The sequence below is a fragment of the Aegilops tauschii genome, chromosome 4 (genome assembly GCF_002575655.3).
Source record: "Aegilops tauschii subsp. strangulata cultivar AL8/78 chromosome 4, Aet v6.0, whole genome shotgun sequence".
In the NCBI taxonomy this organism is placed as follows: Eukaryota; Viridiplantae; Streptophyta; class Magnoliopsida; order Poales; family Poaceae; genus Aegilops; species Aegilops tauschii.
In genome coordinates this window covers 38749737-38893915 of record NC_053038.3, presented here as the reverse complement: position 1 = coordinate 38893915, position 144179 = coordinate 38749737, and the positions used below count along the sequence as shown (strand labels likewise).

General features: G+C 45.8%; 1 long non-coding RNA gene and 1 pseudogene across 1 annotated transcript; both read left to right on the top strand.

Moving 5' to 3' along the window:
- Positions 1-25117: 25117 nt before the first annotated feature.
- Positions 25118-143032, top strand: LOC141021638 (uncharacterized; annotated as a pseudogene).
- Positions 79544-81939, top strand: LOC120962717 (uncharacterized). Its single transcript, XR_005753509.3, has 2 exons — positions 79544-81103; positions 81223-81939. It is a non-coding gene; the product is annotated as an uncharacterized lncRNA (long non-coding RNA).
- Positions 143033-144179: the final 1147 nt, after the last annotated feature.

The following is a 144179-nucleotide window of genomic DNA, read 5'->3' as shown; positions in this document are numbered from 1 at the left end:
ATCCTATTCTGGAGGTCATGTTACTTGACCATGACGAACCTACGAACTATGAGGAAGCGATGATGAGCCCAGATTCCGCGAAATGGTTTGAGGCCATGAAATCTGAGATAGGATCCATGTATGAGAACAAAGTATGGACTTTGGTTGTCTTGGCCGATGATTGGCAAGCCATAGAAAACAAATGGATCTTCAAGAGGAAGACGAATGCTGATAGTAGTGTTACTATCTACAAAGCTAGACTTGTCGAAAAAGGTTTTGACAAAGTTCAAGGTGTTGACTACGATGAGATTTTCTCACTCGTATCGATGCTTAAAGTCTGTCCGAATCATGTTAGCAATTGCCGCATTTTATGAAATCTGGCAAATGGATAACAAAACTGCAATCCTTAATGGATTTCTTAAAGAAGAGTTGTATATGATGCAACCAGAAGGTTTTGTCAATCCTAAAGGTGCTAACAAAATGTGCAAGCTCCAGCGATCCATCTATGGACTGGTGCAAGCATCTTGGAGTTGGAATATATGCTTTGATGAGTTGATCAAAGCATATAGTTTTATACACACTTGCGGTGAAGCCTGTATTTACAAGAAAGTGAGTGGGAGCACTACAACATTTCTGGTAAGTATATGTGAATAACATATTGTTGATCAGAAATAATGTAGAATTATTCTGCAAAGCATAAAGGAGTGTTTGAAAGGAGTTTTTCAAAGAAAGACCTCGGTGAAGCTGCTTACATATTGAGCATCAAGATCTATAGAGATAGATCAAAACGCTTGATAAGTTTTTTCAATGAGTACATACCTTGACAAGATTTTGAAGTAGTTCAAAATGGAACAGTCAAAGAAAGAGTTCTTGCCTGTGTACAAGGTGTGAAATTGAGTAAGACTCAAAGCCCGATCACGGCAGAAGATAGAAAGAGAATGAAAGTCATTCCCTATGCCTCAGCCATAGGTTCTATAAAGTATGCCAGGCTATGTACCAGATCTATTGTATACCCTACACTGATTTTGGCAAGGGAGTACAATAGTGATCTAGGAGTAGATCACTGGACAGCGGTCAAAATTATCCTTTGTGGAATAAGGATATGTTTCTCGATTATGGAGGTGACAAAAAGGTTCATCGTAAAGGGTTACGTCGATGCAAGTTTTGACACTGATCGAGATGACTCTAAGTCTTCATCTGGATACATATTGAAAGTGGGAGCAATTAGCTAAAGTAGCTCCGTGCAGAGCATTGTAGACATGGAAATTTGCAAAATACATACGCATCTGAATATGGCAGACCCGTTGACTAAACTTCTCTCACAAGCAATACATGATCACACCTTGGTACTCTTTGGGTGTTAATCACATAGCGATGTGAACTAGATTATTAACTCTAGTAAACCCTTTGGGTGTTGGTCACATGATGATGTGAACTATGGGTGCTAATCACATGGTGATGTGAACTATTGATGTTAAATCACATGGCGATGTGATCTAGATTATTGACTCTAGTGCAAGTGGGAGACTGAAGGAAATATGCCCTAGGGGCAATAATAAAGTTATTATTTATTTCCTTATTTCATGATAAATGTTTATCATTCATGCTAGAATTGTATTAAGCGGAAACATAATACTTGTGTGAATACATAGACAAACAGAGTGTCACTAGTATGCCTCTACTTGACTAGCTCGTTAATCAAAGATGGTTATGTTTCCTAGCCATAGACATGAGTTGTCATTTGATTAACGGGATCACATCATTAGGAGAATGATGTGATTGACTTGACCCATTCCGTTAGCTTAGCACTTGATCGTTTAGTATTCTGCTATTGCTTTCTTCATGACTTATGCAACTCCCGTTTACCGGAGGAACACTTTGTGTGCTACCAAACGTCACAACGTAACTGGGTGATTATAAAGGTGCTCTACAGGTGTCTCCAAAGGTACTTGTTGGGTTGGCGTATTTCGAGATTAGGATTTGTCACTCCGATTGTCGGAGAGGTATCTCTGGGCCCACTCGGTAATGCACATCACTATAAGCCTTGCAAGCATTGCAACTAATGAGTTAGTTGCGGGATGATGTATTACAGAATGAGTAAAGAGACTTGCCGGTAACGAGATTGAACTAGGTATTGAGATACCGACGATCGAATCTTGGGCAAGTAACATACCGATGACAAAGGGAACAATGTATGTTGTTATGCGGTCTGACCGATAAAGATCTTCGTAGAATATGTAGGAGCCAATATGGGCATCCAGGTCCCGCTATTGGTTATTGACCAGAGAGGTGTCTCGATCATGTCTACATAGTTCTCGAACCCGTAGGGTCCGCACGCTTAACGTTCGTTGACGATATAGTACTATGAGTTATGTATGTTGGTGACCGAATGTTGTTTTGAGTTTTGGATGAGATCACGGATATGACGAGGAACTCTGGAATGGTCCGGAAGTAAAGATTGATATGTGGATAGTAGTGTTTGATCTCCGGAAAGGTTCCGGAATCCATCGGAAGGGGTTCCGGATGGTTCCCGAAATGTTTGGGCACAAGAACACTTTATCTGGGCCAAAGGGGAAAGCCCACGAGGTTTTTGGAAAGCACAAAAGGAAGTTTTGCGGAGTCCAGGGGCCAGACGCCAGGGTCCCTGGCGTCTGGGTCCAGACGCCGGGAACCCTGGCGTCTGGCCCTGGAGTCCGAGAAGGACTCTTGCCTTTCGGGTGAAACCGACTTTGTGGAGGCTTTTACTCCAAGTTTCGACCCCAAGGCTCAACATATAAATAGAGGGTTAGGGCTAGCACCCAAGACAGATCAAGAAACACCAAGCCGTGTGCCGGCAACCCCGTCTCCTCTAGTTTATCCTCCGTCATAGTTTTCGTAGTGCTTAGGCGAAGCCCTGCGAAGATTGTTCTTCACCAACACCGTCACCACACTGTCGTGCTGCCGGAACTCACCTACTACTTCGCCCCTCTTGCTGGATCGAGAAGGCGAGGACGTCACCGAGCCGAACGTGTGCAGAACTCGGAGGTGCCGTGCTTTCGGTACTTGGATCGGTCGGATCGTGAAGACGTACGACTACATCAACCGCGTTGATATAACGCTTCCGCTTATGGTCTACGAGGGTACGTAGACAACACTCTCCCCTCTCGTTGCTATGCATCTCCATGATCTTGCGTGTGCGTAGGTAATTTTTGAAATTACTATGTTCCCCAACAAAGATACCCCGAACAAGCCCCCAGAGGATTACTTTCCATAGTAACAAGTGACAGTAAATTTCAGCACACTATATAAAATTTTCCTTACCAAAGGCGCTTCACTCCCCGGCAACGGCGCCAGAAAAGAGTCTCAATGACCCACAAGTATAGGGGATCTATCGTAGTCCTTTCGATAAGTAAGAGTGTCGAACCCAACGAGGAGCAGAAGGAAATGATAAGCGGTTTTCAGCAAGGTATTCTCTGCAAGCACTGAAATTGTAGGTAACAGATAGTTTGGTGATAAGATAATTTGTAACGAGCAACAAGTAACAAAAGTAAATAAAGTGCAGCAAGGTGTCCCAATCCTTTTTGTAGCAAAGTACAAGCCTGGACAAACTCTTATATAAGGAAAAGCTCTCCCGAGGACACATGGGAATTATCGTCAAGCTAGTTTTCATCACGTTCATATGATTCGCGTTCGGTACTTTGATAATTTGATATGTGGGTGGACCAGTGCTTGGGTGCTGCCCTTACTTGGACAAGCATCCCACTTATGATTAACCTCTATTGCAAGCATCCGCAACTACAACAAAGTATTAAGGTAAACCTAACCATAGCATGAAACATATGGATCCAAATCAGCCCCTTACGAAGCAACGCATAAACTAGGGTTTAAGCTTCTGTCACTCTAGCAGCCCATCATCTACTTATTACTTCCCAATGCCTTCCTCTAGGCCCAAATAATGGTGAAGTGTCATGTAGTCGACGTTCACATAACACCACTAGAGGATAGACAACATACATCTCATCAAAATATCGAACGAATACCAAATTCACATGACTACTAATAGCAAGACTTCTCCCATGTCCTTAGGAACAAACGTAACTACTCATAAAGCATATTCATGTTCATAATCAGAGGAGTATTAATATGCATAAAGGATCTGAACATATGATCTTCCACCAAATAAACCAACTAGCATCAACTACAAGGAGTAATCAACACTACTAGCAACCTACAGGTACCAATCCCAGACTTAGAGACAAGTATTGGATACAAGAGATGAACTAGGGTTTGAGAGGAGATGGTGCTGGTGAAGATGTTGATGAAGATTGCCCTCTCCCGATGAGAGGAGCGTTGGTGATGACGATGGCGATGATTTCCCCCTCCCGGAGGGAAGTGTCCCCGGCAGAACAGCTCTGCCGGAGCCCTAGATTGATTCCGCCTCGTGGCGGCGGAGTCTCGTCCCGAAAGGTTGCTTATGATTTTTCTTCGGACGAAAGACTTCATATAGCAGAAGATGGGCACCGGAGGGCCAACAGGGGGCCCACGAGGAAGGGGGGCGCACCCAGGGGGGTAGGGCGCGCCCCCACCCTCGTGGCCAGGGTGTGGGCCCCCTCTGGTATTTCTTCCGCTCAGTATTTTTTATTATTTCCAAAAATAACTTTCGTGGAGTTTCAGGACTTTTGGAGTTGTGCAGAATAGGTCTCTAATATTTGCTCCTTTTCCAGCCCAGCATTCCAGCTGCCGGCATTCTCCCTCCTTATGTAAACCTTGTAAAATAAAAGAAAATAGGCATAAGTATTGTGACATAATGTGTAATAACAGCCCATAATGCAATAAATATCAATATAAAAGCATGATGCAAAATGGACGTATTAGAGTACCACTGAGTCTTCTGAACCAAATGCTGATGCTGACTTGGCTAATCCGGATTCAGAGGTAGAACCTGACTCTCTTGGTTCATTTTTCATACACCTCATTGGCAATGACTATTATCAGGACGACGCTGAAGGCATCCAAGCTGACGACGTAGAGGTAATTATCCTTTCCTCTGGTTCAAATCCTCTGCCAACCCAGAAAATCCATCAAGCAAACCGGAAAATAATTTTTTCTCACCCCTAGCTCACTTGGACCCAAACTTTCTTTTGAAGAAGCAGCAACACGAAGCCCGCCGCACAACCCGGCACAGCGGCCAGGTAGTTACCTCTACTGGTTTACCGAACACTCCAGTCTGGAAACGTCGATCAAAGGTCTCTTATACTCCTGATATTTCTTGCCCCAAGGCGGGTTGTCTTCGACAGCCTCTTAATCCGCCTGATTCGAATTATTAGGGAACACCTCATTCCTCCTCCGGTGAGTCAACAGCCACGCAACTTCCAACCCTCAAGACGGTTCCTGGGTGAGTTATTCTCTTAATTTCATCCTTAATATATTATGTTCATCCAATGCATTGACCTTTACGTTTGTTCTTCTCAGTGCCAAACCTAGACCCAGTAAGAAGGCTCGGTTGAATAAACTGGCCGACGACAATGTTGTTGTTGAACCGGAAAGAACTCCAGAGCCGGAAGGAACCAACACTGATGCCATGCTTAATGATGTGCCGCCTCAAGATCATGATTTTTTATTGAACAAGTAGAAGTTGACACCACAAGCCATGGTGACAAACCGACCAGCCCGGTCCGAACTGATGATAAGCTGACAAGTCCAGCTAAGGCTGCTGATAAACCATCAACTCTAGTGAAGGCTGCTGATGATAAAGAGGATGATATTATGATTACTGGCTTTGGCCATACCGCTCCTGGCAATCCTGTCGCTTTATCCAAGCATAGTGCCAAGGACGAACTTTCTACCATGGGCAAAGGCAAATGGAGCACATATTTGTTAAGCTATGCCCACCTCAACGCCCAAGACATTCATTCTGGTTTTTTAAACCGTCTGTACACAAGCCGCGACTTTGAAGCCGGTTTAGTGAATCTGATGAAAGAGCGATGTGAGGTAACTGCATAACTGCTTCTCCCTTATGTTCAATTTCCAAATATCAACTCCAGTAGCCCCCAAGTGCCGGTTTATAATATCCATCTAAACCGGGACTTTGTAATATCTCAACTTTGCATGCCTAGCCTCCAGGGGCCGGTTTATCTTTTTAAGATGAACCGGTACTTTAGAATTGTGATATTATGATTTTCACTGGTGTAGTCCCCATGGGCTGGTTTAACTTATAAAGATGAACCGGGACTTCAGAATAATCGCCTTGTCACTTTTACTTGTATAATCCCCCATAGCCGGTTTATGTTTTAAAAATAAACCGAGACTTTTGAAGAGCACCCATATTATCACTTTGAGCAAACTCACATTAGCCCCCAAGTGCCAAGAGTAATACTTGTATTGCGCTGGGACTTGTAGAAAATGCTAGTAACGAGCAAATATGCATTAGTCCCCAAGTATTAGGTGCATAACTTGTTATGTGCTTGGTACTTCAAATATGTACTGCCAACTCATGATATGTTTTTCTCTTATAGGCTGAGCTGAGCAAAAAGGAAACTCAAACCACTGATCTGCAAGAAAACATCAAGTCCCAGCAAGCAGAAACTTCCAAAGCCAAAGAGGAGCTGACCAGTGCCTTAGCTGCTATGGAAAAACTGAACGAGAGTTTCAACAAGGAGCGAGCTGATTGGGAGACAGAAAAATCCGCTTTGCAAAAAAGAGCCGAGGACGCAGAAGCAGCTCTTAAACCGGTAGTAGACGAGCTGACTGGTGTAAAGCAGCAAATACATGCTATGACTGCTGCCGTGTTTGGTAAATACCCTTGCCTTAAGTTTTCAACATATCATCTCATACATCGCCGGTTTACTGATGTTTGTAATGATGCAGGAACTCGCATTAGTCATTTGGGCTCTGACGTACAGAAGAAGCTGAAGGCTGCCTATACTCTTATAGAGCAGTTATATACCGGCGCGCAACGAATCATCTGCACCGCTTCTCAGAACAAGCCGCCTCCAACTTTAATCAAGGATACCTTAGAAAGGTTGTCAATGCTGCCTGCCCGGGTAGAAGAGCTAAAGAGATCTGCTGCAAGGGCTGGTGCTCTGACCGCACTAACCCGGGCAAAAGCATGGGTGCCTGATCTTGATCCGGTGGATGTGGGTAAAGGTTATCCAAGCTTAAAAGAAGACGGATCAGAATTTGGCAATGATGACCTCCGAGCCATAAACCGGGAAGTACGTCCACTGGCCTGCCAATTGGCTGAAGAAGCTGATCTTTCATATTACCAGGTGAGTTATGACGTCAACAACAAACGGGTCGCTGCACCAACTCCTGAGGCTCAAAATCTTATCCCGCCAATCCGTAAGCACACCTATGCCCCTGACATTGAACCGTCCACCCTTATAAGCGATGAAGCTGTATTCCAAGCCCTAACTGGGATCGACTGGGCAACCATTAACTTCCAGCCACTGGGTAGAGAGGAGGATGATGAACCGGCGCAAGGCGACCCACAGCCGTCAGGGTAGCCTGGTGATGAATCATGATCCGGAAGCCGGTTTAGCCTTCCGCATGCTGCAATACTTGCCGAAAAACAATTATTCTTTTGGGCACTGAAACGCCTTGTAATAGGCTAGTTTAAACACTTGGTCTGCTATGCCATCGTGCATATTTATTTTTGCTTGACACTTTTTAATCCGCTATGCTTAAGATATATGACGTTCATAATCCATAGCTGCTCCTGCATACAAGAAATTGAAACTGTCCTTGCGGTTTACCGCCGGACGGGTCATGATGCCCAAATATATAGCCAGGGTTTATAACCAAGGCTGTAAAAAGATGATCAAATATGAAAATAAATGATACCTGTGAGGGTGATAACCCCCATCTTGAGTAATGATAACTCCTTTCATATTGTGCCGATTTATGATAAAACCGTACCGGGTTGTGATAAACACCGGATTAACCATACATAATACTGGCGACTTGTAGTCAAAACCAGACCAGGTTAAGAAACACCAGATTATAAGTGATTATGTACTGACAACTTGTAGTTGAAAGTCGAGCCGGGTTAATGAACACCGGTTTACCAAAAACATCATAAATCTCATCAAAGGAGAAAAAACTTGGCAAATAAAAGCATATGAAAACTTGTAGTCGAGGCTTTTCATGGGCTGCCAGACCCCAAATTCGAGGCTTTTCATGGGCTGCCAGGCCGCTGAGTTAAACCATTTTACAAAGCCTTTTAAGATAGACCTCAATCTTTAACCAATCGTCGTTTTAACTTTGATAAGTTTAGGGTCTTATGAGATTGACTTGTCAAAGTTCGGCGGGTCATACCAGGTTTACCTGGACGGAGTGACTTACTTAAAAAAGGCAGGCTAACCCGGGGTTTTAGGTGTATACACCAGGCTTCCAAGCCGTGGCTTGATAGCCTATTACAAGTGTAGATTCTTTGTTCATTGCGATAGCAAAGAATCCCCAAGCAATATTTTGAGCTGTGCTCAGTGGGTGCCTATGTTTGAGTTGTGCTTTTGCCACACTCTCTTTGGCCCCTAAGTAATATTCTTTTAGCCTTGAGCCGATCAAGAGGTGTAGCTATGGTTCAAATACGACCAAGCCCCCAAGTGATTTTCCTTGTGGCCTTGCACCGATCAAAAGGTGTAGCTATGGTTCGAATACGACCAAGCCCCCATGTGATTTTTATATATGGTTGTACAAGCTGAATCAAGGGGTAAACCAGACGCCACTTTATAAACAGAAGCCCCCATGTAACCACACATGATGTAAGAAAAAACAACAGATACCCCGCTTTAGCTGAGGCTCTGGTTTATTATATTGATCATAATATATACATTGTCATAACTATGTACATAAGCAGAGCCTATGGCTCATGTATAGTAAGGCCGAAGATGAGCGATATTCCACGGCCGGTGTGTCTCCTCCTCCGATTTACGTGAGTCTTTGTGCTCTCAAACATCGATAAGGTAGTATGACCCGTTATGCAGATTCTTGCTGACCACAAAAGGTCCTTCCCAAGGCGGGGATAATTTGTGCATATCAGTCTGATCCTGGATGAGTCAGAGCACCAGATCGCCTTCTTGAAAAGTTCTGGTTCTAACCCGGCGGCTATGATAACGACGCAGATCCCGCTGGTAAATCGCCGAATGAGCCGCTGCAATGTCACGCTCCTCATCTAACAGGTCAAGTGCTTCCTGTCGTGCCTTCTCATTGTCAGCTTCGACATACGCCACCACACGAGGCGAGTCATGACGGATGTCACTAGGGAGAACCGCCTCCGCTCCATAAACCATGAAAAAAGGCGTGTAACCCGTGGATCTGTTGGGCGTGGTATTGATGCTCCATAACACAGAAGGTAACTCCTCCACCCAACAACCCGACGTCCGTTGCAAAGGAACCATAAGCCGGGGCTTGATGCCTCTCAAGATCTCTTGATTGGCTCTCTCCAATTGACCATTAGACTGGGGGTGAGCCACTGATGATACGTCAAGCCGGATGTGCTCACGTTGACAAAACTCCTTCATAGCACCTTTGGACATATTGGTACCGTTATCAGTTATAATGTTGTGTGGAAAGCCAAACTGGAAAATCACCTTCTTGATGAATTGAACCGCCGTGGCTGCATCACACTTACTGACTGGCTCTGCCTCCACCCACTTAGTGAACTTATCAACCGCCACCAAAAGGTGGGTCTTCTTGTCCATGGATCGCTTAAAGGGCCTAACCATATCCAGCCCCCAAGTTGCAAACGGCCAAGTGATTGGAATCATCCTCAATTCCTGGGCCGGAACATGAGCTCGACGTGAAAACTTCTGACAACCGTCGCACTTTTTCACCAAGTCTTCTGCATCAGCATGAGCCGTCAGCCAATGGAAGCCACGACGAAAAGCTTTAGCCACCAGGGATTTTGAACCGACATGATGACCACAATCCCCTTCGTGAATCTCACATCCTTCTTCACGAGACACGCAACGCTGAAACGCCCCTGTCACACTGGAATGATGTAACTCTCCATTGATAATAGTCATGGACTTGGACCGCCGGATTATCTGCCGGGCCAAGGTTTCATTCTCTGGTAACTTGCCCCGATTCATATACGGCAAATATGGGACCGTCCAGTCTGGGATGACATGAATAGCCGCCACCAACTGAGCCTCCGGATCAGGAACAGCCAAACCTTCCTCTGTTGGGAGCTTGACCGACGGATTATGTAGCACATCCAGAAAGACATTGGGTGGAGCCGGTTTACGTTGGGAACCCAAACGACTTAAAGCATCCGCCACTTCGTTCTTCCGCTGGTCCACGTGATCAACCTGATAGCCTTTAAAGTGACCTGCAACAATATCCACCTCTCGACGATATGCTGCCATGAGCGGATCCTTGGAATCCCAAGTACCAGATACTTGTTGAGTCACCAGGTCCGAGTTACCGAAGCACTTAATCCGGCTTAAATTCATCTCCTTAGCCATTCGAAGACCATGGAGTAGAGCTTCATACTCAGCTGCATTGTTAGTACAAGGGAACATTAAACGGAGAACATAACAAAACTTATCACCTCGTGGGGAAGTTAATACGACTCCAGCCCCCGAGCCCTCCAATTGCCTGGATCCATCAAAATGAATAATCCAATAAGTATGATCCGGCTTCTCTTCTGGCGCTTGTAATTCTGTCCAGTCATTGATGAAATCCACAAGTGCCTGAGATTTGATCGCCGTCCGGGGCATATACTTTAACCCGTGAGGCCCAAGCTCAATAGCCCACTTGGCAATCCGGCCAGTCACTTCCCTGTTCTGGGTTATATCCCCCAAAGGAGCAGAGCTGACCATAGTTATGGGATGACCCTGGAAATATTGCTTAAGCTTCCGGCTCGCCATAAAAACTCCATACACCAGCTTCTGCCAATGCGGGTACCTTTGCTTGGACTCAATAAGTACCTCACTGATATAATAAACCGGCCATTGAACCGGATACTCCTTGCCGGCCTCCTTGCGCTCCACTACAATAGCCATGCTAACAGCCCATGCGTTAGCAGCCACATATAACAACAACGACTCTTGATCAACAGGAGCAGCAAGGACCGGTGGATTAGCCAGCTGCCGCTTTAAGTCCTCAAATGCTTCATTGGCGGCATCACTCCAGACGAAGTCATCCGTCTTCTTCAGCATCTGATATAAAGGGATAGCCTTCTCACCAAGGCGACTGATAAACCGGCTCAAGGCGGCAATCCGGCCTGCCAGGCGTTGAACATCATTGATACACTTCGGTTTAGCCAAAGAAGTTATAGCCTTGATTTTCTCCGGATTAGCTGCAATGCCCCTGTTAGACACCAGAAAGCCCAAGAGCTTGCCTGCCGGTACACCAAAGACACACTTGGCCGGATTAAGCATCATTTTATAAACCCGGAGGTTATCAAAGGTCTCCTTTAAGTCATCTATCAATGTCTCCTCCTTTCTGGATTTCACCACAATGTCATCCACATAAACATGGACATTGCAGCCGATCTGATCATGAAGGCAATTCTGGACACAACGCTGATAAGTCGCCTGGGAACTCTTGAGCCCAAAAGGCATAGACACATAACAGAAGGCTCCAAAGGGAGTTATGAAAGCTGTCTTTTCCTGGTCGTTAACTGCCATTTTGATCTGATGGTAGCCAGAACAAGCATCCAGAAAACTCAAACGCTCACAACGGCCGTAGCATCAATGATTTGATCAATACGAGGGAGGGCAAAAGGATCCACTGGACAAGCCTTGTTTAAATCTGTGTAGTCCACACACATACGCCAAGTGCCATTCTTCTTAAGCACCATCACCGGATTAGCCAACCACTCAGGATGAAATACTTCAATGATAAACCCAGCCGCCAAGAGCCTAGCTACCTCCTCCCCAATAGCCTTGCGTCTTTCTTCATTGAACCGGTGGAGAAACTGCTTGACCGGTTTAAACTTCGGATCAACATTAAGTGTGTGCTCAGCGAGTTCCCTCGGTACACCTGGCATGTTAGAAGGCTTCCACGCAAAGATGTCCTGGTTCTCACGGATGAACTCGATGAGCGCGCATTCCTATTTCGGAGCCAGATTAGCGCTGATGCTAAACTGCTTGGATGAATCGCCAGGAACAAAATCAACCAGCTTAGTCTCATCAGCCGATTTAAACTTCAAGGCCGGATCATGCTCTGTAGTGGGCTTTTTCAAAGAAGTCATATCCGCTGGATCAACATTGTCCTTATAGAACTTCAACTCCTCTGTTACACAAACCGACTCAGCATATGCCGCATAACCTTCTTCACATTCCAAAGCGATCTTACGACTCCCATGAACCGTGATGGTCCCCTTATGACCCAGCATCTTGAGCTGCAGATAAACATAACAGGGCCTTGCCATGAACTTAGCATAAGCCGGCCGTCCAAACAAGGCATGATATGGGCTCTTGATTTTCACCACTTCAAAGGTCAATGTCTCTGATCTTGAATCATGCTCATCACCAAAAGCAACCTCCAGAGCTATCTTACCCACTGGATACACCGATTTACCAGGCACCACACCATGGAAAACAGTGTTGGACGGTCTAAGATTTTTATCTGTAAACCCCATGCGACGGAAGATTTCATAATAAAGTATATTGATACTACTCCCTCCATCCATGAGTACCTTGGTGAACTTATAACCTCCAACCTGAGGTGCCACCACCAATGCCAGATGACCCGGATTATCAACCCGAGGTGGATGATCCTCTCGACTCCACACGATGGGCTGTTCAGACCAACGTAGGTAACGGGGCACCGCCGGTTCAACGGAGTTCACTGCCCTTTTATGAAGCTTTTGATCGCGCTTACACATGCTAGTGGTGAAGACATGGTACTGCCCACTGTTCAACTGCTTCGGGTTGCTCTGGTAACCCGACTGCTGCTGCTGCTGCTGTTGATTCCCCTGATGATTATAACCACCTTGGTTGCCTTGATTGCCATGTCCGCTTTGATTACCGTGAAATCCTGAGCCGGAACTGCTTCCACCATAACCCGGCCCATGAGACCCAGGGCCTGAACCACCGGCCGGTCCATGATCATTCCGGAAAAAATCTGAATTTTTGAACTCCCGCATAATATAACAATCCTTCCAGAGGTGCGCGGCTGGCTTGTCCCGCGATCCGTGCTTTGTGCAGGGCTGGTTCAACAGGTAATTCAGGCGCTCCAGATTGGGACTTGGTTCTCCTCCACGCGGGGGCGGTTTACCCTTACGACGCTGACCATTACCCTGCGCATTGGTATTAGCCACAAAATCTGAACTGTTATCCGCCTTACGCTTACCGCTGTTTCCATGACCCGCCAGGTTATGCTGCTGCCCTTTGGTGCTGCCGCCCTTCTTTCCCTTTCCTGTCTTGTCATCATCAGATTTAGGGTCCTTGGTACTATCAGAGTCGGCATATTTCACCAAGGCCGCCATAAGAGTCCCCATGTCATTGCAGTGACGTTTGAGCCATCCCAACTTCAACTTCAGAGGTGTAAACCGACAATTGCCTTCCAACGTTAAAACTGATGTATCAGCGTTGATGCGGTCTGATGAATGCAAAATTTCCGAAACCCGGCGCACCCAATGGGTTGTTGATTCTCCTTCCTCCTGGACACAGGCCGCTAAGTCCACAATTGACATGGGCTGCTTGCAAGTGTCTTTGAAATTCTGAATAAACCGGGCTCTTAACTCTGCCCATGATCCGATGGAGTTAGCTGGCAAGTTCTTCAGCCAAGTGCGAGCCGTCCCTTCCAACATCATGGTGAAGTATTTAGCACATGCCGCATCACCTACGTCCAGCATCTCCATCGCCATCTCATAACTCTCAACCCATGCCCCGGGGGATAAATCAGCAGTGTAATTCGGCACTTTACGTGGGCCCTTGAAATCCTTGGGCAGCTGTACATTGCATAACGCTGGGACGAGACACGACACCCCCAAAGAACCGGAGGTAACCCCTGGTTCCACCGAAGTTGTTGGACGAACCGGAGTAAGCTGACGGGCCACGTTCTGTGTTGCTAACTCAGCCTCCCGACGTGCCCTAGCACGGTCCACCACATCCCGTGCATCAACACCGCCACCCGCCGGGTTATGGCCTCGAGGCGGATTACGGTTCCGCGCACTGCTAGACACAGCCGGTTCATCAATATGCTTGCTGTAACTCCGGCTTGGGCGGGGGGTGGAATGAATCCTCTCGCGACTGTACGAATAGGCCTGCTGCTGAGTCAGAGCTGTCTGAAGGAGCTCCCTAGCCTGTCGTGTCTCCACCGCTACAGGGGACTCACCATCGACTGGGAGCGCTGCCAATCGTGAAGCGGCCGCGACTATGTTATCCAAGGGGTTGGAGTAATGACCCGGGGGCGTGGGCACATGCTGGGATGGGATATTCTGAGGAGGTGGATCCATCGCGCGTGGCTGAACCGGCGTGCCCATTCCAGGTGCCTCGACCCGGTTTACCACTGGCTGGTTGTTGGTTCCTGCTCCTGGCGTGTTGAAGAGATTCCTGGCTTCGTAAACCGGAGGCAGGTGAGATCGGTACCTCCTCCTCATGACATCATTCGATGCGTTTTGATCCAACATAAGCCGATAAGCCTGTGCTTCTAACTCGGCCCGCTTCACCGTCATCCTGGTGTTTTTGGCGGCCAGGTCCGCTTTGGCTTGGGCTATTTGATCCTTTACCTTTGCCACTTCTGCGTTGTGTCGCTCCTGATCTGCCGGGTTGACTTCAGCCGCTAACAGTGCTGCCAAGGTGTCGAATAAATCGGACAAAGCTTGAGCCGGCGGTGGCACCGGGCCTCCTGCCCCAGCTGCCGTCGCCGCTGCTGAACCGGAGATCATCGCCGTGGTGGTCGAAGATTGTGGTGCTGATTGTGTACCGGCCATGAAGATCGCAACCTGGCTTGGCGGATCAAGGGAGTCCGGAATACTGTCGCCATCGGAACAACCACCAAACCGGCCATCCTGCAGCTGGTAGAATGACTCGGTCTCTCTAGTAGATGACTCGTCATCGGAGTAAACGACGATTTCGCCATCATATTCCGATCTATCCTCAGATTCCACTCCGTGGATGACTCCCACGAAGGCACGCTTCATGGCAGGCTTAACCCGGGCAGATCTCGCACGCTGAGCCGTTTCGATGATGTCGGTGCAGATGTCCGGCTCAGGGCCCGGTTCGCCAATCTTGCCAATAAATACGTGAATGCCGTCGAAGGGGACCCGGTACCCGTACTCAATTGAGCCGGCCTCGGGGCCCCAGCCTGCGTCGTTGATGTAGAGCTTGCCGCGACGACTCTTGGTCATCCGGCCCACAGCGTATCCCTTGAGTCCCTCGAAGCTGCCCTCTAAGAACTCGAAACCATCGTGCGATAGCCCCACGGTGGGCGCCAACTGTCGTGGTTTTGTCACGGCAGATGTCCTAGTGACAGGACTTAGTCGTGGAGCCATCGCGACGGGTTAGCTTAAAGGGGTTTAAAGCGGACAAAGGACGCAGAGAGTATATACTGGTTCGGCCCCTTGCAGTGAAGGTAAAGGCCTAATCCAGTTGTTGTGGAATTGCTAGGGTTTCGATGAACTGGGAGCGAATTCGCTATCTCTGGTTCTCGAGTTGTTGTTTCTTATCCCTAAACCGCCGCCAGGTCGTCCCCTTATATACATGGGTTGACGCCCATCGGTTCACAAGATCCCGAGGCCGGCTCATAAGCGTGTCCAGCTCGGTCTCTACTCTTTCTATCTTACAACACAAGTTTACATATTGATGTCGGTTTATGTCTACAGGCCTTAATCCGCCTTTGGGCCTTGGACCTACATGAAGCGCCATCGTCTTTGTCTTCATGGGCTTCAAACATAATAACTCATTATGGGGATAACCCGGCCTCTCCTGGCCGGTTTATGCCCAGTAGTAATATCCCCAACACCCAAGCTTAGGGTTTTGCATATTATTAGCACAATTGACATCAAGAGAATTTATAGTAAAATCATTGCAATCATGCTTTTTATTCAAGGAGCTATCGTGAATCTCTTCATAAAAAATTTCATCAGAATTTTCATATTCACGAATTTCAAGCAAAACCTCATAAAGATAATCTAGTGCACTCAAATCACTAGAAATTGGTTCATCATAATTGGATCTCTTAAAAAGATTAGCAAGGGGATGAGGATCCATAAACTTTTAGCAAGCGAAGATGCAAGCAAAAAGAAGGCACATGGTAACACAAGATCGAACGGAAGGAGGGCGAAGAAAAGGCAAAGGTTTTCGAAAATCGTTTTAGAAGTGGGGGACATGAAAACGAGAGGCGAATTGGAAATAATGTAATGCGAGGGAGAAGAGTTTATGATAGGTACTTGGTATGTCTTGACTTGGCGTAGATCTCCCAGGCATCGGCGCCAGAAATCCTTCTTGCTACCTCTTGAGCATCCGTTGGTTTTCCCTTGAAGAGGAAAGGGTGATGCAGCAAAGTAGCATAAGTATTTCCCTCCGTTTTTTGAGAACCAAGGTATCAATCCAGTAGGAGACAACGCACAAGTCACCTAGTACCTGCACAAACAATCAAGAACCTTGCAGCCAACGTGATAAAGGGGTTGTCAATCCCTTCACGGTCACTCGCAAAAGTGAGATCTAATAAAGATAGTAAGATAAATATTTTTGGTATTTTTGTTGTATAGATTGGAAAGTAAAGATTGCAAAATAAAATAAATAGGAAACTAGAATTGTAGATCGAAAACTTATATGATGTAAAATAGACCCAGGGGCCATAGGTTTCACTAGTGGTTTCTCTCAAGATAGCATGTATTACGGTGGGTGAACAAATTACTGCCGAGCAATTGATAGAAAAGCGCATAGTTATGAGAATATCTAGGCAATGATCATGAATATAGGCGTCACGTCCGTGTCAAGTAGACCGAAATGATTCTGCATCTACTACTATTACTCCACACATCGGCCGCTATCCAGCATGCATCTAGAGTATTAAGTTCATAAGAACAGAGTAACACATTAGGCAAGATGACATGATGTAGAGGGATAAACTCAAGCAATACGATATAAATCCCATCTTTTTATCCTCGATGGCAACAATACAATACGTGCCTTGCTGCCCCTACTGTCACTGGTAAAGGACACCGTAAGATTGAACCCAAAGCTAAGCACTTCTACCATTGCAAGAAAGATCAATCTAGTAGGCCAAACTAAACCGATAATTCGAAGAGACTTGCAAAGATATCAAATCATGCATATAAGAATTCAGAGAAGAACCAAATAATATTCATAGATAATCTTGATCATAAATCCGCAATTCATCGGATCTTGGCAAACACAATGCAAAAGAGTATTACATAGAATAGATCTCCAAGAACATCGAGGAGAACTTTGTATTGAGAACCAAAGAGAGAGAAGAAGCCATCTAGCTAATAACTATGGACCCGAAGGTCTATGGTAAACTACTCACACTTCATCGGAGAGGCTATGATGTTGATGTAGAAGCCCTCCGTGATTGAATCCCCTTCCGGCAGAGCGCCGGAAAAGGCCCCCAGATGGGATCTCATGGGTACAGAAAGTTGCGGCGGTGGAAAAGTGTTTTCGTGGCTCCCGCTGATGTTTTTAGGGTATAAGAGTATATATAGGCGAAAGAAGTACGTCGGTGGAGCTCTGTGGGGCCCACGAGGGTGGGGGGCGCGCCTACCCCCTGGGCGCACCCTCCTGCCTCGTGGCCGCCTTGCGGAGTTCCAGACTTCAACTCCAAGTCTTCTGGATTGCTTTCGTTCCAAGAAAAATCATCGCGAAGGTTTCATTCCGTTTGGATTCCGTTTGGTATTCCTTTTCTGCAAAACACTAAAATAGGCAAAAAAACAGAAACTGGCATTGGGCCTTCGGTTAATAGGTTAGTCCCAAAAATAATATAAAAGAGCATATTAAAGCCCATCAAACATCCAAAACAGATAATATAATAGCATGGAACAATCAAAAATTATAGATACGTTGGAGACGTATCATACAGCAGCGGCAACGGGCCCCTTGAACGCCCGCGGACACTTCTGGGTGCGTCCGTGGGCACTAACCGAGCATGCTTCATATTTGCCACGCTGTATTCGTGTATCTCATATCCGGCACCTTATATTCATACTACACATGCAACGTTGAGCTATTCTACGTGATCAAACAAGGGACAACATAATCGGCTGCAGATGAACACAAGATCAGCTACAAACCAACATTAACAAACTTCGCAACATCCAAAAGATCATCTTAGTTTTTTTTTCGAGAGTATGCCAATGGTGTATCATATTTTTATAGAAGATAGAAGGTTGATATGTACAAGATACCCACAACAGAAGCGAACATCTATGTCGGCAAACACCCACACCAAAAAGGAATCCTAGGTCACTCTCTCACGAACGGATCCAAACCACCAACACCTAGGCCTGCCGCCACCCATTCTTTGATCTCGTCAAGCACTTGCACCACTAGCTGCGTGGACGTCCTTTGCTGATGAGGTTTGTTGAACACCCTTACATTTCGTTGCTTCCAAAGAGCCCAAGCCGTTCCAATAATGAAGGAGTCAAAGCCTCTCTTGATCCTTCCCGAGAAGTTCTTTCTACACCTCATCCACCAATCCTGAAATGTGATGTCTGTACTCGTAGGCTCGATGTTCAGCTGAAATGCCTCGAAACAATGATGCCACACTTCTCTTGCATATATGCAATGCGTGAAGATGTGGTCCACATTATCTTCATCTTGCAGACATGACTAACACGCCGATGGCTCCTGCTGTAGTCCGTGGCGTGCTCTGCGGTCGCTAGTCCATAGCCGGTATTGGACCTTAAGCCAAGCGAAGATCTTGCATCGCAATGGGGCCCAACTCCTCCAAATACATGTGGCCATTGGTGAATCTATCAACCCCATGCACAAGCGGTTGTACATAGATTTTGCGGAGTAGCAACCTGACCCATCAGCAGGCCAAACGAACTGATCCGTTTCTCCATCGCTCAATGGAACTATAGCCATGGCTTGGTAAAGGTGCGCCACCTGCATGTGTGCCATGAAGGAGAGGTCCCCATGCACATCGTGAGTCCATGCATTCCCATCCAAAGCCTGTTGCACTGTTCTCCTGTTCCGCGCGCGCGATTGCACAAGCTCGCCAACTAGTGGCGCAATTTCTCCCACGGTAAAGCCATGGATCCACCTGTCCTTCCAAAATAGTATGTTGGCGCCATTTCCCAGAACTATCTTGACCATGCTATTGAAAACCATGCTAGCATCCTTGTCTTCGATCATTCGCTACCCATGCCACGGGCTTGCCTGATCCACCCTCTGCAGCCAGTCCCATCTTACTATAAGTGCGATCGCTTGCAATCGGATGTCCTTGATCCCTAGCCCACCGAATCAAGTAGGGCGACAAACGGCGTCCCAAGCGACGAGGCATTGCCCGCCGTTTACTTTGTCCTTACCTGCCCAGAAAAAAGACCGCATCCACTTATCAATATCTTCATAAACCCACTTCGGAGCATTGAGGACCACCAGTTGATGAATTGGTCTTGCCGCGATCACAGACTTGGTCAGAATTAGGCGACCTGATCGTTGAATGAGCCCACGTTGCCATGCCGGGATAAATTTCCTGACCCGATCTAGAAGAGGTTGCCAGTCTGCGCATGTCAGGGCTTTGATCGCAAGTTGGATACCCAAGTATCTGCATGGGAAGTTTCCTATCTCGCATTGCAAGATATCCGCGACTCTTTGTCTATCCTCCTCGGTGCCACGAATGAGAACCACCGCCGTTTTCTGGTAGTTTATCTTTAATCCAGATGCTTCACCAAATATCTCCATCACTTCTCTGACAAATGTTAGGTCCTGCACCGTTGGCTTGATGAACATCGCTACATCATCGGCATAGAGAGATAGTCTCTGTGTGGGGGACATGCCGCGGATTTCACTGATCATTCCTTGTTCGTACGCTTTAGAGAACAACGCCATGAGTGCGTCCATAGCAATCATAAATAGTAGGGGGAAGATTGGATTTGCCTGCCTAAGACCTTTAGTGTGGTAGATGGTTCGGCCTGGCACTCCATTGACAATCACTTTGGTGCTAGCTGCGGAAAGGATGGCCGCCACCCAGTAAGCCATCTGCTGCAGAATCCTTTGGCTCTCATCACCTCGAACAAGAATGGCCATGATAGTGAATCAAATGCCCTTGAGATATCCAACTTGAGGAAAAGGCCCTTCCCCTTCCTTTCATTAATTTTCCGTGCCACCTGTCTGACTAGTAGGTAATTGTCGTGGATATTCCGTCCCTTGATGAACGCTGATTGATTGATACTTACAATATCTTGCATCCTCCTGCGCGCTCGCATCGCCAGGACTGATACGTCCATTTTGCATCATATTTTCTTACTGTTATTTATAATGTATTCATCCGTAATAATGCTTTTTGGAGTAATTCTAATGCCTTTTCTCTCATAATTTGCAAGGTACACACCAAGAGGGAGAATTCCGGCTGCTGGAAATCTGGACCTGAAAAAGCTACGTCAGGCCACCTATTCTGCACAACTCCAAATGAGCTGAAACTTTACAGAGATTTTTATGGATTATTTAAGAAATATTGGAGCCAATAACTACCAGAGGGGGCCCACCAGGTGGACACAACCCCCTGGGCGCGCCAGGCCCCCCTGGCGCGCCCTGGTGGGTTGTGGCCTCCTCGGCACACCTCCGGTGCCCATCTTCTGGTATATAAGTGATTTTAACCTAGAAAAAAAATAAGAAGAGGGCTTTCGGGACGGAGCGCCGCTGTCTCAAGGCGGAACTTGGGCAGGAGCACTTTTGCCCTCCGGCGCAGCGATTCTGCCGGGGGAACTTCCCACCCAGAGGGGGAAATTATTGTCATCATCATCACCAACAACTCTCCCATCTTGGGGAGGGCAATCTCCATCAACATCTTCACCAGCACCATCTCATCTCAAACTCTAGTTCATCTCTTGTATTCAATCTTGTTACGGGAACTATAGATTGGTGCTAGGGGGTGACTAGTAGTGTTGATTACATCTTGTAGTTGATTACGATATGGTTTATTTGGTGGAAGATTATATGTTCAGATCCATTATGCATATTAATACCCCTCTGATCATGAGCATGTTGATTCTTTTTGAGTAGTTACTTTCATTCTTGAGGTCACGGGAGAAATCATGTTGCAAGTAATCATGTGAATTTGATATGTGTTCGATATTTTGATGGTATGTATGTTGTGATTCCCTTAGTGGTGTCATGTGAACGTCGACTACATGACACTTCACCATACTTGGGACTAAGGTAATGCATTGTGGAGTACTAAATAGATGGTGGGTTGTGAGAGTGACAGAAACTTACAGCCCAGTTTATGCACTATTCCGTAAGGGACCGATTGGATCCTAGAGTTTAATGCTATGGTTAGGATTTATCCTTAATACTTTTCTCGTAGTTGCGGATGCTTGCGGGAGGGTTAATCATAAGTAGGAGGTTTGTTCAAGTAAGAACATCACCTAAGCACCGGTCCACCCACATATCAAATTATAAAAGTAGCAAACACAAATCGAACCGAAATGATGAAAGTGACTAGATGAAATTCCCGTGTACCCTCAAGAACGCTTTGCTTATTATAAGAAACCGTTTTGGCCTGTCCTTTGCCTCAAAAGTATTGGGCTACCTTGCTGCATACTTGTTACAATTATCGTTACTTGCTCGTTACAAATTATCTTGCTATCAAACTACTCGCTACTTACAGTTTCAGCACTTGCAGACACTACCTTAGTGAAAACTACTTGTCATTTCCTTCTGCTCCTCGTTGGGTTCGACACTCTTACTTATCGAAAAGAGCTACAATTGATCCCCTATACTTGTGGGTCATCAAGGCTATTTTATGGCGCCGTTGCCGGGGAGTGAAGCGCCTTTGGTAAGTGGAATTTGGTAAGGAAACATTTATATAGTGTGTTGAAATTTATTGTCAGTTGCTACTATGGAAAACAATCCTTTGAGAGGTTTGTTCGGGATATCTTCACCTCGTCGGGAACCACAATTAACTTCCCCTCAACCTACTGCACCTACTGAAAATATTGAATATGAAATTCCTTCGGGTATGATAGAACAACTGCTAGCTAATCCTTATGCAGGAGATGGAACCGAACATCCTGATATGCACTAGATATATGTGGAACAAATTTGTGGATTGTTCAAGATTGCAGGTTTACCCGGAGATGAGGTAATGAAAAAGGTTTTCCCTTTATCTTTGAAGGGAAAAGCATTGTCATGGTATAGGCTATGCAATGATATTGGATCATGGAATTGGAATCGTTTAAAATTGGAGTTTCACCAAAAAAATTATCCTATGCATCTAGTTCATCGTGATCGGAATTATATATATAATTTTTGGCCTCGTGAAGGAGAAAGTATCGCTCTAGCTTGGGGGAGGCTTAAGTCAATGTTATATTCATGCCCCAGTCATGAGCTCTCAAGAGAAATTATCATTCAGAACATTTATGCTCGGCTTTCTTGTAATGATCAAACCATGCTGGATACTTCTTGTGCTGGTTCCTTTATGAAAAAACTATTGAATTCCGGTGGGATCTTTTAGAAAGAATTAAATGCAACTCTGAATATTGGTAACTCGACGAAGGTAAAGAGTCAGGTATAAAGCTTAAGTATGATTGTGTTAAATCTTTTATGAATACTGATGCTTTTCAAAAGTTTAGCACTAAATATGGACTTGGAGATAGTAGCCTCCTTTTGTGAATCATTTGCTACTCATGTTGAACTCCCTAAAGATAAGTGGCTTAAATATCACACACCTATTAAAGATGAAATTAAAGAACCGATACATGTTAAAGAAGAAACTTTACTTTATAATGTTGATCCAGTTGTTCCTACAGCTTATATTGAGAAACCACCTTTTCCTGTTAGGATAAAGGAGCATGCTAAAGTTTCAACTGTGGTTAACAAAAGCTATGTTAGAACACCTAAACCTGATGAACAAATTAGAGTTGAACCTAATATTTCTATGATTAAAGATCTCTTAGAAGAAGATGTGGATGGGCATATTATCTACTTCTGTGCAGAAGCTGCTAGAATTGCCAAACCCAAAAAAAGAGATGAAAACAGACCAGCTGTTGGCCTACCTGTGATTTTAGTTAAAATAGGAGATCACTGTTATCATGGTTTATGTGACATGGGTGTTAGTGTGAGTTCTATTCCTCACTCCTTATATCAAGAAATTATGAAAAGACATAGCACATGTTGAGATAGAAAACATAGATGTTACTATTAAACTTGCCAATAGAGATACCATATCACCAGTTGGGATTGTTAGAGATGTTGAAGTCTTGTGTGGGAAAGTAAAATACCCTACTGATTTTCTTGTTCTTGGTTCCCCACAAGATGACTTCTGTCCCATTATCTTTGGTAGACCTTTCTTGAACACAGTTAATGCTAAGAGAGATTGTAAAAAAAAACTGTGGGTGTTAGCTTTGGTGATGAGTCTCATGAGTTTAATTTTTCCAAGTTTAGTAGAAATCATCATGAAAAAGAATTGCCTAGTAAGGATGAATTAATTGGTCTTGCTTCTATTGCTGTGCCACCTACTGATCCTTTAGAACAATACTTTCTAGAGCATGAAAATGATTTACATATGCATGGAAGAAATGAAATAGATAAGATTTTCTTTGAACAACGTCCTCTACTTAAACACAATTTGCCTATTGAAACTCTAGGGGGTCCTCCTCCACCTAAAGGTGATCCTGTGTTTGAATTAAAACAATTGCCAGACACTTTGAAATATGCTTATCTTGATGAAAAGAAAATATATCCTGTTATTATTAATGCTAACCTTTCAGAACAGGAAGAAGAAAGATTATTGAAAGTTCTAAGGAAGCACTAAGCTGCAATTGGATATACTCTTGATGATTTAAAGGGCATTAGTCCCACTCTATGTCAGCACAAAATTAATATGGAACCTGATGCTAAACCAGTTGTTGATCATCAACGTCGGTTAAACCCAAAGATGAAAGAGGTGGTAAGAACATAAATATTAAAACTTCTGGAAGCAGGTATAATCTACCCTATAGCTGATAGTAGATGTGTAAGTCCTGTTCATTGTGTCCCTAAGAAAGGAGGTATAACTGTTGTTCCTAATGATAAGAATGAACTTATTCCACAAAGAATTGTTACATGCTATAGAATGGTAATTAATTTCAGAAAATTAAATAAAGCAACTAGAAAAGATCATTACCCTTTCCCTTTTATTGATCAAATGCTTGAAAGATTATCTAAGTACACACACTTTTGCTTCCTTAATGGATATTCCGGCTTTTCACAATACCTGTTTCTCAACCTGATCAAGAAAAGACTACTTTTACTTGTCCTTTTGGAACTTATGCTTATAGACGTATGCCTTTTGGTTTATATAATGCACCTGCTACCTTTCAAAGATGCATGATGGCTATATTATCTGACTTTTGTGAAAATATTGTTGCAGTTTTCATGGATGACTTCTCTGTTTATGGGAAGTCTTTTGATGATTGTTTAAGCAATCTTGATCGAGTTTTGCGGAGATGTGAACAAACAAATCTTGTCTTGAATTGGGAGAAGTGCCACTTTATGGTTAATGAAGGCATTGTCTTGGGTCATAAAATTTAAGAAAGAGGTATTGAAGTGGACCAAGGTAAGGTTGACGCAATTGAGAAAATGCCATGTCCTAAGGACATTAAAGGTATTCGTAGTTTCCTAGGTCATGTTGTTTCTATAGGAGGTTTATTAAAGACTTCTCTAAAATTTCTAGGCCTCTCACTAATCTTTTGCAAAAGGATATCCCTTTTGTTTTTTATGATGATTGTTTAGAAGCCTTTGAAACACTCAAGAAAGCTTTAATCTCTGCACCTATTGTTCAACCACCTGATTGGAACTTGCCTTTTGAAATTATGTGTGATGCTAGTGATTATGCTATTGGTGTTGTTCTAGGACAAAGAGTTGATAAGAAATTGAATGTTATTCATGCTAGTAAAACTCTAGACAGTGCTCAAAGAAATTATGCTACTACTGAAAAAGAATTCTTAGCAGTGGTGTTTGCTTGTGATAAGTTTACACCTTATATTGTTGATTCTAAAGTAACTGTTCACACAGACCATGCTGCTATTAAATATCTTATGGAAAATAGAGATGCTAAACCTAGACTTATTCGTTGGGTTCTCTTGTTACAAGAATTTGATTTGCATTTTATTGATCGAAAAGGAGCTGAGAACCGAGTAGCTGATAGCTTGTCTAGGCTTGAAAATGTGCTTGATGACCCACTACCTATTGATGATAGTTTTCATGATGAGCAGTTAGCTAAAATAAATGTTGCTAATAGTACTCATTGGTATGCTGACTATGCTAGTTACATTGTTGCTAAATATTTGCCACCTAGCTTTACTTACCAACAAAAAAAATCTTCTATGATTTAGGACATTACTTTTGGGATGACCCACATCTTTATAAAGAAGGAGTAGATGGTATTATTAGATGTTGTGTACCTGAGCATGAACAGGGACAAATCCTACGAAAATGTCACTCCAAACCTTATGGAGGGCATCATGCTAGAGACAGAACTGCTCACAAGGTATTGAAGTCTGGATTCTATTGGCCTACTCTTTTCAAGGATGATCGTAAGTATGTCTCATCTTGTGATGAATGCCAAAGAATAGGTAATATTGGTAAGCATCAAGAAATGCCTATGAACTATTCTCTTGCTGTTGAACCATTTGATGTTTGGGGATTTGATTACATGGGAACTTTTCCTTCTTCTAATGGGTATACACACATTTTGGTTGCTGTTGATTATGTTACTAAATGGGGAAGCTATTCCAACTAGTAGTGCTGATCACAACACCTCTATTAAAACACTCAAGGAAGTTATTTTTCCAAGGTTTGGAGTCCCTAGATATTTAATGACTGATGGTGGTTCACACTTTATTCATGGTGCTTTTCGTAAAATGCTTGCTAAGTATGATGTTAACTGTCGTGGTTTTGTCACGGCAGATGTCCTAGTGTGAGAACTTAGTCGTGGAGCCATCGCAACGTAGTTAGCTTAAAGGGGTTAAAGCGGGATAAAGGACGCAAGGAGTTTATAGTGGTTCGGCTCCTTGCGGTGAAGCCTAATCCAGTTGATGTGGAATTGCTAGGGTTTCGATGACCAGGGAGCGAATACACTTTGCCTGGCTCTTGATCTGTTGTGTCTTGTCCCTAAACCGCCGCCGGGTCGTCCCTTTATATACACAGGTTGATGCCCGGCGATTTACAGAATCCTGGCCGGCTCATAAACGTGTCCGGCTTGATTTCTCCTTTTGCTATCTTACAACACAAGTTATACATAATACGGCGGCTTATCTTTACGGGCCCTAATCCGCCTTTGGGTCTTAGGCCTTCTTGTTAGATCTCCCCGAAAAGCGCCATATTCCTCATCTTCGTGGGCTCCAATATGAATAACTTATAATGAGTATAACCCGGCCCCTCATGGCCGGTTTATGCTTAGTAGTTACATCCCCAACATTAGGCCCCAGATTGATTTGAACTTGTTCATGTCAATCTTCAGTACTTAGGAGAATTCCTTTTCAACACCTTCGTAAATCTTGTAACTTGCCGTGACGTCATCTTCCAAGATCATGATAATCCGCCATGATGTCAACTGCCATTAACTTTATATAGAACCGAAATCTTTTAATACTTCTCCTTTTAATGACTCTCCGAAAATCGAGGCGTCTGTATATCTACAGATCCGTTTTTCGACCTCCTCGATTCCCGCGCCTGCCACTTATCCATTCACCTTATAAATAGGACCGGGGGTCATTTTCACTTTTCCCCTTCGTGCCTCTTTGCTTCATCTTCTTCCTCGCGTCGACCTAGCGCTCAAGCTCAGCCGCCGCTGCCAAGTCTTCATCCTCGACCTCAACTCTGGCCGCTGCATCACCCTGAACATACCAGAGAATCGCGGCGCCTCTCCGCTGTTCCACCAACATCAGTAAGCCTTCTTTCCTTCCCCCATAGATCTGTCTTTAGGGTTTGAGCCTTCATCGGTGTTCTTCGGTGTTCGTCATTGCACAGTGGTTCTTTGATTCAAACCTCAATATTCAACCTGTATAGCGATGGCCATAGTCCTTCTTTCCATTAGTGCATCTCATTTAAGTAGAAAATCCCATCTGGATCCTTCAACTGCTCAAGTACCAGAATATTTAACCCTGAATATTTTTCCATTTTCTGACACGCAGTATATCCAGATTTGTAATACCAATTTGTGAAACCTGTTTTTCCATCACTTAGCCATTTCAGATATGTACCTTCAACACTAACGTAGGCGGTTTAACTTTAGAAAATGATAGCCTGCCAGGTACCATTAGTCCCCTCATAAACCGCCAGTCACTTGTCTTTATAGTTCTGATAACACCAACCTCCGCTTTAACAATCTTGCATGCTTTAACAATTTCTGTCTCTTAACCTGTAACACTTTATGCTTGCCAATCATAAATCTTAAACCGGCACAAACCTTCCTTCAGGTTGTTGCATAAATGGCCAAGTCTTTTATGCTTGCAACTGGGTTCCTTCCTGGGTTACTGAAGAACAACTGAGCGGGTGCGTCGCAACTGGCGCTTTAGCAAAAAAGGAAGTTATCCACTGGAGAGCCCCTGGTCCAGAAAATCCTCCTGAGCCCAAGGATGGAGAAGTAATTGTGTTTGTGGATCATCTGGGTCGAGGGTTTAGCCCTCCCGGATCAAATTTTTTCTGTGATGTGCTTGCTAGCTTCCAACTCTGCCCTCAAGATATTGGACCTAACTCTGTGTCCAATATTTGTAATTTTCAAGTGTTTTGCGAGGCTTATGTGCAAGAAGAACCCACCGTTGATCTGTTCAGAGACTTCTTCTATTTAAACCGCCGCACTGAATTTACGGATGGGCCCAATACTGAACTTGACGGGGTTTCAATCCAGAAAAGGAAAGACGTCAGCTCCCGTCACACCAAGCATCATAGCCACCCTAAAGACTGGAATTAGACTTGGTTCTACTGCTGAGATACGTCTCCAGCTGATGAGAATCCACTGTCGGGTTATCGTGCTCACCGGCTTACCAATACACATCCATTCCCCCAATGACTCAGCACCAAGGAACAAGCCAAGTATGCACCACAGCTTTTGAAGCTCCGAGCCTTTATGGCGAATGGTTTAACATGCATCGACTTTGTCCGTTGCTGGATCACCTGGAGCATTCTACCGTTAAGCCGTCACCCTGATTTAATGTGCGAGTACACAGGGGACCTAAAAGATCCTCATCGACACATCAACATTCAGTTAACTGACGCTGAAATTACTGAACTGTGAAGAAGATCTTGGATGAACCGGTGGCTGCTTGCAGCAAAACAGGGCTTAGTCCTTTCTGTGTTTCCAATAAACCGCCAGCTGTAAGCAGTGCATAACTTTTATTTTAATCCTACCTCTTTTAACATTCCCTTATAACTTTTGCCGATTTGACAGGGTGATGATCCGTTCTGGAAGAAGAAACCGCAGGATAAACCGGCCAAGACGCCTCGCCCCAAGACTAAGGTTACCAAAAAACCTGCCAAGAAGAAAACCGCTGAGTCCACTGATTTGAACATTGACGATGATCTTGATAACCCGGAATCAGAGGTAGAACTTGATTCTCTTGGCTCATTTTTCATACACCTCATTGACAATGACTATTATCAGGATGACACTGAAGCTAGCCATGCTGATGATGTAGAGGTAATTATTCTTTCCTCCGGTTTAGATCCTCTGCCAACACAGAAAAGCCGTCAAGCAAACCGGAAAGTAAGATTTTCTCACCCCCTAGCTTACTTGGATCCAAACTTTCTTTTGAAGAAGCAGCAACACAAAGCTCGCCGCACAACCCGACATAGTGGTCAGGTGGTTACCTCATCCGGTTTACCGAACACGCCGGTTCGTAAACGCCGCCCAGAGGTTTCACCTATTCCTGACACATCTTATCCCAGAGCAGGTTATTTCCGACAACCTCTTAATCCGTCTGACTCAAACTATCAGGGTACATCTCATTCATCTTCTGGCGAGTCAACAGGGATACAACTTCCACCTCTAAAAACTGTTCCTGGGTAAGTATATTACACTAACCCTTTATACCTTGTCCTTGCTTATTATACTAACCTTTATATTCATTCCTTTCAGAGCCAAGGCCAGACCCAGCAAAAAGGCCAAACAGAATAAACCAGCTGATGATAATGCGGCCACTGAACCAGAGAAAACTCCAAAACCGGAGGACACAAATGCTGATGCTATTCTTGATAATCCGCCACCGCAAGATCATGACTTAACAGCTGAACAAATGGAAGTTGATCCCGAAGAAGGCCATGTTAATAAACCGGCAAGCCCAGTCGGAGCTGCTAATAAACCGCCAAGCCCACTCAAAGCCGTTGATGACAACACGGATGATATTATGATTACCGGCGTTGGCCACACCACCCCTGGCAATCCTATCGCTTTATCAAAGCATGGTGCCAAAGAAGAATTTTCTGCTATGGACAAGGGCAAGTGGAAAACAGATTTGTCAAGCTATGCCCACCTCAACGCCCAAGACATTCATTTTGGGTTTTTAAACCGCCTGTACACAAGCCGCGACTATGAAGCCGGTTTAGTGAACATGATGAAGGAGCGATATGAGGTAGATACTGTCTAATTCTGCATCATTATTCTTTCAGTTTATAATATCAACTCCAGTAGCCCCCATGGGCCGGTTTATAGTATCCATATAAGCCGGGACTTTGTAATACTTCAACTTTGCCTGCATAGCCCCCAAGGGCCGGTTTATCTTTTCAAGATGAATCAGGACTTTTATCCTGCCAAACTTCTTGTTGAATATCTTTGTACACCAATTGTCCACTAAACTGATTGATGGAAAAACACCCATAGTGTTAACTTTGAGCAAAAGATACATTAGCCCCCAAGTGCCAAGAATAATACTTGTATTGAGCTTGGGACTTGTATTTTTTTTTGATAACCAGCAAATTGGCATTAGCCCCCAAGTGCCAAGTGTATAACTTGTTATGTGTTTGGTACTTCAAATATATACTGCCAACTCATAAATTGTACGTTGCTTGCAGGCTGATCTTAGCAAGAAAGAAACCGAAATTGCTGACCTTCAAGAAAATATTAAGTCCTAGCAGGCAGAAACTTCCAAGGCTAAGGAGGAGCTAACCAGCGCTTTAACAGCCATGGAGACACTGAAGGAAAGCTTCAAAACTGAGTGGGCAGACTGGAACATAGAGAAAACAATGCTGCAAAAGAGGGCTGAGGATGCAGAAGCAGCCCTTAATCCGGTGGTAGAAGAGCTGACTGGCTTGAAGCGGCAAATAAATGCCATGACCACTGCTATGTTTGGTAAGTATTCTTATTATAAGCTTTTAACATGTATTATCCCATAAACCGCCGGTTTACGACGTTCATAATGATGCAGGGCCTCGCATTACCCATCTGGGCTCTGATATGCAGAAGAAATTGAAGGCTGCCTATACTCTTATAGAGCAACTATATACCGGCGCGCAGCGGATCATCTATACTGCCTCTCATAACAAGCCGCCCCAACGTTAATCAAGGGGACATTGGAAAGGCTGTCAATGTTGCCTGCCCGGTTTGAAGAATTGAAGAAATTGGCTGCTAGGGCAGGTGCTCTTACTGCATTAACCCGGGCCAAAGCATGGATACCTGATCTTGATCCGGCCGATATTGGAAACGGCTATCCAAGCATAAAGGAGGACGATTCAGACTTCGATAATGATGACCTCCGAGCCATAACAAGGGAAATGCGTCCACTGGCTAGCAAATTGGCTGAGGAAGCTGATCTTTCACACTATCAGTCGATTTATGATGTCAACAACAAACGGGTTAATGCGCCAACGTATGATGCACAAAATCTTATCCCACCAATCCATAAGCACACCTATGTCCCTGATGTTGAACCGTCCACACTTATAAGTGATGAAGCTGTCTTCCAAGCCCTAACTGGGATTGATTGGGCAACCATTGACTTCCAGCCACTGGGTGAGAGGAGGAGGATGAACCGGCGCAGGATGATCCACAACCTTCAAGTCAGCCTGGTGAAGATTCATGATCCGGAGGCCGATTTAATTTCTGCATACTGCAAAACTTGTGATAAACAATTATCCTTTTGGGAATCCAAACTCCTTGTAATAGGCTAGTTTAAACACTTGGTCTGCTATGCCATCGTGCATATTCACTTTGCATGACATTGTTAATCCGCCATGATTAAGATATGCTATGTCTGCTTATGATCCTGAACAGCTTATTCAACCTATTCCTGCATACAACAGGTTTAAAGTGTCCTCGCGGATTACCGCCTGACGGGTCATAATGCCCAACATATAACCAGGGTTTATAACCAAGGCTATGCTAAAAAAATAACCAAATATGAAATATATCATACCTGTAATATTGAACCACGTTGTTGGTTTACCAACTTATGGTGGTAAGGTTGATAACCCAAATCCTGAATATTGATAAGTACTCCTATGTTTTGCCGGTTTATAGCAAAGCTGGACCGGTTTAAATAAACACCAGATTATCCTTATATCATATTGGCGACTTGTAGTCGAAAACTAGACCGGGTCAATAAACACCGGATTGTAGCTGATCGTATGCTGACGACTTATACTCGAAAGCCAAGTCGGGTCAATAAACACCGGATTAGTATAATCTTCATCAAAATAATCCTCAAAAAGAAATATTCAAAAGAAAACATGCAAGAAGCGAGGCTTTTCGAGGGCTTCCAGGCCCAAAAACGAGGCTTTTCATGGGCTGCCAGGCCACTGAGTTAAACCATGTTACAAAGCCTTATAAGATGGACCTCACATTAACCGATCGTCATTTTAACTAAGACAAGTTCAGGGTCTGTATAAGATTGACTTGTCAAACGTTCGACGGGTCATACCAGGATTACCTGGGCGGAGTGACTTACTTAAAAAGGCAGGATAACCCGGGGTTTTAGGTGAATACACCTAGCTTCCAAGCCTGGGTTTTATAGCCTATTACAAGGTTATAGACTCTGTGTTCTTTTAGAACAAAAGAGCCCCCAAGCAATATTTTGAGCTGTGCTCAATGGGCGCCTATGTTTGAGTTGTGCTTTGCAACAGACTCTCTTAGGCCCCTGTTGACTTTGGGTAGCAAGCCCCCAAGTTTTTTTTATGTGTGGCCTATAAGCCGGATCAATGGGTAATCAGAACTCCGCTTTATAAACAGAAGCCCCCATGTAACCAAAAACTTTTAAGGAAGAACGGAAGAGGCCCCGCTTTAACAGGGATGCCGGTTTATTATATTGATCATCATAATATATACATTGTCAAGAATATGTACATAAGAGGAGCCTATGGCTCAAGTGTAGTAAGGCTGAAGATGAGCGATATTCCACGGCCGGTGGGTCTCCTCCTCCGATTTACGTGAGTCTTTGTGCTCTCGAACATCGATAAGGTAGTATGACCCGTTGTTTAGATTCTTGCTGACCACAAAGGGTCCTTCCCAAGGCGGGGATAACTTGTGCATATCAGTCTGATCCTGGATGAGCCGGAGCACCAGATCGCCTTCTTGAAAAGTTCTGGTTTTAACCCGGCAGCTATGATAACATCACAGATCTTGCTGGTAAATCACCGAACGAGCCGCTGTAATATCACGCTCCTCATCTAACAGGTCAAGTGCTTCCTGACGTGCTTTCTCATTGTCAGCTTCAACATAAGCCGCCACACGAGGCGAGTCATGATGGATGTCACTACGGAGCACCGCCTCTGCTCCGTAAACCATGAAAAAAGGTGTGTAACCCGTAGACCTGTTAGGTGTGTATTGGTACTCCATAACACGGAAGGTAACTCCTCCACCCAACAACCCGGCGTCCTCTGTAAAGGAACCATAAGCCGGGGCTTGATGCCTCTTAGGATCTCTTGATTGGCTCTCTCCGCTTGACCGTTAGATTGGGGGTGAGCCACTGATGATACGTCAAGCCGGATGTGCTCACGTTGACAAAATTCTTTCATAGCACCCTTGGACAGATTAGTACCATTATCAGTTATGATGCTGTGTGGAAAACCAAACCGGAAAATCTCCTTCTTGATGAATTGAGCCGCCGTGGCCACATCACACTTACTGACTGGCTCTGCCTCCACCCACTTAGTGAACTTATCAACCGCCACCAAAAGGTGGGTATTCTTATCCTTGGACCTCTTAAAGGGTCCAACCATATCTAGCCCCCAAGTTGCAAACGACCAAGTGATTGGAATCATCCTCAACTCCTGAGCTGAAACGTGAGCTCAACGTGAAAACTTCTGACAACCATCACACTTTTTGACCAAGTCTTCAGCATCAGCATGAGCCGTCAGCCAATAGAAGCCGTGACGAAAAGCCTTGGCCACCAGGGACTTTGAACCGGCGTGGTGACCACAATCTCCTTCGTGGATCTCACGCAAAATCTCACAGCCTTCTTCAGGAGATACGCAACGCTGAAACGCCCCTGTTACACTGCAATGATGCAATTCTCCGTTGACAATGGTCATTGACTTGGATCGCCGGATTATCTGTCTGGCCAAAGTTTTATCCTAAGGTAACTCGCCCCGGGTCATATATGCCAAATATGGAACCGTCCAATCTGGGATAACGTGAAGAGCTGCCACCAACTGAGCCTCCGGGTCAGGAATAGCCAAATCCTCCTCTGTAGGTAGCTTGACCGACGGGTTATGCAAGACATCCAGAAAAACATTGGGCGGCACGGGTTTACGTTGGGAACCCAAACGGCTTAAAGCGTCCGCCGCTTCGTTCGTTCGCCGGTCCACATGGTCAACCTAATAACCCTTGAAGTGACCAGCGACAATGTCCACCTCTCGTTGATACGCTTCCATGAGCGGATCCTTGGAATCCCAAGTACCAGACACTTGTTGAGCTACCAGGTCCGAGTCACCAAGGCACTTAACCCGGCTTAAATTCATCTCCTTAGCCATTCGAAGACCATGGACTAAGGCCTCATATTCAGCTGCATTGTTAGTGCAAGGGAACATTAAACGGAGCACATAACAAAACTTATCACCTCGTGGGGAAGTTAACACGACTCCAGCCCCCGAGCCCTCCAATTGCCTGGATCCATCAAAATGAATAGTCCAATAAGTGTTATCCGGCTTTTCTTCCGGCGCCTGCAACTCTGTCCAGTCATTGATGAAATCCACAAGCGCTTGGGACTTGATTGCCGTACGAGGCATATACTTTAACCTGTGAGGTCCAAGCTCAATGGCCCACTTGGCAACACGGCCAGTCACTTCCCTGTTTTGGATTATATCTCCCAAAGGACCAGAACTGACCACAGTGATGGGATGACCCTGAAAATACTGCTTAAGCTTCCGGCTTGCCATGAAAACTCCATACACCAGTTTCTGCCAATGTGGGTACCTCTGCTTGGACTCAATAAGCACCTCACTGATATAATAAACCGTCCGTTGAACCGGATATTCCTTGCCAGCCTCCTTACGTTCCACCACAATAGCCACACTGACAGCCCGGGCATTGGCAGCCACATATAACAACAGCGGCTCTTTATCGACCGGAGCAGCAAGGACAGGTGGCTCAGCTAACTGCTTCTTCAAGTCCTCAAACGCCGCATTAGCAGCATCACTCCAGACAAAATTATCTGTCTTTTTCATCATCTGATATAGAGGGATAGCTTTCTCTCCCAACCGGCTGATAAACTGGCTCAGCGCTGCAATACGACCCGCCAGACGTTGAACATCGTTGATACACGCCGGTTTAGCCAGAGATGTAATAGCTTTGATCTTTTCCGGATTAGCTTCAATGCCCCTGTTAGATACCAGAAAACCCAAGAGCTTGCCTGCCGGTACACCAAAGACACACTTGGCCGGATTAAGCATCATCTTATAAACCCGGAGATTATCAAAAGTTTCCTTCAAATCATCTATTAACGTCTCCCCCTTCCTGGACTTCACCACAATATCATCCACATAAGCATGAACATTGCGCCCAATCTGATAATGAAGACAATTCTGCACACAATGCTGATAAGTCGCCTGGGCACTCTTGAGCCCAAAAGGCATAGACACATAGCAGAAGGCTCCAAAGGGAGTTATAAAAGTTGTCTTCTCCTGGTCCTTAACTGCCATCTTGATCTGATGATAACCAGAATAAGCATCCAAAAAACTTAGATGCTCACAACCCGCCGTAGCATCAATATTCTGATCAATACGAGGAAGAGCAAAAGGATCAGCCGGACAAGCCTTGTTTAAATCCGTGTAATCCACACACATGCGCCAGGTGCCATTCTTCTTAAGTACCAGCGCCGGGTTAGCCAACCACTCAGGATGAAATACTTCAATGATGAACCCAGCCGCCAAGAGCCGGGCTACCTCCTCACCAATAGCTTTACGCCTTTCTTCATTGAAGCGGCGGAGAAACTGCTTGACCGGTTTAAACTTAGGATCAATGTTAAGAGTGTGCTCAGCGAGTTCCCTCGGTACACCTAGCATGTCAGAAGGCTTCCATGCAAAGATGTCCTGGTTCTCACGGATGAACTCGATGAGCATGCTTTCCTATTTCGGATCCAGATTAGCGCTGATGCTAAACTGCTTGGATGAATCATCGGGAACAAAATCCACCAACTTAGTCTCATCAGCCGATTTAAACTTCAATGCCGGATCATGCTCTGTAGTTGGCTTTTTCAAAGAATTCATATCCGCCGGATCAACATTGTCCTTATAAAACTTTAACTCCTCTGTTGCACAAACCGACTCTGCGTAAGCCGCATCACGTTCTTCACACTCCAAAGCTATCTTACGGCTCTCATGTACCATGATGGTCCCCATATGAATCGGCATCTTGAGCTGCAGATAAACATAACAGGGCCTTGCCATGAACTTAGCATAAGCTGACCATCCGAACAGGGCATGATAAGGGCTCTTGATTTTCACCACTTCAAAGGTCAATGTATCTGATCTAGAGTCACGATCATCTGCAAAAGCAACCTCTAGGGCTATCTTACCGATCAGATACGCCGACTTACCAGGCACCACACCATGGAAAATAGTGTTCGATGGTTTAAGATTCTTATCTGTCAACCCCATGCGACGGAAGGTTTCATAATAGAGAATGTTGATGCTACTCCCCCTGTCCATGAGTACCTTGGTGAACTTATACCCTCCAACCTGAGGCGCCACCACCAGTGCCAGGTGACCCGGATTTTCAACCCGGGGCAGGTGATCTTCCCGACTCCATACGATGGGCTGCTCAGACCAGCGCAAATAACGGGGAATTGCCGGTTCAACGGAGTTCACCGCTCTCTTATGAAGCTTCTGGTCGCGCTTGCATAGGCTAGTGGTGAGGACATGATACTGCCCACTATTCAACTGCTTCGGGTTGCTCTGATAACCCGTCTGTTGCTGTTGTTGACTCCCCTGATGATGCTGCTGATTATAACCACCTTGGTTGCCATGATTGCCTTGATTGCCTCGAAGTCCTGAGCCAGAACCGCCTCCACCGTAACCCGGCCCATGAGAACCGGGTCCTGAACCGCCACCTGGTCCATGACCATCTTGGAAAAGATTTGAGTTTTTGAACTCCCTCATGATAAAGCAATCCTTCCAAAGGTGCGTAGCTGGCCTTTCTCACGTCCCGTGTCTTGGGCAAGGCTGGTTTAATACGTGCTCAAGATTGATACCTGATCCTCCACTCCGGGGGGCGTTTCACCCTTATGACACTGACCATTGTTCTGAGTGTTGGTGTTAGCCACAAAATCCAAACTGTTATCCGCCTTGCGCTTACCGTTGTTTCCATGGCCTGCCGGGTTATGCTGTTGCCCTCTGGTGCTGCTGCTCTTCTTTCCCTTTCCCGGCTTTTCATCGTCAGACTCGGGGTCCTTGGTACTATCAGAGTCAGCGTACTTAGCCAAAGCCGCCATAAGTGTCCCCATGTCATTGCAGTGATGCTTGAGCTGCCCTAACTTCAGCTTCAGAGGTGTGAACCGGCAATTGCCTTCCAACGTTAAGATTGCGGAATCGGCGTTGATGCGGTCCGACGAATGCAGGATTGCGGATACCCGGCGCACCCAATGGGTTGTTGATTCACCTTCTTCTTGGACACATGCAGCTAAGTCCACAATTGACATGGGCTGCTTGCACGTGTCTTTGAAATTCTGGATAAACCGGGCCTTTAACTTGGCCCATGATCCAATAGAATTAGCTGGCAAACTTTTCAGTCAAGTACGAGCTGTTCCTTCCAACATCATGGTGAAGAATTTAGCACATGCAGCATCATCAACGTCCAGCATCTCCATCGCCATCTCATAGCTCTCAATCCATGATTCGGAAGGTAAGTCGGCCGTGTAATTGGGCACTTTACGAGGACCTTTGAAATCCTTGGGCAGCCGCGCATTACGTAGAGCCGAGGTGAGACACGGTACCCCCAAAGAACTGAAAGTAACACCTGGTTCCACCGAAGTTGTTGGACGAACCAGAGCAAGCTGACGGGCCGCATACTGCGCCACTAGCTCGGCTTCTCGACGCGCTCTACCTTGATCCACCACGTTCTGAGCATCAGCACCACCGCCCGCCGGGTTATGCCCTCGAGGCGGGTTACGTTCCGCGCACTGCTTGACACAGTCGGTTCATCAATGTGCCCACTGTAACTCCGGCTTGGGCGCGGGGGGGGGGGGGGGGGGTGGAATGAATCCTCTGACGGCTGTATGAATAAGCCTGCTGCTGAGTCAAGGCTGTCTGAAGGAGTTCTCTAGCCCATCGCGTCTCAATCGCTATTGGGGACTCGCCTTCGACTGGGAGAGCCGCCAATCGTGAAGCGGCGGCGACTATGTTATCCAAAGGGTTAGAGTAATGACCCGGAGGCGTTGATATGTGCTGTGACAGGACATTTTGACGAGGCGGATCCATCGTGCGCGGCTGAACCGGCGCCCCCGTTCCAGGTGCCTCCACCCGGTTTATCACTGGCTGGTTACTGGTCCCTGCTCCTGGCGTGTTAAAGAGATTCCTTGCCTCATAAACCGGAGGCAGGTGAGCCCGATACCTTCTCCTCATGACATCATTTGACGCGTTTTGATCCAACATAAGCCGGTAAGACTGTGCATCCAACTCGGCCCGCTCTGCAACCATCCTGGTGTCCTCAGCTGCCAGGTCTGCCTTGGCTTGAGCTATCCGATCCTTCACTTTCGCAACTTCCACATTATGCTCATCCTGGTTCGCCGGGTTAACTTCTGCCGCCAGCAGCGTTGCCAAAGCGTCAAATAAGTCGGACAAAACCTGAGCTGGCGGTCGCGCAGGGCCTCCTGCCCCGGCTGCTATTGCCACTGCTGACCCGGAGATCATCGCCGCTGCAGTCGAAGAGTGCTGCACTGGCTGTGTACCGGCCATGAAGATCGCAACCTGGCTCGGCGGATCGAAGGGGTCCGGAATACTGTCGCCATCGGAACAACCCCCAAGCCGGCCGTCTTGCAGTTGGTACAATGACTCGGTCTCTCCGGTAGATGACTTGTCATCAGAGTAAACGACGGTTTCACCACCAGATGCCGATCTAACCTCAAATTCCGCTCCGTGGATGACTCCCACGAAGGCACGCTTCATGGCAGGCTGAACCCGGGCGGATCTCGCATGCTGAGCCGTTTCGACGATGTCGGTGCAGATGTCCGGCTCAGGGCCCGGTTTGCCAATCTTGCCAATGAAGACATGAATACCGCCAAAGGGGACCCGGTACCTGTAATCAATTGAGCCGGCCTCGGAGCCCCAGCCTGCATCGTCGATGTAGAGCTTGCCACGACGACTCTTGGTCATCCGGCCCATAGCGTATCCCTTGAGCCCTTCGAAGCTGCCCTATAAGAACTTGAAACCATCATGCGATAGCCCCACAGTGGGCGCCAACTATCGTGGTTTTGTCACGGCAGATGTCCTAGTGTGAGGACTTAGTCGTGGAGCCATCACGGCGGGTTAGCTTAAAGGGGTTTAAAGCGGACAAAGGACACAAAGAGTTTATACTGGTTCGGCCCCTTGCAGTGAAGGTAAAGGCCTAATCCAGTTGATGTGGAATTGCTAGGGTTTCGATGACCAGGGAGCGAATACGCTTTGCCTGGCTCTCGATCTGTTGTTTCTTATCCCTAAACCGCCGCCGGGTCATCCCTTTATATACACAAGTTGACGCCCGGCGGTTTACGTAATCCCGGCCGGCTCATAAACGTGTCCGGCTCGGTTTCTTCCTTTTGCTATCTTACAACACAAGTTATACATAATACGACGGTTTATCTTTACGGGCCCTAATCCGTCTTTGGGCCTTAGGCCTTCTTGTTAGATCTCCCTGAAAAGCGCCATATTCCTCATCTTCATGGGCTTGAATATGAATAACTTATAATGACTATAACCCGGCCCCTCATGGCCGGCTTATGCTTAGTAGTTACATCCCCAACATTAACCATATAATTGCATCACCTTATCATCCTCAGTCTAGTGGTCAAGTTGAGCTTAGCAATAGAGAAATAAAACTAATTCTGCAAAAGGCTGTTAATAGGTCCAGGAATAATTGGTCTAAGAAATTAGATGACACACTTTGGGCTTATAGAACAGCTTATAAAATCCTATGGGTATGTCTCCTTATAAAATGGTTTATGGAAAGGCTTGTCATTTGCCTCTTGTGTTAGAACATAAAGCATACCGGGAAGTTAAGGAACTCAACTATGATTTCAAACTTGCTGGTGAAAAGAGGTTATTTGATATAAGCTCATTAGATGAATGGAGAACCCAAGCTTATGAAAATGCAAAGTTATTCAAAGAAAAAGTCGAAATATGGCATGACAAAAGGATCCAAAAGCGTGAGTTTAAAGTAGGAGAATATGTTTTTTTGTACAACTCTCGTTTTAGATTCTTTGCAGGAAAGCTCCTCTCAAAATGGGAAGGTTCCTATGTCATCGAGGAGGTTTACCGGTCTGGAGCCATCAAAATAAATAATTTCGAAGGCACTAACCCGAACGTTGTCAACGGGCAATGAATAAAGCATTATATTTCAGGTACGCCTATTAATGTTGAAAGCAATATTGTCCAAACTTTGACATCGGAATAACGCATAAAAGAGTTCTTCCGGAACACTCCAGAATCGTCAAAATAAGGAGGTACATGACACAGTAAGTAAACGGACTCCAAAAAATCCGCAAAAATATTTTCTGTTAGTTTTTGAATATTCTAGAATTTTAGAAATAAAGAGACTTCCAGGAAGTGTCCCCTGGTGGGCACAAGACACCAGGGCGCGCCAGGCATGCCTGGCGCGCCCAGGTGGGTTGTGCCCACCTGCGGCACCTTCTGGACTCTGTTTTTCTTCTGTATACTTGTCTTGCAAGATAAAAATTCTATATATATTTCCCGAACCTGTTAACCAACGTATCGCGAAGAAATCCTCTTTTCTCTTTTCTTGCTATTTCTGGTCAGATTTATCAAGCTAGGCATCATGTCTTCCTGCTCCTCCAACAACATGGAGGAAGATGCTTGGCTGATGAAGATCGAGACGAAGAGGGAGGAGCAAGATCGCTTCATCACCACCATCACCTTCTTCACCACCAAAGGAGAACTGAGTATCGGGTATGGGCACTCCCCTTGGCTTCCGCCAAGCTTGGGGGAGGTGCCCGGTATCGTATCATCCCACTATCTTTTTGCTTTTACTTATCTTAGTTCAATCTTTTGCTTAGATGAATAAAGTTTAGTTTGATCTTTTCTTCTTTGAGAGTCTTCTTAGTAATCTATCATTGTTATCGTGTGCAAGTTATATAATAAAGTAAGTTTGGGATTTTACTTTCTTTACTTTCACATTGCAAATAAGGAAAAGAAAAAGAGAAAGAAAGCAAACAAAAGAAAGGAAATAAATCAATAAGATCATATACTGATCCTATGGTAGGTGATAGCACCACATAAGGAAAAGTACAAGAAAGAAAATTTTATTAGAGATTAACAAACATAGCATTGGTCGATGATGCAACTCATGAAAGAATTAATAAGGGAAGGGAAGATTCACATATAAATATACTATCCTAGAAATCTTTTGTGATTGTGAGCCCTCATCAAAATATTATATGCCAAAATTGTTGACGTTGGACGAGGAAGACAACGTAATGGTTTATGTATGTTTATATTCACATAGAAGTAATATTGTCATAGATCCTTCAACATGTGATGCTTGCCCCTATCTTTGCTAGCCAAAAATTCCGCACTAAGTAGAGATACTACTTGTGCATCCAAAAACCCTTAAACCCAAATCTTTTTCAAGTGTCCACCATACCTACCTAGGGATTGAACAAGATCCCTCAAGTAAGTTGTGATCGGTGCAAAAAGGCAATAAAAATTGCTTCTAAATATGTGAGATCTTTTAGTGTAAGAGAAAATTGAGCGTTGCACGAACTTGGATTACAAAGAATAAAAGCGACAGACTGAATAATAAAGGTTTTCATCTCAAGGGGCAATGTAACGTGACGTTCTTTTGCACTAAGGGGTTGAGCATGCAAACAAATAAGCGCATGGCAACCTCTGCTTCCCTCTGCGAAGGGCCTATCTTTTACTTTTATGTATTTACTTTTATGCAAAGAGTCAAAGTTTTCCTTCCACTCCTTTTATTTTTCTCTTTTGGCAAGCATCATGTGGTGAGGAAAGATCTAGGCACATATGTCCAGTTGAATATAGATAGCATGAGTTATTATTGTTGACATCACCCTTGAGGTGAGTATGTTTGGAGGCGAAATTATAAGCCCCTATCTTTCTATGTGTCCGGTTGAAACATTTTGCTCATGTGTACGAGGTGAGTGTTAGCAATCATAAAAGACTATATGATGGTTAAGTATGTGGACTTGCCTAAAGGCTCCGACACGTGACCCTTCCTGAAAAGATGATGAATTGTAGTTGCAAAGTTGACCGAGAACATATTTTGTTGGTTCCTAATAGAGTTTTGCTTTATACTTCGATTGTGTGATGAACTATTACTTATTCATGGGAAGTGTATGATAGAAGTTCTATGATAAAATTATTATGTTTAATTTAACATGATGCTTCTATGTCCGTATTTTGTTTTTATCGACACCTCTCTCTCAAAGCTTGTGGACATATTTTTCGATTTTGGTTTTCGCTTGAGGACAAGCGAGGTCTAAGCTTGGGGGAGTTGATACGTCCATTTTGCATCATGTTTTCTTACTGTTATTTATAATGTATTCATCCATAATAATGCTTTTTGGAGTAATTCTAATGCCTTTTCTCTCATAATTTGGAAGGTACACACCAAGAGGGAGAATTCCGGCAGCTGGAAATCTGGACCTGAAAAAGCTATGTTAGGCCACCTATTCTGCACAACTCCAAATGAGTGAAACTTTACGGAGATTTTTAAGGATTATTTAAGAAATATTGGAGCAAATAACTACCGGAGGGGGGCCACCAGGTGGGCACAACCCACCTGGGCGCGCCAGGCCCCCCTGGCGCGCCCTGGTGGGTTGTGGCCTCCTCGGCCCACCTCCGGTGCCCATCTTCTGGTATATAAGTGATTTTAACCTAGAAAAAAAATAAGAAGAGGGCTTTCGGGACGGAGCGGCGCCGTCTCGAGGCGGAACTTGGGCAGGAGCACTTTTGCCCTCCGGCGGAGCGATTTTGCCGGGGGAACTTCCCTCCCGGAGGGGAAATTATCGTCATCATCATCACCAACAACTCTCCCATCTTGGGGAGGGCAATCTCCATCAACATCTTCACCAGCACCATCTCATCTCAAACCTTAGTTCATCTCTTGTATTCAATCTTGTTCACTACAAAAAAATACACTTCCGTGATGATACGTGTTTGTCACAGTAGGTCACGTTTTCTGTCATGCATGTACATCCATGACGATTTTATGACAGAATCAAGATAGTCATACATGTGCTGTCGTAGAAGTGTTCCATGACATTACCAAAATTATCATCACGGAAGTGTCCACTTCCATGACGATAAATCACGCGTCATAGAAGTGCTTTCGTCAAGGGTGACCGACACGTGGCATCCACCGTAACGGGTCGCCGTTAAGCTATCGGGTTCTGGTTTGGATCCGATAACCCATTAACAGCGTAGACCAATGGGGATTTTCCACGTGTAAAATTCTCATTGGCCGACAGATCCACGTGTCTTTGTGATACGTCCATTTGGCATCATGCTTTTATATAGATATTTATTGCATTATGGGCTGTTATTACATGTTATGTCACAATACTTATGCCTATTCTCTCTTATTTTACAAGGTTTACATGAAGAGGGAGAATGCCGGCAGCTGGAATTCTGGGCTGGAGAAGGAGCAAATATTAGAGACCTACTGCACAACTCCAAAAGTCCTGAAACTCCACGGAAGTTATTTTTGGAATTAATAAAAAATACTGAGCGAAGAAAGTACCAGAGGGGGGTCACCCACCATCCACGAGGGTGGGGGCGCGCCCCCTGCCTCGTGGGCCCCTGGCAGGCCTTCGGTGCCCATCTTCTGCTATATGAAGTATTTTACCCTGGAAAAAATCATAAGAAAGCTTTCGGGAAGAAACTCCGCCGCCACGAGGCGGAACCAATCTAGGGATCCGGCAGATCTTTTCTGCCGGGGAAACTTCCCTCCGGGAGGGGGAAATCATCGCCATCGTCATCACCAACGATCCTCTCATCGGGAGGGGGTCAATCTCCATCAACATCTTCACTAGCACCATCCTCTCTAAAACCCTAGTTCATCTCTTGTATCCAATCTTTGTCCCAAAGCCTCAGATTGGTACTTGTGGGTTGCTAGTAGTGTTGATTACTCCTTGTAGTTGATGCTAGTTGGTTTATTTGGTGGAAGATCATATGTTCAGATCCTTTATGCATATTAATACCCCTCTGATTATGAAAATAAATATGATTTGTGAGTAGTTACGTTTGTTCCTGATGACATGGGAGAAGTCTAGCTATAAGTAGTCATGTGAATTCGGTATTCGTTCGATATTTTGATGAGATGTATGTTGTCTCTCCTGTAGTGGTGCTATGTGAACGTTGACTACATGACACTTCACCATTGTTTGGACCTAGAGGAAGGCATTGGGAAGTAATAAGTAGATGATGGGTTGCTAGAGTGACAGAAGCTTAAACCCTAGTTTATGAGTTGCCTCGTAAGGGGCTGATTTGGATCCATATGTTTCATGCTATGGTTAGGTTTACCTTATAACTTCTTTTGTAGTTGCGGATGCTTGCAATAGGGGTTATTCCTAAGTGGGATGCTTGTCCAAGGAAGGACAACCCCCAAGCACCGGTCCACCCACATACCAAATTATCAAAGTAACGAACGCGAATCATATGAGCGTGATGAAAACTAGCTTGACGATAATTCCCATGTGTCCTCGGGAGCGTTTTCCTTCATATAAGAGTTTGTCCAGGCTTGTACTTTGCTACAAAAAGGATTGGGCCATCTTGCTGCACCTTATTTACTTTCATTACTTGTTACCCCTTACAAATTACCTTATCACAAAACTATCTGTTGCCGATAATTTTAGTGCTTGTAGAGAATACGTTACTGAAAACCGCTTATCATTTCCTTCTGCTCCTTGTTGGGTTCGACACTCTTGCTTATCGAAAGGACTATGATAGATCCCCTATACTTGTGGGTCATCAAGACTCTTTTCTGGCGCCGATGCCGGGGAGTGAAGTGCCTTTGGTAAGGAAAAATTTATATAGTGTGCTGAAATTTACTGTCACTTGTTACTATGGAACATAATCCTTTGAGGGGCTTGTTCGGGGTATCTTCACCCCGACCAGTAGAGCAAAGAGTTGCTCCTCAACCTACTGAACCTACTGAAAATGTTTACTTTGAAATTCCTTCGGGTATGATAGAGAAACTGCTAGCTAATCCTTTCACAGGTGATGGAACATTACATCCCGATTTGCACCTAATCTATGTGGATGAAGTTTGTGGATTATTTAAGCTTGCAGGTATGCCCGAGGATGTTATCAAGAAGAAGGTCTTCCCTTTATCTTTGAAGGGAGAGGCATTGACATGGTTTAGGCTATGTGATGATATGGGATCATGGAACTACAACCGATTGAAATTGGAATTTCATCAAAAGTTTTATCCTATGCATCTTGTTCATCGTGATCGTAATTATATATATAATTTTTGGCCTCGCGAAGGAGAAAGCATCGCTCAAGCTTGGGGGAGGCTTAAGTCAATGTTATATTCATGCCCCAATCATGAGCTCTCAAGAGAAATGATTATTCAAAAAATTTATGCTCGGCTTTCTCTCAATAATCGCTCCATGCTCGATACTTCTTGTACTGGCTCTTTTATGATGAAGACTATTGAATTAAAATGGGATTTATTGGAAAGAATTAAATGCAACTCTGAAGATTGGGATCTCGGCAAAGGTAAGGAGTCAGGTATAACACCAAAGTTTGATTGTGTTAAATCTTTTATGGATACCGATGTTTTCCGTAAATTTAGCACTAAATATGGACTTGACTCGGAGATAGTAGCTTCTTTCTGTGAATCCTTTGCTACTCATGTTGATCTCCCTAAGGATAAGTGGTTTAAATATAATCCTCCCGTTGAAGTAAAAGTAGTTGCACCTATTAAAGTTGAAGAAAAGGCTATCACTTATAATGATCCTGTTGTTCCTACTGCTTATGTTGAGAAACCACCTTTCCCTGTTAGATGAAAGGATCCTGCTAGAGCTTCAACTGTAGTCAACAAAAGTAATATTAGGACACACAAACCTCCTGAGCAAGTTAAAGTTGAAGTAAAAGTAGTTGCACCTATTAAAGTTGAAGAAAAGACTATCACTTATAATGATCCTGTCGTTCCTGCTGCTTATATTGAGAAACCACCTTTCCTTGTTAAAATAAAGGATCATGCTAAAGCTTCAACTGTGGTCAACAAAAGTAATATTAGGACACCCAAACCCCTTGAGCAAATTAAAGTTGAACCTATTATTGCTATGGTTAAGGATCTCTTGGCCGATAATATTGATGGGCGTGTTATTTACTTATGTAATGAAGCTGCTAGAATTGCTAGACCTGATATTAAAAATAAACATAGACCTATTGTAGGCATGCCTGTTATTTTTGTTAAAATATGAGATCATTGTTATCATGGCTTATGTGATATGGGTGCTAGTGCAAGTGCAATACCTCATTTCTTATATAAAGAAATTATGCGTGATATTGCACCTGCTGAGTTAGAGAAAATTGATGTTACAATTAAGCTTGCCAATAGAGACACTATTTTACCAGTTGGGATTGTTAGAGATGTTGAAGTCTTGTGTGGTAAAGTTAAATATCCTGCTGATTTTCTTGTTCTTGGTTCCCCACAAGATGACTTCTGTCCCATCATATTCGGTAGACCCTTCTTGAATACTGTTAATGCTAAAATAGACTGCGAAAAAGATGTTGTTACTATTGGTATGGGGGATATGTCTCATGAGTTTAACTTTGCTAAATTTCGTAGACAACCCCGTGATGCAGAATTGCCTAGTAAAGATGAAATTATTGGTCTTGCTTCTATTGCCGTGCCTCCTAACGATCCTTTAGAACAGTATCTGCTAGACCATGAAAATGATATGTTTATGAATGAAAGAAGGGAAATAGATGAAGTATTCTTTAAACAGGGGCCTATTTTGAAACACAACTTGCCTGTTGAAATCCTAGGGGATCCTCCTCCACCCAAGGGTGATCTTGTGTTTGAGCTTAAACCATTACCTGATACTCTTAAATATGCTTATCTTGATGAGAAAAAGATATATCATGTTATTATTAGTGCTAACCTTTCAGAGCATGAAGAAAAGAAATTATTGAAAACTCTGAAGAAGCACTGTGCTGCTATTGGATATACTCTTGATGATCTTAAGGGAATTAGTCCCACTCTATGCCAGCACAAAATAAAATTGGAGAAAGACGCTAAACCAGTTGTCGATCACCAACGACGGTTAAATCATAAGATGAAAGAAGTGGTAAGGAAAGAAATACTAAAGCTTCTGGAGGCAGGTATAATCTATCCCGTTGCTGATAGTCAGTGGGTAAGTCCTGTCCATTGTGTCCCTAAGAAGGGAGGTATTACCGTCATTCCTAACGATAAAGATGAATTGATCCCGCAAAGAATTGTCACAGGTTATAGGATGGTAATTGATTTCCGCAAACTAAATAAAGCTACTAAAAAGGATCATTACCCTTTACCTTTTATTGATCAAATGCTAGAAAGATTATCCAAACATACACATTTTTGCTTTCTATATGGTTATTCCGGTTTCTCTCAAATACCTTTGTCAAAAGAGGATCAAGAAAAGACCACTTTTACTTGCCCTTTCGGTACCTTTGCTTATAGACGTATGCCTTTTGTTTATGTAACACACCTGCTACCTTTCAAAGATGCATGATGGCTATATTCTCTTATTTTTGTGAAAAGATTGTTGAGGTTTTCATGGATGATTTCTCCGTTTATGGAACTTCTTTTGATGATTGCTTGAGCAACCTTGATCGAGTTTTGCAGACATGTGAAGAAACTAACCTTGTCTTGAATTGGGAGAAGTGCCACTTTATGGTTAATGAAGGTATTGTATTGGGGCATAAAATTTCCAAAAGAGGTATTGAAGTTGACAAAGCTAAAGTTGATGCTATTGAAAAGATGCCGTGTCCTTAGGACATTAAAGGTATAAGAAGCTTCCTTGGTCATGCTGATTTTTATAGGAGGTTCATTAAGGACTTCTCTAAAATCTCCAGGCCCCTGACTAATCTCTTACAAAAAGATATTTCTTTTGTCTTCGATGATGATTGTGTAGGAGCATTTGAAATACTTAAGAAAGCATTGATTTCTGCACCTATTGTTCAGCCACCTGATTGGAATTTACCCTTTGAATTATGTGTGATGCTAGCGATTATGCTGTAGGTGTTGTTCTAGGACAAAGAGTTGATAAGAAATTAAATGTTATCCAATATGCTAGTAAAACTCTAGACAATGCCCAGAGAAATTATGCTACTACGGAAAAAGAATTTTTAGCAGTTGTATTTGCTTGTGACAAGTTCAGACCTTATATTGTTGATTCTAAAGTAACTGTTCACACTGATCATGCTGTTATTAAATACCTTATGGAAAAGAAAGATGCTAAACCTAGACTTATTAGATGGGTTCTCTTGCTACAAGAATTTGATTTGCATATTATTGATAGAAAGGGAGCTGAGAACCCCGTTGCAGACAACTTGTCAAGGTTAGAGAATGTTCTTGATGACCCACTACCTATTGATGATAGCTTTCCTGATGAACAATTAGCTGTCATAAATGCTTCTCGTACTGCTCCATGGTATGCTGATTATGCTAATTACATTGTTGCTAAATTTATACCACCTAGTTTCACATACCATCAAAAGAAAAAGTTTTTCTATGATTTAAGACATTACTTCTGGGAAGACCCGCACCTTTATAAAGAAGGAGTAGATGGTGTCATTAGACATTGTGTACCTGAGCATGAACAGGAACAGATCCTACGCAAGTGTCACTCCGAGGCTTATGGAGGACACCACGCTGGAGATAGAACTGCACACAAGGTATTGCAGTCCGGTTTTTATTGGCCTACTCTCTTCAAAGATGCCCATAAGTTTGTTTTGTCTTGCGATGAATGTCAAAGAATTGGTAATATTAGTAGACGTCAAGAAATGCCTATGCATTATTCACTCGTTATTGAACCATTTGATGTTTGGGGCATTGATTATATGGGACCGTTTCCTTCCTCTAATGGCTGTACACATATTTTAGTTGTTGCTGATTACGTTACTAAGTGGGTAGAAGCTATTCCAACTAGTAGTGCTAATCATAACACCTCTATTAAGATGCTTAAAGAAGTTATTTTTCCAATGTTTGGAGTCCCTAGATATTTAATGACTGATGGTGGTTCACATTTTATTCATGGTGCTTTTCATAAAATGCTTGCTAAGTATGATGTTAATCAAAGAATTGCATCCCCATATCACCCACAGTCTAGTGGTCAAGTAGAATTGAGTAATAAAGAGCTCAGATTAATTTTGCAAAAGACTATTAATAGATCTAGAAAGAATTGGTCCAAGAAACTTGATGATGCATTATGGGCCTATAGAACTGCATATAAAAATCCTATGGGTATGTCTCCGTATAAAATGGTTTATGGAAAAGCATGTCACTTACCTCTCGAACTAGAACATAAGGCATATTGGGCCATTAAAGAGCTCAATTATGATTTCAAGCTTGCCGGTGAGAAGAGTGTATTTGACATTAGCTCACTTGACGAATGGAGAACTCAAGCCTATGAGAATGCCAAACTATTTAAAGAAAAAGTTAAAAGATGGCATGACAAAAGGATACAAAAGCGTGAGTTTAATGTAGGTGATTATGTGTTGCTATTCAACTCTCGTTTAAGGTTTTTTGCAGGAAAACTTCTCTCTAAATGGGAAGGTCCTTACGTTATCGAGGAGGTCTATCGTTCCAGTGCCATAAAAATCAACAACTTCGAAGGCACAAATCCGAAGGTGGTGAACGGTCAAAGAATCAAACATTATATCTCAGGTAATCCTATAAATGTTGAAACTAATGTTATTGAAACCGTAACCCCGGAGGAATACATAAGGGACACTTTCCAGAATGTTTCAGACTCCGAAAAGGAATAGGTATGTGGTACGGTAAGTAAACCGACTCCAAAACAATTCTAATGGCAAATTTTCTCCGTTTTGGAATATTTAAGAAAATAGGAAAAATAAGAGGTAGTCCGGCAAGGACACAAGACTAAATGTAGCGACCCGACCTCAGACGGTCAAGTCTCTGTGTATCTGTGCCATCCCTGGATCAGTATGCTGGCACACACAGTACATCAATGTATATATCAAAGTGCAATCACATGTATAAATAACGTAAAACTGATATATACCTCATAAGTCTCAGCGGAAACAAACAATCGGGTGTGGAGTCCCATCAACGCCATCGGCAGGTTGAGTGTAGACCGTACCCCAATCAATGAAACTCACTCGTCGTAGAAATAATCCTGCAACATGATACGTTGCAGCTGTGTAGGTCAGTACATTGAATGTACAGGCAAGATCACTGTAAAAAAACAGATGATAAACTATACTATATGCAATATGGCTTTGTGGCTCTGTATCTGAGTTTTGTTTGCGTAAAAGCTGGTTTTATTTTCCTATAACAAAGGAACATCAGGAGTCTGTACTACGGAGTTTTCTATCATGACATGGTTCCGCCAACCGATGTCTCATAGCCCAAAATCATCATAACTTGCCCACAATTAAGTTATCTGTCCGGTGTTGAGAGTTCCGAGATAGATCCAAGTCCAGAGGCTCAAATTGTCCGTAACCGGGGACACGGCTAATCGATTAGGTTTTAACCGTCTGCAGAGGTTTGTACACTTTACCCGCAAGATTCGACCCCTCTTTTACGTTCTCGCACTTCAGGGTGTTTGAGAACAAGATGACCGAAACATGGTCTCCCGAAGAGTTCCCCTGACCACTGTCCGGTGCTCATCCAATCCTACCGTAGTTCTACATCTGCTAGCACCGTCCCAGCCAGACAACTAAGGTCAACCAAGCCAGAGCCCATAGTGACTTGCGGTTGCACAGGTAAGCTTCCGGGCATGAAGTATTCTTCCGTCTCTTTGAGTCTGGGTGAAGCTTTCCGCAAGATGTCATGGCACTTCTCCATGCATCCCGGCCATCCACTGGTTTCTCCAGGGTGCCCATCAACCGTCCTTCACCCAGTAGTGTGTATTGAATTCTTGTCTCGAGTCTTGAAGTCTTGAGGCCTTGAAGATGCAGTCCTTGCAGATGCCATCATGGAGTTGTCGTCATTGACATAGAGTCCTCCTTCTTCAGACCACTCTAGTGCACTCATACCAAACCCCGTCTACTATAGCGTAGCATTAAAATAAATAACGTCTCGGGCTTGGTAACAGGGTGATGGGTTCCTACCTCATGCATACTACTCAACTACAAGAATTCAATATCACTACTGGAGGGTGGTTGCAAAGATGCCACTAAATGCAATAAAAACATAGGTATGAAAGCATGGTCAAAGTGAACTTGCCTGGTAATATTTGATGAAGATAATAACGCTCTCACTTGGTAGAACTATTCGTCACTCCGTTGAAAATCTATATAGTCAAACATAGCATTCATATAAGGCAACATACTAGCAAGCAATTCTAACACTCATAATAAAACCAACAAATAAAATGCAAATCAACAAGGGACACCAAATAAAAACAAAGGAAAACTACACAACAAAACTACTAAAGAAAATTCTAAGACATAACACAAAACAATTTTGTCCTAAGTAAAAACTTAACAACAATTAAAACACTAAACTAATAAATAAACAGAAAATACAAAGTAAAACAACTAAGTTAACAGAAGGTATTTTTCATAAAATTTTATTTGCAAAAAGAAACAAATAAAAAGCTTTTATGAAACACTAACTAGGACCTAAACAAGTTTTCCTACAAAACTAAGTAAAATAAATTTTTAAAACAAAAAAAAAATTCTTTTGTTGACTAACAGAAACTAAACTAAATTTTTCAAGAGTGACAAAAAGAAATAATTTAAAACTAATAAAAGCAATAAAGAAAAGACTTAAAACAAAACTATAACTAAAACAGTATTGTTTTGATAAAAACCTAATTTTAAAATAAACTAAAAATAAAATACTCAACACTACTGGATAGTTAAAGGTCCTAGTGACCAGGAGCAAAAAGAATCAATCAAAAATATTTTATAAAACTCAAGATACGGCCAAATTAGTGATTTGAACAAATTTCATCAAACTCAAGTTTAAACTACTCAAATTTGAAACCTAATGGCACAAACAGAAACTTCAACAAATTTGTGACAAAATGCAAAAAGAATCACTCAATTTGGATCTAAAACATAAAAGTTATTAACAATCTAAGACAGAAACTATTTCTGTTTTTAAAACAGAAACTAAAAAAAAACAAATCGGACAAATGCTACGCGTCGGGCTGCTACTGGGCTAGAGGATGTGCGATCCGACGCTAAACTGCGGTCGGCCGATTCCTAAGTAAAACACGTACGGGCGATCAAATAAACTAAACCGATCGGCCGGTTAGATCTAAACCGAAGAAAAACCGCGACTAAAACCCGATCTAACAAAATAAACCTAACTGTTCGCGGGATCTAATCTACACCGTTAGATTAAGATCGGACAGGGAGGAGAGAAGGAGAGCTCACAGCGGGCGGCGGTGGAACTCCGGCGATGGCGGTGGTGGCTGTGGTCGACGATGGCGATGCTCCCATGGTCATCGGCGTCGGGGAAGAGCACCAGCCGACGAGGCGCTCGATGGCGAGCTCGGCGGTGGTCGGTAGTGGCCTTGGAGACGACGGAGTCGAACGGCGGTGAGGTCGAGGCGGAGATGACGTCGGGTGGTCGACGTTGGTGGTGCTCCTGTGGGTTTCGGGCGAGGGCGAGGGCACGGGGAGGTGCGGGCGAGCGAGGGGGGTTTGGTGGTGGGTTCGGACGACGATGAGGTGGTCGTAGTGGAGAGCTAGCAGCAGCAATGGCGGGCGGCGGAGCTCTGGCTCCGGCGAGAAATGGCAGCGAGCAGAGAGGGGTTCGGGGTCGGGAAGGGGCGAAACGGGGTGAGGGGAGGGGTATATATAAGGGGGGAGTCGACTTGGAGGAGGGGGCGGATCAAGGAGAAGATCCCGAAGAATCCGGGATACGGCGGCGGCTGCGCGAGCTCGGGTGCGGCCGTGGCTTGGCGTGAGGAGGAAGAAGATGGCGGGCCCCGCTGTCAGTGACAGAGGTGAGTGAGGAGAGGAGCGGGCGTCCGGACCGAAGGGGATTCGGTGCGGGCGAGGCTGGGCAGGCCGGCTAGCCGGTTTGGTGGGCTGCGGGGCAGGCCGCCTGGCTGCTAGCTGGGCCTGGTCGGCCTGGCTGGCGCAAGGAGTTTTTTTTGTTTTTAACAGACAAACAAAAGTAAAAAGAACCAAAATAATAAAAACTATATATAGGCATAATATATATAAAAATGTTCAGAAAAACATTTCCTAAAACATGAACTATTTGTATAGTTCAAATAAAATCCACAAAAAATCAAATAATGCAAACAATGCTACTGTTGCATTAAAATCTAACAAAAAACATTTTTAAATACCAAAATTATTTTCTCCTAATTTTCCATTGAAGGGAATCATTTTACCCTTATTTCCATTTATTTATTTTTAGGAGAAAAATAATTTGAATAAAATCCAAATAATTCCAAATTTGAAAGGGAGTTTCAAAAATACTTTCAAATGACTTTCAATTTGATTCTTTTTAACTCCCAACTCATATTTCATATAATTGAAGAAGTCATTTTATCTTCTCTCCTGAAAATCATTGAGTTGCATAAAGTTTTGAATTTGAAATATTTTTCAGATGGAATTCAAATCTTTTCAAAACCCTTTTCATTTATTCATATGGAAGAAGTCATATCATCTTCACTCTAGGGTTTTGTGATAAAAATGGATTTGAATCCATGGAGATCAAAAATGCAAAGATGAAAGTTTTAGGAAAGTCCTTTTATTCCCTCTCATTCAGCTTTGAAAAAGTTTCAAATTCCACCCAATTTCACCAAATCAGTCACACAACAATCATAAATATTTATTTAATACAACATTCCAAAATTTAGAATTTTGGGATGTTACAAACCTACCACACTTAAAATGAATCTCGTCCTCGAGATTCGAAGAGGCTAGCAAGAATGGTTAGGGTTTGGGGGTCTTCTAGCAATTCCATTGATCGAAATGGTCTAATGTGCTACCACACTTAAAAGTTGGGTTACGATTCCGACAAAATTCATGTACTCCATACTTTGGGTTGATGGTGTCGGTCTTCTCATATTCTCCGGAATAACTCTTTCACTGGTGCTCTTCCGGTCGGGGCATAACCTATTCCTCGAACACATGTCCTTTCATCTTGGTGAGGTTCTTGCGAGACTGTCTTCTTACCTGACGGGTCTGTCGCCAATACTAAACAACTATCAAGATCTCATGGTGTTCAACAATTTATGGTTTCTCCTGCAGGAAAATGGTCGGGGTTGAGTCTCACCGTATAACCTACGATTGGCAACGGTTGCCTGTACATGGATCAATCATCCTACCATTCTAAGGTTTAAACAAAGTTTTGACATCGTCATCTCTCTACTATGGTTAAGTCACTCAGATTTACCATTCCGAATAGCAAGAGCGAATGACCAGAGTAAGTCGGTATGGTGATCAATCCATTCCGCACCCGAATCATTTCCTTGTATAAGGTTTAGAGAATCTCGCATTTCTAACACTCGGGCATTCTTACAAGCATTGCAGAATTTCTCTTGTCGACGAACTTAGTTCGGATAAATCCATTATTTCTGCAAGCTAAACAAGACATCTAACGTTTCTTCACAACTCTCGGGTTATAGTATCCTCCTAAGAAACGTCTGCTGATCAAATAACAGCTTCTTCCAAATTTCTTCTTTTAACAAGGTATTGCTTGATCCTTATTAACTCCTGGGCCTGTGGGTTGTGGGCCCACTTCAATAGATGCACAACTTTAACTCATCCTTTTGAGTTATATTGTTCCATATTCCAACATTACACCTCCATTTAATTCCGATAATACTTCATTCCTTCATACTCTTGGTGCTATCAATGTATCAGAATAAAACTCATACTCCTATTGTCCAGACTCCACTCTGCGGAATACATTTACTTTCCATTTGTGAGTGTCCTCATAGGGTACTAACCCTTGAAATGCACAAATTCTTCCATGGACCATATTTTTCTCATATCCTCGAAAATGGTCAAAGCTCTTTCTTCATGGAGTAACAACTCATATAATTCAACATATGAAATCATAACACATTAACTTTATTGATTCATGAATCCATTACAAACTCTGAGACTTCCATTACATAATCCAACTCATCGAACTCATGAAAATAAAATTACTTTCTACTACACTTACTACCAATATCAAAATTCCAACTACTCAGCTCCAGCTTTCATCTTGTCGGGACATTTAGTAGCATAATTTCCTGCTTCCTTGCAATGAAAACAAATAACTTTTGATAAGTCTTTGGGCTTCTTGGAGATGGCGTCTACTCTTTGGGTTCTTGGCTTCTTCTCTGGACATTTACCAGCGTAATGATCTAAATCCTTGCACCTGTAACAACTGATATTACTCAGGTCCTTCTCTACAGAAATTGGGTTGTTCTGGGGATGCCTTCGTTTCCTCTTCCTGGATTTCTCCGTAATGATCAGAGATTCTATTTCCCGAGGGTCAAACTTCACTTCTGCTGTCGGGAAGTCTCCGAGATACTCTTCTCTTTCCTTCGTGCAATACTGGGAATAATGTCCTTCTTCTCCACATGAATAGCAATGACTTCCTCCATCATGGATTCTTCCAAACATTTCCTAAGGGCTTCTTTCTGCTGCTTGGTAATTTCCTGTACCTTGGGGTAAATTTGGCACTGAGCCGGGAAATGAGTAACTCCTTCACACATGAAACAAGTAACCTGCCCAGTCGGGCATTCTTCAGCTGGGTGATTCTCCTCACAATGAGGGCATCCATCCTTGTGTTCCTCCTGGGTGTGTCCTATTTCTCTGCAAATCTTGCATGGACAAGGTTTCTTCTTCGGGTTATCATGGTGCTTCCGGATAAGACAAGATCTTGTTAGAGTCTTCTTGAATTATTGCAAGTCTTTGCTCTATTCCATCCTTGTATGGCTTGATGCATCTGCCACCATGTTGCAACACTTCCTTCAAAGTACTGAAGAGCGTGAGATACTTCATTCTTCCTTGAAACCAAATTGCTCCCAAAGTGATTCTCCATGTTCTGAGTCCATAGCTCTACGTCCAACTAAGTCGTTGGTCCAGAGAACACAAGCCCATCTTCATTCATCTATTGGTTCCAAGGGTTTTGGGGTGAGATATGGAGAGGTGGGGAGGGATACACACAATACAAACAATAGTTTTGAAGAAACCGGTTTTATTTTTGTGGCTGTCGGAAAAACATCAAACAAATGACAGCTCACAAATCGTCGCATCTAACGTAAGTATATAACAGGAGTTTGGTCTTCTAAAGGTCAAATAAATCTTTAGTCTTCAAATTCTTCTAGTCTTCGGAGTCTTCAAATGATGAAATCCTCTTTACTCTGAAGTGGTTATCAGTTGTCCGATATCTAGTCCTTCATGGAGTGGCTTCAGTTGATCCTCCGAGTGGTCAAAAGGGGATATGGTATGTTCTAACTATTTGAGGTAAGAGGGACTATTTGATAAAATCAGAAAAGATGAGAAGTAGGGGTCTTTTTAATAGTAAAATTTTAGAGATTTCCTGTCCTAGTGGCTTTCCAATTTCTAGGGTCACGTCCTACAGTCAACATGTGCTCTGATACCATATCTGTAGCGACCCGACCTCAGACGGTCAAGTCTCTGTGTATCTGTGCCATCCCTGGATCAGTATGCTGGCACACACAGTACATCAATGTATATATCAAAGTGCAATCACATGTATAAATAACGTAAAACTGATATATACCTCATAAGTCTCAGCGGAAACAAACAATCGGGTGTGGAGTCCCATTAACGCCATCGGCAGGTTGAGTGTAGACCGTACCCCAATCAATGAAACTCACTCGTCGTAGAAATTATCCTGCAACATGATACGTTGCAGCCGTGTAGGTCAGTACATTGAATGTACCGGCGAGATCACTGTAATAAAAACAGATGATAAACTATACTATATGCAATATGGCTTTGTGGCTCTGTATCTGAGTTTTGTTTGCGTAAAAGCTGGTTTTATTTTCCTATAACAAAGGAACATCAGGAGTCTATACTACGGAGTTTTCTATCATGACATGGTTCCGCCAACCGATGTCTCATAGCCCAAAATCATCATAACTTGCCCACAATTAAGTTATCAGTCCAGTGTTGAGACTGCCGAGATAGATCCAAGTCCAGAGGCTCAAATTGTCCCTAACCGGGAACACGGCTAATCGATTAGGTTTTAACCCTCTGCAGAGGTTTGTACACTTTACCCGCAAGATTCGACCCCTCTTTTACGTTCTCGCACTTCAGGGTGTTTGAGAACAAGATGACCGAAACATGGTCTCCCGAAGAGTTCCACTGACCACTGTCCGGTGCTCATCCAATCCTACCGTAGTTCTACATCTGCTAGCACCGTCCCAGCCAGTGTCACAACTAAGGTCAACCAAGCCAGAGCCCATAGTGACTTGCGGTTGCACAGGTAAGCTTCCGGGCATGAAGTATTCTTCCGTCTCTTTGAGTCTGGGTGAAGCTTTCCGCAAGATGTCATGGCACTTCTCCATGCATCCCGGCCATCCACTGGTTTCTCCAGGGTGCCCGTCAACCGTCCTTCACCCAGTAGTGTGTATTGAATTCTTGTCTCGAGTCTTGAAGTCTTGAGGCCTTGAAGATGCAGTCCTTGCAGATGCCATCATGGAGTTGTCGTCATTGACATAGAGTCCTCCTTCTTCACACCACTCTCGTGCACTCATACCAAACCCCGTCTACTATAGCGTAGCATTAAAATAAATAACGTCCCGGGCTTGGTAACAGGGTGATGGGTTCCTACCTCATGCATACTACTCAACTACAAGAATTCAATATCACTACTGGAGGGTGGTTGCAAAGATGCCACTAAATGCAATAAAAACATAGGTATGAAAGCATGGTCAAAGTGAACTTGCCTGGTAATATTTGATGAAGATAATAACGCTCTCACTTGGTAGAACTATTCGTCACTCCGTTGAAAATCTATATAGTTAAACATAGCATTCATATAAGCAAACATACTAGCAAGCAATTCTAACACTCATTATAAAACCAACAAATAAAATGCAAATCAACAAGGGACACCAAATAAAAACAAAGGAAAACTACACAACAAAACTACTAAAGAAAACTCTAAGACATAACACAAAACAGTTTTGTCCTAAGTAAAAACTTAACAACAATTAAAACACTAAACTAATAAATTAACAGAAAATACAAAGTAAAACAACTAAGTTAACAGAAGGTATTTTTCATAAAATTTTATTTGCAAAAAGAAACAAATAAAAAGCTTTTATGAAACACTAACTATGACCTAAACAAGTTTTCCTACAAAACTAAGTAAAATAAATTTTTAAAACAAAAACAAAATTTTCTTTTGTTGACTAACAGAAACTAAACTAAATTTTTCAAGAGTGACAAAAAGAAATAATTTAAAACTAATAAAAGCAATAAAGAAAAGACTTAAAACAAAACTATAACTAAAACAGTACTGTTTTGATAAAAACCTAATTTTAAAATAAACTAAAAATAAAATACTCAACACTACTGGATAGTTAAAGGTCCTAGTGACTAGGAGCAAAAAGAATCAATAAAAAAATATTTTATAAAACTCAAGATACGGCCAAATTAGTGATTTGAACAAATTTCATCAAACTCAAGTTTAAACTACTCAAATTTGAAACCTAATGGCACAAACAGAAACTTCAACAAATTTGTGACAAAATGCAAAAAGAATCACTCAATTTGGATCTAAAACATAAAAGTTATTAACAATCTAAGGCAGAAACTATTTCTGTTCTTAAAACAGAAACTAAAATAAACTAAAAAAAACAAATCGGACAAATGCTACGCGTCGGGCTGCTACTGGGCTAGAGGATGTGCGATCCGACGCTAAACTGCGCTCGGCCGATTCCTAAGTAAAACACGTACGGGCGATCAAATAAACTAAACCGATCGGCCGGTTAGATCTAAACCGAAGAAAAACCGCGACTAAAACCCGATCTAACAAAATAAACCTAATTGTTCGCGGGATCTAATCTACGCCGTTAGATTAAGATCGGACAGGGAGGAGAGAAGGAGAGCTCACAGCGGGCGGCGGTGGAACTCCGGCGATGGCGGTGGTGGCTGTGGTCGACGATAGCGATGCTCCCATGGTCGTCGGCGTCGGGGAAGAGCACCAGCCGATGAGGCGCTTGTCACGCCCAAGATGCGACCCTATCCTAAAGGAACACGAAGGTCCCACCAAGGATAGAAGCGCATCTTGAAGACGCTTTTGCAAGGTGGATATCATTACATCAACATTACATAATATTTGGGGATACATACAAGGCATACAAGTGCCGCAAGAATACATCAATACATCATTCATAAGATCAACATCCTACTATGGATGAAACATAAACAGAAACTCAAACGACATCCACCCTGCTAGCCCAGGCTGCCGACCTGGAACCTATCCCCTGAACGAAGAAGAAGCAGAAGAACTCCAAAACAAGTAAACATCGCTCTCGCGTCATGATCATCGTACAACCTGTACCTGCAACTGTTGTTGTAGTAATCTGTGAGCCACGAGGACTCAGCAATCCCATTACCATGGGTATCAAGACTAGCAAAGCTTAAAGGGAAAGGAAGGGGTAAAGTGGTGAGGTTGCAGCAGCGACTAAGCAATGTATGGTGGCTAACTTACGCACATAAGAGCGAGAAGAGAAGCAATGGAACGGTCGTGAAACTAGCAATGATCAAGAAGTGATCCTGAACTCCTACTTACATCAAACATAACCCAGAAACCGTGTTCACTTCCCGGACTCCGCCGAGAAGAGACCATCACGGCTACACACACGGTTGATGCGTTTTAATTAAGGTCAAGTGTCAAGTTCTCTACAACCGGATATTAACAAATTCCCATCTGCCACATAACCGCGGGCACGGCTTTCGAAAGATAATACCCTGCAGGGGTGTCCCAACTTAGCCCATTATAAGCTCTCACGGTCAACGAAGGATATTCCTTCTCCCGGGAAGACCCGATCAGTCTCGGAATCCCGGTTACAAGACATTTCGACGATGGTAAAACAAGACCAGCAAAGCCGCCCGATGCGCCGACATCCCGATAGGAGCTGCACATATCTCGTTCTCAGGGCAACACCGGATAAGTCAAGCTACGAGTAAAACCAGACCTCGAGTTTCCCCGAGGTGGCCCCGCAGGCTGCTCGGTTCGGACCAACACTTAGAGAAGCACTGGCCCGGGGGGGTAAAATAAGATGACCCTCGAGAGAGCGACTCCCTAGGGAAAAGAAATAGGCTAGGCAAATGGTAAAACCAAGGTTGGGCCTTGCTGGAAGAGTTTTATTCAAGGCGAACTGTCAAGGGGGTCCCATAAATCACCCAACCGCGTGAGGGACGCAAAATCAAGGAACATAACACCGGTATGACGGAAACTAGGGCGGCAAGAGTGGAACAAAACACCAGGCATAAGGCCGAGCCTTCCACCCTTTACCAAGTATATAGATGTATTAATAATATAAGAGATATTGTGATATCCCAACATAAACATAATCCAACATGGAGCAATCTTCATCTTCACCTGCAACTAGCAACGCTATAAGAAGGGCTGAGCAAAGCGGTAACATAGCCAAACAACGGTTTGCTAGGAAGGGTGACAAAGGTTAGAGGTTCATGGCAAAATGGGAGGCTTGAGGAACAAGTGAATAGGTAGCGCAGCAAAGCGATAGAGCGAACCAACTAGCATAGCAATGATAGTAATGAGATTCAAGGTGACGGTCATCTTGCCTGAAATCCCGCTAGGAAGAAGAACGAGTCCAAGAAGAAGATGAAGCCACGAAGACGAACGAATCCTCACGATCGCAACGACACGGGAACTATCGAGAAGAAGCACACAACAAGGTAAACACCCCACACATGAACAAAGCATGATGCTCAACCAAGTATGATGCATGACAAGGCTATATGAATCTACTCATGACAAAAGATGATGCATACAAGAACAACACATCAAGGCAAGTTTAAATGAGGCCGGAAACACCACATAACAATTCCGGTAAGTCCTCATATGCAAATTTCGAAATTGGTCCAGAACTGAATAAACCTTATGTTCAAGTTGTTAAACAGCAAGTTAAAGAGCACCGTGATGATCTACACGAAATTCTAGTCAAGTTACATATAAAGTTCATTAGATCCGGAGCTACGGCCTAGAAGATATGAGCAACACAAGATAAGCATGGCATTGATGAAAAATGCAAACAAACGTCAAGCAAACACCTCAAAACAAGGATGCAACATGAGAATATGAGACTACATGCAAAACTAAGCAAGTTTCATATAAGGCATGCTCAAAACGGAGCAACGGTGCAACACATACGCTCCAAACAATACATAGCAACAATCTGACGAAAACAGCAACTAGGCATAATGCAAGCATCAAAACAATAAGCTACAACAACTCAACATGAAAACAAAAGGCATGGGCATGATGTACAGGTAAAGCACAACAAAACATGAACACTGAGCCATCTCCAGAAATCACTAGAACATGCTCAAAAGGACATGGCAAGATTGCAAAATAATAACAGGTTCACAGACTTGGCAGAATTACTGGACATGACAGAAACAACATCAGGTTACAATGTTCAGAGCACGAAATCAACATGCTACAGGAACTTATCATAGCAAAGAAAGGCATGAATCTACTCAAAGCATATAACAAAAGTCCCTTACTGACCATAAGCCAAAAAGGACCAGAAGATATGATGGCAAGCACGTAAACATAGCAAGTTTCGTTATCAGGTTTCAGACTTAGCAGAAAACAGAGCATGGCAGAAATAATAATATGTAGGCCTCTTTGTGAGCTTGATGCACTCACTACAGAGCAATGCATGACAAACCAAGCATACCTACAGCAAAATGGCATGTTTATGAAGCTAACCATGGCAAGAACAATAGCATAGCATGTATGGATCAACTACAATAAGCTTGGCAAGATTGCATATCATGTTAAGAATCTGCCAGAAATATTTTATAGCAAAAGTAGAGCAAGATTGAGTCATGCTATGGCACTCCATAATTGCAAACAAGGGCAGGAATGGATCAATTACAACTATAGCTACAAAACATCCTTACTGAACATCTCCAAAATATGCATGGATCTCTCTGTAGCATCAATTTTACATGGCAACAAAATTACAGCAGACAAGGACTTGGAGAAATCACTAAGTCCCTGAAATCAGAAACATTACGGAAGCTACTTTGCATGCTTGTGCTAGTCACCACAGAGATCACAAAAATACATGGCATACACCACTGGAAAGATGGCATGGCATACAACAAAACACATGTAGAGCTCATGCCCATAAGATGCACAGATTAAAGATACAAAAATGACAAATCTCCAAGTTCTGATAAGAACCAGAGAATAACAGCAACTAGCCCTCTTCCAACAGAGATTTGGGCATCAAGATGGACTCAAATGAACATGGTGCAATTGAACAAAATGAAGAGCATCACGAGACGAACAATTTGACATATTACACGCGCGAATCGGAGCTACATACACGGAGTTATGGAGCTACGAACATGGCAAGATGCTGAAGAATACAATGACTTGGTGAAAACGAGGGGGAGAGGAAAAGTCAACGGGGGCTACCGGATCGAGATCTGGCCGAGGCGACGCTCGAGCTCGGGCCGGAGGACGGCGGCAGAGCCAGAGAGGAGGGGGCGAGCTTGCCCGGCGAGGAGCGGCGCCGTCCGGCGAGGAGGCGGTGGCCGACGGCGACGAAGAGGACCGGGCGGCGGTGACGAGGAGCTTCGGGCGGCGGCCATGGCGGCGGGAGGAGGCGCGGGCACGCCGGCGGGCGAGCAGGAGCCGAGGGGCGGCGGCCATGGCGGCGTGAGGGGGCGCGGGCACGCCGGCGGGCCTGCGCGGGCGGCAGCGCAAACGGGATGGGCCCCGCGGGCCCGGTTCGGGCCGCGCGGGCCGCGGCGGACGGGGCGGCGCGGGGGCTGAGGTGGCGGCGCGCAGTTGGCTGCGGGAGACATCGAGGGCGACGTGGCGATCCACGATTGGTCGGGACGACGTGGCCGGTGGACGCGTCCGGCGCGGGCGGACATGTCCGGTGGCGCGAGGAAGAAGATGACTAGGGTTAGGGTGGTTTCATCCGTGATTTGAGGAGGGGGAGGTGTTTAAATAGGTAGAGGGAGCTAGGAGAGTCCAAACGAGGAGCGGTTTTCGCCCACGCGATCGTGATCGAACGACCGAGAGCATGGCGGAGACTCAAAGGGGTTTTGGGGCTGTTTGAGGGGGGGTTTCGCTGCAACACCCAAACGGACTTTGCGGTTACCCGGTTAACCGTTGGAGTACCAAACGACCTCCAAATGGAACGAAACTTGACCGGTGGTCTACCGATGGTATACCAAGGCCACTTGACAAGACTCGGTCCATTCCGAGAAAGTTCAACACCCGCACACGAGAAGAGGCAAAAGGGGGCGCCGGGTGACATAGGAGTGTCGGATTGCAAAACGGACAACGGGGAAAATGCTCGGATGCAAGAGACGAACACATATGCAAATGCGATGCACATGATGACATGATATGAAATGCAGATGATGACATGGCAAAATGCAACACGCAAGCAAATGACATGGCAACGACAGCGAATAACTGGCAGACACCTGGCGCATCGGATCCGGGGCGTTACAGTGCTCGATGGTGAGCTCGGCGGTGGTCGGTAGTGGCCTTGGAGACGACGGAGTCGAACGGCGGTGAGGTCGAGGCGGAGATGACGTCGGGTGGTCGACGTTGGTGGTGCTCCTGTGGGTTTCGGGCGAGGGCGAGGGCACGGGGAGGTGCGGGCGAGCGAGGGGGGTTTGGTGGTGGGTTCGGACGATGATGAGGTGGTCGTAGTGGAGAGCTAGCGGCAGCAATGGCGGGCGGCGGAGCTCTGGCTCCGGCGAGAAATGGCAGCGAGTGGAGAGGGGTTCGGGGGTCGGGAAGGGGCGGAACGGGGTGAGGGGAGGGGTATATATAAGGGGGGAGTCGACTTGGAGGAGGGGGCGGATCAAGGAGAAGATCCCGAAGAATCCGGGATACGGCGGCGGTTGCGCGAGCTCGGGTGCGGCCATGGCTTGGCGTGAGGAGGAAGAAGATGGCGGGCCCCGCTGTCAGCGACAGAGGTGAGTGAGGAGAGGAGCGGGCGTCCGGACCGAAGGGGATTCGGTGCGGGCGAGGCTGGGGAGGCCGGCTCGCCGGTTTGGTGGGCTGCGGGGCAGGCCGCCTAGCTGCTAGCTCGGCCTGGTCGGCCTGGCTGGCGCAAGGAGTTTTTTTTGTTTTTAACAGACAAACAAAAGTAAAAAGAACCAAAATAATAAAAACTATATATAGGCATAATATATATAAAAATGTTCAGAAAAAACATTTCCTAAAACATGAACTATTTATATAGTTCAAATAAAATCCACAAAAAATCAAATAATGCAAACAATGCTACTGTTGCATTAAAATCCAACAAAAATCATTTTTAAAATACCAAAATTATTTTCTCTTAATTTTCCATTGAAGGGAATCATTTTACCCTTATTTCCATTTATTTATTTTTAGGAGAAAATAATTTGAATAAAATCCAAATAATTCCAAATTTGAACGGGAGTTTCAAAAATACTTTCAAATGACTTTCAATTTGATTCTTTTTAACTTCCAACTCATATTTCATATAATTGAAGAAGTCATTTTATCTTCTCTCCTGAAAATCATTGAGTTGCATAAAGTTTTGAATTTGAAATATTTTTCAGATGGAATTCAAATCTTTTCAAAACCCTTTTCATTTATTCATATGGAAGAAGTCATATCATCTTCACTCTAGGGTTTTGTGATAAAAATGGATTTGAATCCATGGAGATCAAAATGCAAAGATGAATGTTTTAGGAAAGTCCTTTTATTCCCTCTCATTCAGCTTTCAAAAAGTTTCAAATTCCACCCAATTTCACCCAATCAGTCACACAACAATCAAACAAACAATCATAAATATTTATTTAATATAACATTCCAAAATTTAGAATTTCCGGATGTTACACTAAATGATAGTTGAGTATGTGGACTTGCTGAAAAGCTCTTATATTGACTCTTTCCGATGTTATGATAAATTGCAATTGCTTCATAGTTTGTTGGTTCTCAATGAAGTTTCTGATTCATGCTTGACATTGTGAATAGATTATTACTTGAGCATAAGAAATCATATGACAAAATATATATTTGTTGCTGTTATAAGAATGATCATGATGCCCTCATGTCTGTATTTTATTTTATCGACACCTCTATCTCTAAACATGTGGACATATTTATCGTTATCGGCTTCCGCTTGAGGACAAGCAAGGTCTAAGCTTGGGGGAGTTGATACGTCCATTTGGCATCATGCTTTTATATCGATATTTATTGCATTGTGGGCTGTTATTACATGTTATCACAATACTTATGCCTATTCTCTCTTATTTTACAAGGTTTACATGAAGAGGGAGAATGCCGACAGCTGGAATTCTTGGCTGGAAAAGGAGCAAATATTAGAGACCTATTCTGCACAACTCCAAAAGTCCTGAAACTCCACGAAAGTTATTTTTGGAATTAATAAAAAATACTGAGCAAAGAAAGTACCAGAGGGGGGCCACCCACCGTCCATGAGGGTGGGGGGCGTGCCCTACCCCCTGGCAGACCTCCGGTGCCCATCTTCTGCTATATGAAGTATTTTACCCTGGAAAAAATCATAAGAAAGCTTTCGGGAAGAAACTCCGCCGCCACGAGGCGGAACCTTGGCGGGACCAATCTAAGGCTCCGACAGAGCTTTTCTGCCGGGGAAACTTCCCTCCTGGAGGGGGAAATCATTGCCATCGTCATCACCAATGATCCTCTCATCGGGAGGGGGTCAATCTCCATCAACATCTTCACCAGCGCCATCTCCTCTAAAACCCTAGTTCATCTCTTGTATCCAATCTTTGTCCCAAAGCCTCAGATTGGTACCTGTGGGTTGCTAGTAGTGTTGATTACTCCTTGTAGTTGATGCTAGTTGGTTTATTTGGTGGAAGATCATATGTTCAGATCCTGTATGCATATTAATACCCCTCTAATTATGAACATGAATATGATTTTTGAGTAGTTATGTTTGTTCCTGAGGACATGGGAGAAGTCGTGCTATAAGTAGTCATGTGAATTTGGTATTCGTTCGATATTTTGATGAGATGTATGTTGTCTCTCCTCTAGTGGTGTTATGTGAACGTCGACTACATGACACTTCACCATTGTTTGGGCCTAGAGGAAGGCATTGGGAAGTAATACGTAGATGATGGGCTGCTAGAGTGACAGAAGCTTAAACCCTAGTTTATGAGTTGCTTCGTAAGGGGCTGATTTGGATCCATATGTTTCATGCTATGGTTAGGTTTACCTTAATACTTCTTTTGTAGTTGCGGATGCTTGCAATAGGGGTTAATCATAAGTGGGATGCTTGCCCAAGGAAGGACAACACCCAAGCACCGGTCCACCCACATACCAAATTATCAAAGTAACGAACGCGAATCATATGAGCGTGATGAAAACTAGCTTGACGATAATTCCCATGTGTCCTCGGGAGCGTTTTCCTTCATATAAGAGTTTGTCCAGGCTTTTCCTTTGCTACAAAAAGGATTGGGCCATCTTGCTGCACCTTATTTACTTTCATTACTTGTTACCCGTTACAAATTACCTTATCACAAAACTATCTGTTACCGATAATTTTAGTGCTTGCAGAGAATACCTTACTGAAAACCGCTTATCATTTCCTTCTGCTCCTCGTTGGGTTCGACACTCTTACTTATCGAAAGGACTACGATAGATCCCCTATACTTGTGGGTCATCACTCGGCCCAACAGTGGCCCATTCAGGTTAAAAGGCTGGGCCTGTCAAAATAAGCGGGCTGGCCCATTAGCGGCCTACTTGAGTCAGGCCCATTTACAAGTACGGCCCATACAAGTTACACAGAATCGGCCCATCAAAGGCCCATTCTAGATTTGACAATTTCCAGCCCATCGTTAGTTTAAGCCCGTTAACGGCCCGCTACGTCTTTAGGCCCAATTGCGGCCCGAGCTTCTTTCGGCCTGTTTGCAGCCCATCGTCAGTTCCAGCCCGTTAACGGCCTGGAACGTCTTTCGGCCTTTTCTCGGCCCATTCTGCAGTTGGGCCAATTCTAGCCCGCTGTGACTTTAGGCCTATCTTCGGCCCATTCGGTAATTGGGCCAACTCTTAGCCCATTTTCCTCTCGGCCTGTTAACGGCCCGCACAACAGTTGGGCCTTTGACTTTAGGTCCATTAGGGGCCCACGCCCGCAGGGCATCATTTCAGCCCAACGCGACTTTCGGCCTGTTAGAAGCCTAGTTTGCAAATTGGGCCTCCTTTGACCCATAACAATTTCGGCCTCTTATTGGCCCATAAAGTAAAAGGGCCGAGACAAAATTGACATTTATTTCGGCCTGCTAGAGGCCCGCGGGCCATTTCCATTTATACGGCCCTATCAAGCTTTTGGCCTATTAACAGCCTGCTAAGAGCCGTTGTTACGGTGGGCCACATCATTTGGGATCCACTTAATATTATTTTGACCAGCCCAGTTAAGGCCTGCTTTGACTACACATATTTGTTCGTTTGTATGGCATCCAGGAAATGCTTGGGCGTGTTGGCCCCCATTTCAAGGCTATAGCATATTCAAGAATTATCCTACTCTATACTATCGCCTCTAAAAACATACACTATACAATAAAAAGACTAAGGCATAGAAACGTAGAATAATCCTACACTATACAATAAATAAATTACAGCCGAATATACCCACTGGGCATTATAGTTCGGCACCAGTGATAATAAAGCGTACACAAACAACAAATTACATATACTGGACAAATAAAGCTCATACATCATGGACACGCATCAACATAACTTACCATTTGAACTATAATCTCTTCAGAAAATAGGATTGGCCAGATTCAGATAGCACAAATTTTAGTCTGCAAAATCTCCAATTCCTTCGTGGTTACCTCAGTGTCTTGTTTCATTTTTTTGACTTCTGCATCTAATACCTGCATGTCCAGTCTCAACTTGTTGATTGTACGTTGAGAATCATGTACACGTTGTCTTGCCACCTCTAGTTCATGCTCGAGAACATCAGCACATTCCAATTCCAATCCATAATCACTCGGTAACGGCCATGCCGCACTGCTCGCAGATCTTTGTGTTGATGTCACTTCATCCTGAAATGTTTCTGTAAGTACACATGACTAGGGCAAAAATATAGTTACAACAGTGAAGCGAGCAAGACAGACTATTTTGTACATGGCAAAACAAGACTAACAATAATATTACACGTCATGAAGCATAAGCAGGTGATATTTTTAAAATTTATAAAAATGGTAGTCTATGTAGCCTGCATACAGAAATCTATCTTAGCTCACCAGAGGAGCATGATGTTGGGGCCAAATCCAAAACACATACAAGTTACAAATTTAGACAACATGTTGCGTATAAGTAAGCAAGCAGTTGATTAAAGTCTTAGGGAGCATAATGAACAGCAGAGGGATTCATACAAACCTACTACAGCAAGCAAAACTATGCAATCATTAGCCTAGTATAAACTAGATTGTGAGCCTCATGCAGTAATAGGTTGTTAATAGACTTCAAAGCTTCAGGCACACTTTGCCAGAGTAATTAAATGGTAAGGCCTTTAATTATGTGAACTAATAGTTATACAAGTACCCAACATCAGGCATCATTGTTTGGGCATCTCATTAACTGAGGACAAATAAAGCAATTGAAAAGAGAAAATTAACTATGCCTGAAACAAACAAGGAATTGAACTGTTGAGTTGGATACAGTGACTTACCTTAACTGGTTGAACAGGCTTAGCGCTGCCCCTACTTCTCTTGCAAGGCTCCTTCCTAACATCTTGTACTTGGAAATCCTCAATCTTATCTTCATTGCACCCCCTCTGCAAGGTGACACAAACTAGTTACTCGTCTCCCTGGAAGATAAATATGCATACTTTCCAGTCTGTGAACAACACAAAAGTACGAGACTATAACAAAACAATACCACATAATGAAACATGCCACATCTCTTGCACTTACACACAATGAAATGAGCATTTACTATGTGTGCACTATGTAAAAACTAGGCATACCTTCAAACTGGATCTCCAGGTACTCTTGGAGAGCCTACTTTAGTGTACAGCCAAACCTTCATGTCACCTATGAGTTAGACAAGCCCCCACTACATCATCCCTTAGTGTTTAAATCGTTGACAAGCTCTGTTAGAGTGTTAGGTCAAGAACAGCAAGTAATCAAAGCAAACAGTCCTGGTATGGCTGGCTGATGCAAACAAGCAATTAAACAGATGTGTGGGCAAATCTTACATACTCCCTCCTTCCATCTATATAGGGCCTAATCGTTTTTTGAGGCTAACTTTGACCAAGTGTTATAGCAATAATATATGACATGCAAGTTACACAAAGCATACCGTCAAATTCGTACGTGAAAGGAGCTTCCAATGATATAATTTTCACATTATAAATCTCATGTATTATTAGTCTTATCAATAGTCAAAGGCGGTCTCGAAAAACATATTAGGCCCTATATAGATCGAAGGAGGGAGTATCAAGAAAAGAAGCAAAGAAGGAGGCTTAAAGACCATCACTTGACTGACCAGATTTAAGGGGCATTTAAACATCATGTGCAACGTATGAACTAACATAAACATTGCATATTCCAGATTCTACAATGGAATGCACATGTATTAGGTTATGCCATGTATGATGATGCCTAAATGTACACTATAGCACGCAGGAGTGATTCATCATTGCACGCACAATTGAATTGCAGGTTAAGGGCCAGTTCTATTCCGCCTTTTCAGAGCTTATTGTAAAAATAAGCCATAAAATATGTAAAGAAGTCATTTTTGAGTTATGGGCTTAACTTATTTCGCTTTGAAGGGGGGTGTTTCGGGTAGAAGCTCACTAAAAATTGAAGGGAAGGGGAATAGTGAAATGACTCTGTTGTCTGCCTATATTACACTCAAAGTGCAACTGCTCACGCCCGCGTCACACCCGGCCCTCAAGTAAAAACAAACACGCAAGCGTTCATTGCCCTGCCCGCTTGCATCTCCTCTCCCCTTTCCCTCTACCTTGATCCCCTGCCTGCAGCGCTAGGGTTCCTCCAGCGAGCCGTCTGCTGGTCCCATCTGGCCTGGTCCTCGACGATGCTCTGTCCAGCTAGGCTACATGGCCGGTGGGTAGGACCAAATGTCCCTGGCTGCTCCTCCCTCTGGCGCTGCCCCTCATTCTCATGGTCTCCAGCATCTGCTCCACTGTGGTCCGTCCAACACACTACTCCGGCAGGCACCGCACAACTACGGCTGATGCCACACTACGACAGAAGGCACCTCATTCCCCCTCCCCTCCTCCCAGGCCGTGGCCTTGAGGTGCTGTTGAAGGATGAGCTCATCCAACAAGGTGAGGATCTCCTCTGATTTTTTGCCAAAATTTTCATTCTGATCCACTATACGATGAATTGCTATGAGCTGCTTCTGCTGCTGCTATATGATGCATTGCTATGAGCTGCTCCTGCTGCTTCTATATGATGAATTGTTGTGAGCTGCTGGTGCTATATGATGAATTTCTATGAGCTGCTGCTATATGATGAGTTGCTATAAGCTGCTCCTGCTGCTGCTATATGATGAATTGCTATGAGCTGCTCCTGCTGCTGCTATATGATGAATTGCTATGAGCTGCTCCCGCTGCTGCTATATGATGAATTGCTATGAGCTGCTGCTGGCATATGATGAATTGCACACTATTGCTACTGCTGCTGCTGCTGTATGATGAGTTGCTATGAGCTACTGCTGCTGCTATATGATGCTTTCTGGTGGTGCTGCTATATGATAATAACCAGCCACTTGGACCATCGAATTTCAATAAATAATTTTTCTTCATTTAAATGTGGGTCCTGTGTTCTTCGTTTAAATTAGGCAATGGGATCTCTATGGAAGACATTGACCAAAGTAGATTGTGCCAAGTAGATGGTATCTTTGTATTTGCATTTTGAACAAATAGTGATGGTCTGTTTTCCTATCATATTAATTACTACACTGGGTTCAATTTGTGATGTTTGCAAGTCAAATTAATTTTCATATGGGCAGCAAAAAGACAAAATATAATGCAATCTAGACTTTTCACTGATCATACCAAAGATAAGCTGAAAAGGAAGGCAATGAAAAGAACTGGTTGGCATATTACCTGGAGCTTATATTCACATGTGCTTATTTTCTTAGGATAACTCGTAAAAATTGCCCCTAAGAAACTTGGCCAATAGAACTGACATACAAATCACATGTCACGATGATTGCAATGGAGGAGTGACCTACCATAGCACACTGTATAGGCTCACCGCTGCCTCTCCTTTTTTTGCGATGTTCCATGAAATTGCCACATACATCTTGTACATTTTCATTGTGTAACCCCATCTGCAAGTTGACACGGCTAATTTCAGACATCTCTACATGATAATACATTGCATATCCCTTGCGCATATTTAAACCACCAATTAACGATTGTGTGTGTAGCATAAACTAGCCATGACTCTGTGTGCTGGACTAGCAGGCACTCTAAGGGAGCCTAATGTAGTGCACTGAAATTCCTACATGCCACCTACGATTTTGTGTAATGTACTACCTCTGTTCCTAAATATATATCTTTGTAGAGATTCCAGTATGGACCACATACAGATGTATATAGATGCATTTTCGAGTGTCGATTCACTCATTTTGCTCCGTATGTAGCCTATAGTGGAATCTCTAGAAAGACTTATATTTAGGAACGGAGGTACGAGGTAGTATCATGTATGACATCTACATATCTTAATTTAACAGCCAGTAGTAGAAATCTTGTCTGCACAAAGGGATTACTGGTCAAAAATCCTAGCAAAGCACGCTGGCAGGCACACAACAATACAAGAGAGAGAGAGAGACGCACTTACAAGATCATAGCAATGCCTCAATCCAGGATCTTGGTTGGCCAAGCTGTTAGATCCAGAAGAAACATCGTCCTTGTAGTTTTTGCAAGCTGCATAACAGGTAACAGCGACCTGTTAGTATATTTGAAGTACATCGGGCAGGTGATGTTGGACGGGTTTAAAGGTGACAAGTTCCTAGGTCGTGGCGGGTGCTTGGCATCTTGCCAGACGGTGGGAATCAGGTTAGAAATGTCAAGGGTGATGAAGCAGCGCTGGCTGTCGGGGTCCAGTAAGGAGATCTAGAACCGTTGAGTAGGGTGTTTGTGGAGCGGCTCCGGTAGGGTGGACTACGGTGTGGGCGAAGCGGATCTATGGTCGTGGACGAGGGCGTCGGTGAAGCTGCACCGGTGGTTGGGTTAAGGATGGTGTCGACGATGCGGATCTGCGACCGTGGACGGGGCGTCAGAAGCTGCTCCGGTAGGTTGGATGAGGGTGCGACGAAGCGGATCTGAGGCCGTGGACTTGTGAGTTGGCAAAGCGGGCCCGGTAGGGTTGAGAATGGTATAGGCGAAGCTACTCCGGTAGGGTTGACGATGGTGTCGGCGAAGCGGCTCCGATAGGGTTGAGGAAGGTGTCGGCGCAGAGGATCAGAGGCCGTCGACGGGGTCGTCGGTGGGGCGGCTCCGGGGGGTGTGAACGAAGCGTCTCCGATGGGGAGTACGAATGAGCCGCTGCAGATGCGCTGCGGTTGACGAGAGTACCGGCGAAGCAGATCCGGCGCCGTGGATAAGGCCGACACTGAATGGGTTGTGATACAGTGGTGGATAAGCAGTCTACTTGTTTCTAGTGGAGGTGGGAGGGGTAGATGCGGCCACAGAAGTAGATCCGGTGAGGTGGACGCCGCTGGCAGTGAATGGGCTCTGGTACGCCGGTGGATGAGCAGTCTAGGGTTTCGAGAGGGGAGGCGTAGAAAGGCCGATGAAGTATAGACGGCGTGATGTAAGATGCTCTGGTGCTGTGGAATTAGTCGTTTTTGTGGGAGGGGGAGAGGAAATGGGGGTGTCGTATGGTGGGGGGAACCGGAAGTTACCAAAGCAGCCCCGACCTATTATGTAGATGAGGGCGGTATTGTAAGTGTTGTTCTCTGTGCACCAGGGACAAAAGGGGAATTTCGCATGCTAAAGACTAGGTGGCGGACATTTTAGAAGGAGGCGGGAGATTTTGCCGCCCGTGGGAGCGTTCGTATCCAGTTTCAACTAATTTTGGACCGTGCTAGCGGGAAGGTCATGCGAGACTGTGTACATGGGGCACGCGTCAGCAGTTAATAACTAGTGTGAAGTCCATCCAGAAAAAAGACAATAACTCGGGATGATGCGCCGATAACTTGGACGTTCACACGGGCGCGGCCAATCGTACGGGTGTAGAGGCGCGTTCACAAAAAAAGGGATCAAACGCTCAGCCTATGTATTTCTCGTGTAAATAGATAATTTAGTGTCATTGGTTATTTACTTTAAACATAATGCATTGACGTGTTAGTGTAGAAGCGCACAAAAAAAAATGGATATTGTAGTCCCACAAAAGAAATGGATATTGTAGTCCGCTACTTAAAAGTGTTACCACATATGATTACATAGCCTCCATTTCATAAATTGCATACCCGTTGAATTCATATATGAATATTACATATATTACTTGATAATAGAACCTTAAATCATCCAAGACTAATTAATTTGATTGCAAGAGTAACAATGGTGCATGTACATGATAGCTACATTGGTTGTTTGAAGAAACATCACTGTAACTTTGGCATGCACAATTGAAAAGGTTTATTTAGATATAAAAAAATGTGATATGTGAGTGTCAAATCGTTATAACGTTGAATTGATATTGTACCTTCGGCCATGATACGAAGTAGATATTGATTTATGTTCAAGCGATGCACGTCCACGATCGCTAGATAGTGATACGTGAATGAATTGTGCAATCTCTCTCACACGCATACATATCTCATTTCCCCGTGGGCATTGGAATCACACACGCGCACTTCGTGTATTTCTCTCCCTACGTCAAGGTTAGAATTCGTCTTTCTACCCCGTCCTACAAGTCTCTCGCACAGAAACACACACGCTCTCTCTATCGAACACGCCCACCCCTTTAATTCCGCCCACCCACAGCCACTAATGTCTCAAAGTATAATTATGTGTCTCACACATATGCCTAAGGTTAACTCGAGTTTCGGAACCATATGAATATATACAATGGGATTCCAGCAGAGCACCTTTTGTTTTGAGATTTCGCTCTCTCTCTCTCTCACACACACACACACACGCGCGCGCGCGCGCTTAGACATTGTTTCTCGCTTCTTTTTTCCGGCACTTGCATGCACACCTTTTGTTTATCTCCGTGATGCTTTAAGTATGCCTCGCACACATGCTATCTACCTATCCCTTAATATAGATATGTGTCACACAAACTCCTTCTCCCTACTAGCAAGATGCCCATGCGTTGCACGGAACATCAAGATGCATTTGTATGAGTAGTTTATCTTGTGGAAGAAAAGGATGAACGAGGGAATGCATTATTTGCAAATGTGGAGAGGGGTGTGGGTATCTTTTTACAAAATTGCCATAGTTTCCTTCCTATCCGTCAGATATAAATCAGATGGCCTATATTGCAGGATGGCAGGAACACCATCATCACCAACTCTGTTTTTTTATAAGAGTAGAGATATGTAAGTGTCACTACCCCCCCCCCCCACACCCACACACACACACACTTCCCGACACCGAAGGAGTAGGGTGACACCTCGATCTTCATACTAATCTATCGACTGGCTTCTCTCTCAAACACACACACACACACACACTACCCGACACCGAAGGAGTAGGGTGGCACCTCGATCTTGATAGTAATCTATCTACTCCTCTTTCAAACACACACACATACACACACACTCGCTAGTTGTGCCTCTGTGCCTACCGTGCACACTCTCGATACGTCTTTCTCTCCCTCCCCCTCCCCCCAACCCCAACAATGACAACAGAAGGGTGACAACTCGATCTGATCTTAATCTGTCAATTGGTTTGTCTCTCAAACATTGTGTCTCTGTGCTTCGCTCATACACACTCGATACGTCTTTTTCTCCGTAGCCCCCTCGATATGTAGACTTCTCGCGCGCGCACAACTGTAGTGACGATGACGCTGAACCCATTGTGCCTTGTTTTTACCGGCCTCATGTGATAGTTTTCACCCTTCTGTTAATTAACAAGGCAACCTTTTCTTTGTTACTACTAGTGAATTTGAAATCATTCGTGGCAGACATAAAATATATCACTTCAACCCAATTATCGCAATAACTATTTTAAAAGAAACTAGCTAGATGCCCGTTCGTTGCACGAAACATCAAGATGCATTTGTATGAGTAGTTTATCATGTGAGAGACTAGCAAGATGCCCATGCGTTACACAGAACATCAAGATGCATTTATATGAGTATTTTATCTTGTGAGAGAAAAGGATGAACGAGGGAAGGCCTTATTTGCAAATGTGGTGAGGGGTGTGGGTATATTTTTGCAAAATTGCCATAGTTTCCTTCCTATCTGTCAGATATAAATCGGACGACCTATATTGCAGGATGGCAGGCACACCATCAACACCAACTCTGTTTTTATAAGAGTAGAGAAAAGGATGAACGAGGGAAGGCCTTATTTGCAAACGTGGAGAGGGATGTGGGTATCTTTTTGCAAAATTGCCATAGTTTCATTCCTATCCGTTAGATATAAATCCGACGGCCTATATTGCAGGATGGCACGCACACCATTATCACCAACTCTGTTTTCTACTCCCTCCGTTCCTAAATACTTGTCTTTTTAGAGATTTCAACAAGTGACTACGTACGAAGCAAAATGAGTGAATCTACACTCTAAAATATGTCTACATACATATTCGTATGTGGTAGTCCATTTGAAATGTGAAAAGACAAATATTTTGGAACAGATGGAGTATAATATAAGAGTAGACATGGAGATATATCTCCAGCATCGTCTACAACAAAAATGTGCTGGACTGGTTAGCGTCGGATGCTCGCAACACAATGACCTGAGTTTGAATTCTGTCTTTAACTTTAGATTTTTATATTATATATTACTTATTTAATATATACTTCTTTCGCTACTGTACTGACAGAGGAACCTACAGAGTACTTAGAATACAAGATTAATGATGGACTTGTTTCTTTTTAACTTTCTGTACGAAGCTGTAGCCACCCTGCAAGTCACGTGCACACTGTACATGCAATTAACTTTTTATAGAGGGAGAATCATACACGCAATTAACTCAAATGAATTGGATGTGACTCTATTATTTCCAGCATAAGAGCATCTCCAACGGCAGCCGGCAAATTTCCTCCCGCTTCCTTCCGCGGAGGACGACATCAAACGCCAGCGGGATACATTTTCACAACTCTAACCAACCAGATGAAATTCGTGCAAACACGGACTGTTTTAATATAAGCATGAAGGATTTCGTATAAAAAAGCCGGATCTTCATATAAACATGATGGATTTCATTACATTTACATGAACTAAGCGGTGCTAATCCGGCTCTCTTGGTATAATTAATACTCCCTCCGTCCGGAAATACTTGTCCTAGAAATGGATGTATCTAGACTTATTTTAGTTATAGATACATCCAATTTATCCATTCTTAGAACAAATATTCCCCACCAGCCGGAGAGGGAGTACCTAATCTAAATGGCCGCCCGCGGTCCCTTTGTCTTCCTCATGTCCGGCAGACACTTGCGGGGTCGACCTCGGAAGAGACGAAGCAGCAAATAAACCACCTGAATGCGCAGTCGTCGCCTCGGCGGTGGCCTTCATGGGACCCAAGTGGCGGCGGCCTCCCGTGTTCTAGTTCTCCTCGATGATGGCGGCGGACACGGAGAAGCTGGCCACCGAATCGTCGCTCTCCACGCACCCGGCTTCTGTCTCTGCCTGCATGGCACTGCCACAGGCACGGGAGGCGCACCGACAGAGACGGGAGGCATGGCCACCGCAGACACTGGTGGCGCGGTACGACGCGGCAGCGACGACGCCCGTACCGGCGTGGAGCAACTCGCCACTCCTCATCGAGCTGAACTGGAGTGGCGAGTTGCTGAACCACGCGCCGGCTTGGGGCGACAACTGGCTCCGTCAGGCCAAGCGAGGTTGGTGAAGCACCGAGCGGCCTCGCCCGTATCCGGAGGGCTCGGCGGGCCATCCAGCTGGGTAGTGTGCCGGAGAATGGCTCCTCGGAAGCCATCGGAAGAGTGGAGAAAATGGTGAAGGAGGAGATGGGGGAGCGGCGGAGGGGTGCGATTCTTGCCCGCTGTATGTCTGGCCTCATTTAAATATAGGGCGGATGGTAGGAGCTTGGCTGGCGTCTGGCCTCATTTAAACTGAGGGCGGATGGGAGGAGCTCGGCCGGTGTTGCGTTTAATTCCGGCCTGCTCATGAACGAACCTGTGGCCGGAGTAGGTTTCTCGGTTTGCATGCGGGTTTAACGGAGGGGTTTGATGGAGGCGAGGAGGCGTGTTCAGCCGGGCATGCAGCGGGCGACGCAGTACTATTCAATTTGACAACGGGCGGCGCAGTTCCCGATACGGCTTTAATGCGGACGAGGGAGGGGGTAGCGGTTCTCGAAATGTTGAATGGCCAATTCCTTCAATTAGCATCGTGAATGCATGAGGGAAGTAATGGGAGGAGGACCGGGAAAAGAGGTTGCACGATGTGAATGCAACGCAGTTTGCACTCATATAAAGGCACCCCTCCATTCCAATGCATCTACCACATCGTACGCACCTAAGCATTTGCCTAAGCACCTACACTAAGTGCAAAAGTCCTCACTCGAGCGGCTAGCGGTTGTGCCAGATGGTCCACGACGCCGGCCTGCGGCATGGCGCCAAGGATTGTCTCCAGACGGTGTTGGCGACCGGCTGGTGAATGGCCGCCGTCGACGCCAACTACGACTCTCAGTTGGACCAGATGATCGTTGCCACCATGAACAAGTTCACCGTCCTCAAGAAGCTCGCGGACGACATCGTCGTACTCCTCCAGCCCGCGCGCCCGTTCTCCTTATTGCCTGCCACCCTAATCGACCTCCATGGCCGGAACCTTTTTCAAGCACGGGTCGCCCTGCAACTGTCCGCCGATGCCACGAAGAATGTCCACCTGGAGGTCGCACTCGCCGCGAGGCGCCTCGCCCTGCAAGAATTCGTCGACCTACACATCCACGTGTACGAGCAAATCGTGTACATAGATATCTACAAGGCCAGTGAGGACGCTACAACGTTGGCCTTACTCAACCGTCTGGAAGCCTTGGATGCCTTTGCTGAGAAGCACCTTGACCTCGCCACAAAAACTGCCGCTCCTTAGCCGCCGGTCGGTGGCCCGGCGCACTAAGTTGAGGAGGAGGAGGTGGTACGTTGATGGATGCATCTTTCTTCTTGCCTCCTGTAACCACCACTGCGATCGCATCATCATGGCCTTAATTCTTATTGTGCTATTGCATTCTCGTTCCAGTCAATACCGACATGTGCGATTCCTTTGCTTAATTATATGCATCATTGTAACTAGTACTCCATCCGTCAATTTATAAGTTGTGCTTACCTTTTCCATCAACTTCGTGCAACGCATGGGCATCTTGCTAGAAACACTAGAACATGTCGGACCGCATGTGACCAAACTGATGATGCGCCGACCTAGCTACTACGTACCCTGCTTATTTGGTGGAAATAGCCCCGCCCTATCGTTTCCAATCGTTATTTCTCTACTCCGTTGTTTCTGTGCTAGAGTTAGTTTCTCTACTCCAACTCCTATAAAACACTCAGTTGGTGATGGTGGTGTGTCTGCCATCTGTCATTTCTGACAATTAGATCTGCATCTAACGGCTGAGAGGTAAGTTGTGGCATTTTTGCAACAATAGCCCACTTCTCTGCTCCAATTTGCAGAAAACCCATTATTATCTTGAAAGCAACCACATCCCTCCCTCACCTCATCAAAACAGCCTGAGAAATATATTTTGAGTGAAAAGTAATATGTTAGGAGTATATCAAAACAAGAGTGATTTCTTTCAAGTTTGTGAACAAGTACTACTATTCTACTACTTTGGATCCGTCGCAACGCACGGGCACATTGCTAGTAAAAGGAAAAGGCCTGCCGCGTTCGCGTCGCACCCCCACACGCCCAGGAATCGGGAGTACTCCACGGCCAGTCCGGCACGCCACATAGCTAGGGAAGGCGTGTTGCCTAACATTTTCACTTTCATGTGGGACCGCTGTTGAGCAAACCGACTATTGGCAAACCGCACCCCGCCCGCCGCCGGGTTGGAAAACAGAAACAAGGGGAAGATCTAATTGTAGCACGAAAGCCAAGAAATTTGGTGTCTGATGGGGCTCGTTGATAGAGTAGGTGCATTCCGTACTACTACTCCTACTAGTATGAAGTTTGTACTACAACTAGTACTACCACTATACAACTAGGTACGTGCACGACAGAACATGGTAGGAACAAAAAAGGGAAGATCTTGTTTTGGGTGATTTATCTTTTTTTTCAGTCAACGTAGTATGAATAATATGATGTGGGGGGCACCCATGAAGCTTATTGGCTCGGTTGCATGGCTACGAAAGGTTAAAGAAAAATAAATAGATAATGTGTTTAGAGTGGACTCCACTAAATAGATATACTTTGGATCCATTGCAACGCACGGGCCGGCACATCTATACCCCTACTAGATGCCCATGCGTTGCACGGAACATCAAGATGCATTTCTATGAGTAGTTTATTTTGTGAGAGAAAATGATGAACGAGGGAAGGCCTTATTTGCAAATGTGGAGAGGGGTGTGGGTATCTTTTTACAAAATTACCATAGTTTCCTTCATATCCGCCAGATATAAATCGGACGGCATATATTACAGAATGGCAGGCACAATCCTCCAAAACTCCCGGTAGGGAATAAAAGAAAAACTCCCACCATCTCTCACCAACCTCCCGACTCCCTCCAATGCATCGCCGCCGGCCCCAACCTCCTGATTCCAGCGCGTTGCCGGACCCCTCCACCTGCTTCCGCCGCGTCGCCCCGAACCGGCGCCGCCGGACCCCTCTTCCCTTCTGTCGGCGTGCCTCTTCCCCCGCCGCCGGAGCGCCACTTCCCCCATCCGCCGGCGCTCCTCCTCCCGCTCCACCCTAAACCATGCGCCTCCATCCTCCCACCCCGACGCGAGCGACCCACTGGGCGCCGCACCTGCATCGCCGCCCCCCTCCCCAGCCACCGGCGCGCCATCCTCCCCGCTCCACTGCCGCCACCCCGCCCCGGCCGCAACCCACGACGCCCTGTCTCTCCTCCCCTGGATCGCCGTTGCGTGCCGCCGATGCAGGACACCTCCCGATGCGCTGCCGCCATGTCGCGGATGACCCCGAGCGACCTTCTTTTCCACCTCCCCAAGCGCCGCCACTCGGGACCCATCGCACTCAGGCCCTCACCCCTGCCGCCGCGACCTTCTCCCCTTGCCACCGCGACCTTCTTCCCCCTGCCTCCGCGACCTTCTTCCCCCTTCCCCGCACCGCCCTTCGGATGAGAGGCAGCGCTCCAACCAGCCATGCTCATGGGTCACCGCCCACCACCAGCGCACCTCATTCCGCCGGCACGAACTTCCTCTCGCCCCTGACTCAATCCTTCTTTGGCCGGCCAGATCCGAGCGCCTTCTCTGCCCACGCCTCTCCGGCGAGAGCCTCCTTCTCTACATACTCCGAGTGACTCCGGACAGATCCATGGAGCTCGAGAAGTTCATTCGCTGCGGAGGTGGTTGCTGCCGACTCCAGGTGAGCACCTGCTCCTTGCTCCTCCTGGCTTCTGCTCATGCCCAACCCACCTCCTCCCCTTTGTCTGCACGTGGAGGCGGCCGTTTCCGGATGTGCTTATACATATTGAACTGCAAGGTTGCATGACTCGGTTTGAGGTAGTGGCTTTGCCGCTGCAGGGCTTCGCCTCACTCGGACGACTCACTACCTCTAGCGGCCGCCGCCGTCCATCGCGCCGGCTCATGTCACCTTCCTGGTCGCCCCACGCGCTGACCAGCACTGCCCCGATCCAGCTCCTCCATCCTCCAGCCACGACAACCAAGTCCAAAAACAAAAGAAGTTCTGATTCTCGCAAGCTACAAGTTCAGAGCTTTCACTTCTCTGAACAAAATTCAGATTTTTGCACCTACATATATGCCAAGTAGGTTCACTTGTGCGAGCGGTGCTTCCAGTTCAGTTGCAAGCTTTCGCTTCTTCATGATCACGATCGCTTGCTTGACTTCTCTTCTTCCCTGAACCCAATCCCCTGGGATCATGCAGGGAGTTTCAAAGAGCGTTAACTACTCAGAACCTGAGTATTTTGTGGTGGTTTGATCTGAATGATCAATATGTTTGCTTCTTGATACTACACAAAAGAAGAAAAACGGCAAGTCTATCATCCAATTGATTGTGTGTTTCAGAATTCAAGATCGGTAATTTCTACATTGGGTGGTAGGTCCACGCACACAATCTCTGCTTTCAACTTGAAGAAAAAGCAGTCATCATGTCCGGCACAAACACAGAAATCTCATGGCCCAGTGATCTGCCGCGTCGCACGCCAACAATGAGCGACAAGCTCAAAGATTCGCTTGATTTAGTCGGAGGAAAATGCATACTGCATCCGTTTGTGGCTGCAGAAAATACAGAAGTTCCTTTAGAGATGTAGTATTATTCTTCAGAGTTCTGATAACTGAATTTTGGGCCGCTGAAACATGCTAACCTCGACCTTGTAAAAGGATGTTCAGAAGTTTGAAGTAGACTAAAACAAAAGTTCAAAAAAAAGAGCTATGTGCTGCTGCGTCCGTAGTAGGTGTGGTGTCTCGTATGTGTGTGCGGGCGTTCACTGTGTGGGTCCTCGTGTGTTTCTGTGGGTCGTATGCTCCCATGTGTGCGTGCTTTTTTTTTTTGAGAAAAATGTGTGCGTGCTCTAGTGTGTGTGTCATGTGTGCTCTCATGTATACTCCGTATAATTATTGTGTCCATATGTTCATAAGGTTATTTGATTGTGTCAAGAAACTTCTAAATTTTATATTTGTCCATTGCCCAGTGTATAAGCAAAAGATGCTCACTTTTCAAACTTTACAAGTTCAGTCGATAAAAGTGATAAAAAGAAGTCCACTTAGAAAGACACAAAATAAAACTTTGCATAATATTGGGAATCCAGAGATGAAAAACATAGGACATTTTGGGAAGGCACATGAAAACATTCAAACACCAAACATGGGGGAGTCCAAACAGAACCAACTGAACATTATAAAAAGCGTAAGTGAAGTTCAAACAAGAGTGTAGAGAAAATGTTCAATTTCATTTTCCTTGATTTTAAAAAGAAACCTAGAAGTTCAACAATAATATAATTGAGGCGTTCAATGTTTCTAGAAAAACCCTAGCTAGTGTTTATAAAAAATGGTTTTTCATGTTTGTAAAAAATAAAACCAAGAAGTTTAAATTTAAATAACATAACGGTTTGACGTTCTTTAGAAAAACAGATTGTACCAATTTCTAACAAACCAAGAAGTTCAAATAAAAATACTATTTTGATGTTTACAAAAAGAACCGGATTTTTCCCGAGTTTGAAAAAAAGACCAAGTAGGTCAAATTAAAGTAACAGAAATACTTGCATGTTCATAAAAAACGGAGTAGTTCGATGTCCAAAAAAAACTCAAAATTCTTCTCGTTCCTAGGAAAAATAAAAGTTTGAAGTTCAATTTTTTAAATAATTGTTCTATGTTTACTTAAAAATGTTTTTTGCTTTTCTAAGAATAAAAGTAAGAAGGTCAAATTAAAATAGCAGAGTGTTTGGCTTACATGCTAAAAAACAAAAAAGGATGGCGTTTTGGGCATTTTTAAAACCACTCATAAACGACGAAGAACATAAAAAAATTGTCTACATGAAAAAGTTGCTTATATTTAAAAGTTTTCCACCAGGTATATCATATTCCTTAATTCAAAAAATGGTTTGAAATGTTTGAGTATATCATTCAAAACAAATTTTAACGTATTGAAATAACTCTTGGACTGTCATGAATTTGGAAAATGTGCTGACGGAAAACTTGCGCCTTTGAAAAAGCTTTCTTATGGTATATCATTTGCTCAATTACAAAGAGTACTTTGGATGTTCGGGTCAAAAAATAGAGAGCAGTACAAATTGAAAACAACCAGAAGTTCACCTACTGCATGGAGTGTGTTTCATACAAAAAAGAGAATAAAACGCAAAGTCTAAAAGGTTTGTTTCTAGAAGTTCAGGTACTCAGTCCGGAATAGTTCAAAGATTCTTGTGAGAGAGGTTCACCATGTATTTACATGTTCAAAAAACACACAAAATAGAATTTCAAATTTAAGCAATGGCAAACATATGTGTGTACCAAAAAATCCCATGGATTTTTCCATTTTTTGAAAATGGATTTTCCTCGTTTGTAAAAAAACCTAGAATTTTGAATTTAAATAACGGAGTGGCTCAATTTTTATTACGAAATTAGGATTTTACATGTTACTAAAGAATAAACCGAGAAGGTAAAATTTAAAAAATTGAGCGGTTCAAAATTTAAAGGAAAAATGGATTCTCCTTCTTTCTAAAAAACTAGTGGTTCAAATTTAAATAACAGAGAAGTTCAATATTTATTATGGTACCAAGAAGGTCAAATTAAATAAATAAGTTGTTCAAAAAGTTTATAAAACCACATTTCCCTATTTTTTTAAAGACCTAGAAGTGCAAATTTAAATAACTGAGCGGCTCGATGTTTATTACATAACTAGGACATTTCCCGTTACTAATGAGTAACAACAACAAGTATGAAATTAAAAACATAATAGTATAAAATTTATAAAAAAGGGATTTTCTATGATACTAAATAATAAAACCATGAAGTTCAAATTTAAAAAACGGATTAGTTCAACCTATGTAAAACACTCAAATTTTTCTCGTTAATAAAGAATAAACCAAGAGTTCAATTTTAAAAAGCAGAGTAATTCAAAAATTATTACAAAACTTAGATTATTGCCGTACAGAAGAACAAGCGAAAACGATGTTACAAGTTAAAACAAGAAAAAATGATGTTGTTTTGCCATTTTTAATACTGCTCTTAGAAGGCAACGAATTTCTAACGATTGTGTAGATGAAAAAATTGCTCCTATTCATAAGCTTTCCAACGGTATATTATATGCTACATTCTGATAAATGGTTTAAAAGTTTTATGTATACCGTTAAAAACATATTTTTACGCATTCAAAAAATATTTTGAACCGTCGCAAGTATGAAAAAAATGGTTAACACGAAAAGTTGCGTGTTTTCAATAGCTTTCCGTCGGTATATCATTTGCTCAATTCCGGTAAGTGGTTGGGGAGTTACGGTATATCATTTGCTCCAGAAGTTCAACCTCTTCACGAAGTGCATTTTTGGAGACTCTGTTTTTCCGATGAAGGCAGAACGCATGATCTTAGAAGTTCAGATTGATAACTGCCAGAAGTGCACGTACTACACGGTGTGCATTTTGTATTAAAAAAAGAATGAAAATGCAAGGCTAAAGTTTTGTTGCTAGAAGTTCAAGTGCTATACCCGAGAAAGTTCAAAAATTATTGTGACAGAGGTTGAACAAAAATACGTGACAGAAGTTCAAGGTGAAAACAATGAGAAGTTCAACTACTGCAAGGAATGCATTTCAGGTGAGAAATAAAAGTATAGAAAAATAAAAGCTTAAAAGGTTTGTTGAAAGAAGTTCAAGTGCTCTGTCCGGAGAAGTTCAAAAATTCTTGCGAGAGAGGTTCACCTTGTATTTCCATGTTCGATTTTTTCATATAAAAATCGAATACAATTCTTTACTCAAAATATAAAAAGGTGAAGTTCATATTGAAATAACAGAGAAGTTCGGAGTTTATTAAAACCTAGGATTTATCTGTTCAAAAAATAAAAAACACAACGCCGTTTTTTGCACTTTTAAAAACAACGCATAAACAAAAAAATGGTTGCTAGAAGTTCAAGTGCTCGGTGAGGAAAAATTCAAAAAATTCTTCTGAGAGAGGTTCACCGTGTATTTAGATGTCCAAAATACATAAAAAATATGTTGTTTTTTGTGTTTTAAAATAACTCTCTCAAACCAGAGAGAAGTTCAAAGTGATAACGAACAGAAGTTCACGTACTACATGGTGTGTATTTCATATAAGAAAAAACAATGAAGTGAAACAAAGTGAAGTTCAAACAGACATGCCCCAGAAGTTCAACCACTTCACGCAGTGCGAAAAACAGCATGTCAAAAATAGAGTGAGGTTCAAACAGACATGCCCGAGAATTTCAACTACTTCACGCAGTGCGTTTTCATTCGCAATGGAGGCAGAAATCATGATCTCGTCATTTCTCTAATTTACTTCAAAACGACAGGAATATCATTTGTATAAGTTCAAGTCCTCGGTCGGAGAAAGTTAAAAAAATTATGAGAGAGGTTTGTACAAAAAGAATATCATTTGTGTAACAATGACGAAATGGACGAGAAAATTACAAACGAAAATACGTCACAGAAGTTCAACGTGAAAACAGCAGGAAGTTCGACTACTATAGTGAATGAATTTGAGATGAAAGACTTTTAAAATCGTCGCGAGTATGAAAAAACGATCCACACGGGAAAGTTGCGTGTTTACATCAGCTTTCCACCGGTATATTACTTGCTCAATTCCGGTGAGTTTTCTGGTGAGTGGATGGAGAGCTATGGGCAAAAAAGCACGTGAAAAACACAGTGAAGTTCAAGTAGACATGCCGCGAAGTTCAGGTTCTTCAAGCGGTGCATTTTTGAAGAATCTGTTTCGCGATAAAAACAGAATGAATGACCTCGCCATTTTCAAAATTACTTAAAAACAAATAGGAATCAGAGAAAATCATCAACATGAAAAAGTTTCGCATTTTCTTTAGCTTTTCAACGGTATATTATTTGCCCCATTCCGATAAAGTTCGTAGAAATTATGGCGAAAATACGTTTTTAGCCTTTTTCAAAATTGACTTAAAATAGTAAGGAATTGGGAGAAACAATATATACGAAACAATTTCGCATTTTCTCAAGCTTTCCAACGCCATATCATTTGCTACACTCGGAGCTACGGTTAAAAAATTAGCTCAAAAATACGAACTCGGTGCAACTTGGACCGTTTTCTAAATTACTTTTAAACTATTCAAAATTAGAAAAAATTGTAAACATGAAAAAGTAGCGCATTTTCATAAGATTTCCAACGCCATATCATTTGCACCAATTGGATTAGCCGTTTAGAAATGACATCGAAAATACGAACTCGGCTGTTCGGTTTGTGAAATTTTACGATTTTCCAAATTACTCTTTAACCGTAGGGAATTAGAGAAAACTTTCAACATGTGGAAGGAGAGGTTTTGCAGCAGCTTTCCAACGCCATATTATTTGCCTCATCCCGATAAACGGTTTTGAAATGCGATCGAAAATATGATTCACGTTTTTTGTATGAAGAAAAAATGATTTTCAAAACTGCTCTTAAACCGCTTACATTTTGCCAAAAATTTAACGTGGGTCATGATACTCGTGTACATAGGTTTCCAATGGTATATCGCAAGCCCCATTTGGGCAATGTTGCAGAAGTTCAACCTAGAACTAGGGGAAGTTCAGGTCGAACCACTCAGGCAGTAAAATTGCAACAGAGACATGTTTCATCACGACCCGAGAGCAAATCCGCCAATGAGTGAGATCCTATTTAAAATGGGCATTTAATTGCTAAAAACTGTTTGTAGATTACACTTACATCACATAGAACATGACTGACTAAAAAAATTCGCGCGAAGAGACACGGTTGAGAAGATAGCCCGAAGGTCGGGTTCCTACAGAGGGAAGTTCCGGCGTGTAACTCAGGAAGTTTATGTTGTGATCAGAATAATATTCTGATCCCGTGATCAGAATAGTGTTTATGTGTGTGTGTGTGGGTGTGTGTGTGTGTGTAAATAACTAGCAAGTGGCCCATGCGTTGCATGGGACATCAAGATGCATTTAAACGAGCTGTTTATCTCGTGGGAGACGAAGATGAACGAGGGAAGTCCTTATCTGCAAATGTGGAGAGGGGTGCGGGTATCTTTTTGCAAAATTTTCATAGTTTGCTTTCTATCCGTCAGATGTAGATCGGATGGTCTATATTGCAGGATGGCAGGCACACCATCATCACCAACTCGGTTTTTATAAGAGATGAGATATAAGAGTAGAGATACTAGCAAGATGCCCGTGCATTGCACGGAACATCAAAATGCATTTTTTTACAAAACACCTGTTGTGATTGACCCATGCAGGAGTAATCCCATGTGTAAAAACTAATGATATCTTGAGAATTTTATCGGAAAAATGGTATCTCGAGAATTTCATCGAAAAAATGGTATCTCGAGAATTTCATCGAAAAAATGGTATCTCGAGAAAGATGAGAGATAAGGTGAGGAGGAGTGGGGCGTGGTGGTGACCGGTGGTCGGACTGGGCGGAGGCATGGGGATGGACGGCGCCGGCAGGTGGCCACCATGCCAGATTGTTCCAGAGACTTCCGTTTTTAATTGCTTAGCAATGAGGTTGTGGGAGATAAGGATGAACGAGGCAAGGCCTTATCTGTAAATGTGGAGATGGGTGCGTTTTTTTTTGTAAAATTGCCATAGTTTTCTTTCTATCCGTCAGATATAGATCGGACGGTCTATATTACAAGATGGCAGGCACACCATCATCACCAACTCGGTTTTTTATGAGAGTAGAGAAGAGATAGCGTGTGAATAACTTTGAAAGTTGGTCGTTGGATGAAGCCAATCCGACGGTACAAAGATGGCAAATCCGAGCACTATTGGCCATTGGATATCATCTACATTCCACCAGATTCTGCCACATGTAGAATCTAGAAGACTCCATGGTTGAACTTAAGCATAATGCACAAACCTCAAAACACAAGCACTTCTCCTTTGTTCTAGAATCTTCCATATCTTAATTGCCCAAACTTCTTTTTTCAAAATGAATTGTCACCATTTGTTTTTAGTTTATGCTTTACAATGCACAATTCCATGAATCTTAAAATAGATTTTTTTATAAAACTAATTGATTTTGAACTAGATGAACTATAAGAATTAAACGAACATCTACATCATGCATATATGACTCAAAGCTTACATGCTATAGTGTGTTATTTATTCATAATTTGGTTACCAAACCTCATGCGTGCAATGCACGTGTACCTTACTACTCCCTCCGTCCCTAAATATTTGTCTTTCTAGATATTTTAACAAGTGACTATATACGGAACAAAATGAGTGAATCTACACTCTAAAATATGTCTACATACATCCGTATATGGTAGCCATTTAAAATGTCTAGAAAGACTTATATTTAGGAACGGAGGGAGTAGTTGGTAGTAGCAAGAAACAAATTCCGGGTTTGGCACGAGCTCGTAATGCGGGAGCACCACAAGGCCTACCGTAGGAGTTACATTTCCCTCTCGAGGCCCATGGGACTGAGCTTCAGTGGCTTAGTGCACCGCCCTATGATTCAATGACATGCGGACCTTAAATGCGTCTGGCCCACATGTCATTCTCATGGTGGTGGCGTGGTTCACGACTCACTCGTTCGAGATGAACCGGCCGGTGGTGGCGTGGCCGTGGCGAGGGTGCCACAATTGGGCATCGAGGCGTTACGAGGCGTAGATGGCCACACCGGCGGGTACTACCTGTAGTACAGAAGTACTCTAGCTAAGGATTGATGCCCGGACGAAATGAGTCACAACCGCTGGATGAAAATTCGATGGTGCGGTAGTACGGATCGGAGCAGGAAAACCGCGTCCAATCAGGTGTGGCTGTGGTAGAAAGTTGATGGTCACCGCAGTTCAGCTGGCCCGCATATCATGCACACAAAGGCAGAGGAGCGGTGGGGCCGAGAGGGATGAGGCGCACGTCGGGGGACGTCGTGCCGTGGGTTGGAGCGGCGTCGTGGGAATCGCGTGTGGGTGTGGCAGTGGTAGAAACAAGAAACGTGATGGTCGACGTGGTTCAACTTCCATGGACAAGCTGTCATGTCTGCTGACACATGCATTGCATACAGCTCACTGCAAGGAGCAATAGTAGAGAATACTTGTTCCAAATGTACCATTTTTCCGATAAAATTCTCGAGATATCATTAGTTTTTACACATGGGATTACTCCTGCAAGGGTCAATCACAACAGGTGTTTTGTAAAAAAATGCATCTTGATGTTCCCTACAATGCACATGCATCTTGCTAGTTATAGAAGAAGCCCACACGGGCATCTTGCCGCAGGGTGTGCCACTGACCCAAACTCAATTTTTTTCAGCGTGGCGTGGCCGTAGTTTGGCACACCCCTCTCCACATTTACAAATAAGGTCTTCCCTCGTTCATCCTTCTCTCTCACAAGATAAACTACTCATACAAATGCATCTTGATGTTCCGTGCAATGCATGAGGATGTTTCCTTGGGGGTCTCTCCAGCGCGGCGTGGCCGTAGTTGCAAGTTGACGCCCCTTGAGATGCCGACGTTGAGGGGCACTCAGATTTTGTCCGATGAGCAAGTAAGATGAGTTTGATCACGTAGTAAATGCATTCTAAAGACTACTTCCATGTCGATTTCCTAATTCTCCCCCTGCCCACTATTTCACAGGTTAGGCTCGGTGCGAGTGGAGATTGGCTTGCATATGTACGGGAGGGTACCAACATCAATTTGCACAACATTTACAACGGTGACACCGTTCCCGTAGAACCTTTGTCCAACATTGGGACCAGCCATGCAATGGGCCACCGCCTGAATTGGTACGATGGAACCACAATGAGATTGAAGAAGATAACACGAACCTTGCACATGGCGATCAAAGGTGGACCATGCTGTCTGCGGCCGATTTGTTGCCGTACGAGTATGAAGACGCGGTGCTCCTTTCTAACCGCATCTTCGCAGTGACAAACCAGGGGACTTGTTTCATATGGGACACATCCTATGGTATACTCCCTCTCTCCCAGTTTATTTGTTTTGAATTTTTTCGCTTTATAAGTTTCAAATTCAAATTTAGAGCTATACAATGTCCATTAAATCGTTGCGTGCATGTATAGTAAAGAAACAAATCTCGAGTTTGGCACGAGTACATGCAGCGGTAGCACCACAAGGTCTGACGCAGGAGTTACATTTCCCTCTCGGGGCCCTCGGGACTGAGCTTCAGCGCCTTACTACACCTGCCTTTGAGTCAATAACATGTGGACCCGATAGGTGGCTGGTCCACATGTAATGCTCCCGAAGGCAGAGGGGCAGTGGGGCCGAGAGGGGTGAGCCGCATGTCGGGGGACGTGTGGTGTCATGGGTTCGAGCGGCGTCATGGGAATCGCGTGTGGCTGTGGTAGAAACTTGATGCTCGCCGCATTTCAGGTGGCCCACATGTCAAGCACACAAAGGCAGAGGGGCGATGCGGCCGAGAGGGGTGAGGCGCACGTCGGGGGACGTGGTGCCATGGGTTGGAGCGGCGTCGTGGGAATCGCGAGTGGCAGTGGATGAAACGTGATGGTCGCCGTAGTTGAACTTCCATGGACAAGCTGTCATGTCTACGGACACATGCATTGCATACCGATCACTGGAAGGAGTAGTAGTAGAGAAAGCTAGGGGGATAAATAGTTCCGTATAGTCAAGCGGACCCACGCTACTACTTGTTTCAAAGACATGCACACCATCGAAATAGTCCATCTATATCAATATACACAGAGAGGGAATATTTTTTTTACAAGAGAGGAAATAGTTCATCCATCCATAATGCCCTGCTGCTGGTGCAGCTTCTTCTTCTTCTTCTTCTTCTTGTTCTCATTTTCTGTGGGAGATGGATTCGCAACAAGCTCTCTGGACGTTGTAGCTATCTCGAAACTCACACGGGCATCGAGGGCAGCATATTTTATCCGCTCGTACGTCAAGGGATAATTCACCCATCCAGACGACCTTAATGCCAGCGTCTCATCACCCTTCTGAAGATTTGTTCCGAGCACAAAATTTGCTACGTCGAATAAGGATGGTGTTGGTTTATCACAATCTTCTACAGGAATCTTTATTTTGGTTTGTACGTAAGCGATGCTTTTCAAATCAAGGTTGTACGGCTCCAACTTCTGTTTGTCCCCTGCGATGGCTGCCCCACAGAAGTATATGTCCTCCCGAGACAAGAAATCGTGAAGCTCACCTGGTATGGAGGGCGCGTGTATGATGTGGTACACCAAAACATCATCTTCGAGGCACAGCTGAAGGACGGCGGCGCGTTGGATCTTCCCAGCGGCACGCTCCATGTACTCTGCGTTGAGACCGATGACCTTCATCTCCACCTTTTGGAGGGAGTTGGATACATTGTTGATCCACTTCCGAACAACCCTTGGGTGGTCGGTGACTATGGCAACTATGGTCAACGAGCCTTCGACGAGGACATGTTGGATGCTAAAAACTTGCATCTCGATCTCTTTCGCCATTTGGAACCACTGGACCGGAGGGCTATGGTTTGGAGAATTAGGATTAGATGGCTAGTCTAACTGAAGAAGATGATTATTTAAAGGGGCTTCCGAATTACTCCAGGAGGATGCGAAGAGGTTAAAACAATGTGAATGCAGTGTGGTTTGGATGCAAAAGAAGATGAAGGAGTAGTGAAGAAGCCGAGGAAAATCGGTTCCCGATGGAGAAGTGATACGTCTCCAACGTATCTATAATTTTTTTATTGTTCGATGCTATATTATATTCTGTTTTGGACATTATTGGGCTTTATTATACACTTTTATATTATTTTCGGGACTAACCTATTAACCAGAGGCCCAGCCCAGAATTGCTGTTTTTTGCCTATTTCAGAGTTTCGCAGAAAAAGAATATCAAACGGAGTCCAAATGGAATGAAACCTTCGGGAACGTGATTTTCGGAACGAACGTGATCCAGAGGACTTGGACCCTACGTCAAGACATCAACCAAGAAGGCACGAGGTAGGGGGGCGCGCCTACCCCCCTGGGCGTGCCCTCCACCCTCGTGGGGCCCATGTTGCTCCACCGACGTACTTCTTCCTCCTATATATACCTACGTACCCCCAAACTACCAGATACGGAGCCAAAAAACCTAATTCCACCGCCGCAACCTGTTGTACCCGTGAGATCCCATCTTGAGGCCTTTTCTGGAGCTCCGTCGGAGGGGGCATTGATCACGGAGGGCTTCTACATCAACACCATAGCCTCTCCAATGATGTGTGAGTAGTTTACCTCAGACCTTCGGGTCCATAGTTATTAGCTAGATGGCTTCTTCTCTCTTTGGATCTCAATACAATGTTCTCCCCCTCTCTTGTGGAGATCTCAATACAATGATTATACAAATTTTTTATGCCGGATTGAATTTTGCTTCTAGAAATCTTTTAGATTCGGCCGCGGGAGGCACTTCTATGGAAATCACTTTAGGAGAAGCTACTAAACTCTTAGATAATATTATGGTTAATTATTCTCAATGGCACACTAAGATCTACTAATAAGAAAGTGCATGCGATAGAAGAAATTAATGTTTTGAGTGGAAAGATGGATGAACTTATGAAATTATTTGCTAATAAAAGTGTTTCTTCTGATCCTAATGATATGCCTTTGTCTACTTTGATTGAGAATAATAATGAATCTGTGGATGTGAATTTCGTTGGTAGGAATAATTTTGGTAACAACGCGTATAGAGGAAACTTTAATCCTAGGCCGTATCCTAGTAATTCCTCTAATAATTATGGTAATTCCTACAACAATTCTTATGGAATTTTTTAATAAGATGCCTTCTGAATTTGAGACTAGTGTTAAGGAGTTTATGAATTCGCAAAAGAATTTCAATGCTTTGCTTGAAGAAAGATTGCTTAAAGTTGATGAATTAGCCAGGAACGTTGATAGAATTTCTCTTGATGTTGATTCTTTGAAACTTAGATCTATTCCTCCTAAGCATGATATCAATGAGTCTCTCAAAGCCATGAGAATTTCCATTGTTGAGTGCAAAGAAGGAACCGCTAGGATGCGTGCTAAGAAAGATTATTTTGTGAAAGCGTGTTCTTCCAGTTTCTATGAAAATAAAGATGAAGATCTAAAAGTTATTGATGTGTCCCCTATTAAATATTTGTTTTGCAATATGAATCTTGATAATGATGGGATTGAATATGATCCACCTTTACCTAGAAGGCATTCCAAAAATTCGGAGTTTTTAGATCTTGATGCTAAAATTGATAAAAGTGAGATTGAAGAAGTTAAAACTTTAGATCTCAATGAACCCACTATTTTGGATTTCAAGGAATTTAACTATGATAATTGCTCTTTGATAGATTGTATTTCCTTGTTCCAACCCGTGCTAAATTCTCCACATGCTTATAGTCAAAATAAAGCCTTTACCAAACATATCGTAGATGCTTTGATGCAATCTTATGAAGAAAAACTTGAGTTGGAAGTTTCTATCCCTAGAAAACTTTATGATGAGTGGGAACCTACTATTAAAATTAAAATTAAAGACCATGAATGCTATGCTTTGTGTGATTTGGGTGCTAGTGTTTCCACGATTCCAAAAACTTTGTGTGATTTGTTAGGTTTCCGCGAATTTGATGATTGTTCTTTAAACTTGCACCTTGCGGATTCCACCATTACGAAACCTATGGGAAGAATTAATGATGTTCTTATTGTTGCAAATAGGAATTATGTGCCCGTAGATTTTATTGTGCTTGATATAGATTGCAATCCTTCATGTCCTATTATTCTTGGTAGACCTTTCCTTAGAATGATTGGTGCAATTATTGATATGAAGGAAGGGAATATTAGATTCCAATTTCCGTTAAGGAAAGGCATGGAACACTTCCCTATAAAGAAAATAAAATTACCTTATGAATCTATTATGAGAGCCACTTATGGATTGCCTACCAAACATGGCAATACCTAGATCTATCCTTGCTATTATGCCTAGCTAGGGGCGTTAAACAATAGCGCTTGTTGGGAGGCAACCCAATTTTATTTTTAGTTTTTTCTTTTTGCTTCTGTTTAGGAATAAATATTTGATCTAGCCTCTGGGTGGATTTGTTTTTAATAATTAGTGTTTGTGCCAAGTTTAACCTATAGGATCTTCTTGGATGATAGTTATTTGATCTTGCTGAAAATTCCAGAAACTTTCTGTTCACGAAAACAATTGTTAAAAATTACCAGAACGTGATAAAATATTGATTCCAATTGATTATTATCAATAAGAAAATTTTCTAGGTCGTCCTATTTTGGCTGAATTTTTGGAGTTCCAGAAGTTTGCGTTAGTTACAGATTACTACAGACTGTTCTGTTTTTGACAGATTCTGTTTTTCGTGTGTTGTTTGCTTATTTTGATGAATCTATGGCTAATAAAATAGTTTATAAACCATAGAGAAGTTGGAATACAGTAGGTTTAACACCAATATAAATAAATAATGAGTTCATTACAGTACCTTGAAGTGGTGTTTTGTTTTCTTTCGCTAACGGAGCTCACGAGATTTTCTGCTGAGTTTTGTGTTGTGAAGTTTTCAAGTTTTGGGTGAAAGATTTCATGGATTATGGAACAAGGAGTGGCAAGAGCCTAAGCTTGGGGATGCCCTGGAAGGCATCCCCTCTTTCGTCTACTTCCATCGATAACTTTACTTGGAGCTATATTTTTATTCACCACATGATATGTGTTTTGCTTGGAGCGTCTTGTATTATTTGAGTCTTTGTTTTTTGGAATAATTAGATTTATGCCCCTAGTTGTGTCCCACTCATCTGTTTTACCCCTAATTCCCAAAAGTCACCGGTTCTGTCCAAGTCACTTTGATCCTCTTATGCTTTTGCCCTTTGACCGTTTGACCGTCAGTTTGAAAACTTCATAACTAATTCATACAAAATCAAAAAATGCAAATAAGATACCAAAATGTTCAGAAAAACATCACCTATATGTCAGTGTCATTTGCATTGATCAAAAAAGTGTTGGAAAGTGCACATCCGAGTTTTAGCTCTTTTGATACCACCATGAATAGTAAACTCTAAAAAAATTCAAAAAAAATCAAAAAAAATATGGTGGCAAAGAACGACAAGTGTTCTAAGTGCTTGCCAAGTTTCATTAGGGAACGACATTCGTGGAAGTCGTGGCAAAAAATAATCTATTTTGGAGTGCTGATTGTTTTTTTTTTGCCGCGGCACCCACGAATGTTATTCCCTAATGAAACTTGGCAGGCACTTAAAACATTTGTCATTCTTTGCCACCAAATTATTTTTGAATTTTGTTGAACTTTTTTAGATTTTACTATTAATGGTGGTAGCATAAGAGCTAAAACTCGGATGGGCACTTTCCAACACTTTTTTCATGAATGCAAATGACACTGACATATAGGTGATGTTTTTCTGAACATTTTGGTATCTTATTTGCATTTTTATGATTTAGTATGAATTAGTTACGAAGTTTTCAAACTGACGGTCAAACGGTCAAAGGGCAAAAGCATAAGAGGAGCAAAGTGATTTGGACAGAACCGGTGACTTTTGGGAATTAGGGGTAAAACAGACGAGTGGGACACAACTAGGGGCATAAATCTAATTATCCCTTGTTTTTTAGTTTACCACAATCATCCTTGCTGTACACACCTTTTGAGAGAGACACACATGATTCAGAAATTGTTAGAATACTCTATGTGCTTCACTTATATTTTTTGAGTTATATAGTTTTGCTCTAGTGCTTCACTTATATCTTTTAGAGCACGGCGGTAGATTTGTTTTATAGAAACTATTGATCTTTCATGCTTCACTTATATTATTTTGAGAGTCTTAAGATAGAATGGAAATTTTCTTTAATTATAATATCATGAGAAATTTGATACTAGATACTTGTTTTGAGATATAAAGGTGGTAATATCATAGTTGTGCTAGTTGAGTAATTGTGGAATTGAAAAATACTTGTGTTGGAGTTTTTGATTCCCGTAGCATGCACGTATGGTGAACCGTTATGTAATGAAGTCGGAGCATGAGGTATTTATTGATTGTCATCCTTTGTGTGGCGGTCGGGATCGCGCGATGGTTAACTCCTACCAACCCTTCCCCTAGGAGCATGCGTAGTAGTACTTTGCTTCAAGGGCTAATAAATTTTTGCAATAAGTATATGAGTTCTTTATGACTAATGTGAGTCCATGGATTATACGCACACTTACCTTTCCGCAATTTTCTAGCCTCTTCGGTACCGTGCATTGCCCTTTCTCACCTTGTGAGTTGCTGCAAACTTCGCCGGTGCATCCAAACCCTGTGATATGATACGCTCTATCACACATAAACCTCCTTATATCCTCCTAAAAACAGCCACCATACCTACCTATTATGGCATTTCCATAGCCATTCCGAGATATATTGCCATGCAACTTTCCATCGTTTCACTTATCATGACACGCTCCATCATTGTCATATTGCCTTGCATGATCATGTAGTTGACATTGTATTTGTGGCAAAGCCACCATTCATAATTCTTTTATACATGTCGCTCTTGATTCATTGCATATCCCGGTACACCGCTGGAGGCATTCACATAGACTCATATTTTGTCCTAAGTATTGAGTTGTAAGTAAATAAAAGTGTGATGATCATCATTATTAGAGCATTGTCCCAAGTGAGGAAAGGATGATGGAGACTATGATTCCCCCACATGTCGGGATGAGACTCCGGACTAAATAAAAAAAAGAAAAAAGAGGCCATAAAAAAGAGAAAAGGCCCAAATAAAAAAAATGAGAGAAAAAGAGAGAAGGGACAATGTTACTATCCTTTTACCACACTTGTGCTTCAAAGTAGCTCCGTGATCTTCATGATAGAGAGTCTCTCATTTTGTCGCTTTCATATACTAGTGGGAAATTTCATTATAGAACTTGGCTTGTATATTCCAATGATGGGCTTCCTCAAAATGCCCGAGGTCTTCGTGAGCAAGCAAGTTGGATGTACACCCACTTAGTTTCTTTTGTTTGAGCTTTCATACACTTATAGCTCTAGTGCATCCGTTGCATGGCAATCCCTACTCCTTGCATTGACATCGATTGATGGGCATCTCCATAGCCCGTTGATTAGCCTCGTTGATGTGAGACTTTCTCCTTTTTTGTCTTCCCACATAACCCCTACCATTATACCTGATTCCACCATAGTGCTATATCCATGGCTTGTGCTCATGTATTGCGTAAGAGTTGAAAAGGCTGAAGCGCGTTAAAAAGTATGAACCAATTGCTTGGCTAAAACCGGGGTTGTACATGATATGAATATTTTGTGTGGGTAAGATGGAGCATAGCCAGACTATATGATTTTGTAGGGATAACTTGCTTTGGCTACGTTATTTTGATAAGACATAATTGCTTGGTTAGCATGCTTGAAGTATTATTGTTTTTATGTCAACATTAAACTTTTATCTTGAATCATATTAAATTTGAACATTCGTGCCACAATAAGAAGAATTACATTGAAATTATGCTAAGTAGCATTCCACATCAAAAATTCTGTTTTTATCATTTACCTACTCGAGGACGAGCAGGAATTAAGCTTGGGGATGCTTGATACGTCTCCAACATATCTATAATTTTTGATTGTTCCATGCTATATTATATTCTGTTTTGGACATTATTGGGTTTATTATACACTTTTATATTATTTTTGGGACTAACCTATTAACCGGTGGCCCAGCCCAGAATTGCTGTTTTTTGCCTATTTCAGAGTTTCGCAGAAAAAGAATATCAAACGGAGTCCAAACGGAATGAAACCTTCGGGAACGTGATTTTCGGAACGAACGTGATCCAGAGGACTTGGACCCTACGTCAAGACATCAACTAGGAAGGCACGAGGTAGGGGACGCGCCTACCCCCCGGGCGCACCCTCCACCCTCGTGGGGCCACGTTGCTCCACCGACGTACTTCTTCCTCCTATATGTACCTACGTACCCCCAAACTACCAGATACGGAGCCAAAAAACCTAATTCCACCGCCGCAACCTTTTGTACCCGTGAGATCCCATCTTGGGGCCTTTTCTGGAGCTCCGCCGGAGGGGGCATTGATCACGGAGGGCTTCTACATCAACACCATAGCCTCTCCGATGATGTGTGAGTAGTTTACCTCAGACCTTCGGGTCCATAGTTATTACCTAGATGGCTTCTTCTCTCTTTTTGGATCTCAATACAATGTTCTCCCCCTCTCTTGTGGAGATCTATTCAATGTAATCTTCTTTTGCGGTGTGTTAGTTGAGACCGATGAATTGTGGGTTTATGATCAAGTTTATCTATGAACAATATTTGAATCTTCTCTGAATTCTTTTATGTATGATTGGTTATCTTTGCAAGTCTCTTCGAATTATCAGTTTGCTTTGGCCTACTAGATTGATCTTTCTTGCAATGGGAGAAGTGCTTAGCTTTGGGTTCAATCTTGTGGTGTCCTTTCCCAGTGACACTAGGGGCAGCAAGGCACGTATTGTATTGTTGCCATCGAGGATAACAAGATGGGGTTTATATCATATTGCATGAGTTTATCCCTCTACATCATGTCATCTTACTTAAAGCATTACTCTGTTCTTTTGAACGTAATACTCTAGATGCATGCTGGATAGCGGTTGATGTGTGGAGTAATAGTAGTAGATACAGGCAGGAGTCGGTCTACTTGTCTCGGACGTGATGCCTATATACATGATCATACCTAGATATTCTCATAACTATGCTCAATTCTGTCATTTGCTCAACAGTAATTTGTTTACTCACCGTAATACTTATGCTCTCGAGAGAAGCCACTAGTGAAACCTATGGCCCCGGGGTCTATTTTCCATCATATTAATCTTCCAACACTTAGCTATTTTTATTGCCTTTTATTTTACTTTGCATCTTTATCATAAAAATACCAAAAATATTATCTTATCATATCTATCAGATCTCACTTTCGTAAGTGACCGTGATGGATTGACAACCCCTTTATTGCGTTAGTTGCGAGGATTTTATCTGTTTGTGTAGGTGCGAGGGACTCGTGCGTGGCCTCCTACTGGATTGATACCTTGGTTCTAAAAAACCGAGGGAAATACTTACGCTGCTTTACTGCATCACCCTTTCCTCTTCAAGGGAAAACCAACACAGTGCTCAAGAGGTAGCAAGAAGTAAATGGGAGAAGTGGCCTGCAGGCAGTTGATTAGATGGCTAGGTAGACTAAACGAAAAGGCTACGCGGGTAGACTGAGGAGTGGTACCTGTCCCTGTACGTGCCCATTCTTCTAGCGCTACATGTGCCACTGGCTAGTTGAGGTCACTCTTTCGAATCACCGTGGCGAGACATTTTATGATTCCTTTTTATTTCTGCACCCTCCTGACAGGTGGGACCTATGCAAACGGATAAAAAATGTGTCGCAACTGGTTCGGATGGATATTGGCGCGTGCGTGGGAGACACAACATTCTCTAGTTAAGGAATATGCGGTTATCCTCAAAAAAGAAAAGTCCTTCTTCGCGCTTCCGCATGCACGAGAATTTGGTTCTGCTCGTAATATGGATGATACCTGGAGGATGAAGTGAATCCAGAGGCATGCTAGCACGGGAATACTACTCACGTTCCTACTACTCCTCCTACTAGTAGTAGTACAATTGTGGTACACTTGATGGTCAAAATACTATTATTCATCTGGTCCTCACAGTGAAGTGATAAGACCCTGCGCCCGAGGTGACACCAGTCCAGGTGGCGTGTCCGGGTTAACAAAGTCAGCCTCACCTTGTGCACTGTGCAGTCGCTGTCACCGCCGTTGTATAGCATGCCTCGCCTCGTCTCCCTCTCCCCTAGCACCACTCCATCTCCATCTCCGTCTCGCCAGAGATCCTGAGGTCACTCTTCATCATCTCACTGTGCCCCCGCGTACCCTCGCCTCGCTCGCCTCCCCCAATACCACTATTCCCTCGCTAGCCGCTCCAGCACCGAGAGCCTTCTCCCCCGTAAATCAAGCCCCCCAAAACGCCACCTTCCAAACTCCACCATGGCCGAACGCGAACCACGCACCATCCATATGAGCCGCGATTGGAGCAATCTCACTAGTGACGTCCTCGACCTCTGTCGTTCGTGTATGGATATGTTGATCGCCCTGTGGCTGGCTGCATGCTCGAGGGGCATGCACACAGCCATCGTCGAAGCGAGGCCTAAGCTTTTCAAGACACCCTGCTTGCTGCTATCTGGTCTTGCGAGATTTCCTCACCATGATATGGAGGCGTACATGATGCCCCTCGACTTCAATCTGACCTCCATTAGCCGAAACTTCTTTGCAGGTATGTAGTGGGTCGTCGTACATCATTTCCCTCGACTTCGATCCGATCAACATCGCCCGAAACTTCTTGTAGGTATGTACTGGGTCGGCATGAACTCCCACTGGATGGCTGCCATCAGAGAAGACGGGAAAAAGTTGGTGCTCGTGAACTTACAGACCTCCCATGAGATTACCCTTCCCCTATTGGATGATATAGAGTTTTACCGTCGCGGTCCAAGTCATCTAGATTACATCGTCAGTTGGACGCACCTTGTTTTGCAGAAGATTGTAATCTGCCAAGTGCCCACATGACATGCGGATTACGCAGACTTCAAGCTAATTGCCTTGTTCGACAAAGGACTCGCCTATGTTTCCGCCGGTGCCTTCTTTAGCTGGAGACAGCTCAGCTCGCAGTGGATCATCGTCAAAGCTGATATACACTTCTGTGATGCTATTGAACACAATGGCATCATCTACGCGATCGACAAAGCAGATGGCACCACGTATTGCTGGGACGTCGCGTGTAAGTTGTTTCCATCTGATGTTAATGATGACGCCATGACACTGTTTGAACTTTCTGTGATGATTGACATATCCCTGTTTGAGCAGAATTTGAGTAGAACTATGGCAATGTATTAGAGACGCCGTAAATCAGCTATATTTGGAATGAGTTAATTCATGCGATTGTGACCATGTCATTATAGCCAATTTGTACCCCTGAATAATCAAACGGTTAGGAAAATATTGATATTCTCCTTATTTTATAGTAATCTATATACTACTAAATATGAGTGTGTATCAATGGCCATGTTAGTTTCCTCATTTTCATGATGTAGAAACATGCATCACACTGTTGGTTTCATCTAACCATACAATAGGGAAGTAAATGTGCATATGGAGAATTCTATATTTGGAAGTAGTGAAATCCTGTAATGCTTACCATGTGTACATACCTATGTTCGCCCTTCAGCAATCAATGGCTAGAATAATATGCTCACAAAAATTTTGCCCACAGAACATGAGTATATAACAATGCATGGTTTGTTAGTTTCCTTGAAGAATTTGTTTGTGAGGACAGAACATGATTACATAACATGCATGACATGGTAGTTTCCTGTGAAGAATCGATTGTGAGATAACACGAGTATAACCATGCATGGCACTTCTAAATTTTTGAACCCAGTATACATTTCCCTATATTTTCCTCCCAGTTCCAACAGGGACATATCAATGTTGTTTCTTGCATTATCGTACTCATACTCTGAACAATGCTGATCTTACATTAACAATGCCTGTCCTTTTTGATATGATGCAGTGTCCGTACAGTTACTGCCCTTTGTAATCACACCACCTCTGCCAAAAACAAGGAAGCACAACTGGTTCCTCGCTCGATCAGACGATGACAAAAGACTGATGATCATTCGGACACATGAGCCGGAAAAGTTATATTGCAAAAAACCCACTGTATGCAAGCACCGTGAAATACGTGAGTATTCAGACAGTGGCTGTTACGTCTATGAGCAGGATACCAGCTTGTTGGGGCCTTCAGGATTTTTGAGTTGGAGGCGGGTAAATAGCCTTGGTTCACACTCTCTGTTTCTCGGACTCAATTATCCGGTTAACCAGGAGATCACCGTTGGCATGGACCTTGATGGCAAAGAGGCTTTGTTTGCTATGGAAAACTGTGTCTACACGGTGAGCCCTAGGAGTTCGGGAGCAAACTCCCCTGATTGTCAACGATACAGCCTGCGGCCAAAACAAGGTGAGAATGACAAAGGCATCTGGATTAACTTTGATCCTTGGATGTGTCGAGTCCGACAGGCAGTGATGTGGTTCAAGCCTTCAGGTTGATAGGTAATTGGGCTGTTGCTTTGAAAGGGTGGAGTACGGGTGTCTCCGAATCACTGGTGGCTGAACCGGGGCTGCAAATTATGATGGTGTTGGATCATCCCTCTTCGAATGAATTGTTTTCTTTGCTGATTGTTCTGGATGGGTAGTTCTCTGGTTTGATATGCATATTCCTTGTCATTTGGTCATCCTTGTCTATGTCACTCTTACTATGTAATAGTTGCCTCTATTTAGAATGTCATTCTCGTCTGGATCACAAGGGTCTGAGCGCTGCAGATGGGTGCGTTTTGGTGGTGTAGCAAGACTTCTTATGAACTATCATGTCTTGCTGTTTATGTCAGTAGTAGTCACTAGTCAGTGTTTGAATGATGTATATATCGTTGTTTCGAACTGTTTATTGTCTCGAACTGCTGATGGGCTAAATGAGGGCATCACCATTCTCTAGTGTTCAGAGTATATCTCCTTTTTTCAAGTTACTAGCAAGATGCCCGTGCGTTGCACGGAACATCAAGATCTTGTGGGAGAATTGGGACTCTTGCGCGCCGACATGTGGGTGCCACCGGTGTTTTCGTGTGCTTGCGCGCCGAGAGCATATTGGCGCGTGTTCGAAATTCATGCTACCTTTTCATCCCCAATCTCCCGCCCCTCCCGCACCTCTGGAATCTTGATTCCTACTCCAGTTCCCCCAAATCCCCCTCCCGTACTCCCTGTACTCAAGCGCACTATCATGTCGCCGGTCAACGCGGATCTCCGAGCCAGAGATCCTGAGGTCCGTCCTACCTTCGGGCGCTGCGTGCTGTCGCTCAACAGTGGCATGGCGGCGCTTGACGACCAGTTTGCCGGCAAAGTGCTGATGGTAACCATCAACGGCGACCGGCCTCCCGTCTTGCCGGACGACCTTGTCAAAGCTCTTGGCATTGCGCATGGCATTCAAATAAGTGACTTGCTCGTCGTGTCCACCCCCGGCTGATTTCTTCGTGAGGTTCCTGACAACTTTTGACTGCAGTCGTGTGTTCGAATCTTCCCGATGTTTGTTTTGCCATGGCGCGCTGGTGAGCTTTGATCGGTGGCACCTAGGATGGGGCTCGGTGCCCTCTAAGCTTGAGTTTTTAACAAAGCTTACCTTCCACGGCATGCCTCGACGTGCTTGGAACAGCAAGTCCATGAATGAGCTTATCAACGACCTTGGAGGTGAGCTCGTAAGTATGTTTGTTCCTCCAGACAGCTGGGCTCTGACGGTTATGGCATGGATGAAGAAGCCATCCACCATACCGAAGGTGATTGGGGTTGAGATACCGGTGTAGGAACCGGGGTTGTACTATTCTTCGCCACCAAGGCCGCCGTGGACCACGTTAGGGATGTACCTGTACTGAGTGCTCGTGCATGTCGAAGAAGTGGTCAATCCATCAATAGAAGTCCTGCCGCCGCCACTGGTGCCCGGGTCCATCGACGACGTCCATTAGAGGAGTCAACGTCAGACTTTCCCCGTGTTGCTCGGAACGATGGATGGCACAAGGCCAACTCCATCGCGCGGTGGAGGCCACTGCTTCTTTGGGAGAAGAGGCAGGGCTGGCTACCTGGATGTGCTCTAATTTGAGGTAACAACTGAATCTTGTCAGATACTAGTTAAATCCGAGCTATGGGTGTGAAGCACTGATGTGCCAATACATTTGATTGTGACCTGTTCTATTTTTTTACCTGAACTTTTTTAGAAAGGGCTGTACGTCAACTTAATGTTCTAGCAGAACTTATATATTGTGTTGTCTGTCTGTTTTCTTTGCACAACATTCAAGATATTTCCCCGTCATTGATAAAGACGATGAACCATTATGTACGAGTTTGTTGGTTTCAACATAGCCCTACCTGTAGCGATCCACTGTTTCCACCCTAATTGTGCCGCCTGCGTGAAATTTTTGTATGCAAGTTCAGTGTGCTATGATGTTCTATATGAGTGTGTCAACTATATAAGCTTTTACTGAGCATCATCAATGCATATGGCTGAAAGATATATTTACGAGCATGACCGATGGGTCTCTCTCTCTCTCTCACACACACACACATGCACAAGTGGGACCCGTTGAATTATTTCTTCGCTCGTGACAGCTTTTAATTAGGTTCCGCTGTACTCTAACTTTTTTCTTAAGTTATTAATTGAGCTCAGTGACTTCAATAAGTTGTATAGAAGCCTCATTTGGGCCTTTCCGGCGTCGCTGAATGTGGGCTGAGTAGCCATATAAGGTTGTACTGCACTACACAGGCCTTTTTTTCAACATCAGCAATGCAACTGGGTCGACAGTTTTACACAATCCGGGTCAACTTGTTATTCTCCGCCCCGCTGGGCTGCAAATCTTTTCTAGGAGGGATGCATTAGGATTAACAAGAAAATGGGCTTTAAGAAATAATAAATGGGATGTACTTATAAAAACTGGGCAGTAACTATAAAAACATGCACCAAACACGCAATTAGTTTATAAAATATTACTTTTGGATTTTGAAAATTTTAATTTCATTAATTGTTGCGCACGCAGTGTTTCGTTGGATTTTTACGTAATACAAATTTATATTGAAATTGTATTTAATTTGTCTAGAAATTTCAGGATAAAAATATTTCGGATCCCATCAAAATGTGGGAAATTTTATTGAATTCTGTTTTGAACGGTTAGTTGAAATTATTAATCGTTGTCCTAGCTAGAAAATGGGCTGTACTTTTAACAAACTGTAAATGGGCTGTAGTAAATTCCATTAGAATTCAAAAATGGGCTGTACATTCTTACAAATCGCAAATGGGCTATAAGTTCTCTGCCACACACTTGTGGGCCTACTAAGTTGACGCGTCCCCTAAAAAAAGTAAGTTGACGCGTATGCAAGGCTTTGTCAACTTATAGTGAACATACGGTTCTAGCAGCAGTGTCCGTTGGATGTCCATCCAACGGATGTCGTGCTTCTTCTTCAATCTCAGATATTCTAGCTTCAGCCGCCCAAAAAATGATTCCTCCCCCTGACATCTGGGGCGCACCATTTTGGAGGCTGACCTGTGGGCCTACTAAGTTGACGCGTACCAAGGGCTTTGTCAACTTAGTCAATATAAACGATTCTAGCTGCAGTGACCGCACGATGTCCATCCAACGACCGTCGTGATTCTTCAACCTCTGGTCTTCTTGCTCCAGCCGCCCAAAGTAGCGCCGGTCGTGCCGCCTGCTCCTGCCTCCCGTGGCCGGCTGTGCTGCCGCGGAGGCCTCACTGCCCCTACCACTCCCACCGCTGGCCAGGCCCTGCGGCGACGGCAGCCTCACACCGTAGTTGAACCAGTGAGCCCTCGTACTCCTCTCCGCGTGGGCATCCACTGCCGCGTCTTCCCCAGCTCCGCGTCGTCCCCTTCCTAGGCCTCGCCGTCGTCCACCGCCCTGGTGCTCTCGGCGCGGCATGGTCAACGTGGTCAACGAACGACTTCCATTGGAAGAGTACTGTATGTGGAGAGATTGACAGCTGGGTCCACGGCCGCAGCAAGGAAGTGCCTCCTTATTACGCGCAAAATAATGATTCCTCCATCTAAAAGCTGGGACCCACCGGACGGGCCACCATATTTCACGAAAAAAACGTTTCCCCCTGACTGTTGGGACCCACCAGCTACATCTTCGCACGCAAGGAAGTGCCTGACAGTCGGGACCCACCTCGTCGAAGCGTACGTAGCGTTGTCATTCAGGTCACGAACGTGTATGTACATACGATCGGTCAGTCTGCAGGCTGCAACGATGAACCATGGCCGTGTTAGGAAGGGCACGTGTCGTAGTAGAAGCGCGCACGTGTCGTAGTAGAGGCGCGCACGTAGCATGTACACATACGTACAACGGCTAGGGTGCAAGAAAGTAAATACGACCACGTACGTACATACGGGCGGGGTCTCGAACGCCTACTCGCGTATACGTACGGCCAGGGCTCGTGTACATGGCCGGATCAGAACGGAGAAACTGCGTCGTCATCGTGTTCATGGGGAGGCAACAGAATGCGTCGTGTTCATCGGGAGACAACGGAATGCGTGCTGCTCATCAGGAGCCAACTGGCTTGGACGAAATAGCCGATGGAAACGAGGCCTGGCGTATCGCAGAACGGAGGAAACGGCCTTGTGTTCGTCCGACCATGGTTGAAACGGGATCCTGTTCATCGGGAGGGGTCTGGCGTACCGCAAAACGGAGGAAACAGACCTCCTATGGTCGAAACGGGGTCCTGTTGATCGGGAGGGGTGTGGCGTACCACAAAACGGAGGAAACGGACTTGTGTTGGAGCGCTACGGTCGAAACGGGGGTCCTGTTCATCGGGAGGGGTGTGGTGTACCACAAAACGGGACTCCACGGGATACTGTTCATCTCCACCGTCGACCTCCTCCAGCCTCCACGGGCTACTGTCCATCCACCGTCGACCTCCTCCAGCCTCCACGGGCTACTGTCCATCCACCGTCGACCTCCTCCAGCCTCCACATGTGACTGTTCATCCACGGGCTCATGTTCATCCAGCTTCCACCGCGCGCTCCTCCACCGGCAACTGTTCAACCAACCCTCTCCACGGGGTCCTGTTCAACCACCCCTCCACGGGCTACTGTTCATCCAACCCTCCACCGGCTACTGTTCAACTAGCCCTCCACGGGGTCGTCCTGTTCATCCAACCCTCCATAGGGTCCTGTTCATCCAGCCCTCCATGGGGTCCTCTTCATCCACTGGCTCGATCGATCGGGGTACTGTTCATCCAGCCGCAACGGCCTCTACTACCATGGGGTCCTGTTCATCCAACCCCCCACCGGGAACTGTTCATCCAAACCCCCCAACAACGCTCAATGTTCATCAAGGGAAGGAGGCAGCAGTGTTCGATCGGCTTTAGTTAGCAGCAGTAGCGAAGGAATCGCTCGTTCGGGTTCAGTTAACAACCATCTATTGATCGCTCGGGTAAGGCGTAGCCTGCAGTGCAATCGCTTGGGTTCAGTAGGCGAACGCCTCGGTCGGGTTCAGTTAGAGCCCAACAACTCGCACCCACGCGCCTACGTGTACGAGAGAAACACGCATCGCTCGGCCCTCGACCACCCACCATAACCGGGAACTCCCCGATATTTTCCTCGCCCTCGCTTCTACCATGGTTTTCTCCATCATGGACAGCCCAAAGAATGTCATGCAGCTGCGTCACCGGCCCGCCCAGGACGAAAATACCATTTTCTATCATGATTTTTTGTCATAGAAGTAGGAGCCCACCACATCTATGATAATACCGGGTTTTGTCACAATTGTCGTCATAGAAGTGTCATAAGCATGACAGAAAAAAATTCGTTCGGCCCATAATGTCACGGATGTGTCTTTTTTTGTAGTGGTTACCGGAACTATAGATTGGTGCTAGGGGTGACTAGTAGTGTTGATTACATCTTGTAGTTGATTACTATATGGTTTATTTGGTGGAAGATTATATGTTCAGATCCATTATGCATATTAATACCCCTCTGATCATGAGCATGTTGATTATTTGTGAGTAGTTACTTTCGTTCTTGAGGTCACGGGAGAAATCATGTCGCAAGTAATTATGTGAATTTGATATGTGTTCGATATTTTGATGGTATGTATGTTGTAATTCCCTTAGTGGTGTCATGTGAACGTTGACTACATGACACTTCACCATACCCGGGACTAAGGGAATGCATTGTGGAGTACTAAATAGATGGTGGGTTGTGAGAGTGACAGAAACTTAAACCCCAGTTTATGCACTATTCCGTAAGGGACCGATTGGATCCTAGAGTTTAATGCTATGGTTAGGATTTACCCTTAATACTTTTCTCGTAGTTGCGGATGCTTGCGGGAGGGTTAATCATAAGTAGGAGGTCTGTTCAAGTAAGAACAACACCTAAGCACCGGTCCACCCACATATCAAATTATCAAAGTAGCGAACACAAATCAAACCGACATGATGAAATTCCCGTGTACCCTCAAGAACACTTTGCGTATTATAAGAAACCGTTTTGGCCTGTCATTTGCGTCAAAAGGATTGGGCCACCTTGCTGCATACTTGTTACAATTATCGTTACTTGCTCATTACAAATTATCTTGCTATCAAACTACTCGCTACTTACAGTTTCAGCACTTGCAGACACTATCTTACTGAAAACTACTTGTCATTTCCTTCTGATCCTCGTTGGGTTCAACACTCTTACTTGTCGAAAAGAGCTACAATTGATTCCCTATACTTGTGGGTCATCAAGGACCTTGGTGAATAGCTTCGAGAGGCTGTGGTGGCGGCCTGTAATCTCCAATGGCAGTGGCGTCCGCCTTTTTTGGAATAAGCACAATGTGCGCCTTATTCAACTTTCCAAAACCCCTACTATCCCCAACATATAGCTTATGCATTGCAGCCATAATATCGAGCTTAATCACGTTCCAAGATTTATGGTAAAAGGCGCCGATGAAGCCATCCGGTCAGGGTGCCCGATCAGGGGTATTTCCTTTATGACCTGCCATACTCCCTCCTCCATAAAGATACCTTCCAAATCTGCAAGGTATAGTGCTTCCAAGCCAAGGAAGTCTAGGTCAATCGAGTGCTCACGGCCATGTTCCCTGCCTAGTAGGTTGTCGTACACTTCCGCGAACACCTCCTCCTTTTGGGTTTGATCAGTAATGATGTCTGATCCGTGCACAACACTAGGGATAAAATTCTTTGTACGCCCGCCATTTGCCACGGCCTAGAACGGCTTGGAATTGGCGTCTCCCTCTGTAAGCCATCTAATCATGGACCGTTGTCGGTCTATGGTCCTTTCCAGGGACGCAAGGCCGAGCAGTGCCAACTTGAGCGATCTCCTTAGCCAACGCTTAGAGGTTGAAAGCATCCTAACCACCTGTACTTGATCGAGTCTGAAAATGACCCAGTTTGCCACAGCAATGAACACCTTAATGTTCCTAGTACGGCGCTGCCCCCACGCCTGCAAGTAATCCACCGTATTCCTGAACAAAGTATCCAGCCTTTTGAACGGGTCTACAATGCTCTCATCACATACCCACGCCCCCCTAATCGCCTCTTCAAAGCCTTCCAACTTTGTCCAGTAAAGTTCAAACTTGAATCTCGTCTTGGGTGAGTACTGCATGCTAGTAGATAAGTGCAGCGGGGCACGGTCAGAAACTCTTGAAGTAATGGCTTGTAGCAGGTGACCGCATGTGCCAACTCCCATTCGACCGATACTAGCATGTGATCAATCTTGGTGAGCGTCGGGGCATCCCTCTTGTTAGACCAAGTGTACATCTATCCGTGCATATATAGCTCCTTCAATTCATGATCATCCACAAAACTTCTAAATTTATTCATCATGACTCTGTTGATGTTGTTGTTATTTTTTTGCATGCCCGCAAAATCATGTTAAAATCGCCCATCAGCATCCACGGCCCAGGGCACACCACTCGTCGTGCATCCAGCTCGAGCAGGAACTGGGTTTTAAGCTCGTCCCCCTGTGGGGTGTACACCGCCGTGATCCACCATGTGGAGTTATCCTTGTCGTGCACCAGTCCTGTCAAAGAGTAAGCATCGAATTGCACCGTGTCCACTGTGAGCTTAGTCGTGTCCCATGCAAGAAGTATTCCTCCTCGCGTCTCAATAGCCGGTAAGTACACAAAGCCGTCAAATGACGGACCTAAACATTCCATTACCATAAAGTTATCCATTACATCCATTTTAGTCTCCTGCAAGCATACTAGGTTAACTCTGACCGAGGCCACTAAATCCTTCATGGACTTTCTCTTCGCCGGTTGTTAAGTCCCCTCACATTCCAGCACAGCACCTCAGGGTTGTAATCCATGGGAAACCAATGAATTGCCAACACTGCCAAGCCTAGCCTACAACACTGTAATCGCCGTGGACTCTCCCATCTCCATCTCGTGCTGCGAGGGAACGGTCTTGCCGAACAGCGCAGCAATCACACATACTTGCTCCTCCCTCAGCGGTGAGTCAAACATCTTCCGAAGCTCCTGCATAGCCGATTCGTCCGCCACCATGTCTTCGGGAACCAGTCCTAGAGCACGCAGCAACACATTCTCTGTAGGCTTAGGCTTAGCCAAGCAAGTGCTCTCATTCCCACTGCACTTCGACGATCGCGTTGTCCTCTTGGGGGTGAACGGCTCCGCCTCTGCCCTGAGAGTAGAAGCTTGTACCTCGCGTAGCAATGGTGGCGCAAGCATTTTGACAATGTTGGCACAGAACGTCTTCAGTCTTTCATACGCCACTGCCTCCTTGGTTGTCATGCCCTCCTGTTCTGGAGCCGCATTCCTCTCTGGCCTGCCTTGTATTGTAGCCTCAGCCATGGCGCTCTGGATGTCTTGCCTCTATTGTGCCTGAAGCCTGTCCTCCTCTTCACCCCCTCCTAAGAGCATCTCCACTCGTTTGGCCCCCCAGCGCATAGGTCGTCGCTCTTTCGGGCGCTCGCCCGACGATTTTTAGGCCCTGGGGGCGATCTAGGTCCCAGCCACGCCCCCAGGTGCCGCCCCAAGGCGTCGCAAATTCAAACTTGGTCCATTTTTGCTCCCAAAAAATGCCACAAGTCCGGCGATCAGCGCCACAGTTCGGCGATCACCTTGCCATAGTTCGGCGATCAAATGAAAAGTTCGGCGTGCAAAAAGAAAGGACGTGTAGGCAATGCATCAAACGGTGGTGTCGGCCTCCGGCGTCGGAGGAGTCGGCGTGCGCGGGCCGGGCGGCGTCGGCATGGCTTCTGTGCTGCTGGGCATCGTGGAGGCATCATCGCTCAGGCTTGGCGGCGGCGTTGGCGTGGCGTGGGAGTTGGCGGCGCCGTCGACGACATCTGGTTCAGGATGAGGCCGCGCTCCGCCAGGTACCACGCCTTGACCTGCTCGTCCGTCGTCGCCATGTCCGCGCCCCCATTAGAAATGCCAGGTCGGTGTTCCTCTTCTTCGCGGTGACGTCGGTCCGGAGCAGGTCGAGCTTGACGGCGTTGTTCGTCATCAATGCCGACCACCGCACCTCGGTTTTCTCTTCCCGCAGGGCGGCCCGGGTCTGGGAGTCAGCGAGGCAATGCTCGATGGACTCTTGCACACGTGCGGTAGCCGACTCGGTGTGTTTCCCCTTCTTGGCCCCTTTGTTGCCGTCCAGGCGCCCGTCGGCCGCGCCCGGCGTCGGCGTGTCCGGCTTTTACGTCTCCTTGGCCTTGGCGAGGGTGCGCTGGACATCCGCCCACTTCTCACACTTCTCGATCCGCTCGAAGACATGGAGGTACTTGAAATCTTGGTCGCTGATGTCCTGGCGAAACATGGCGAACATCCGCACTAGCTGCGCCGAGGAACAACAGTCAGTGGGCGTGCACACGGTGAAAAGAAAAGGAAGAGACAGGCGTGCCATACCTGATCCTCGATGCTGGTGCCGCTCTCCGGGCGAGCCGCGATCTCCTCGATGATCCCATGCCATTTGTTGCACGCCGTTTGGATGAGCCCCCAATGGTTCGCATTGCCTTCGACCCGCGCTGCATGTAGACGCCTTTGAAGTAGGGGTCCACGAGCTTGCGCTCGTCGAACTCGGCCTTGATGCGCTCCCAATACGTGTCGACGCTCTGGTTCGTGCCGGTGATCGGGTCGAGGCAGACGACTTTCCACGCTTCAGCGAGGCACTCGTCCTCCTTGGACGCCCACTTGATGCGCGGCTCGCCAGTCCTGGCCGCCCGCTTCTTCTTCTTCTTCTTCTTCTTCCCTTTCCTCGCCGGTGCAGGCGCCGGCTCCTCCTCCTCCTCTGGCTCCTCCTCGCCGTAGTCGAGCTCGCCATCCATGTCACAGTTGAGGTCCATTGTGTCGTCTTCGGCAATGAACCCGGGGGAGGCGGCGACGGCAGCCGAGCCGGTCGTGATGATGTCGTCCATGTAGGCCTCCATCGCATCAGTGTCGCTGAGATGCGACGAGGAGGCTTTTGAGAAGAGCAGCGCGCCACGGCGGAGAGGTGGCGTTGGGAGGCTGTGTAGGCCGGCGGCGAGTAGGGGTACAGAGGGTACTGCACGCCGGCGAAGGAGGGCGAGGGCGTGCGCTGGGCTGGGTGACCATGGGGGAAGGTGATGTTGGGGTTGAACCCGCCGTGTGCATCGCCGTAGGCGTAGCCCGGCGATGGCGTGCAGCCCCAGGTTGTGGCGACGACGAGAAGCCGGCCGGAGACCCGACGCTTTACTGGCTCCAGGACGCGTACGGGCCGTGGCCGCCGGGCGGATTCATCATCCCTGCGCGAGCCGCCTCGGTTTGTTCGGCCGAGCGCTCCGCCTGCACCGCCACCGCCGCAGCCGCGAGCGCCGCCCTGTCTCGGGCCTTCTTGGCGTTTGCCTTGTTCTGCCGGACGGTGGTGACAGCTCCCGGCGTTGAACTTCCGCCCTCCAGTCGGCGTTAGACATGCCCGGGGGCTTGGACAGCGGCGCCCTTTGCTTCCTCCGCTTCGGCTGGGCGGCGGCGGCGGCGGTGGCATCGATCACGGCGCGGGGGGCCGCGTACTTCTTCGGCGGCATGGCGGCCGGCTGGGAGGGGAGAAGGAGATTGGCGGGAGGAATGGAGAATGAGAGGGAAGCGGGAGGAAACGGCAGGAAAAGGGCCTCCTCTCGCCGAGAGAGCGGCCCCACGCCCCTTTTTGCTTCTGCCGGTGCCCCCAAACGGCGGGAAAAGGGTTTGGCTCGGGTTCGCCGGTTGTTATTTTGGCCCAAACCGGCGCTAAATGAGATCCTGGGAGCGCGACTGGGCTGATTTCCGGCCGCCGGTGCTAAAAAACGCCTTGGTGGGCTGTTGGGGACACGGCTGGAGATGCTCTAATGCCAGCATCTTGAGCTGGTCCGCTACCGGCACCACAACCCCCGCCAAGCCTTTGCACTGCATGGGAGCAGCACGCTCCATGCACCTGACCGTCCTATCCACCGGACTGAGCTCCCCTCCATGCAGCGCCAATAAGTTATTGCTGGTAGGTACTGTGGGGTCCGCCATGGTCTCCACGCTCTCCACTCCCTCTGAAAATGGCTCAATGGGCTGCCTGGTGGGAGTCAGCACTGCCTGACTAGTGGGGTCCGCCAAGGATGGGACGGGCCCCTTCTTGTCTTCATCTACACAACCCGCGCGTTCGAGAATCCTCACTAGGCTTCCCGTCTCCTCGCCTGCATGCTGGCCGCCATCAGCATCCACCGAAACCGCATGTGGTGCCTCCGGGACCGCACGGGCCGGGAGACAGGACCCGTCTGTGGCAGGTCCGACCCAGGTTGGGTCATATGTTGGTTGGGCAGTCCATCCTCATCTTCCCACAGTTGATTGCCAAACGGCTCTTCCACCAACACCGGAGTGGGGATGGTGGGGTTGCTCTCAGCCGCTGGGCACGTGGCCACCTGTTAACTTGCCGAAGGCTTGTGGGTGGGCGCCACGACAACCTGATCATCCCTCGCTGGGCGCACAGTGGCAGTTGGCGACAGGGAGGAGCACCTGGATTCGAACTCTCTGGGGCGGCGACGGCGGGTCCAGCCAAGCGGTCAAAAGCAGAAACTCTGACGAAGATACGATCACGAACTGGCAGAGCGGGCCGACTACCCAGAACAGCAGCATGAGGGACCATGGGTGGCAACTTCGAAGGCGGGAGTGCCGTGGTGCCGCCATGCTGCCTACTCCGGCAATCACCGCCACCGGCGTCATCAGCAGACTACGCTCTGACGTCCGACCCCACCGCCGCCCCCAAGGCCATCGCCGCCGTCTGGGATGCCACTTTGCCCGCTGCTCGATGAGGACCCCAAAAACCACGGCTCGCCGGTGTTGGTGTAGTCACGGACCTCATCCAGGTGAATCAACACTTTGTACTGCAGCAGTGTTGGCTCCTGATATGTCCATTTTGCATCATGCTTTCATATTGATATTTATTGCATTATGGGCTGTTATTACACATTATGTCACAATACTTATGCCTATTCTCTCTTATTTTACAAGATTTACATGAAGAGGGAGAATGCCGGCAGCTGGAATTCCGGGCTGGAAAAGGAGCAAATATTAGAGACCTATTCTGCACAACTCCAAAAGTTCTGAAACGCCACGAAAGTCATTTTAAGAATTAATAAAAAATATTGAGCGAAAGAAATACCAGAGGGGGCCCACACCCTGGCCACGAGGGTGGGGGGCGCGCCCTACCCCCTGGGCGCGCCCCCTGCCTCATGGGCCCCCTGGCAGGCCTCCGGTGTCCATCTTCTGCTATATGAAGTCTTTTACCCTGAAAAAAATCATAAGCAAGCTTTCGGGACGAGACTCCGCCGCCACGAGGCGGAACCTTGGCGGAACCAATCTAGGGCTCTGGCGGAGCTGTTCTGCAGGGGAAACTTCCCTCCGGGAGGGGGAAATCATCGCCATCGTCATCACCAACGATCCTCTCATCGAGAGGGGGTCCATCTTCATCAACATCTTCACCAGCACCATCTCCTCTCAAACCCTAGTTCATCTCTTGCATCCAATCTTTGTCTCATAGTCTGAGATTGGTACCTGTAGGTTGATAGTAGTGTTGATTAGTCCTTGTAGTTGATGCTAGTTGGTTTATTTGGTGGAAGATCATATGTTCAGATCCATTATGCATATTAATACCCTTCTGATTATGAACATGAATATGCTTTGTGAGTAGTTACGTTTGTTCCTGAGGACATGGGAGAAGTCTTGCTATAAGTAGTCATGTGAATTTGGTATTCGTTCGATATTTTGATGGGATGTATGTTGTCTCTCCTCTAGTGGTGTCATGTGAACGTCGACTACATGACACTTCACCATTGTCTGGGCCTAGAGGAAGGCATTGGGAAGTAATGAGTAGATGATGGGTTGCTAGAGTGACAGAAGCTTAAACCCTAGTTTATGCGTTGCTTCGTAAGGGGCTGATTTGGATCCATATGTTTCATGCTATGGTTAGGTTTACCTTAATACTTCTTTTGTAGTTGCGGATGCTTGCAATAGGAGTTAATCATAAGTGGGATGTTTGTCCAAGTAAGGACAGCACCCAAGCACCGGTCCACCCACATATCAAATTATCAAAGTACCGAACGCGAATCATATGAACGTGATGAAGACTAGCTTGACGATAATTCCCATGTGTCCACGGGAGCGCTTTTCTCTATATAAGAGTTTGTCCAGGCTTGTACTTTGCTACAAAAAGGATTGGGCCATCTTGCTGCACTTTATTTACACTTGTTACTTGCTACCCGTTACAATTTATCTTATCAGAAAACTATCTGTTACCTATAATTTCAGTGCTTGCAGAGAATACCTTACTGAAAACCGCTTGTCATTTCCTTCTGCTCCTCGTGGGGTTCGACACTCTTACTTATCAAAAAGGCTACGATAGATCCCCTACACTTGTGGGTCATCAAGACTCTTTTATGGCGCCGTTGCCGGGGAGTGAAGCGCCTTTGGTAGGTGGAATTTGGTAAGGAAAAATTTATATAGTGTGCTGAAATTTACTGTCACTTGTTACTATGGAAAGTAATCCTTTGAGGGGCTTGTTCGGGGTATCTTCACTCCGACCAGTTGAGCAAATAGTTGCTCCTCAACCTACTGAACCTACTGAAAATGTATAATTTGAAATTCCTTCGGGTATGATAGAGAAACTGCAGCTAATCCTTTTGCAGGAGATGGAACATTGCATCCCGATTTACACTAAATCTATGTGGATGAAGTTTGTGGATTATTTAAGCTTGCAGGTATGCCCGATGATTTTATCAAGAAGAAGGTCTTCCCTTTATCTTTGAAGGGAGATGCATTGACATGGTATAGGCTATGTGATGATATGGGATCATGGGACTACAAACGGTTGAAATTGGAATTCCATCAGAAGTTTTATCCTATGCATCTTGTTCATCATGATCGTAATTATATATATAATTTTTGGCCTCGCGAAGGAGAAAGCATCGCTCAATCTTGGGGGAGGCTTAAGTCAATGTTATATTCATGCCCCAATCATGAGCTCTCAAGAGAAATGATTATTCAAAAAATTTATGCTCGGCTTTCTGACAACAATCGCTCCATGCTCGACACTTCTTGTACTGGTTCTTTTATGATGAAGACTATTGAATTCAAATGGGATTTATTGGAAAGAATTAAATGCAACTCTGAAGATTGGGATCTCGGCGAAGGTAAGGAGTCAGGTATAACACCTAAGTTTGATTGTGTTAAATCTTTTATGGATACCGATGTTTTCCGTAAATTTAGCACTAAATATGGACTTGACTCTGAGATAGTAGCTTCTTTCTGTGAATCCTTTGCTACTCATGTTGATCTCCCTAAGGATAAGTGGTTTAAATATAATCCTCCCGTTGAAGTAAAAGTAGTTGCACCTATTAAAGTTGAAGAAAAGGCTATCACTTATAATGATCCTGTTGTTCCTACTGCTTGTGTTGAGAAACCACCTTTCCTTGTTAGATTAAAGGATCATGCTAGAGCTTCAACTGTAGTCAACAAAAGTCATATTAGGACACACAAACCTCCTGAGCAAGTTAAAGTTGAACCAAATATTGCTATGGTTAAAGATCTCTTGGCTGATAATATTGATGGGCATGTTATTTACTTCTGTGATGAGACTGCTAGAATTGCTAAACCTGGTGTCAAAGATAAACATAGACCTGTTGTGGGCATGCCTGTTATCTCTGTTAAAATAGGAGATCATTGCTATCATGGCTTGTGTGATATGGGTGCTAGTGCTAGTGCAATACCTATTTCTTTATATCAAGAAATTATGCAAGATATTGCACCTGCTGAGATAGAAGATATTGATGTTACCATTAAGCTTGCCAATAGAGATACTATTTCACCAATTGGGATTGTTAGAGATGTTGAGGTCTTATGTGGGAAAGCTAAATATCCTGCTGATTTTCTTGTACTTGGCTCCCCTCAAGATAGCTTTTGTCCCATTATATTTGGTAGACCCTTCTTGAATACTGTTAATGCTAAGATAGACTGCAAGAAGGATGTTGTTACTATTGGTTTGGATGATATGTCTCATGAGTTTAATTTTTCCAAATTTCGTAGACAACTCGTGATGAGGAATTGCCTAGTAAAGATGAAATTATTGGCCTGGCTTCTATTGCCGTACCCCCTAATGACCCTTTAGAACAATATTTGCTAGACCATGAAAATGATATGTTTATGAATGAAAGAAGGGAAATAGATGAAGTATTCTTTAAATAGGGACCTATTCTGAAACACAACTTGCCGGTTGAAATCCTAGGGGATCCTCCTCCACCCAAGGGTGATCCCGTGTTTGAGCTTAAACCTTTACCTGATACTCTTAAATATGCTTATTCTTGATAAAAAGAAGATATATCCTGTTATTATCAATGCTAACCTTTCAGAGAAGGAGGAAGAGAAACTATTGAAAACTCTGAAGAAGCACCGTGCTGCTATTGGATATACTCTTGATGATCTTAAGGGCATTAGTCCCACTCTATGTCAACACAAAATAAATTTGGAGAAAGATGCCAAATCAGTTATTGATCACCAACGACGGCTAAATCCGAAGATGAAGGAAGTGGTAAGAAAGGAAATACTAAAGCTCCTTGAGGCAGGTATTAGTTATCCCGTTGCTGATAGTCAGTGGGTAAGTCATGTCCATTGTGTCCCTAAGAAAGGAGGTATTACTGTCATTCCTAATGATAAAGATGAATTGATCCCTCAAAGAATTATTACAGGTTATAGGATGGTAATTGATTTCCGCAAATTAAATAAGGCTACTAAAAAAGACCATTACCCCTTACCTTTTATTGATCAAATGCTAGAAAGATTATCCAAACATACAAATTTTTGCTTTCTAGATGGTTACTCTGGTTTCTCTCAAATACCTGTGTCAGCTAATGATCAAGCAAAGACCACTTTTACTTGCCCTTTCGGTACTTTTGCTTATAGACGTATGCTTTTTGGTTTATGTAATGCACCCGCTACCTTTCAAAGATGCATGATGGCTATATTCTTTGACTTTTGTGAAAAGGTTTGTGAGGTCTTGAGGACGAGCGACTCGGCATCTTGGAGGGCCGTGGGCCAGTAGAAACCGTGGCAGAACACCTTGGCCACCAGGGATCGTGATGCGGCGTGGTGCCCACACTCGCCCTGATGTATGTCGAGGAGGATGTCGATGCCCCGTTCCTGCTCGACGCAGCGCTGGAACACGCCGGTGGAGCTGCGCTTGACGAGCTCGTTGTTGATGATGCTGTAGGCGGACGCCCGGCGCTGCACTTGCCGGGCTTCGGTCTCGTCCGTGGGGAGAACCCCATTCTCCAAAAATTCTGATATTGGGAGGGCCCAAGATGGAGCCGTAACCACGGCGAAGACGGCCACCAGGGTGGGTTCCGAGTCGGCAGCGCCCGAGCCGGGTTGAGCAGCCCCCGGGTCGAGGATGGCGACGGCCGGGTCCGGGGCGATGGTGGCCGGGTCGAGCTGAGCAGCCCCTGGGCCGGGTTCAGCAGTCCCCGGGCTGGGTTGAGGTGCGGCCGGGTCGTCTGGAACGTGGATGGACTCGGAGTCTGGCGATGGCTTGACGGATGGCTTGCGCAAGTGCTCGAGGGAGACGCTAGACGGGATGGCTTGTTGTGACGAGGCGATCTTGGCGAGCGTGTCGGCTGCTTCGTTCTCCGCGCGTGGGACGTGGAGGAACTCGCAGCCCTCGAAGGATCCGGACAGCTTCTGGACGAGGAAGCGGTAGCTTGCCATGTTGGAGTCGCGGGCATCCCATTCGCCGGAGCACTGCTGCACCACCAGGTCCGAGTCGCCGTAGCACAGGATGCGCCGGATGCCGAGTTCCTTGGCAAGCCGGAGGCCGTGCACAAGGGCTTCGTACTCGGCGACGTTGTTGGAGGCGGCGAAGTGGATCTGGAGCGCGTAGCGGAGCCGGTCGCCCTTCGGGGACGACAGTACGATGCCGGCCCCCAAGCCGAGTCGCATCTTGGACCCGTCGAAGTGCATGCACCAATGCGTCGAGTCGGGAGGCGGCGGCAAGTACTGGGTCTCGGTCCAGTCGACGAGGAAGTCGGCCAGGGCTTGAGACTTGATCGCGGTGCAGGGCTCGTAGAGGATGGTGTGGCCGGCTAGCTGGATCGCCCACTTGGCAACCCGGCCAGAGGCATCCCGGTATCCGATGATTTCTCCGATAGGCGCCGTGCTGACCACGGTGACAACGTGCTCTTGGAAATACTGCTTCAGCTTCTTGGCGGTGAAGTACACGCCGTAACACATCTTCTGGTAGTGCGGGTAGTTCTGCTTGGAGATGGAGAGCACCTCGCTCAGGTAGTAGACTGGGCGCTGGACGGCTTGGATCTTGCCCTTCTCTGGTCGCTCGACCACCAGCACCGTGCTGACCGCCCGCGAGGTCGCGGCTATGTAGAGCAACAGCGGCTCCTTGTCTGTCGGCGCGGCCAGGACTGGTGCGGTGGAGAGCATGCGCTTGAGGTCTTGGAAGGCCTCGTCTGCCTTGCCGTTCCATTCGAACGGGCTCGTCTTCTTAATCAGCTGGTACAGGGGTAGCGCCCTCTCGCCCAGCCGGCTTAGAAACCGGCTGACCGAGGCCAAGCATCCGGTGAACTTCTGGACATCGCGCAACCGAGCTGGCTTGCGCATGCGCTCGATGGCCTTGATCTTCTCCGGGTTCGCCTCAATGCCGCGTTCCGAGACGAGGAAGCCGAGTAGCTTTCCGGCCGGGACGCCGAAGACGCATTTTTCCGGGTTAAGCTTGACCTTATATTCGCGGAGGTTGGCGAATGTTTCCTTTAAATCGTCGAGGAGCGTGAGGTGTTGCTTGGTCTTCACCACGATGTCGTCCACGTATATGTGGATATTGCGGCCGAGTTGCGGCAGCAGGCATTTCTGCATGCAGCGCTGGAAGGTGGTGCCGGCGTTCTTCAAGCCGAACGACATGGTGATGTAGCAATACGCCCCAAAGGGAGTGATGAAGGACGTCTTCAGGGTGTCTGCCGGGTCCAGCTTGATCTGGTGGTAGCCGGAGTAAGCGTCCTGGAAGGACAGGAGCTCACACCCGGCGGTCGAGTCGATGACTTGGTCGATCCGCGGGAGGGCGAACGAATCCTTGGGACAGGCCTTGTTGAGGCTGGTGTAGTCGATACACATGCGCTAGGTCTTGTTCTTCCTCAGGATGAGGACTGGACTGGCCAGCCACTCGGGGTGAAACACTTCCATTATGAAGCCGGCCGCCAAAAGCTGGGCGACCTCTTCACCAATGGTTCTTCTCTTCTCTTCGGAAAATCATCGTAGGGGTTGACGGACAGGCTTGGCGTCCTTGCGGACATGAAGTTTGTGCTTGGCGTACTTCCTCGGGATACCCGGCATGTCCTTGGTGGTCCATGCGAAGATATCCCGATTCTCACGGAGGAAGTCGATGAGCTTGCCTTCCTATTTGCTGTCGAGGCGGGCGCCTATGACAATGTACTTGCTGCAGCTGGGGTCTTCTGGGTTGAGCTTCACTTTCTTGGTCTCCTTGGAGGGCTTGAAGGCGGCCTCGTCGGCCAGGTCCGGGGTCGGGGTCGACGCGGCGGAGGCCTCACCTGCCAGGGCGACGATCCGGCCGAGCTGGCGCCGTTCCTCGGCAATGACCAGCGACTCGGCCAACTTGGCGCCGTCTCGGGCACACTCCAGGGACTTGCGGTAATCGCCGGTGATGGTGATGAGGCCCTTGGGACCCGGCATCTTCATCTTCAGGTTCGCGTAGTGGGAAACCGCCATGAACTTGGCGAGCGCGGGGCGGCCCAGCAACACCTGATACGCGCTGGACAGGTCCACCACCTCGAACCAGATCGGTTCGTGCCGGAAGTGGCTGCTGTCACCGAACAGGACATCTAGCCGGACCCGGCCAATGGGGGAGTAGGAGAAGCCAGGCACGATGCCGTGGAAGATCGTTCGGGTTGGCTCTAGGTCCTCGGCCTTGGGGCCGAGCTTGGTCATCGTGTCGCGGTAGAGGATGTTGATGATGCTGCCGCCGTCGATGAGGACTCGGGAGAACTTGCATGTGCGCCGCGCGACGATGGTGGGGTTGAGGACGAGGGCGTAACCACCCGGGCTCCGCATGACTGCCGGGTGATCCTCCCGGGTCAAGGTGATCGGGCGATCCGACCAATGCATGAACTCCGGCCTGGCCGGGACGACGGTGTTCACCTCCTGCCGAAGGAGGCGCTCGCTGCGCTTGTCGTCGCCGAGGCCGGTGAAGACGACGTAGGCCGCGTTCTGGTTCGGGTAGGCGTCGTCGTGCATCGCGCCGCCAGCTGGAGGCGGCGATGGAGGCGGAGGCGGCTGTCCCGCGCCTGGAGCCGGAGCCGAAGGGGGCGGGACGTCGCCCCTCATGATGCGCTTGGTGATGGCGCACTGCCGAAGCGTGTGCGTGGAGGGTCTTGCGCTGCTGTGGTGCTTGCAGGGGGTGTCGAGCATCTGCTCGAAGCTCATGGCGGGTTGCCATGCCGTCTTGCCAGTTTGCCGGCGTTTCGCCGCCGGGTCCGCCGCGGGCTCGGTGGCCGCGACGAGCCGGTTGTCGTGACGCGGGGCCGGCTGGTCGGCCTTGCGCTTGTTGTTCTGGTGCTACTGCTGCCGGCTGCTTTCGCCGGCCGGCTTCGGAGGGGGAACCGGCTTCGCCTTGCCGGCTTCATCCAGCGCCACCTGGATCTTCATGGCGGAGTTGGCGTTGGCGTACTTGTCCGCCGTCACCATGAGCGCGGCCATGGTGGCCGGCTCGGAGCGTAAGAGCTTGTGCTTGAGGAGGGTGCCGTCTCGGCACCCGCTGACGAAGTACTGGATCACCTGGACTTCATGGATGCCCTCGCAGCTGTTCCGGAGTTCGGTCCAGCGTGCGAGGTACTCGCGACCGGTCTCCGTAGGCCCTTGCACGAACATGGCGAGCTGGCTAGGGCGGCCGGGTCACTTGTAGGTCCCCGTGAAGTTGCGGACGAAGGCTTACTCGAAGTCCACCCACGTGTTGATGCTGCCCATCGGCAGGCTGTTCAACCACGTGCGGGCCGACCCTTGGAGCATGAGCGGTGCGTAGCGCACGGCGAGACGATGATTGGCACCTGTGATGCCAATGGTCGTGGTGTAGTCGGTGAGCTAGTCTTCTAGCTTCACCGTCCCATTGTACTTGGGGGTGTCGCAGGGGAGCATGAATCCTTTGGGGAAGGGCTCCTTGCGGATGCGCGGGCCGAAGCATGCCGGCCCGATAGCGCCGCTCTCCTCCACCTCCAGGGAGGGAGCGAGCTGATCGAGGCGGTGGCGAGCGTCGGCATCGTCGATGGCGTGCGGGCCGAGTCGACTTGCGGCCAGGCCACGGGGGGCCGGGTCGGTCGGAGCCGGACGCCGGCCATGCTGGCCGGGTCCGCGCTGGATCTCTAGGACGAGCTCGTCGCCCAATCCGCCGGTGGCTGTAGCGGCCGGGTCGCGCCGAGTCCGGGCTCGGCCGGAGTGCGCCTCCCCGGGTGGCGAGGAAGCAGTGTGCAGAAGTTCGTCGGGCCCGCCAAGGCGGGCGGAGCCGGATCCCGCTGGCTTGGCGAGCTTGTTGAGGCGGTCCTGCTAGGTGTTGGCGGCGTGGAGGAGTTCACGCATCCGCCCGATGCGCTCTTTCAGCTCCTCACCCGCGAGCTGGTCCAGGCCGGCTGCGGATGCCTGGGCAGCGCGCATGTTCTTCGCTGGGGTCTCGTAGACGGTTGGGACGGCGACGAGGGCCCGGTCGATGGCTCCTCCCCGGGCACGCACATCGGCGACCTGACTTGGCTCGGCCGCGGCGGGCATGAATCCGCAGGCGGCATCGCGCTCCAGCTGAGCGGCGTCCAGGCGACGCTGAGTGGCGGCGAGCGTCTTGGACAGGTCCACCATCTGCTGGCGCCTTTCCTTGAGCTGGGTTCGGGCCTCAGCGACGTTGGTGGCATCGACGTCGGTGCCGATGGGGATGCGGAGGCTCTGCATCGCGGCGCGCAACGGATCGGACGGCTCGATCCGATCCGCTGCGGCCCTAGCTTCGGCAGCCTTCCTCGTCTTGCTCGACGAGGAGGAGGCGCCGTCATCAGTGACGAAAACCTCCACATGGATGTCCATTGCCCCAGCGGAAACGCCGCCGCCGAGGGAGAGGGGAGAGTCGGAGTAGCTGAGCACCTCGCTGGGGTACTCGTCGGCCGCGAACACATCGGAGATGCGCAGCGTGGCGAAGGAGGTGACAAGCGCGCTGACGACGTCGTCCGCCAGCACGACGGACTCGTCGGTGTAGGAGAAGGGCCCAATCTGAAGCATGCTCCCGTCCAGCTCCTCGAGCTGCCCCACGGTGTGCGCCAACTGTCGTGGTGGGCGCACGGCAGATGCCAAGGGATGGCTAAAGAGAGGAGGATGCTCGAGGGTGCTGGTGGACTCCAGAGGCGAGGTTGGCATGAGCGGGCGCGGGACGCCGGACATATCCAGGTTCGGGGCTCTCCTGAGAGATAATACCCCTAGTCCTGCCGAGTGTAGTTGGATGATCGATAGTACAATGTTGCTCCTGGAGCTGTATGGAGGAGGAAGGAAGCTGGCCAAGGCTTGGGCTGCTCCCTCTCTCCGGTGTTGCTGTTTTGTGGCTAGACCTATGCTTACTTGCTTTTCTCTCGTATGTGTTTTCTGCTTGCCCTCTCGCTCGCCCCCCGAATGATCGTGGGCTCCCGGGGGGTTTTATAGTCCAACCCCCCGGGGGTACAATGGTAATGTTACAAGTCGGTGGGTCCGTATTGTCGGTGTCCGGGGACCCGGGCTGGGTCCCGCTGAGGGCTTGTGGTTCGCCGGGTTCCCCTAGGTGCGGGCCCCACAAGCCTAGGGGGACTGTGCGCCGTCTTGTCGATCGTCAGGGCGTGGCCGAGTCGAGTCGCGTACAGTGCTCTCCGTCAGGTTGCCACTTGCTGTCGTCAGCGGTGAGGGCGGGGGCACTGTAGCCATGCCGGCCCTGGTCAGCGGTTAGGTGAGGGGCACTGTTGCCACATTCCTGCTGACCAGAGGCATGGGCGGGGCACTGTTGCCTCGGTCATCGTTGATTGAAGTCTCGTCCCCATCATACGGCCTGGATGGGACGGGAGTTGACCCACGGGTGGATTGCGTAGCACGCCATGGGTGGCACTGGCTTGTTGAGGAGGCTTTGGCCGTGCCGGGTTCGGCTGTCTTGCGCTAGTTTTTGAGGCCGGGTCGACGTGTCTTGCCGGGTCAGCTAGTCTGGCCGGCTTGCGGGGCTTGGCCGGGTCGAGCGAGCCGGCCAAGCGCATGCCGGTATTGAGGGGCGGTGCCAGCCCCGTTGTTTTTTGAAGAGGATCCGGGTTCCGTTGCCTGCCCGGGGTCCATCCCCCCGACAGGCCCTCTCTATCGAGGTAATACCCTACTTCCTACTTGATTAATCTTGATGAATATAGGGTTACAAGAGTTGATCTACCTCGAGATGATATGTTGTGGTCTAAGACCTAAGGGTATGATGAGTAATGTCATAATAATCTATCAACTAGCCTGGCCTTGGCTTATATAATGCACCAGAGGCCTAGGATAACAAGAGTCCTAGCCGAATACGTTGGTGGAGAGGAGTCCTTGTCTTGATCACCAAGTCTTGTGGAATACTCCTTGTATGCGGCATGGGCTGCCCAAAGTGGCCCATGAGTGAACCGCCATGGGGGTCCTCGGCCCGATCCACCTAGTCGAGAGACGATGTGGTGAGTACCCCCTAGTCCAGGACACTGTCACCAGGCCTGGCCCAGCTCGAGAAGGAGCACAAGCACCTGCTGGACAAGGCCGCAACACTTGCTGCTACGTAGCGCCGTTTGGAGTCCATTCAGTGGGAAGGCGACGCCGCGTACGGCTTCATGTCGGCCGCGTCTGAGCCCAGCCGGGTTGCCGAGGTGTGGACCCGACCCGTGGCGCCGCCATGGTCCGCGCACTAGGCGCGATCCCGCCCGTCTACGACACTCCCGTCAAGAACATGTGCGCCGCGCTGGCGGCCGCTGTTGGCATGGAGCAGCTGCAGGGTGAGGAGTTGCAGGAGCGCCTGCAGCGCATGACCGAGCTTCTCGGCGTCGCGAACGCGCAGCAGGACCGCCTCGACCGTCCCACGGGATCCGTCTTGTGCCGCACCAAAGACCCCGACCAGCCGAACACGTCTTCCTCTCCGCCCCCAGCGAAGCTCATTCCAGCAGGACCCGGACCCGGCGCAACTGCGCCCTGGCAGCTGGAGACGACCTGGGTAACGAGGTGGCTCCATGAGACCGGCACCGGCAAGACCCTCCCCTGCAATCCGGTCGGCGTGGCCGTCTGGCTTCTGCCGACCCGGCTCCCCACGGTCCGGTCGCAAGCCGGCTGGGCCCGCGTGCCATCGACGACACCGACGCCCGTCACCGCATCGAGCAGTTCACCCTCTCCCTCGAGCTGGAAGAGGACAATGCGGTCGGTCCGGCTTGTTTCGGCCCACGCATCTGGGATGAGCCCTTCACCAAAGGGTTGACGCTTCCCTGCGACACCCCGAGTACAACAGGGCCGTCTAGCCAGAAGACTGGCTCATCGACTACACCACCGCCATCAGCATCGCGGGCGCCAACCGGTGCCTCGCCGTGTGCTACGCCCTGCTCATGCTCCAGGGCTCGGCCCGAACATGGCTGAACAGTCTGCCGGCTGGCAGCGTCAACTCATGGGTTGGTTTCGAGCAGGCCTTCATCCGCAACTTCCCCAGCACCTACAAGCGTCCCGGCCGTCCCAGTCAGCTCGCCATGTGTGTGCAGGGGCCGAGCGAAACTGGCCGCGAGTACCTCGCACGCTGGACCAAGCTCCGGAACAGCTGCGAGGGGGTCCATGAAGTCCAAGCTATCCAGTACTTTGTGATCGGTTGTCGGGATGGCACCCTCCTCAAGCACAAGCTCCTGCGCTCCGAGCCGACCACTATGGCCGCGCTCATGGCCACGACGGACAAGTACGCCACGGCTGACTCTGCCGTTAGGATCCAAGTGGTGTTGGATGAAGCCGGCAAAGCGTTGCCGGCACCACCCACCAAGCCGGCTGGCGAGAGCAGCCGCCAGCAGGACAACAAGCGCAAGGCCGATCAGCAGGCCCCCGCTATGACAACCGCCTCGTCGCGGCCGCCGACAAGGCGCCACGGCCGAGCCGGCCGGCAAGCGCCCGCGAACCGGCAAGACCGCATGGCAACCCGCCATGAGCTTCGACGAGATGCTCGACGCCCCCTGCAAGCACCACAGCGGCGCAAGGCCGTCCACCCACATGCTTCGACAGTGCGCCATCACCAAGCGTATCATGAGGGGTGACATCCTGCCACCTCCAGCTCTGGCTTTGGGTGTGGGGCAGCCGCCTTCGCCTCCACCCCAGCCTTCGGCAAACGGCGCCATGCGTGATGAAGTCTACCCCGACCAAAATGCGAGCTACGTCGTCTTCACCAGCTTTGGTGACGACAAGCGTAGCGAGCGCCTGCTCCGGCAGGAGGTGAACACCGTCATCTCGGTCGAGCCGGAATACATGCACTGGTCCGAGCGTCCGGTCAACTGGACCTGGGAGGACCACCCAGTCATCATGCCCAACCCGGGTGGCTACACCCTCGTCCTCGACCCCACCATAGTTGCTGCCAAGCGCACCTGCAAATTCTCATGAGTCCTTATTGATGGCGGCAACAACATCAACATTCTCTACCGCGACACCATGACCAAGCTCGGCATCGAGGCAAAGCATGTGGAGCCATCCCGGATGGTGTTCCACGACATCGTGACGGGTCTCTCCTGCTCCCCCATTGGCCGGATCCGGCTTGACGTCTTGTTCGGCATGAGCGATCATTTCTGGCGCTAGCCTATCTGATTCGAGGTGGTGGACCTGTCCAGCGCGTACGACGCGTTGCTAGGTCGGCCTGCGCTCGCCAATTCATGGCGGTCCCCCACTACACCTACCTGAAGACGAAGATGCCGGGTCCCAAGGGCCTCATCACTATCATCGGCGACTACAAAAAGTCCCTGGAGTGTGCCCAATCCGGCGCCAAGTTGGCCGAGTCATTGGTCATAGCCGAGGAGCGGCACCAGCTCGACCAGATTGTCGCGCTGGCCGGCGAGCAGCCGGCTGTACCAGCTTCGGCCAAAGAGTCTGTTGGCGAGGCCTCATTCCAGCCGTCCAATGACACCAAGAAGATCAAGCTGAACCCAGAAGACCCCAGCTGCACCAAGTACGTTGTTGTGGGCGCCCGCCTCAACAGCAAATAGGAAGGCGAGCTCGTCAACTTCTTTCGTGAGAATCGAGATATCTTTGCATGGTCCCCAGAGGACATGCCAGGAGTTCTGAGGAAATACGCCAAGCACAAACTACACGTCCACAAGAACGCCAAGCCTGTCCGTCAACCCTTACGTCGCTTTTGAGAAGAGAAGAGAAGGACCATTGGTGAAGAAGTCGCCCGGCTTCTTGCAGCAGGCTTCATCATGGAAGTCTTTCACCCCGAGTGGCTGGCCAACCCGTTCCTCGTCTTGAAGAAGAACAACACCTAGCGCATGTGCATAGACTACACCAGCCTAAACAAAGCCTTCCCCAAGGATCCTTTTGCTCTCCCGCGGATAGATCAAGTGATCGACTCCATGGCAGGTTGTGAGCTCCTGTCCTTCCTGGATGCTTACTCCGGCTATCATAAGATCAAGCTGGACCCGAACGATGCCCTGAAGATGTCCTTCATCACGCCCTTGGGGGCGTACTGCTACATCACCATGTCGTTCGGCTTGAAGAATGCAGGTGCCACCTTCCAGTGCTGCATGCAAAAATGCCTGCTGACGCAACTCGGCCACAACATTCACGTCTACGTCAACGACATCGTGGTGAAGACCAAGCAGCACCTCATGCTCTTTGACGACCTAAAGGAAATTTTTGCCAATCTGCACTAGTACAAGATCAAGCCCAACCCGGAGAAGTGTGTGCTCGGCATGCCGGCCGGAAAGCTGCTCGGCTTCCTCGTCTCGGAGCGAGGCATCAAGGCCATCGAGCGCATGCGCAAGTCAACCTAGCTGCGTGATGTCCAGAAGTTCACCGACTGCTTGGCCTCGGTCAGCCAGTTTCTCAGCTGGTTGGGCGAGTGGGCCTTGCCCTTGTATCAGCTGATGAAGAAGAAGACATCGTGGTAGCTTCTTCCTGCCTAGGTCTTTAGCTTTAGCTCTAGCAGTAGCCTTTTTCTTAGTCTTTTTTGGTTGTTTCTAGCTTCTCTAGTTTCTTTTTCTTCTTTTTCTTCTTAGGGGGCTTCCCTCAAGCCCTTGCTGTCTTCTTTCCTGCTTTGTACTACTGGACCTTGCTTAGTTATTTATAAAAATTGCAGTGGGGTGTTTTGCCCTATTGTTTATAGTCAAAAAAATGAAGAAGACATCATCGTTCGAGTGGAACAATCAGGCAGATGAAGCGTTCTGGGATCTCAAGCGTATGCTCTCCACCGCACCCATCCTGGTCGTGCCGGCCAACAAGGAGCCGCAGTTGCTATACATTACCGCCACCTCGTGGACGGTCACCACGGTGTTGGTGGTTGAGCGACCAGAGGAGGGCAACATCCAGTCTGCCCAGCACCCGGTCTACTACCTGAGCGAGGTGCTTTCCGCCTCCAAGAAGAATTACCCGCACTACCAGAAGATGTGCTACGGCGTGTACCTCACTGCCAAGAAGATGAAGCAGTACTTTCAAAAACATGTCATCACCGTGGTCAGCACGGCCCCCATCGGCAAGATCACGCCGGGATGCCTTCGGCCGGGTTGCCAAGTGGACCATCGAGCTGGCCAGCCACACCATCCTCTACGAGCCCCACACTATGATAAGGTCCCAGGCGCTGGACGACTTCCTCGCCGACTGGACAAATACCCAGTACCTGCCGCCGCTGCCGGATTCGACGCATTGGCGCATGCGCTTTGACAGCTCCAAGATGCGCTCCGGCTTGGGAGCTGGCATCGTCCTGTCTTCCCCAAAGGGTGACCAGCTGCGATACGCGCTCTAGATCCACTTCGCCTCCAACAATGCTGCCGAGTACGAAGCCCTTGTGCACGGCCTCCGGCTTGCCAAGGAACTCGACGTCCGACGCATCCTATGCTACGGCGACTCGGATCTGGTGGTGCAGCAGCCCTCTGGCAACTTCGACGACTGCGAGTTCCGCCATGTCTCGTGCGCGGAGAACGAAGCCGCCGACACGCTAGACAAGATTGGATCCACTCGGCAAGCCATCCCGTCCGGCGTCTCCCTCGAGCACTTGTGCAAGCCATCTGTCAAGCCGTCTCAGGATTCCGAGTCCATCTTCATCCCGGACGACCCTGATACGTCCATTTTGCATCATGTTTTCTTACTATTATTTATGATGTTTTTATCCATAATGATTCTTTTTGGAGTAATTCTAATGTCTTTTCTCTGATAATTTGCAAGGCACACACCAAGAGGGAGAATTCCGGATGCTGGAAATCTGGACCTGGAAAAGCTACGTCAGGCTACCTATTCTGCACAACTCCAAACAAGCTAAAACTTCACGGAGATTTTTTATGGAATATTTAAGAATTATTGGAGCAAATAACTACCAGAGGGGGCCCACCAGGTGGGCACAACCCACCTGGGCGCGCCAGGGAGCCTATGCGCGCCCTGGTGGGTTGTGCTTATTGGAAATGTGCCCTAGAGGCAATAATAAATGGTTATTATTATATTTCTTTGTTCATGGTAATTGTCTATTGTTCATGCTATAATTGTGTTATCCGGAAATTGTAATGCATGTGTGAATACATCGACCACAACGTGTCCCTAGTAAGCCTCTAGTTGACTAGCTCGTTGATCAACAGATAGTCATGGTTTCCTGACTATGGACATTGCATGTCATTGATAACGGGATCACATCATTAGGAGAATGATGTGATGGACAAGACCCAATCCTAAGCATAGCTCAAAGATCGTGTAGTTCGTTTGCTAGAGCTTTTCCAATGTCTAGTATCTTTTCCTTAGACCATGAGATCGTGCAACTCCCGGATACCGTAGGAGTACTTTGGGTGTGCCAAACGTCACAATGTAACTGGGTGACTATAAAGGTATACTACGGGTTTCTCCGAAAGTGTCTGTTGGGTTGGCACGGATCGAGACTGGGATTTGTCACTCCGTATGACGGAGAGGTATCTCTGGGCCCACTCGGTAATGCATCATCATAATGAGCTCAATGTGACTAAGGCGTTAGTCACGGGATCATGCATTGCGGTACGAGTAAAGAGACTTGCCGGTAACGAGATTGAACAAGGTATTGGGATACCGACGATCGAATCTCGGGCAAGTAACATACCGATTGACAAAGGGAATTGTATACGGGATTGATTGAATCCTCGACATCGTGGTTCATCCAATGAGATCATCGTGGAACATGTGGGAGCCAACATGGGTATCCAGATCCCGCTGTTTGTTATTGACCGGAGAGGCGTCTCGGTCATGTCTGCATGTCTCCCGAACCCGTAGGGTCTACACACTTAAGGTTCGGTGACGCTAGGGTTGTAGAGATATGAGTATGCGGAAACCCGAAAGTTGTTCGGAGTCCCGGATGAGATCCCGGAGGTCACGAGGAGTTCCGGAATGGTCCGGAGGTGAAGAATTATATATAGGAAGTCCAGTTTCGGCCACCGGGAAAGTTTCGGGGGTTATCGGTATTGTACCGGGACCACCGGAAGGGTCCCGGGGGTCCACCGGGTGGGGCCACCTATCACGGAGGGCCCCATGGGCTGAAGTGGGAAGGGAACCAGCCCTTAGTGGGCTGGGGCGCCCCCCATGGGCCTCCCCCCTGCGCCTAGGGTTGGAAACCCTAGGGTGGGGGGGGGGGGCGCCCCAGACTTGGGGGGGAAGTCCCCCCCCCCTTGGCCGCCGCCCCCCCCATGGATGGGTCTTGGCCGGCGCCCCCCTTCCCGGAGGGCCTATATAAAGGGGGGGAGGGAGGGCAGCAACATTACAGCCTTGGGCGCCTCCCTCCTCCCCTGCAACACCTCTCCCTCTCGTAGAAGCTCGGCGAAGCCCTGCCGAGATCCCGTTATATCCACCACCACGCCGTCGTGCTGCTGGATCTCCATCAACCTCTCCTTCCCCCTTGCTGGATCAAGAAGGAGGAGACGTCGCTACACCGTACGTGTGTTGAACGCGGAGGTGCCGTCCGTTCGGCACTCGGTCATCGGTGATTTGGATCACGGCGAGTACGACTCCATCAACCACGTTCATTGGAACGCTTCCGCTCGTGATCTACAAGGGTATGTAGATGCACTCCTTTCCCCTCGTTGCTAGTATACTCCATAGATGGATCTTGGTGAGCGTAGGAAAATTTTAAAATTCTGCTACGATCCCCAACAGTGGCATCATGAGCCAGGCCTATGCGTAGTTACTATGCACGAGTAGAACACAAAGCAGTTGTGGGCGTTGATGTTGCCAATTCTTCTTGCCGCTACTAGTCTTATCTTGTTTCGGCGGTATTGTGGGATGAAGCGGCCCGGACCGACCTTACACGTACGCTTACGTGAGACAGGTTCCACCGACTGACATGCACTAGTTGCATAAGGTGGCTAGCGGGTGTCTGTCTCTCCTACTTTAGTCGGAACGGATTCGATGAAAAGGGTCCTTATGAAGGGTAAATAGAAATTGGCAAATCACGTTGTGGTTTTACGTAGGTAAGAAACGTTCTTGCTAGAAACCTATTCAAGCCACGTAAAAACTTGCAACAACAATTAGAGGACGTCTAACTTGTTTTTGCAGCATGTGCTATGTGATGTGATATGGCCAGAAGATGTGATGAATGATATATGTGATGTATGAGATTGATCATATTCTTGTAATAGGAATCACGACTTGCATGTCGATGAGTATGACAACCGGCAGGAGCCATAGGAGTTGTCTTTATTATTTTGTATGACCTGCGTGTCATTGAATAATGCCATGTAAATTACTTTACTTTATTGCTAAACGCGTTAGCCATAGAAGTAGAAGTAATCATTGGCGTGACAACATCATGAAGACACAATGATGGAGATCATGATGATGGAGATCATGGTGTCATGCCGGTGACAAAGATGATCATGGTGCCCCGAAGATGGAGATCAAAGGAGCAAAATGATATTGGCCATATCATGTCACTATTTGATTGCATGTGATGTTTATCATGTTTTTGCATCTTATTTTCTTAGAACGACGGTAGTAGGTAAGATGATCCCTTATGATAATTTCAAGAAAGTGTTCCCCCTAACTGTGCACCGTTGCGAAGGTTCGTTGTTTCGAAGCACCACGTGATGATCGGGTGTGATAGATTCTAACGTTCGCATACAACGGGTGTTGACGAGCCTAGCATGTACAGACATGGCCTCGGAACACACGCAATACACTTAGGTTGACTTGACGAGCCTAGCATGTACAGACATGGCCTCGGAACACGGAGGACCGAAAGGTCGAGCATGAGTCGTATGGAAGATACGATCAACATGGAGATGTTCACCGATCTTGACTAGTCCATCTCACGTGATGATCGGACACGGCCTAGTTAACTCGGATCATGTTTCACTTAGATGACCAGAGGGATGTCTATCTGAGTGGGAGTTCATTGAGTAATTTGATTAGATGAACTTAATTATCATGAACTTAGTCTAAAGTCTTTACACTATGTCTTGTAGATCAAATGGCCCACGTTGTCCTCAACTTCAACGCGTTCCTAGAGAAAACCAAGCTGAAAGATGATGACAGTAACTATACGGACTGGGTCCGGAACCTGAGGATCATCCTCATAGCTGCCAAGAAAGATTATGTCTTAGAAGCACCGCTAGGTGAAGCACCAATCCCAGAGAACCAAGACGTTATGAACGCTTGGCAATCACGTGCTGATGATTACTCCCTCGTTCAGTGCGGCATGCTTTACAGCTTAGAACCGGGTCTTCAAAAGCGTTTTGAGAAACATGGAGCATATGAGATGTTCGAGGAGCTGAAAATGGTTTTCCAAGCTCATGCCCGGGTCGAGAGATATGAAGTCTCCAACAAGTTCTTCAGCTGTAAAATGGAGGAGAATAGTTCTGTTAGTGAGCACATACTCAGAATGTCTGGGTTACACAACCGCTTGTCTCAGCTGGGAGTTAATCTCCCGGATGACGCGGTCATTGACAGAATCCTTCAGTCGCTTCCACCAAGCTACAAGAGCTTTGTGATGAACTTCAATATGCAGGGGATGGAAAAGACCATTCCTGAGGTATATTCGATGCTGAAATCAGCGGAGGTGGAGATCAGAAAAGAACATCAAGTGTTGATGGTGAATAAAACCACTAAGTTCAAGAAGGGCAAGGGTAAGAAGAACTTCAAGAAGGACGGCAAGGGAGTTGCCGCGCCCGGTAAGCCAGTTGCCGGGAAGAAGTCAAGGAATGGACCCAAGCCTGTGCTGAGTGCTTTTATTGCAAGGGAAGTGGTCACTGGAAGCGGAACTGCCCCAAATACTTAGCGGACAAGAAGGCCGGCAACACCAAAGGTATATGTGATATACATGTAATTGATGTGTACCTTACCAGTACTCGTAGTAGCTCTTTGGTATTTGATACCGGTGCAGTTGCTCATATTTGTAACTCAAAACAGGAACTGCGGAATAAGCGGAGACTGGCAAAGGACGAGGTGACGATGCGCGTCGGGAATGGTTCCAAGGTCGATGTGATCGCCGTCGGCATGCTACCTCTGCATCTACCTACGGGATTAGTTTTAAACCTCAATAATTGTTATTTAGTGCCAGCTTTGAGCATGAAACTTGTATCTGGATCTCGTTTAATTCGAGATGGCTACTCATTTAAATCTGAGAATAATGGTTGTTCTATTTATTTGAGAGATATGTTTTATGGTCATGCCCCGCTAGTCAATGGTTTATTCTTGATGAATCTCGAACGTGATGTTACACATATTCATAGTGTGAATACCAAAAGATGTAAAGTTGATAACGATAGTCCCACATACTTGTGGCACTGCCGCCTTGGTCACATTGGTGTCAAGCGCATGAAGAAGCTCCATGCAGATGGACTTTTGGAGTCTCTTGATTACGAATCATTTGACACGTGCGAACCATGCCTCATGGGTAAGATGACCAAGACTCCGTTCTCCGGAACAATGGAGCGAGCAACCAACTTATTGGAAATCATACATACCGATGTGTGCGGTCCAATGAGTGTTGAGGCTCGCGGAGGATATCGTTATGTTCTCACTCTCACTGATGACTTAAGTAGATATGGGTATGTCTACCTAATGAAACACAAGTCTGAAACCTTTGAAAAGTTCAAGGAATTTCAGAGTGAGGTTGAGAATCAACGTAACAGGAAAATAAAGTTCTTACGATCAGATCATGGAGGAGAATATTTGAGTCACGAATTTGGTGCACACTTAAGGAAATGTGGAATCATTTCACAACTCACGCCGCCTGGAACACCTCAGCGAAATGGTGTGTCCGAACGTCGTAATCGCACTCTATTGGATAGGGTGCGATCTATGATGTCTCTTACCGATTTACCGCTCTCATTTTGGGGCTATGCTTTAGAGACTGCCGCATTCACTTTAAATAGGGCTCCGTCGAAATCCGTTGAGACGACACCGTATGAATTATGGTTTGGGAAGAAACCTAAGCTGTCGTTTCTAAAAGTTTGGGGATGCGATGCTTATGTCAAGAAACTTCAACCTGAAAAGCTCGAACCCAAGTCGGAGAAATGCGTCTTCATAGGATACCCTAAGGAAACTATTGGGTATACCTTCTACCTCAGATCCGAAGGCAAGATCTTCGTTGCCAAGAACGGGTCCTTTCTAGAGAAAGAGTTTCTCTCGAAAGAATTAAGTGGGAGGAAAGTGGAACTTGATGAGGTGATAGTCACCCCTTCCGAACCGGAAAGTAGCGCAGTGCGGGAAGATGTTCCTGTGGTGCCTACACCGACTGGGGAGGAAGTTAATGATGATGATCATGAAGCTTCGGATCAAGTTACTGCTGAACTTCGTAGGTCCACAAGGACACGTTCCGCACCAGAGTGGTACGGCAACCCTGTCCTGGAAATCATGTTGTTAGACAACGATGAACCTTCGAACTATGAAGAAGCGATGGCGGGCCCGGATTCTGACAAATGGCTAGAAGCCATGAAATCCGAGATAGGATCCATGTATGAAAATGAAGTATGGACTTTGACTGACTTGCCCGATGATCGGCGAGCCATAGAAAATAAATGGATCTTTAAGAAGAAGACAGACGCGGATGGTAATGTGACCATCTATAAGGCGCGACTTGTCGCTAAGGGTTATCGACAAGTTCAAGGGGTTGACTACGATGAGACTTTCTCACCCGTAGCAAAGCTGAAGTCCGTCCGAATCATGTTAGCAATTGCCGCATTCTATGATTATGAGATATGGCAAATGGACGTCAAAACGGCTTCCTTAAGGAAGAGTTGTATACGATGCAGCTGGAAGGTTTTGTCGATCCTAAGAATGCTAACAAAGTATGCAAGCTCCAGCGCTCAATCTATGGGCTGGTGCAAGCATCTCGGAGTTGGAACATTCGCTTTGATGAGATGATCAAAGCGTTTGGGTTTACACAGACTTATGGAGAAGCCTGTGTTTACAAGAAAGTGAGTGGGAGCTCTGTAGCATTTCTCATATTATATGTGGATGACATACTATTGATGGGAAATGATATAGAATTCTTGGAAAGTATAAAGGCCTATTTGAATAAGTGCTTTTCAATGAAGGACCTTGGAGAAGCTGCTTATATATTAGGCATCAAAATCTATAGAGATATATCAAGACGCCTCATTGGTCTTTCACAAAGTACATACCTTGACAAGATATTGAAGAAGTTCAATATGGATCAGTCCAAGAAGGGGTTCTTGCCTGTATTGCAAGGTGTGCAATTGAGCACGGCTCAATGCCCGACCACGGCAGAAGATAGAGAAAAGATGAGTGTCATCCCCTATGCCTCGGCCATAGGGTCTATTATGTATGCCATGCTGTGTACCAGACCTGATGTAAACCTTGCCGTAAGTTTGGTAGGAAGGTACCAAAGTAATCCCGGCCTTGAACACTGGACAGCGGTCAAGAATATCCTGAAGTACCTGAAGAGGACTAAGGATATGTTTCTCGTTTATGGAGGTGACGAAGAGCTCGTCGTAAAGGGTTACGTCGATGCTAGCTTCGACACAGATCTGGATGACTCGAAGTCACAAACCGGGTACGTGTATATTTTGAATGGAGGAGCAGTAAGCTGGTGCAGTTGCAAGCAAAGCGTCGTGGCGGGATCTACATGTGAAGCGGAGTACATGGCAGCCTCGGAGGCAGCACAGGAAGCAGTCTGGATGAAGGAGTTCATTACCGACCTAGGGGTGATTCCCAATGCGTCGGGCTCGATGACTCTCTTCTGTGACAATACTGGAGCTATTGCCCTTGCCAAGGAGCCTAGGTTTCACAGGAAGACCAGGCATATCAAGCGTCGCTTCAACTCCATTCGTGAAAGTGTACAAAATGGAGACATATATATTTGTAAAGTACATACGGACCTGAATGTAGCAGATCCGTTGACTAAACCTCTCCCTAGAGCAAAACATGATCAACACCAGGACGCAATGGGTGTTCGATTCATCACAATGTAACTAGATTATTGACTCTAGCAAGTGGGAGACTGTTGGAAATGTGCCCTAGAGGCAATAATAAATGGTTATTATTATATTTCTTTGTTCATGGTAATTGTCTATTGTTCATGCTATAATTGTGTTATCCGGAAATCGTAATGGATGTGTGAATACATAGACCACAACGTGTCCCTAGTAAGCCTCTAGTTGACTAGCTCGTTGATCAACAGATAGTCATGGTTTCCTGACTATGGACATTGGATGTCATTGATAACGGTATCACATCATTAGGAGAATGATGTGATGGACAAGACCCAATCCTAAGCATAGCTCAAAGATCGTGTAGTTCGTTTGCTAGAGCTTTTCCAATGTCAAGTATCTTTTCCTTAGACCATGAGATCGTGCAACTCCCGGATACCGTAGGAGTACTTTGGGTGTGCCAAACGTCATAACGTAACTGGGTGACTATAAAGGTATACTACGGGTTTCTCCGAAAGTGTCTGTTGGGTTGGCACGGATCGAGACTGGGATTTGTCACTCCGTATGACGGAGAGGTATCTCTGGGCCCACTCGGTAATGCATCATCATAATGAGCTCAATGTGACTAAGGCGTTAGTCACGGGATCATGCATTGCGGTACGAGTAAAGAGACTTGCCGCTAACGAGATTGAACAAGGTATTGGGATACCGACGATCGAATCTCGGGCAAGTAACATACCGATTGACAAAGGGAATTGTATACGGGATTGATTGAATCCTCGACATCGTGGTTCATCCGATGAGATCATCGTGGAACATGTGGGAGCCAACATGGGTATCCAGATCCCGCTGTTGGTTATTGACCGGAGAGGCGTCTCGGTCATGTCTGCATGTCTCCCGAACCCGTAGGGTCTACACACTTAAGGTTCGGTGACGCTAGGGTTGTAGAGATATGAGTATGCGGAAACCCGAAAGTTTTTCGGAGTCCCGGATGAGATCCCGGACGTCACGAACAGTTCCAGAATGGTCCGGAGGTGAAGAATTATATATAGGAAGTCCAGTTTCGGCCATCGGGAAAGTTTTGGGGGTTATCGGTATTGTACCGGGACCACCGGAAGGGTCCCAGGGGTCCACCGGGTGGGACCACCTATCCCGGAGGACCCCATGGGCTGAAGTGGGAAGGGAACCAGCTCTTAGTGGGCTGGGGCGCCCCCCATGGGCCTCCCCCCTGCGCCTAGGGTTGGAAACCCTAGGGTGGGGGGGCGCCCCACTTGACTTGGGGGGGGGGGGAAGTTTCCCCCCCCCCCTTGGCCGCCTCCCCCCCATAGATGGGTCTTGGCCGGCGCCCCCCTTCCCAGGGGGCCTATATAAAGGGGGGGGGGGGAGGGAGGGCAGCAACATTACAGCCTTGGGCGCCTCCCTCCTCCCCTGCAACACCTCTCCCTCTCGCAGAAGCTCGGCGAAGCCCTGCCGAGATCCCGCTATATCCACCACCACGCCGTCGTGCTGCTGGATCTCCATCAACCTCTCCTCCCCCCTTGCTGGATCAAGAAGGAGGAGACGTCGCTGCACCGTACGTGTGTTAAACGCGGAGGTGCCGTCCGTTCGGCACTCGGTCATCGGTGATTTGGATCATGGCGAGTACGACTCCATCAACCACGTTCATTGGAACGCTTCCGCTCGCGATCTACAAGGGTATGTAGATGCACTCCTTTCCCCTCGTTGCTAGTATACTCCATAGATGGATCTTGGTGAGCGTAGGAAAATTTTAAAATTCTGCTACGATCCCCAACAGTGCTCACCCAGGCCCACCTCCGTGCCCATCTTCTGGTATATAAGTCATTTTGACCTAGAAAGAAAATAAGGAGAGGACTTTTGGGACGGAGCACCGCCGTCTCGAGGCGGAACTTGGGCAGGAACACTTTTCCCCTCCGGCGAAGCGATTCCGCCGGGGGAACTTCCCTCCCGGAGGGGGAAATCATCGTCCTCATCATCACCAACAACTCTGCCATCTTGGGGAGGAAAATCTCCATCAACATCTTCAACAGCACCATCTCATCTCAAACCCTAGTTCATCTCTTGTGTTCAATCTTGTTACCGGAACTATAGATTGGTGCTTGTGGGTGACTAGTAGTGTTGATTACATCTTGTAGTTGATTACTATATGGTTTATTTGGTGGAAGATTATATGTTCAGATCCATTATGTTATTTAATACTCCTATGATCATGAGCATGTTTATCGTTTGTGAGTATTTACTTTTGTTCTTGAGGTCACGGGAGAAATCATGTTGCAAGTAATAATGTGAATTTGATATGTCTTCGATATTTTGATAGTATGTATGTTGTTATTCCCTTAGTGGTGTCATGTGAACGTCGACTACATGACACTTCACCATATTTGGGCCTAAGGGAATGCATTGTGGAGTAGCAATTAGATGATGGGTTGCGAGAGTGACAGAAGCTTAAACCCCAGTTTATGCGCTATTCCGTAAGGGACCGATTGGATCCAAAAGTTTAATGCTATGGTTAGAATTTATTCTTAATACTTTTCTCGTAGTTGCGGATGCTTGCGGGAGGGTTAATCATAAGTAGGAGGTTTGTTCAAGTAAGAACAACACCTAAGCATTGGTCCACCCAAATATCAAATTATCAAAGTAGCGAACACGAATTAAACCAACATGATGAAAGTGATGAGATGAAATTCCCATGTACCCACAAGAACGCTTGCTCACTATAAGAGACCATTTTGGCCTGTCCTTTGCCTCAAAAGGATTGGGCTACCTTGCTGCACTTTTGTTACTACTATCGTTACTTGCTCGTTACAATTTATCTTGCTATCAAACTACTCCACTACTTACAATTTCAGCACTTGCAGACATCACCTTACTAAAAACTACTTGTCATTTCCTTCTGCTCCTCGTTGGGTTCGACACTCTTACTTATCGAAAAGAGCTACAATTGATGCCCTATACTTGTGGGTCATCAAGGCTATTTTCTAGCGCCTTTGGTAAGTGGAATTTGGTAAGGAAACATTTATATAGTGTGCTGAAATTTATTGTCACTTGTTACTATGGAAAACAATCCTTTGAGGGGTTTGTTCAGGGTATCTTCACCTCGTCCGGAACCACAATTAGCTACCCCTCAGCCTATTGAACCTACTGAAAATATTGAATATGAAATTCCTTTGGGTATGATAGAACAACTTCTAGCTAATCCTTGTGCAGGAGATGGAACCGAACATCCTGATATGCACTTGATATACGTAGAACAAATTTGTGGATTGTTTAAGCTTGCAGGTTTACCCGGAGATGAAGTGATGAAAAAGGTTTTCCCTTTATCTTTGAAGGGAAAAGCATTAGCATGGTATAGGCTATGCGATGATATTGGATCATGGAATTGGAATTGTTTGAAATTGGAGTTCCACCAAAAAAATATCCTATGCATCTAGTTCATCGTGATCAGAATTATATATATATATACATATATATATATTTTGGCCTCGTGAAGGAGAAAGTATCGCTCTAGCTTGGGGGAGGCTTAAGTAAATGTTACATTCGTGCCCCAATCATGAGTTCTCAAGAGAAATTATTATGCAGAATTTTTATGCTCGGCTTTCTCGTAATGATCAAACCATGCTTGATACTTCTTGTGCTGGTTCTTTTATGAAGAAAACTATTGAATTCTGGTGGGGTCTTTTGGAAAGAATTAAATGCAACTCTAAAGATTGGGAACTCGACGAAGGTAAAGAGTCAGGTATTAAGCTTAAGTATGATTGTGTTAAATCTTTTATGAATACCGATGCTTTTCAAAAGTTTAGCACTAAATATGGACTTGACTCTGAGATATAGTAGCTTCCTTTTGTGAATCATTTGCTACTCATGTTGAACTCCCTACAGAGAAGTGGTTTAAATATCACCCACCTATTAAAGAAGAAATTAAAGAACCAGTACCGGTTAAAGAAGAAACTATAATTTATAATGTTGATCCACTTGTCCCTTCTACTTATATTGAGAAACCACCTTTTCCTGTTAGGATAAAGGAACATGCTAAAGTTTCAACTGTGGTTAACAAATTCTATATTAGAACACCTCAACCTGATGAACAAATTAAAGTAGAACCTAGCATTGCTATAGTTAAAGATCTCTTGGAAGAAGATATGGATGGGCATGTTATTTATTTTTGTGAAGAAGCTGCTAGAATTGCTAAACCTGATAAAAGGGATAAACATAGACCTGTTGTTGGCATGCCTGTTATCTCAGTTAAAATAGGAGATCACTGTTATCATGGTTTATGTGACATAGGTGCTAGTGTGAGTGCTATTCCTTACACCTTATATCAAGAAATTATGAATGACATAGCACCCGCAGAGATAGAAGAAATAGATGTTACTATTAAACTTGCTAATAGAGACACCATATCACCAATTGGGATTGTTAGAGATGTTGAAGTCTTGTGTGGGAAAATAAAATACCCTACTGATTTCCTTGTTCTTGGTTCCCCACAAGATGACTTCTGTCCCATTATTTTTGGTAGACCTTTCTTGAACACCGTTAATGCTAGAATAGATTGTGAGAAACAAACTGTCGGTGTTAGCTTTGGTAATCAGTCTCATGAGTTTAATTTTTCCAAGTTCAGTAAAAATCTTCATGAAAAAGAATTGCCTAGTTAGGATCAATTAATTGGTCTTGCTTCTATTGCTGTGCCACCTACTGATCCTTTAGAACAATATTTGCTAGACCATGAAAATGATTTACATATGCATGAAAGAAATGAAATAGATAAGATTTTCTTTGAACAACGTCCTCTACTTAAACACAATTTGCCTATTGAAACTCTAGGAGGTCCTCCTCCACCTAAAGGTGATCCTATGTTTGAATTAAAACAATTGCCAGACACTTTCAAATATGCTTACCTTGATGAAAAGAAAATATATCATGTTATTAGCAGTGCTAACCTTTCAGAACATGAAGAAGAAAGATGATTGAAAGTTCTAAGGAAGCACCGAGCTGCTATTGGATATACTCTTGATGAATTAAAGGGCATTAGTCCCACTCTATGTCAACACAAAATTAATATGGAACCTGATGCTAAACCCGTTGTTGATCACCAACGTCGGTTAAACCCGAAGATGAAAGAAGTGGAAAGAACAGAAATATTAAAACTTCTGGAAGCAGGTATAATTTATCCCATTGCTGATAGTAGATGGGTAAGTCCTGTTCATTGTGTCCCTAAGAAAGGAGGTATAACTGTTGTTCCTAATGATAAGAATGAACTTATCCCACACAAATTGTTACAAGCTATATACTGGTAATTGATTTTAGAGAACTAAACAAAGCAACTAGAAAAGATCATTACCCTCTGCCTTCTATTGATCAAATGCTTGAAAGATTATCTAAGCACACACACTTTTGCTTCCTTGATGGATATTCTGATCAAGAAAAGACCACTTTTACTTGTCCTTTTGGAACCTATGCTTATAGACGTAAGCCTTTTGGTTTATGTAATGCACCTGCTACCTTTCGAAGATGCATGACTGCTATATTCTCTGACTTTTGTGAAAAGATTGTTGAGGTTTTCATGGATAACTTCTCTATTTATGGGAAGTCTTTTGATGGTTGTTTAAGCAATCTTGATCGAGTTTTCCAGAGATGTGAACAAACAAATCTTGTCTTGAATTGGGAGAAGTGCCACTTTATGGTTAATGAAGGTATTGTCTTGGGTCATAAGATTTCTGAGTAGGGCATTGAAGTGGACAAAGCTACGGTTGATGCAATTGAGAAAATGTCATGTCCTAAGGACATCAAAGGTATTCATAGTTTCCTTGGTCACGCTGGTTTCTATAGGAGATTTATCAAAGACTTTTCTAAAATTTGTAGGCCTCTTACAAATCTTTTGCAAAAGGATATTCCTTTTGTTTTCGATGATGATTGTTTAGAAGATTTTGAAACACTCAAGAAAGCCTTAATTTCGGCACCTATTGTTCAACCACCTGACTGGAACTTGCCTTTTGAAATTATGTGTGATGCTAGTGATTATGATGTTGGTGTTGTTCTAGGAGAAAGAGTTGATAAGAAACTGAATGTTATTCATTATACTAGTGAAACTCTAGACAGTGCCCAACAAAACTATGCTACTACTAAAAAGGAATTTCAAGCAGTGGTGTTTGCTTGTGATAAATTTAGATCTTACATTGTTGATTCTAAAGTTATCTCTCACACCGACCATGCTGCTATTAAATATCTTATGGAAAAGAAAGATGCTAAACCTAGACTTATTCGTTGGGTTCTCTTGTTACAAGAATTTGATTTACATATCATTGATAGGAAAGGAGCTGAGAACCCCGTAGTTGATAACTTGTCTAGGCTTGAAAATGTGCTTGATGACCCACTAACTATTGATGATAGTTTTCCTGATAGCAGTTAGCTGCAATAAATGTTGCAAATAGTACTCCTTGGTATGCTGACTATGCTAATTACATTGTTGCTAAAAATTTACCACCTAGCTTTACATACCAACAAAAGAAAAAATTCTTCTATGATTTAAGACACTACTTTTGGGATGACCCATATCTTTATAAAGGAGTAGATGGTATTATTAGACGTTGTGTGCCTGAGCATGAACAGGGACAAATCCTATGGAAATGTCACTCAAATCTTATGGAGGGCATCATGCTGGAGATAGAACTGCTCACAAGGTATTGCAGTCTGGATTTTATTGGCCTATTCTCTTCAAGGATGCCCGTAAGTACGTCTTATCTTGTGATGAATGTCAAAGAATTGGTAATATCGGTAAGCGTCAAGAAATAACTATGAATTATTCACTTGATTTTGAACCATTTGATGTTTGGGGATTTGTTTACATGGGACCTTTTCCTTCCTCTAATGGGTATACACATATTTTGGTTGCTGTTGATTATGTTACTAAATGGGTAGAAGCTATTCCAACCAGTAGTGCTGATCACAACACCTCTATTAAAATGCTTTAGGAAGTTATTTTCCAATGTTTGGAGCCCCTAGATATTTAATGACTGATGGTGGTTCACACACTTATTCATGGTGCTTTTCGTAAAATGCTTGCCAAGTATGATGTTAACCATAGAATTGCTTCACCTTATCATCCTCAGTCTAGTGGTCAAGTTGAACTTAGCAACAGAAAAATAAAATTAATTTCACAAAAGACTGTCAAGAGGTCTAGGAAGAATTGGTCTAAGAAATTAGGTGATGCACTTTGGGCTTATAGAATAGCATATAAAAATCCTATGGGTATGTCTCCTTATAAAATGGCCTATGGAAAAGCTTGTCATTTGCCACTTGAGTTAGAACATAAAGCATATTGGGCCATTAAAGAGCTCAACTATGATTTCAAGCTTGCTGGTGAAAAGAGGTTATTTGATATAAGCTCATTAGATGAATGGAGAACCCAAGCTTATGAAAATGCAAAAAAAAAATCAGAGAAAAGGTTAAAAGATGGCATGAGAAAAGAATCCAAAAGCGTGAGTTTAAAGTTGGGGAATATGTTCTTTTGTACAACTCTCATTTTAGATTCTTTGCAGGAAAACTGCTCTCAAAATAGGAAGGCCCCTATGTCATCGAGGAGGTT